Genomic DNA, 144179 nt, shown 5'->3' with positions numbered 1-144179 from the left:
TTCCAGACACAGATAAACTCCCAGGGCCAACTTCTCCCACAACACGGCTCATGCCTTCTGTTTGAGTGACTGCAAGACAAAGGACTATTTCCCAAGACAGGAGAAGGAGCAGCTTTTCATTAAGAATGACTTTCATTTTACCAGCCACCAGCTATGCAATAGATAGTTTCTATGCATTATTTCTAACCGTCAAAACAAGTCCCAGTTTATAAATGAGATTGCGAGGGCTCAGATGACATATAAGATTGTTCTCCTTATGAAGGGTGGCCCAGGGTTTGAACCCAGGCCGTCTTGCTCTGTAGGCTCACCCTTCCTTCAGCCATGCTTGAGGCCCCTTCAGTGAAACCCAGCACACCTTGGAGACTGAGCATATTCAGATGGGGTCCAGCCGGGCATTTTTGCAGGCTGGGCTACGCCTCTTCTCTAAACTAGGACACTTACACTGCCAGAAGTCCAATATTGAACTAGACAACCCCTTATTTTAGCTTCTATCCAGTAAGATGAAAATTTAAAAACCAGACATGAACAAAAATATTTTAACTTTTTATTATGGAAAAATTTCTTTTTTTTTTTTAAGATTTTATTTATTTGTCTGACAGAGAGAGACACAGCGAGAGAGGGAACACAAGCAGGGGGAGTGGGAGAGGGAGAAGCAGGCTTCCCGCGGAGCAGGAAGCCCGATGTGGGGCTCGATCTCAGGACCCCGGGATCATGACCTGAGCCGAAGGCAGACGCCCAACAACTGAGCCACCCAGGCGCCCCTATTATGGAAAAATTTCAAACACAAAAGTCAAGAAAGTGGTAGAATTTAAACCCCCTGTACCATGACCTGGCTCCAACTATCACCAACATTTTGCCACCTTTGTGTCATCGAGCCCTCTTACTTTCTGGAGTATTTTAAGCCATTCCCAGACCGTATGTTATATTATCTGTAAATATTTCAGTATTGATCCTAATACATAAAGACTTAAATTTTACATGACAACAGATCCATTATCATTCCTAAGCAAAGCAATAATAATTCCTTAACAGTGTTTCTTCATGTATTTGATTTTCCCCAAATGTCTCCAACATGTCTCTTTCATTAAGTTACTGCATTCAGTCCCCACTTAACAAAATCTGGTTGTTTCAGTCCTGTACAATTTCTTTTTTGGGGGAAAAAAAATTCAAAGGTAAGGGAACATTATTGGTAGGTGGTCAAAGACGTTCCTTTCACAACGAGCTCAGGAAGAGAGAACCACCCAAGCAAAGCAAACTGCGTTATCCACACAGTGCACTGCGTGTTGGCTGAAAACTACTTCAGTGTTAGGAATTGAGTCTCATCTCCGCTGCAGGCACAGAGCGGGTTTTCATTGTACTGAACAGAGAGCGTTTTCATTGTACCGAACAGCGCCGGGACGGATGAGGGAAACAGAATGTGCGTGGAGCGGGTGAGAAGTGAACTCGGCGACTGCCTCAAGAGTCCGTGTGGTTGCTCTGAAGTAAGAGAAGTGTTTCTTAAAAATAAATAAATGAATAAATAGATGCAGCACTCACAGTAGCTGCAAACTCTCGGCTGGAATATGCAAATACTTTATAAAATTAAGACTAAGTTTGAGCCTCTCCTTCCTTTAGAAAAGAAGGCATGTGGTGAAGTCATTTTGTGTTTTGTCATTAACACAAGAGAAAATGAGTAACAGATAAACAGTATTTGTGCTCCCTCTGGGCCTCCATTTCTTTAGCTTCAAAATGGTGGTGTTGAGGATGGGCATGATGATCCTCAAAAGGCTCCTCCAGCTAATCATCAGTAGAGGGTAGGGTGCCACCACACACCCCCTTCAAGACAAGGATACTCATTCCCCAGGTTGCCTGCAGTCTTGGCTGCTGCTGATTCACAGCTGAGTCCCTCCCTAGAAACTACTCTTGGCCCAAGTTCCTATCTCTTTTCTAGGGGCCACCACCAGTGGCAACCATTGACTAGATGATGAGGAAGGTATTAAGGCTCAGGCCACACCCCTCAATGGAGAAAACTCTGAAGAGCCATCTTCTTTCAGGATGGCCAAGAGCTCTATTCCAACTGCATCACAGTCGAGCATCTCCCTCTACCCAGTCCCACCGCCACCACCCCCCCTTATCCCTAACAGGTAATATCCAAAGGAGCACTCCTCAATAAATTTCCCCCATGCAGTTTCAGAGTCTGTTTCCTGGAAACAGACTTACAATAGTATCTGTGATTCCATGACCTGCACGTCATCAGCTGGGACCCTAGTGCACCTTACCTGACTCCTAAACCCCAACATTTATGGCTGGAACGCAACTGATAACAGTCAGAAAGTAGGTAGCTTCTTTTGAATACAAGAGTTCTGAGGCAAAAAAAAACCCAGAAAACCACACTCAGACCAAGCTAGCAGCCCAAATTCCTCAAGGGTCAGGTTATTTTCACCATCCTGCACAGTTAAAACTGTCATCCACAGTTGTGAACTCAGAAAGAGTGGTTAGCAAAACTACTGGAAAACGATAAAGGCAACAATATTTCCATATAATAATCAACACAGCAGCCTGGGTGAGCTTGGAAAATGAAAGTCAGGTCATGTCACCCCCACGCTCAAAACCCTCCAATGGGAAGCCATGCTCCCCATCTCACTTGGAATATAATCCCAAATTCCTACCTTGGATTCTAAGACCTAACATGCTGATTGCCTCTCTGACCTTATAACCTACCACTCTCTCCCTCTCCACAACAACTAACCCTGGCCTCCTTGCTATTGCCAGAACATTCCAAGCCCACTCCTACACCTCAAGGCTTTTGCCTTTGCAGTTCCTTCTGCCTGAAGTGCCCTTCTCCCAAATAGCTATATGGCTCCACATGACCTCACTTCCCTCAGGTCTCTCATTAAATGTCATCTTATTAAGGATACCTTCCTGCCTCTTCCATAGAAGGGTCTTCAAAATGGTTATACGCCTCCAGAAACACAAAATCTTTCCAAGGATTATCGAAGCATGTACATAGTTTTAAGGGAAGTGCTTTTCAAAGCCTCCTGTTCTATCTGCATCCTTTCCCAAACTGTTCAACTTGAGTTTGACCAGGATCAAGTATCCTACAAATTCCTCTACTCACCTCCTCCTTCATAATAAATCTTCCTCCCATTTTACAGAAGAAATATTTACCTCTCCCTCATCCCAAATCTCATAATGATGCATTGCCCACCCCCCCCCCCCAAAACCTCCCGGGTGTCAGGAAAAGATCTATTTGAAATGTTGAGGTTGCATTCAGGAAAGTGCATGATGCTGATGACTAAATAAAATAACTTCTTGAAGTTCAAGTAGTTCTAATTCATTGCTTTCGACAAAATGGAAGGAGTTCCTAATAGAGTTATTCACTCTAGAGATCTAAAAATAATTTTTGATGAAAGATCACCAAGTGATTTTTGACATTTATCTCAGAAGGAGTTCAGAGAATTGAGTGACATTGCTCTAGCAGAACCCTTCCACTCCTATCTACTTAGGTATGCAGACAAGATTTCTTAGCAATTACATCTATAAAAATAAAAAATAGTAACAGAATTGATGTTGACTCTTGTATCATTCAGGCAATAAGTCACATTCAGCCATGGGTATTTGAACTAATTGTGATTTTGAAAGAAGGACAAAGTCTATTTTATAACAAGATATATTTACAATAAAAAATTTTGCTTTTCATTTATAAGAAAGTATTAAGATTTTAAGTAGTGGGTGGGGGATGGGGAAATTGTGTGTTGGGCATTAAGGAGGGCACTTCATGTAATGAGCACTGGGCACTATATGCAACTCATGAATCACTAAATTTTACCCCTGAAATTAATAATACACTATATGCTAACTAAATTGAATTTAAATTAAAAAAAGATTTTTAAGCATAAAAATATGTTAAGATAAAATTCTGAATAGAAATATAAATTCAAAGAGAAAAAGAAATGATGTAATATTTCCAACAGTTAAAAATGAGCTTGTTTATGTAGTTTTAAAATGGATAATGATAGATATCAAATTAATATGGTATTCAGATTCCAATAGATGTATTTTTAAAGTTATATAATTAATTTTTTAACAAAAGTAGTACTTTTCCCAATATACAGGGAGTTATATTCTTTAAAACTACTAATAATAATATTCAGAAATCCATTTGGGGTGCCTGGGTGGCTCAGTCAGTTAAGTGTCTGACTCTTGATTTTGGCTCAGGTCATGATCTCAAGCACCGCATTCAGGCTCTGTGCTGGGCCCGGAGCCCACTTAAGATTCTCTGTCCCTGGGGCTCAGTCATTAAGTGTCTGCCTTCGGCTCAGGTCATGACCCCAGGGTCCTGGGATCGAGCCCCACGTCAGGCTCTCTGCTCAGCGGGAAGCCTGCTTCTCCCTCTCCCACTCCTCCTGCTTGTGTTCCCTCTCTCACTGTCTCTCTCTCTCTCTGTCAATAAATAAATAAATAAATCTTAAAAAAAAAGAAAAAAGGGGCGCCTGGGTGGCTCAGATGGTTAAGTGTCTGCCTTCGGCTCAGGTCATGATCTCAGGGTCCTGGGATCGAGTCCCACATTTGGTTCCCTGCTCAGTGCAGAGCCTGCTTCTCCCTCTCCCTCTGCCGCTCCCTCTGCTTGTGCTCTTCTGTCTATCTCTCTGTCAAATAAATAAATAAAATCTTTAAAAAAAGAAAAAAAAAAGAAAAAAGATTCTCTGTCCCTCTCCCTATGCCCCTCCCCCCCTAAAAAAAAAGAAATCCATTTAAAAGTAGTGAGAATCCACACTACTGACCCTACGGACATGAAAAGGAATAAAGGAATATTATATAATAATCTATACCAACAAATTTGATAACTTAGATGAAAAGGACCAATTCCTTGGAACACACAAGCTAACAAAACTCACACAAGGAGAGATAGAAAATCTGATCTACCTTAAAAATTCAATAGGGGCGCTTGGGTGGCTCAGTGGGTAAAGCACCCGACTCCTGATTTCAGCTCAGGTCATGATCTCAGGGTCGTCAGATCAAGCCCCGAGATGGGCTCCATGCTCAGCACGGAGTCTGCTTGGGATTCTCTCTCTCCCTCTCCCTCTGCTCCTCTTCTCACTTGCACTCTCTCTCTCTCTAAAATAAATAAGTAAATAAAATCTGTTTTTAAATTGAATAAATAATCAATAGGCATTAGGCCCAAATGTTTCACTGGTAAGTGAAACTATCAAACATTTAAGGAAGAAATATATCAATTCTCTACAATGTCCTCCAGAAAATAGAAGCAGAGGGAATATTTCCTAACTCATTCTATAAGGTCAAGATTACCCTAATACCAAAACCAAATAAAGATATTACAAAAAAAGAAAAATACAGACCAATACCTCTCATGAACATAGCACGAAAATCCTCAACAAAATATTAGCAAATCAAAAGACCACAGAAGTGAGGCTCCTGGGTGGCTCAGTCGGTTGAGCGTCCAACTCTTGGTTTCAGCTCAAGTCATGGTCTCGGAGTTGTGGGGTTGAGCCCCAAATCAGACTCCGTGCTCAGCATGGGGTCTGCTTGAGATTCCCTGACTCTCCCTGTGCCCCTCCCCCTACTCTCATGGTCTCTCTCACCCTCTCTCAAATAAATAAATAAAATCTTAAAAAAAAAAAGACTACAGAAGAAATATTATATGATTTTATCAGTTGATAGAGAAAAAGCATTTGACAAAATCCAATACTCTCAGCAAACTAGGAATAGAGAGAAAATTTCTCAACTTGATAAAGAGCATCACAAAAATCCTGCAGCAATTATATTTAATGGTGAGAAACTAGATACTTTTTCCTTAAGATTGGGAACAAGGTGAGAATGTTCCCTTTCACCACTCATAATCAGCATCATATTAGAAGTCTTAAATAATGCAATAATATAAGAAAAAGGAAATAAAAGTATACAGATTGTGAAGGAATAAATAGAACTTTGCAGATGACATGATTGTCTATGTAGAAAAATCCCAAAGAATTGCCAAGAATCTCTTAGAACTAATAATTGAATATAGCAAGTTTGTAGGATACAAGCTTAATATGGAAAAAGTCGATTGTTTTCCTATTCTTGCAATTAGCAACTGGAAATTGAAGTTTAAAAAAAAATACCACCTACAAAAGCATCAAAAAGAAAAGAAACATTAAGTATAAATTTAACAAATTATATGCAAGATCTATATGTAGAAAACTACAAAACTCTAATGAAAGAAATCAAAGATCTAGATCTTTCATGAATTGAAAGACTCTATATTGTCAAGATATCAATTCTTCCTAAATTGATCTATAAGATTCAATGCAACTCCAACCAAAAACTCCAGCAAGTGTTTTTGTAGATATTGACAAAATAATTCTAAAGATTATATGGAAAGGCAAAGACAGAATAACCATCACAATATTAAAGAAAAAGAACAAATTTGGAAGACTCACACTGACTTCAAGTCTTAGAATAAAGCCACAATAATGAAGACAGCATGGCATTGGCAAAAGAATAGACACTCATCAAAAGAACAGAATATTTAGCTCAGAAATACAGCAATACAAATTTAACCAATGGACCTTTGAAAAAGGAGCAAAGGTAATCCAATGGAGAAAGAACAGGCTTGTCAACAAATGGTGCTGATAGAACTGGACATTCATATGCAAAACTCAGACCTAGATATAGACCTTCTTTTACAAAAATTAGCTCAAAATAGAATATAGACCTAATGTAAAATGCAAATGTGGAAAACTGCTAGAAGAAAACATAGGAGAAAATCTAGGTGATCTTGGATTTGGCGATGAATTTTTAGGTACAACACCAAAAACATAATCCATGAAGGGAAAAAAATGAAAAACTGGATTTTATTAAAGTTAAAAACTGTGACACACACTGTTAACAATATTGAAAGACAAGCTACCGACTAGAAGAAAATATTTGCAAAACACGTATCGGATAAAGGTCTTATAAGCAAATAGACATAGCACTCTTAAAGTTGAACAATTAAAACATGGGTAAAAAATTTGAACAGACACCTCATCAAATATACATGGCAACTAAGCAAATGAAAATGTGTTAAACATTTGTCATTAGAAAATTGCAAATTAAAATAAGATACTATCACACACTTATTAGGATGGCTAAAAAAATTTTTTTAACCTGAAATGATTGCTGATGAGGATGTAGAGCAATAGGAACTCTCATTCATTGCTGCTAAAAAATGCAAAATGGTGCAACCATTTTGAAAGACAGTTTGGCACTTTCTTACAAAACCAAACATACTCTTACCAAATAACCCAGAAATCGCACTCCTACATATTTACCAAACTGATTTGAAAACTTATATCTACACAAAAATGTGCATGTGAATGTTTATAGCAGGTATATTCACAATTATCAAAAACTAAAAGCAGGGTGCCTGGCTGGATCAGTCAGTAGAGCATGCAACTCTTGATCTCAGGGTTGTGAGTTCAAGCTCCACACTGGGCCTAGAGATTACTTAAAAAAAAAAAAAAAAAAACCTGAAAGCAACCAGGATGTCCTTCAATAGGTGAATGTATGAACAAACTTTCACATATACATACAATGGAATTTTATTCAGTGATAAAAAGAAATGAGCTATCAAACCACAAAAAGACATGGACAACTCATAAACATATATTCCTACATATGCCAGTCTGGAAAAGACAAAACCAGCCTGGGTGGCTCAGTTTGTTAAGTGTCCAACTCTTGGTTTCAGCTCAGGTCATGATCTCAGGATTGTGAAATCGAGCCCCATGTTGGGCTCCATGCCCAAGGTGGAGCCTGCTTGGGATTCTCTCTCTCCCTCTCCCTCTGCCCCTCCCCACACCTGCTGGTGCACTTGCACTCTCTCTCTCTCTCAAGAAAAAAAAAAAAGAGGGGCGCCTGGGTGGCTGAGATGGTTAAGCGTCTGCCTTCGGCCTCTGCCTTCAGCTCAGGTCATGATCCCAGGGTCCTGGGATTGAGCCCCTCATTGGGGTCCCTGCCCAAGTGGGGAGCCTGCTTCTCCCTCTCCCTCTGCCATTCTCTCCACTTGTGCTCTCTGGCTCTATCCCTCTGTCAAATAAATAAATAAAATCTTTAAAAAATAAAAAATAGGGCGCCTGGGTGGCTCAGATGGTTAAGCGTCTGCCTTCGGCTCAGGTCATGATCCCAGGGTCCTGGGATCGAGTCCCGCATCGGGCTCCCTGCTCCTTGGGAGCCTGCTTCTCCCTCTGCCTCTCTCTCTCTCTCTCTCTCTCTGTCTGTCATGAATAAATAAATAAAATCTTTAAAAAATAATTAATTAATTAATTAATTAATTAAAAATTTTAAAAAAAAAGACAAAATTATAACAATGATAAAAAGATCAGTGGTTGCCAGGAATGCAGGTTAAGAAAAGTAGGACTGATAGGTGATGCACAGGGGATTTTATTTTGGGGGGAGTGGTGAAACTATGTATATGATACTGTAATTGTGGACACATGACTATGCATTTATCGAAACCCACAGAGCGTAACAGCACAAACAGTTGGCCTTAATGTATGCAAACTTCAAAAACATCATTTAGGAGTTTGGGGGACAACAGGATGGAATTCAGAATGTGACAAAACAATCTAACTGTATCGTGAATGTATAAAATGACCTCACTAAAGGGGATGTGGGAAGATGTTGTTGTCCTAAGTAGCTTTGGAAGTGAATGGAATCTGTAAGACCAAAGACTAAAGACAAAAGAAATTGCATATAAGCACGATACTCTAGTGGTTAAAGTTGTTTCACACAGGGGTATAGGTTAACAAATTTGATACTAGAACTAAACAATTAAGTAAATGAATGGGGGATGGTGGGAGCCAGGTTACTGTTACAGTGAGAGGTTACAGACAAGGGAGGGGAGTGATCCATGTGGTAATGGACTACAGCTGGAGATTTCAATCGGAACTCTTGTTGGGCTTAATATGGACATATAGAGTTATATAGAGAATTGTTTATTGGTATGTTTACATACACTGATTAATATACACACATATATTTCCCTTCTCTGTCACCTGAGAGAAGTAATGACACACAAATACACCAAGTACCCAGATCTTGGCTTCATTTTTTTTTAAATTAAGGTATAACTGACAAATAAATTGTAAAATATTTGAAGTGTACAATGTAATGATTTGGTATATGTATGTATTGTGAAAGGAATCCCACCTCGCAGAGCTAATTAATACTTCCTCCCATATTTTATGTCTTTTTTTTTTTTTGGTGAGAATATTTTTCTACTCTCTTAGCAAATCTCAATTATACACTACAGGGCTATCAATTACAGTCACCATGTCATACATTACATCCTCAGGCCATATTCATCTTATAACTGAATGTTTGTAATCTTTTACCAACTTCTTCCTATTTCTTCCAGCCCCCATCCCCTGGCAGCCATTTTTCTACTCTCTGCTCTGTGAGTTTGACTTTATTCAGCTTTTAAGATTCTACATATAAGTGATACCATACAGTATTTGTCTTTGTCTGGCTTATTTCACTTAGCATATGCCCCCCATGTTGTCACTAACAGCAGTGTTTCCTTCTATTTTAAGGTTGAATAATATTCCATTGTAATCATAAGAAAAAATTTTGTAGCTACATATGGTGACAGAAGCTAACTAGACTTATTGTGATCATTTGGTAATACATACAAATACCAAATCATTATGCTGTACATGTGAAACAATTGTTATATGTCAGTTACACCTCCATAAAAACCCTTACCTCACACCATACACAAAAATTAACTAAAAAACAGATCCAAGACCTAAATATAAAAGCTAAAACAGGGGGTCCCTGGGTGGCTCAGTCGGTTAAGCATCTGCCTTTGGCTCAGGTCATGATCACGGGGTCCTGATATCAAGCCCCTAGTCAGGTGCCCCATGTTGGGCTCCCTGCTCAGTGGGAAGCCTGCTTCTCTCTTTCCCTCTGCCTGCCATTCTGCCTGATTGTGCTCCCTCTCTCTGTCAAATAAATGAAATTTTTAAAAATAGATAAATAAAAAATCGAGTTCCGCATTGGGCTCCCTGCTCAGCAGGGAGCCTGCTTCTCCCTCTGCCTCTCTCTCTCTCTCTCTCTCTCTGTCTCTTATGAATAAATAAATAAAAATCTTTAAAAAAAAAAAAAGCAAATAAACTCAAACTTGCACGTTTTAGTAATCACACAAAGATTATTTCCAAGTGACTTTAAAACTCAGTGATATTGTTGCATATTCCTTAGTAGAATATCCCCGAAAAGGAAAACAAACAAAGAACAAAAAAATTTTAAAAACTTGGACACCTGGGGGGCAATCAGAAGAGCATGAGACTCTTGATCTCGGGGTCGTGGGTTCAAGCCCCATGTTGGGTGTACAGATTACATAAGGAAATAAATAAACTAAAAAAAAAAAATTTAAGCTGTTTTTTAGTATAAAGCATATTGTTTGTAATAGTGTTGGTATTGTTCTAAGACAGCAATTTGGGCTGATAAAGAAAATAAATGATTATATTGGTGTACAGTTGATCCTTGAACCATGCTGGGGTTAGGAGTCCCAAGCACCTGAAGAGTCAAAAATCCATGTATAACTTCTGACTCTCCCAAAACTTAGCTACTAATAGCCTACTGTTGACCAGAAGCCTTACCAATAACATGAACATTACCACATATTTTGTATATTATATTTATTATATACTGTGTTCTTACAATAAAGCTAGAGAAAAGAAAATGTTATTAAGAAAAACATAAGGAAGAGAAAATACATTTTCAGTACTATACTGTATCCAAAAAATAGCCACATGTAAGTGGACCTGTGTATTTCAAAACTATGTTTTTCAGAGTCAGCTGTAGTTGAAAATGAGAATTTTCAGTGGAGGAAGGAGATAAAAATGCACAATCAATTAGGTTAAATAAAAAAAAACCTGTGGTCCTGAGTTTGAATTGGAATTAACAGTAGGAATTAATGATGTATTTTATCTCAAACTTGTTTTTCTAGCTTTGTCCACTAAAAATCCTAGTGATCCTATCCAGTAGTAATGAGCCTCTTAGCACCCAGACTATGGTCTCTGAATATATAAAAAAGTTTCCACTTTAAAGAACAAGTACTCTTTGAAGAAATGTCTGATTCCAGATCTGTGGCACAAAATGCTCTAGATGAGCCCAAAATTTTTGTCATACCACAGAGAAAAGAAGCTACCAAAACCTACCAGAGTCATGTCCAAAGGAAGGAAGTGCCAAACTGATTCAATTCCAACTGGCCAAATGGAATAACTGAGTATCAAAGAGGACAATATCCACCATAAACTGAAACACTTCCAGTACATCTGAATCTCTGACTTTATAATGGGACACTAAAAAACAAAACAAAACAAAATGGTTGCTTTGGAACATGCTGGCGAATCAACCCATTATTTTGAAAAATGGTAAATAAAGCAAAGGATGAAGCATTTATGTTGCTTTCATATTCGAATTCAAACTGAGGATACCAAGCAATTTAAGAGGGCAACGTTATCTTGCAGAAGCCTTCCAGGTAATAAAGGCAGAAGGAAAATGAAATGAGCAAACCACCATTTTGCAGTCATAATGAAATAAGGGATTTAGGCAATAATTATCAAGGGTTGCTAAAATCAAGAAAAAAGATAATCACACACCATGACTCCAGTGTTCCATTGGAAGGACACTACACCATCTATAATGTCACCTTGCTAAAAAAGGAATGGAACCTGAATCTCAGGGAGTCACCAAACCCAATTTACAGGAAGTACAGGGGGAGGTGAACATTTATGTTAAATGATGTGTTTTAAGTCTCTTTTAATGTATAGGTATTATCCAGAAGCCCAAGTGCTTTATTTTCAATTTTCAGTTTTCTATTTTTTTTTTTTTGCAATCACAATATATGAGCCCTAATAAAATTCTGACTCAAACAAACCATTAAGAATGTATGTTTTAAGACTGGACTGTGCTAATGTTTGCACAACTGTCTAAATTCACTAAAGATCAAACTGTACATTTATGATGGGTAAAGTTTATAGTCTGTAAATTATACCCCAATAAAACTGAAAAAAAAAAGTGTGTCAGACTGGCAGGAAAATAAGAACACTAATGGATAATAAACAGTTATTGTTGATTTTTTTAAGGCGTGATAATCAGATTGCGGTTTTTAAAAAAAGAGTCCTTATCTTTTAGAGATTAATACTGAAGTATTTACAGAAACAGATAATGGGAAGCATTTCCTTCAGAATACTCTGGTGTGGGGTGAATGAGGGCTGTAAGTGTTACAGCTGGGTATTAAGCACATGGGGCCATTTTACTAGTCTGCATTTGTGCCTGGCAGAAATGTTCTATAATAAAAAGAGTGAGGTATAAAAGGATGATTTGACAAAGAGAAACGGTGAGTAAGAGAGTCTCTTAATGAATCAGTCCTCTCTCGCTTAATTATTTACTTCTTATCTTTGCACCTTTGATATTAATGCAAATACCTTGTGGCAATTGATGGCATATAAAAAATAACACTATAACTCAAGTCCCATGTCTTCAAAACTATAAAAAGTGTGGGACTGCTGCCTCCCACCCCAGGGACGTTGTAAGGAAAATGGAAACCAACCACCAATATGTGGGTCTGACCCCCCGATGGGAGCCAAACTGCTAAGCAATGATATGATCATGTCTCCCAGAGCCACACATGGACGTCCTATTTTTTTTTTTAAGATTTTATTTATTTATTTGACAGAGAGAGACACAGCGAGAAAGGGACACAAGCAGGGGGAGGGTCAGAGGGAGAAGCAGGCTTCCCGCTGAGCAGGGAGCCCGATGCGGGGCTCAATCCCAGGACCCTGGGACCATGACCTGAGCCGAAGGCAGACACTTAACGACTGAGCCACCCAGGTGCCCCACGGACATCCTATTATTTACTATAGTCTAGCTGGTGAAGTAAGATCTCCAGACCCACCAAATGGATTCTTCTTAAAATAAATATTTTTGCATTGTTTCACGAAAGTCAGAGCTTACATATCTGTGAGTAACGTCGCTTCAGGAAGATTCTGAGTAGAGGTGAGCTTTCCCTGCAACGTTTGGTGAACCAGCCCTGCGAAGTCTAAAGCTCTCCTCATAGCTCTGCATAATGGCTGCTTGTTGGTTTATACAGTTTGTTCCATCCCAACCCCCCTTTTTCCTTGAATCCTGGATTATTTGTTCCAGAATCGTTAGTGGATGGCGTTCAATGTAGAACACTGTTAGTATGTTAAGTCATCTTTACCTGCCAGGAGTGCAGAAGGCGTGGCCTGGGTTGGGTTACACCTGTCAGGTGGGTAATGGGCTTTTCCATATTTTTTTTTTTAAGATTTTATTTATTTATTTGCCAGGGAGAGAGAGAGAGAGGGCAAGAAGGGGGAACGGCTGAGGGAGAAGCAGGCTCCCCACTGAGCAAGGAGCCGGGGGCGGGACTCGATCCCAGGACCCTCTGAGATCATGACCTGAGCCAAAGGCAGACGCTTAACCAACTGAGCCACCCAGGCAGTCCTGCTTTTCCATATCCAAACATGAGCATCCAGTCACTTGCCCTTGACACTCGGCTTAGGAAAACCTCGAACGTTTCCTCTGGATTGGTCTGAATTAGATAATACAGCATGGTGGTAAAGAACATGGCCTTCGGAGTTAGATCGGCTCTGTTCAACAAGCTAGAGTCAATTCTTACCTTTCTAATCCTCAGACTCCTCATCAGGGAAATCGAAATAAAAACCCCTTCCTGTCAGGACTGACGCAGGGGTGAAATGAGATAATGCAGGGAATGCTTTTAGCACTGTGCTGGCACAGAAGACATTTTAACCAAAGCCACTCACCATGATGTTCCTAACACTGAGACTCGTGGGGGATTGAACTGGAGGTGGACCTTGCAGCCTGTTTCACTGGGGGGAAAAAAAACATTGAAAACTGAAAATAAAGCACTTGGGCTGCTGGATGACCTGGCAGGGCACATGACTGATGAACAGATTTTTCCAGGGATGATTCTGCAATGGCAAAGCTGTTTAAAAGGGCTTCAAAGGTCTGCTGCAGTCTCTCAGAGGCCACAGCACCTGCCCCGTCAGGCTCCAGGGCAGGCCTGGTCATGGAGAGAGGGCGCACTGGCCGGGAGTCAGACAGACCTGTCTGTGCGTCCTTGGCCTCCTCCCTGGCAAATGAGGATGCTAACATCCACCTGGATGAGAGGGAGGGTGAGAGGGAAGCCCCACAGGAGGGATGGCGGGAGCTGAGAGGCCATGCTCTGTGCCCCGCACTGTGCGGAAGCTTACAGGCACTGTGTTATGTAAGCCTCACAACAATCCCGAAAAGAAGGCATTACTTTTTTTTTTTTTTAAGATTTTATTTATTTATTTGAGAGAGAGAGAATGAGAGACAGAGAGCATGAGAGGGAGGAGGGCCAGAGGGAGAAGCAGACTCCCCGCTGAGCAGGGAGCCCGATGCGGGACTCGATCCCAGGACTCCAGGATCATGACCTGAGCCGAAGGCAGTCGCTTAACCAACTGAGCCACCCACCCAGGCGCCCCAGAAGGCATTACTTATTATCCTATTTCATCAGGGAGGAAAGAAGGGCTCAGCTCGGTGAAGGCGCCTGCCCAAGGTTACATAGCTGTTAGGTGAAAGGGCCAGGATTTGACACTGACTCTCAGAACAGATCCCAACCCTCCAACCATTCCTTTCTACCCTCTCACTCGGCTCCCCACCCTGGACACAGAGAGGCCCAGAGACTGTCTTCCTGTGGGACATAATATCTTAGGTGTCCCCCAGCCCCTGTGATTTCATGAAGCCCTATCACAGTTACAGAGAGGAAGGGGTATCGGGGACTGGCTAACCTTCCTCCCTAGCTTTGCTACCAGCTCTGCATGTAGGACCTAGCTGAACTGCGTACAATGGGACCAAGTAAAAACATCACACACACACACACACCCCACACACACATCCCCAGAAGATCAAGGGAATATTTTTTTGGCATCTAGGGATCAACTCCTGGAAGAAAAAATACAGCAATCCATTTAAAGTCCATCTCTTCAGAAAATTAATTAACAGAAGGGCTGCTCGCTCTCAGCAGTTTCCAGAACTGAATATGCAGAGAGATCAGAGTTTGTTTTTCTGAGTACGTGCTGTCTCATTGCTTGAATTCTTTAAAGCTCAAGTTCTAGCCTCAAGTCTGCAGATCCAAAGTCACGCCGGACCTGAGAGATGTCACAGCTGCGACGCTTTGGAACTGTTGTCAGACTATTCAAACAGAAGCAGAGCCAAATACGCCCCCAACCAGCACCACCCTGCTCCCAAAAATGTTATGTTTTCCATCACACCTAGCCATAAAGTCCCATTTGAGCTTGTGAGCCCAAGGAGCCACGTGACTACAGACACCTTCCTGGGCTGCACTTGCGTCTTCCCTTGGGACCCAGCATCTCAGCAGAATGGCCACGGTCACGTGCTAAAATGAGTCACAAGTTCCCCAAATCTCCTGACACCACTTGGGAGCAAAGGGAAAGGGAGAGCAAACAGGCCCCGCAGGGGCTGCCTAGCCATGACCTAAGAATCCAGCCCATCTCTCTGGAGGAGCCTTCATGCCTCGAGCCCAACCTTGCACACAGCTGGGGGAAGCTCCAGAGACAGCATTTGCCCCGGGAGCCACAGGAACTGGGCCAAGCACCACGCAACCCTCTAGGGCACTCCAGACGTTGAACCACCCCACAGAGGCTTCCCTGACACCCTGGGCCCAGCAATCCCATCATGCCAACAAGCCGGTTCCCAGAAAGTGGAATTGTCCCACAGGGAGGTTATTTTCATTCTGAGCAGGCGAGGTTCCAGGTCACACCAGGAATCTTCCTTGTACCACAGGGGAGAGACACAGAGCACACGTGTTCACAGAATGAATGCCCCTAGGGGATGGGAACCCCCACCTGCCCGCCCCTCGGCACACACTGGGCTCCTGGGCCTTCCCTCACTGACAGCTCGACCTCCACACACAATTTGAAAATACACCATCTGTCTCACGCGTGTCTAGCTGCGCTTGAGGCAATGGGGATAGGTTCAAACTGTGTCCCCGATTCCTTCAGTGGGTGAACTGCCCCGGGGCAGAGCCAAGCAGTGTTCTCAGGGACTTGGGTCTGGCTGGCAGCTCCCCACACTCCGGCTGCACTGAGAAGTCTGGCCCCTGCCATGCCTCTTGGAGGCTGCTGAGGTCCAGCCAGACCTACCCACTCACTCTTTTCCTGCCCTTTCCTGCCATTGTGCTTTGGTCCAGACCTTGAAAGGACCATCCACCTTAAAAGCCTCACATGTCCCATCGAAACCTGCCTATCACAATCCCCCCGCCCCAGCCTTTGAGGCCCAGCCGAACACTCCAGCACCTTAAAAGGCCCCTGTAAGTCCCCATCCCCATCCTCCAGTCCAGGCACACACCCGCCCCCCCGACCCCAGGTGTCGCTCATCCCATCCCACCACCCCAGACGGAATGCACTAGGAATCGAGTCTACTGCCACACTTCTTGGGGCACTTACTGTTTACTCTTAGCTATCGTGCACATATGCTGATTTTTAAATCTTCCTCTTTTTTGAGATAATTTTAGACATACAGGAGAGTTATAAAAGTAATACAAAGAGTTTCTGTACACACTTCATCCAACTTCCCCAATGTTAACACCTTATGTAGTCACAGTACAACAGTCTGAACCAGGGAGTTAACCCTGGTACAATACTATTACCTAAACTACAGGCTTTATTTGACTTTTCCACCCATGTCCTTTTTTCTGTAACGAGATCCAATCCATGATCCTTCACCGTGTTCAGTCAAGTCTCCTTACTCGCCCCCAAATCTGTGATGTGAGCCGGACGCTTTGGGAGACGTACTGGTCAAGTATTTTATAAAATGTCTCTTAACTTGGGTTGGTCTGATGTCTTCGTACTACTAGACCGAGGTTGTTCATTCTCAGCAAGAATACCACAGACAGGATGTGACTTCTCAGGACATCACATCAGCAAGTACATGGTGTTGATGGGTCTTATTACCGTCGATGTTGACTTTGATTGCTTGGCCAAGGTGGCACCTGCCAGGGTTCTCCACTATAATCTCATTATGTACCCCCCTCATAGTTAGAAAATATGTGGGGGAGATACTTTGAGGCTAGGCAGATATTCTGTTTCTCCTTGAACTTTTGCCTTCTAATTTACCATTCATCAGTGGGTCTTCCTGAAACAATGATTACTCTGATATTCTAATGGTTACCTTTACTTCCCTCATTCCTTCTATATTTATTCATCAGAACTTTTCTGTAAAGAAAACTTGTCTCTCCTTCTCATGTACTTATTTATTTCAGTCATTAACACTTCTCAGTACTAACTGCAGAATATTTATTTTATTTAAAATTAATATTAAATATAATTATACTCTGTATTACATCACAGAATATATAAACTCTTCTATCATTGTAAATTATGTATAATGTATTATATAGGAATTAAATTATATAAATTATATTAAATATAAATACTACCATCACTTATTTTGTTGCTCAGATTGTCCTAGCTTTGGCCACTGGGAGCTTTACTTGTGTTGCGATGATTTGCTTTACTGAATTACAAGCTTTTGAAGATAAGAATCATGGCTTACTGGTTGTTGGTTCCCACAGCCTTAAACACAATGTCCCGAATATACTGGATTCTCAATCATACTACTTAATATTTACACACATTTCAGTTTTTAAAGTGTTTTCAGATCTCTTATCTTGATTGTTACATTGTTAGAAGAATGTATGCATGAATAACGACCAAAGTAATTCATGAGTGATTTCTGTGTATATCCCACTTATGTTGAACTCACTTAGGAACTCAACTCTTACCTGTCTTTCCTTAGTTGAGTCTAGAGTCACTATCAGGCAAAATACTTGGTTATTTTAGCTATGTCTAGTCGCCACTTTTTTTTTAAAGTTTTTGATTTTTACATAGTTGACCTTTTTTTTTTTTTGAGAGAGAGAGAGGCATGACCAGGGGGAGGGGGCAGAAGGAGAGGGAGAGAGAATCTTAAGCAGACTCCCTGCTGAGCGCAGAGCCCGACATGGGGCTCCATCTCACTTAACCAGTTGACTGAGCCACCGAGGCACTCCTAGTTGCCACTTTTGACTCAGGCAAATTAAGTATAGGACTCTGATGAGTAGATCTTAGGTTGTTTTGATTTGTGTGTTTGTGTTTCAGATCAAGCTGAATTTCCCTTGCCTCTGCTCTGTCCTGGACAGTGCTGGTCTGTTACCATACATTGAGGTAGCTGTCTGAAGTGAACAGCATCCTCAGGGCGCCTGGGGGGCTCAGTCAGTTAAGCCTCTGCCTTCGGCTCAGGTCATGATCCCAGGGTCCTGGGATGGAGCCCCGCATCAGGCTCCCTGAGCCTGCTTCTCCCTCTCCTTCTGCCCTCCCTCCTCCACTCATGCTCTCTGTTGAATAGATTTAAAAAATCTTTTTTAAAAAATAAAAAAATGAAGTGAACAGCAACCTCTTAATATGGTTCTCATTCACTGGGCAAAAGCTTCTAGAGTATGATGCCCAGCCATGAGCGCCTGGCATCTCTAAGACTGCAGTTCAGATCTGCGTGGACAGGCTAACATGAAACATGGCAGTTGCTTTGTACTTGCTATGTTGTCTTGGAATGAGCTGCAAGGCAGTAGACTTGGAGTGGCTTCAGATAAAAAACAATGTTTCCGGTTATCAGAAATAGCAAGGCTGGGAAAAAATAAGGGGGCACCCCCGATCTTACAGACTGTATCAGAGGGGGGCAGTCATGAAACTCCAGTGATTCTTTCCTCCAGGAAGAGCCAAGAGGACTTTTGCTCACGTCCACCACTTCACACCTGAGCCTGAAGAAAAGTAATGGGTAAACTATTGCGTATGAGTAGGGTAGCCATATGACATACCCAAACCAGGACACTTTTGAAAGTGAAAGAGGATACTATTATTAACTACCATAGGGCAACAAGTATAAGTTGAAGCTGTCCTGAGAAACCTGGGATGAATAATCATTCTATATAAAACAGAATCCTTAGCTTAAAACAATGGAGACTCAGGGCGCCTGGGTGGCTCAGTCAGTTAAGCATCTGACTCTTGATTTCAGCTCAGGTCATGATCTCAGGGGTGTGAGATCGAGCCCCGCACCAAGCTCTGCATTGGGTGGGGAGCCTGCTTGAGATTCTCTCTCACCCCCCCTTCTGCCTCTCCCCCAGCTCCCTCTCTTAGGGGGAAAAAAAAAAAAGGAAGGAAGGAAGGAAGAAAAAAAAAACAATGGAGACTGGTAAACTTTTACTGAACATATGTATATCTTCAGGAAAGCCCACAGCAATCCTTGGTGAGGTTTTGAGGGAAAGTAGATTGTTTCATGACTGAGTTAAATGTGAGAGGGATAGAAACAGCTGGGTATGTGTAAGATATATTTGTGGAAGGGCATCGAGGGCTAGGAAGGACAAGGAGGCACAAGCAAGCTAATAGACAAAAATTATCCCCTTCCTCCAACCAAGAAAGAGTGCAAACCTCAGCCTATGAACCAGCTGAGTGGTATGTCTCCCGGCAAAAGGGACTGTTATGTAGCACAAGCTCATTAGTCTTTCAAATCTTAAACATTTTCTTCTTTCAAGTCAAAGCCAATTTTAAGTATTCTGTTTAATAATTTCCTTCAAACATCTCATCACTTAGGTCATTTCCTTTTACAAGACACGAGCCATGAGGATGGAAAAATGGGGACTCTCACCAGGGAGGGTGTGTTCTCTGGGATGTTGCTCTCCGATGTTTATTTGGAAGCAGTCACAAACTCCACCACCTACCCAAGTTGTCTCCATGTGGTCTGTAGTGGGAAACACCTCTTTGGCAACAAGTCATAACCCAGTATTATTTTTCCCATTCTACCAAGGAGGAAATGGAGCCTTTGTCAGGGTGGGATGACTTAGTTAAATTTCTGGCTTGAGTCAGTACACAGCCGGAGTTGGGATTATGGAGCTAGAGCCACGGTCTTTCACCTTTAATGGGAATAGTCAACATCCTGTTACAGAAGTGTTTATCCTGAGTTCTTATTTTTTTCACACAGGGAAAGGCATTTCATGGTATCAATCTTTTCAAACCTAAAGAGTTAAAGGAGGAGGGAAGCCTTCCACATATCCATAGCGGAAGCAATGGCCTACAAGAAACCCACAGGGAAGATCAGGGATGATTAGATAAATCCATTATCTTATGGTGAAAGCCATGAGGATCTCTGAGTAATCATTTCCACCTCGGAGTATCTGATGAGTGACCTACATTGAGTACTTATGTTAGAACCTGCCCCAAAAAGTGCTCAGCAGACAGTGATTATTAATTATTGCCATTGCTGTAAATATTAATAAGCAACGACTTCAGCCTAATACTGTGGGGAGAATTTAAAACTGGTGATTACAAAGCAGGTTAGTGATCTGCTAAAATCACTCACGTCCTGACTATTCAAGGTAAAGTCCATAGGGCGCCCAAATGGTTCTTACAGGGAGGTCTCTTCATTGAAGTTTTTAGCTAATGAATTTAAAAGAGATGATAGAATATCACCATTTTCTTTTTTCTTTTTTTTTTTTTTAAGATTTTATTTTATTTTATTTTATTTTATTTTGACAGAGAGAGAGCCAGCGAGAGAGGGAGCACAAGCCGGGGGAGTGGGAGAGGAAGAAGCAGGCTTCCCGCGGAGCAGGGAGCCCAATGCGGGGCTCGATCCCAGGAGCCGAAGGCAGACGCTTAACGACTGAGCCACCCAGGTGCCCCAGAATGTCACCATTTCCTAACCCTAATGAAATAATCATGAGAACAATGATCATCGGTGGCTGCTAAAATCATACAAAAGAGACAAACATCATGTACTTCCCACCCTCTGTATTCACAGAACACTATGATACACTCTTTACAAAAAATGAACCTAAATATGATCACAACTCGAGATCTAACCAGTAATTTTCAGGATAACCAGAGGATGAGAAATATATTAAATGATCCCATGAAGATAAAATCTAAAATCCAAACCGTGGGATAGTCTACAAGACAAATGACCACTGGGCAGTTTCTTTAACAGAGTGCAAGAAAAGAAAAAAAGGCAAGATATATAGATTAAGAAAGACTCTTAGAGATGTATCAAAATACCAATATATGAATGTCATTTGGATTCTAATTTGAATAAACAAACTCTAAGGAAAAGTTAGAAAATAATTGAGAAAATTTTAACATTGGCTGACTGGATCCTTAATAATACTAAGATTGTCTTATTCTTTATGTGTGATAATGATACTATGATTACATTCTTGTTGTTGTTTTAGTTCTTGATCCTATAGAAAAACAAAACAAAAAAAAATGGTAAGATGAAAACGTAAGAGAATACAGGGTGGGGTAAAGATTTCTTGGTGAAAACACAGAAAGCACAGACCTTAAAGGAAAAATGTTAATAAAGTGGACTTAAAAGTACTAATTATCAAAAGACACTGTCAAGAAAATTGATAGCAGGGGCGCCTGGGTGGCTCAGTCAGTTCATCTGCCTTCTGCTCAGGTCATGATCCCGGGGTCCTGGGATCGAGCCCCACATCGGGCTCCCTGCTCAGCAGGGAGCCTGCTTCTCCCTCTCCCTATGCCATTCCCCCTGCTTGTGCTCTCTGGCTCTCTCTATCTCTCTGTCAAATAAATAAAAAAAATCTTCAAAAAAGAAAAAAGGAAAATTGATAGCAGATTGGGAGAAAATATGTGCAACACCTAGATTTGAAAAGATAGGTAAGTAGATGATAGACAAATAGAACAACACCCATATCTTGTATCCACAATATACAAAAACTTCCTACAACTCAATAATAAAAAGACAAACAACCCAATCAAAAAATGAGTAAAATACTTGAATAGATGCTTCACAAAAGAGGATGTACAAATGGCCAATAAGCCTATGAAAAGGGGTTCACCAACATTAATCATCAGAGAAATGCAAATTAAAATCATAATGAGATAACACTATAAGCAACAGAATGGCCAAAATTAAGAAGATGAAAAATGCTAAATTTTGGAGAGGATATGGAACAACCAGAACTCTCAGACATTGGTTGGTGGGAGTGTAAAATGGGACAACCACTTTGGAAAACCATCTGGCATTTCTTAAGAAGGTAAACACACCTATGACCCTGCAATCCCAATACTAGGTATTTACTCAAGAGAAATAAGAATATATGTACACACACACACACACAAACACACAAACCTTGGATAGGAATGTTTATAGCAGCTTTATTCATACTAATCAAAAACTGAAAACAGCCCAGGTGTCCATCAACAGAAGAATGGATCAACCAACTAGCACATCTATACAATGGACTACTACTCAAAAATAAAAAGGGTCAAACCACTGATATAAGCAACGACATGGATGAATTGCAAAAATAATACACTAGCCAGAAGAAGCCAGGAGAACAGAATTATGATCTCATTATATGAAATTCTCAAATAGGCAAAAATAACCAGCAGCGATAAAGATCAGATCAGTGGTGTCTTCAAAACACAGTGAACTGATGGCGGAGGGCACGAAGGGTGGGATGCTACAAATGTGATGTACCTTGAGATGGAGTTGCCAAGCTCTCTGAGGATCTGAATGTATGCAAGTTACAAGTCAATAAAAATATTTTAAAACTTAAAAGGATTCTTCTCTATATAATTATATAGCTATACCTTTTAAACAGGTGAAATTATGTGCTATATGGAGTTTCTTCAAAATAATCGAGGGTGAAGGGTGGGTATATATAAACAAGTTTGGTCCTGAGTTGATAATTGTTCAACGCAGGTGATGAGTACATGGAGGACCCCTGTACTTTTTATTCTCCCTGCCTTTGTTTAGGTCGGAAATTTTCCAGGATAAAGAGTGGGGAGAGTGAGGGACCCAGGGAGAGAGAGAGTTGAAGGGAGGGAGGGTCCAACACCAAGATCTGTGTCAACAGCCCTGAGGGCATCTCTGAACACCAATTCGGCTCAATCGCAGATATTCTGTGATGTCATCAGAAAAGGTCAAGTTGAACTGGATAAGATTCTTTTTGCAACTGAGATTTATGTCCTACTTTTGGGGACACTTTTCAAACAAAATAGAAAAAATCCAGGCAACCCTAGGGGCAGCGACTTCTAGGGATCCGGAATGTTCTCTTGTGTGGAACAGAGCTCAGCCTGAGGACACCACCCAAACGACGTGTCAGTGTATTATCATGATAGAGTGTCTAACCCTACCCCAGGGTGGTTCACGCTGTGGTTCTTGCTCACCAGGGCTTTGGAAGAGAGGCTCCCTACCCTGGAGCTGCAGCAGGCTTGGCCGGGGAACAAGGAGGCGCTTGCCCAGCCTGGGCCACAGAGGTCTGTATGGTAAGCTCATCTGAGCCAGAACAACTGGGTCCAGCTTACGTTCCTTCAAAGATTTTGCAAGATGAGTGGCTTCTGTCCTACAGCTTTACTATTTTTTTTTTTTTTTTAAAGGCTCATTTCCAATGGAAAACAGATCCTTCATGGACTGGGTTATTTTCTTCAGACCTGGAAGCATTTAGCTCAGCCATGTGATCACTCCGGATCAAATCGGCTGTGTTTCCAGGTCTGCCTCTTGGCTCACGCTGTTTAGAAGCCACTCCACAGAGTTATTCAGGGATTGAGCCTCATGCTGGTGAGAAGCCAAACCAAGCCTCGACTCATAAGCACCTGGAGGACAGGGGGCCACTCTAGTCAGCCCATGTATTCAGCACTCACCAGCACGGCAGGCAGATAAAAGCCTTTGATGGATGACAGAAATTTTAGAGTTTCAGGGTCTGTTATCAGCCCAGTATTCATCTGACCCAAGTAGCCTATTTTTAAAGAATACTTCATGACATCTTTCTGGTAGAGTAAACCTCACTCCACAGCTGAAGAGAGTAGAAGACGTCGAGCCTCAGGAGGGTGGCTAACAGGTCTGTCCTGTCTCGTTCACCACACAGGGTATCCCTAGCCCTCTGCAGAAGGCCTGGGACACAGCAGGTGCTCAGTAGATAATTAATCATCGGACGGATGAATGAATAGCAGTACATGTTATTAGTACCTCCACAGACTGGTGGCCGTTCTCAAACATCACTGTTCATAAAAATCACCTGGAATAGTTAAAATGCGGATTTCTCAGCCATCGTAACTCCTATTGCAGATTCTGAACCCACAGGTCTGGGAGGAGTCCTGGACGTGACATGTCTACAGATGTTCCCAAATAATTCTGTTGCCCACAGTTCATAGCTCCCACTTTGAGAAACACTGTGTCTCACGTCAGCAGGTTCCCTCAGGGTCTCCAGTAACACAACTCCCCAACCCAGGGGACATTTTTTCCCTAGTCTGTGGTCCACCTAGAGTGGGTTCACTCTGCTCTTACTTTTATTTTCGAGTAATCTCTACACCCAACATGGAGACTCGAACTCGAACCCCGAGATCAAGAGTTGCACACTCTGCCGACTAAGCCAACCAGGTGCCCCTCTGCTCTTTACACTGGCAGGTGCTTGGTATCCTTTGACGGAAGGCATTGCAAGTGCTAAGTGCTACTAAACTCACAAAACACTCTGAATAGAAAGCCTTTCCTAATAACCCATCCACTTTTCTTAATTATAGTTTTTCCTCCATGAGTCTTAGAACTGTCCTGAAAAAAAAACATTGGCTCATGTCGCAAAGAAATATTCAATTCCAGCACTTTCCTTGTGGAGGTCAATGACTAGCCCTGCTGCTTTCAAACATTTCGCATTTGGGACTTTCATTCTCTGGAATCCAAGAGATGGCAGAAGGCCTCCCCTGTTCCTCAGGCTGTGACACAGGTACCCACAGCTCTCTTCCCACGCAGGGACAATGGAGACAAAGGCACGCTTCACTTCAAGACACTTGGGTCGACCAGCATCTGTGGGATCCGCAGCTGATTCAAACTTCTTTTTGCTGTCAAATACATTAAGAAATTCTTTTTTTTTTTTTTTAAAGATTTTATTTATTTGACAGAGAGAGATACAGCGAGAGGAGGAACACAAGCCAGGGGGAGCGGGAGAGGGAGAGCAGGCTTCCCGCAGAGCAAGGAGTCCGATGCGGGGCTCGATCCCAGGACCCTGGGATCATGACCTGAGCCGAAGGCAGACGCTTAACGACTGAGCCACCCAGGCGCCCCTACATTAAGAAATTCTAACCCCAGAGGGAGTATTATTGTCCATAATAAAGACTGAATTTTCATTCACTCAATTCCTATCAGTTTCTCTGACACTCAGATTCAGGAGGGGGGAGATGGCTGGGTTTCGAGCCAACTCTTTGAGCAAAGGAAGGTAAACTCAGACTCCAAAAGTATTACACAACAGAATGCCCAGTCCTGGAAACATTCCGAAGCCTTTTTTTAGTTACCCAGAAATGACAAAGGAAATTCTTTACTCCAGGAAGGTTTGCAGATTGGTGTGGCTGTAAGATCCAAGAATGCATTTTTCTTATGTCTTCCTCCCCATCCCTACTCCTGCCAGTAACCAAGTGACAGCAGAATTATTGCTAGTCCTCTATTTTTTTAATCATGTGATTTTCTTACAAAAGACAAGGACAATTGTTTCAAAAAAAAAAAAAAAGGCACATGATGGTTACATGAGATTCCATACAGCTGTTAAATGCTTCCAGCCTGTCCTAGCCAGGGTTTTGAAAATTATTCATGCTTTTAAGAGTATCAATTATTCAAGACAGAAAACGGAGTCAGAAGGGAACTGGAACCTTAAAGATAACACTAATTTTAAAGTATAGCCCATAGGGCTCGAAGAATTTTGAGATCTCGTAAGATATATTTTACAGGGATAAATGACATTCTCTATTCAGGGTATGTCTTACCACAACTTCAACAGTATTTCTAAACAAAATTGCCTGACTTCAGGAAATGTCTCCTTTTTACCAAGTCTTGGTTTGGGTAGGTGTGATGAACTGAAGTAGGAAAACCTTTTTGTCTTGTTAAGGAGAAAATTACCTTCCTTTCAAAATATTTTATTTCAAAAAATATTTGAAGACTTCAAATTAATTTTACAATAATATTCTTAAAAATCAGGATGCAAAAATCCACGTATTTTATCCAATTCCATTTGGTAGGGGAGAAGTAGAGGCCACCCAATCCCACAGCAACACTTTTTAAGACAAAAATTACAAATGGCAGCGTTTATGTCTTTTCCAAGGGAGGTTCTGTGAAAACACATCAGCAACTAAGGCTGAACAGTTGCCCACACACACACCTTTTTTCTAAACTGGCGCAGGACTGGCACGACCTGTAGCTACAGACCTGCTAACCCTTCCCAGGGTGGCAGTAAGCAGATGCACTGGCACTCTTAATGGCAATTTTGGAGGGGGGTGATAAACACGAGGAACTGGCTCTGTCCCCTGAGCCCAGAGAAAAGCTATATGGAAAGGCAGGGTTTTGCAACCTGGGGGGACCACTGGCGGCAAGGAAAGCCAATGATCTCTTACAGGTCTTTCATCATTGGTCCTATCCCTTCTCCCACCTTTGAGCTCTCCTCGGTTGAAGAAAGCCAATAGCAGTTCCAGACCTGTCAAAATACCTTGGGCTTCTAGGTCTGCTTTTAATTTGTTGGAATGTTGGCAGATGCAGCCTGGCTCACCAAAGAATGCCTTTGGCTCTGTCCAGTGGTCAAGTGTACCGGCCAACTGCTTTAGGCTCACTGGGAGCTTGGTGATGACCCAAGTCAGTCAGGCCTGGCTCCGAGCTTCTCTGGCGGATGGTTACTGGGCTGCCTTGGGAGACTACGGAGGATTATTATTATTTAGCTAGAGCTCAACACAGCCACATGTGCGTCTTGGGAAAAGGAGCCCTGAAACTCAGCTGACCCACCTGTTCAAGTAACTCCTCTGAGGAGAGGCTGGGGTGGGACTGAAGGGTAGGGAAGGCTTCGAGCTGTACCTCAGTTAAGGAAAGGAGAAAGACAGTCCCGATAAACAAATCTTCCAGCATATGAAAATGCTAGAAAGAAGGCTGGGAAGGACCTCATAGGCCTGGGATTAAACTACGACCCTCCAGCCGAAGGCAGCTTCTTCCAGGTGGCCCTGAGTGCTCTCACCCACAGGGAACTCTCGGTACATCCATTGTGCAGGGAGGGCTCCAGGAAGTAGAAACCCAACAGCAGTTATCCACATATAGTGAACATGTAATTAACCACCCAAACCTGAGCCCTTCAGAATGATAAGAGCAGCCTTAACAATTATGCCGGGCAAAGTACCCAAGCCTGTCTTGGGCAAACCAGAATGTTTGGTCATCCCCAATTTCTGGGGCCCCTTCTGGGTGCCAGGCATTGGTATGGGGTCTTGACGCAGGTCATTCCCCCACTCACGCCAGCAAGTAGATCCCTAAGTGACACGCCTTGAGTCTCAAAAGTGGAAGTGGTGTCCTTTCGCATTCCACTTCCAACTCCAGAACCTTTTTCTTCCACCGGCAAGGTTAAAAAACCTCTGCTGATGCTTAGGTTATCCGGCTACTCCATTGTGTACCCTTCCTGGTCACTGATAACCAGCTGCCATGTGCCTCCTGGTTTCTCCCCCAAACTAAAGGCTCTGGCACTTGAATTTGAAACTTCCTCTGTGCCCCAGGTCCTGCTGCCATTGGCTCTGAAATCTAATGTGCATGCCCCACGCGACCGCCAGGCCTCATCTTCCCCGGACCTCTTCCCCCGCTAGGGCCCGTACCCCACGGCTACTCAGTCACCCAGTGCCCCGACCACACCCTGGGCCTCACCACAACTTCCTGTTCTGTCTCCCCTATCCCCACTCTGTTTGTTCTAGATCACCCAAACCGCCAGTCCTCTAGCGCCTTCATTACGCTGTCAGTGGTGTGCTGGTCAATATTTAACCTGCTCTTCGGATGCCTGGATATACTTAAGTTTATTATGAATTTACTGCCGTGAAGGATGTGTAGCATACAATTTGCAAATATGAAAATATACCACACTCTCTATCATAAGTTCTGTCAGGCCAAGTGATTCCCACAAAATGCTTTCATTGACTTTTGCCAAACTCTTTTATCTGGTGCCAACATATGACAGCGATTCAGCCCGGATTAGATAAATGGACTTGCATCCCAATAGACTCTTTTCTCAATAAATGTATTTTCTCAGTAAATTTAACTGATACGACTTACTGTTAAACTATTTCTTACCCTCATTCAAATTACGTTCATTCACCTGAAACTGTTCGGCTTCAGCAGAGCAGAAGCACGTCATGAAATGATACTCCCGCCAGACAGACACGAGCCATACACATACCTCAAGAGCAGACAAGAGTACAATGTAGTACGTTAGGATGAAACTCATTGGTGATGCGTTTTGAGCATTTACTACCCTTGTTTTTCTTAATATAACTTACAACTTACTTGTAAGTTTACCTAATTTAATTGTAAATACTGGTGGTATTTAAAATCGGCTCTCAATGGGGCGTCTGGGTGGCTCAGTCAGTTAAGCATGAGATCAAGCCCCACATCAGGCTCTGGAAGTGGAGCCTGCTTTTCTCTCTCTTCTCTCCCTCTGCCCCTCCCCCTACTCCCTCTCTTAAAAAAAAAAAAAAAAATCAGCTCTCAGAATCCCTGCAAATGTAAGCACTACTTCTCATGAGCGGGAGGTTCAGGCTCCAATACCTCACTGTGGCCTCCACAACATCAGGCTTTTCCTCCCCTCCCCTCTCCCTATCACAAAGAAGGATGGTCTAAAAAGAACACAGGGAATTGGCGTCCTCCACGGTCTGCTGGGAAAACATGACTGGGGTGAAGCCAAGGTCAAGCAGCCTAAAGGTCTCTCAATTTTCTTTGGTATGGGACCATGGGAAACTTCTTAAAGACCAGTATCACAACTAGTTTGTAATGGGCACATAACAGGTTTACAACTTACTAAGTATTTCTCAAGTTACCAAGAAAAGAAAGGCCTATCGACTCCCTTGGGAGTATCGGTTTGGCCAACTGTCCACACTCCCCTGCGTAAGAGATGCAAGAGTGCAAATAAGAATGCAGAGCAAAGATGGAAATGAACCAAGTGGCTCTCCCACTCATCCTGCAGGAAATGCTGACCGCCCAAAAGCCCCATTAAGGAAACACATCCCCAAAGCCTACTATTATCTACACTGACACCAACTCACACGTACAAGGTCTTTCTCCCGGACACAGGAAGCCATCTACAGACATTACCTCATCCTCTAATCCTCACATCAAACCTGGGAGGCAGGTAGTAGAAGGTATCCTCCACTCTCCTTATCTGTGAGGCAATCACTTCCCAAGAAGCAGAGCAGATCACACTCCGCAAGCCTACCAAGCATCCCTCACACCAGCACAAACAAGCAATGGGCATCTCAGCTCTCGATCTGCAACCAAGCACTGAAGTGCGGAACAGACGCCCCCCTTTATCCCAATGCATCAGAGAGAAAGAAAACTGGTTTAAAATGGTCCCCTGTGAGCCCTATTCTAAGCAGCTGTCTCAACGAAGCTCATCTCAGTGGGGCAGCCATTCTCCTATGGTTACAACCCCAAAAATGTTTGCAGAAACTCTAGCAGTACAACTACCCAACATGGCTCCCGGGCTACCATCTGCAACTTTTAAGTTCTCTGCGAATTCTGAGAAGTTGGCTGGTGGGGGACTGGAGCTCATGGAAGGAATGAGAGGTAAAGAATGAATAGCTGAGCCCTCACAAAGTCGCCCTCTTTCTTCCTGGAGGATGTAAATCCTTACTTTCCACCAGTGGCTTCCAGTGCAAACAAGACTTGCGCTTTTGGAAGACAGAAACACAGTAAAGGTACTTACTAATGCCAAGAAATTTCATTTGGCCTTTAAATTCATGGGGGACTGGGAGAAGACAGAATCCTGCCACCAATCAGCTAAGAAAAGTTGGCCCCAATCTCCTTTCCTTCCCTTTCTTAGAACAGACGAATGGCTTCTCAATGTGGAGCTTCCCCCCTCACAGCCATACTGCCAAAGCCAGGCGTCCACACGGCCTCCCCCCACCAGCCACCTGCAGTAACTAAAAATTCTCAAGCTTCTGGATGCCCATGCCACTCTGTAGCTTCCTCCAAGGGCTCCAGACACCTTCAGCTCACACCACAGCTGTCCCCGTTTCACATCTGGTTTCCTGATGTATCCCCCACTGATGGGACTCACCGCCTTCTTTCTTCTCTTACACCAGCATACGTACCTTCCTTTCCGTTCCACAGGAAATGTCATTTTCCAGTTTAAGGAACTGGAAAACATCCTAGACTCCATGTATGTTATCACCAGTGTAAACTTTTCAAAAGATTTAGCGAGAGCGAGCAGGGAGAAGAGCAGAAGGGGACAGGGAGGGAAAAAGAATCTCCAGCAGACTCTGCGCTGAGTGCGGAGCCCGACCCCACGACCCTGAGATCAGGACTGAGCCACCCAGGTGCCCCCACCCATTTTTTACACCAAAATAATGAAATAGCAAATTGGAGTAAGACACCTGCCGTGACTACACCCTCATTTTGGAGGTCACGGCCCAACCCGGCTGCAGGCTCAGGGGCCTGTAATGAGCACAAGCAGATCAAAAGTTCAACGCGCATGTGATGGCATCTAACTCAGACTGCCACTTAGCACGATACATCTCTCAGAGCAGCCCTCCACCTACCTAACCACTCCGACCAGTGTACCTTTACCTAGCACAGCACAGCCAGGGGCCAGCTCAAACATGACAAGACAATAGCCGAGGCAAAGTCCTTCAGGGTGGCAGGTTCACTGGTCAAGAAACAATCCTAGGTACACATCCTGGTTTTACCATCAGCGGTCTGCTCACGGTGGGGGCTATGTACGGCCCGAGAAGTTTCTCCTTTTACGTTAAGCATCGAGCTCCAGGCCTGGGATCCATCTGGGGAATCTTCCTGCTGCGTCGCTCCCTCTCATCAAGTGATGTTAAAACTTGGTAACTGGTCTCAATAAATGACACGAGATGCAGGATTTGGGGTATATGCACGGAGGGTTATGAAAGGAGCCTGCTGGCTTGAGTTCTGACAGCACGATCAGGGCACTTCTCTGCATTTGGGCTAGATCAGTTTTCCCCGAGTGATCTGTGCGTGAGCCCCAGGGCCTGGGAGTAAATGCTTTTATCTGTTCTACACTCTGGGCTTTCTGACTATCATGTGTTTTAAAGAAAGGGTTCTATTTGCTAGAAGCAAGGGAAACCAACCAACCAACCCTGAAAGCTGGACTGACCTTCTGGTGTCTAAACAGATAAACATTAGAATTAACCTATCTCCTTGTTGCTACTCTCATTCATTCACTTGCCTTGTAAATGAGTCAGGAGCAAGGAGACTACACTTTGTCCTGGTTTCAAAATGCATTTTAACCACATTAATCTAATCCTAGCTCATTCCTCAGGCATCTTCTGAATAAAGCAAACCTCCAACCCGTGGCCACTTAAAGGAGGACACAATCCTCCCCCTTCAGCAAGGGGTGTAAGGTGGGGATGGGAGCCACTGCTCCCTGTGCACCGCAGCCAGTGTCTGCTGGGCGCCCTCCTGGCCAGGACTCTCCTAACTTGCCCTTCAGGGGTTTTTACCTTTAGCACGGTCTGTTCCGACATGAGATTTAATATGCCTAGGAATTACTATACAGGATGTAGTTTCAGACATGCCAAAGATGAAGTACTCTGAGGTCATTTATTATCAAGAATTTTACTTGTTCAACTCTCGGGGCTTCAACTCTTAGAGTTGGCCCTCCCTGCCCTCCCCCCACCCCCACCAAGAGAACGACCAGATGTGAAGACACCATGGCACTGTGGCTCACAAGGTTTCACTCAACCTAAATATTAAAAAAAAAAACAAAAAAACCCACTAATAAAGAGCTTATTCTGCACAATTAGGAAAGAAAGACACCAAACCATTCAAACATAATTTATGTACATTTATGGCTTTATACAATAATAGCAAAGATTGTTCTTGTGTCTGTAAGTACATCAGCATCATCAGGCACTTCTCAGAGAGTATCGGAACAGGAACATGGAATCCGCGCTGTTACTGAACTCGAGTAGTGAAATGCAGGCGGGCACGGCCGCGTCCTGACAGGACTCCCCTGGCCACACCGCCAGGCTGTGCGCACCACCCTCAAGGAGGAGGCCAAGAGTAATGCAAGGCTGTTTTGTTTGCATAAACCACATTGCATTTTTTAATGAATGATTACTCCCAAACCAAAACCACAAGAGAAACTTCTCGTTTAAAAGTCAGTTATAAATTAAGCACTCTTAAGAGCTGAATGTGAGAATTTCAAGTAAGTCTGGGGGAGGGAGAGGGGTGTTGGTAACATATACCCAGCAGTTGAACAAGTCCAAATTGGGTAACTTTGGAAAACTTTTTTTTTCCCCCCGTTTTAAGCGTCCTTCTTCTCTTCTTGGTACATTCCATTGATTTACTGCCCACTGGGATACAACATTTGCTAATTAATTTAGACTCTGTCAGTTTGTTGAAGCGGAACTTTGCAAGTAATGCATCTATTACCTAAAAATATTCCATATGTCTATATTACGGAAACAATATTTTATATTTAAAATATCAGAATAGCTCTATAATACAATATGCTTTTAATAACAGTACAAACCAGAGGAAATAAATCAAACAAGGCTGCATAGGTGGTATCATCTGCACATCTCACAAAGCAATCATGTACAATAACTGATATACTAATTACTCCAGAAAGTCAGTATTCGTACAGAAGAAGAATTACCAGAGGTCACATAATGTTTGTTTTCAAAACAGACAAGGTGTCTTTCACTGGACTTCACTGTACCCCAGAGAGATACCCAAGATTCATGTCAGAATCTCAACACAAGGAGAAATCTGAAGGAAAAAAAAAAAAAGATATTTACACAGACTCAGGAGGAAGAAACATCTTTTTAAAAGTTATTCTAGGATGTAGTAAGATTTTAAGAGCGATTTCAGCTGTAGTTGCCTCTTTAATGAACAAATGAGGGGGGGCTCTCAGGCTCGTCGTGTGAGGGCACGAGAGGAGGAAAGAAGGTGAACACGGCAACAGGAATGGGAACCCGAGGACTCTGGCATCGACAAGTTCTATCACATATGCAGAAGGCACTGCTTAGAGGAACAAGGGTTTCCAAAACCACACCTATTCTGGAGTGGCCAACAGTGAAGATAGTTGGAGAGGAGGCTATTTAATGAATTTTCAAAATAGCAGAAGTCACAGTGGGAAGCTTTACAACAGAGCTGGCCTCCTATAGGAAATCTTTCAAGAACACTTGTGTTCTTGTTAAACACGTAGGAAAAACCAAGCCAACAGATCCGCAATTCACATGCAAGACAAAGCAAGTGTGATCCAGGCTAAGTACACAGAAAGAAATCAGAGCCTTCTCAAGAAGGCAAGAGGAACAATTTCATACACCTGCTCCTTTTACTGCGCTGACTTAGGGCATTCCACATGACTTGAAAATACCGATGGGGCGCAAAGCCAATTAACCTGGTTTGTCAGTTATAGGTAATTGCAAAATATTAAAACATAATGATGCAGAATAATAGTTTAGGTTGCTAAAGGCTAAAGAAATTCTCCAATTTTTAACTTACACTAAGAGCTTTTAAAATAAATTCAAATATGCAACTTACAGCTGGTTTGTCGGGTTTTCAAATTAATTGCCCCAATCCTTAAACAAGCTCTAGTTCCCTTTGGTAGCCATCTGCACTCAGGGACACGAAGCATTCTGCAAATCAGTAAAGTCCTATTTTAAATTTTCCTCCTTCCACCTAAATTTCCACAGTGTGCTACGTAATCTGCAGGACAGAAGGGACAGAGGGATGAAGTGTGAGTCTTAACATAATCCTTCGAGGCAGAGCTACAAAAGCAACCTCTACCTACACCAAAATAAGAACACAGAAGTACGAGGGGAAACATTTGCTGAAGCTCAACTCAAAAAGGATGAGTTGATCAAAACTCCCAGTTTTGAGAGAGGAGCACGGTTTTAGACGCAGGACTCCCTTTCTGATCCACAAACATCACGAGGCCCCTCGGGAGTAACTGACACAACACAGCACACAGGCATCTATCAGAGGACTCAATGCTCTGTGATGTACTCAGTTCACAGGATAATAGGAGCAGATGGAATTTCTTTCAAATACACACATAAAAAACGTATTAAGTTCTCCTACACATGAAACGCAAAATGTCCCTAACTATACATCGCTCTCCTGCCAAAACAGTCAGAAACGTTGAGTATGCAAGTACTAATTACAATGATTTTAAGATTAGTCAGAAACAACACCGAGTAGCATCCCAAAGTGTACAAACCAGTTAAACACATATAAAATTAGTACTAATCCAGTTAGAAATACAAAATGAAAATTACGGATGCTGCCTCAAATACCTGGGATTCCACAAATTTACAAGCAGACTATGTAACAAAGTAGACTCTAGTTTTAAGAAAACATTACAGTTCAGCATCTATTCCAAAAATGATCTCAAGTCCCAACGATAACATCAAAAATCATTTATCTGGAAATTAGAACCATTTAAATGTTTGTACAAATTTGCAAATAACAAAATAAACAAACGAAAAAATAGAAAAGACCTGTACAAGGCTGGCATTTAATCTGTTTTTCCCCCAAAGGTGTTTGACAAGTCCATGAATTCAGCAGACTGGTAACAGGCTATTGGTTCTCATGTGAGTTGTATGGCTGTGTGAACAGGCCCAAAGCTGTTCCATGGAGGCGCAGGATGGAGAGCTTGGTTCTCTGTGGTTCGTCTGTTCAGCAGAACACAGGTAGTACAAACGAAAGTTTAACTTATCAAAGACATGAGACCATCACAGTATTACAAAAAGAGTATAAACTTTCCTTGGACCAAATGGATATTAAAAAAAAAAAAAAAAACCAAAAACCAAAAACAAACCAAAAACACACACAAACACAATTCTGCAGCTACTGCTTATGTACAAAACTTGAAAGCACACCAGGATTCGACGTCTTTTCTGCAATTACATGGTGTAGTGAGTTTGGCACTTCATTGTAATGAAATTTCCAATGGCACAGTCCTTATCTACAGCAGCACATAACCTGCAAACATCGGGCAAACATCCTGTACAGGAAAAGTGTCTTCGCTGCCAAGTCTGACGAAAGGAAAAAAGAAATGCTTTTCTTTTTTTTTTTTTAAATCAAGAAACGAAAAGGAGGGGTGAAGGACATCTTTGGACTGCTTCTCTCAGTTCCTGCTGTCAGACAATCTGAAGTACTTTTAAGTGTAGCCTAGAAAAAACACACAATGAAAATACAGCCAAATTAAAATCAATTCCATTTAACATATTAGAGTGACAGATATACTTGGGGGCAGGGGGGGAGCTTTCTCAAACAGCTCCAAAATCATTCAATGGGGGAAAATCTATTTAAAAAAAAAAAAACAAAACTGCAGTATTTGATTTGTATCAAACACATTCATTTATTGAAGAGCTACTAAAAAGATGCAGCCATCTAACTGTCAGAAGAAAACCTTTAAAGCAGTCAAAGGAAGCTTCCTTATGCTTAAGCTCAAAAAAAAAAAATTTATGAGCTGCAAAAGGGGCAGAGAACGCATGATAAAAGATGCCTCTCGGCAAGGAACAGGCAGCTGACATCAGAAAAGTCGCAACTATGGAAGATATATGGCAAGTTACTGTGTTCCTCTATTTTAAGCTCTGGCTTCAGAAGGTCTTTTGACATTGGGGTGATCTTACCTGTTCACTAACTCACTCTTAGCCTGACACCCAGCTATGTGTCGTCGTCTTGACGCTGTGCGGGAAGCTTTGGTTGGGCAACACATTGTCAAAGTTAAAATCCAAAGTATCTCCATCCATGAGGTCGTTCCGAATGATGGACTCCATGTCACAGTCCAAGCGCTCAATAAACATGCCATCCAAGTCACTGGGGAGCTTCTCCTGGTGGAGAATGCCCATCCTGCCATAGCCATTGCAGCTGCTCACTGAGGAGTAGGCCCCTAGGGTGTTCATCTGCATGGGGTGGGACAGAGGCACTTGTAAAGCTGTCTTCACTGGGGCCAAGCGGTTCATACCCGAGGTATGGGGCATGGTGTTGACCGCGTGGGGCAAGGCACGCCCATTAACTGCAGATGTTGGCTGGGTATGTCCAGGGTGGGTGTGGGAGCTGGGGTTCATCATTTTGTTATGAGATGCCTGGCTGCCATAGGTTGACATGACCGAATTAGGGCCCATCAACACATTCTGACCAAGGACCCGGCTGTTGGGTTGGGCGACCCCAGGATCAACTGCTGTCATGATATCATTATGGGGAGGAGAGTCAGAAGTAAGCAACTCCTTCAAGAGTCCCGGTGCACAGTTATACTGATTCATACCTCCATAGCTCGATTTGTTGTCCTGAAGTGTTTGCATAGGCATCTGGGGCAAAGGGCTCATGCTGGACTGGCCATATGTATATTTTTGGTAGTTTGGGCTGGGTGAATTCAGACTGGTGTTTGGCGGTGCAAATGAGTAGCATGGTGTCTGCTGCATCATGGTGCCAGGTGAAGACTGGGTTGAAACAGTTAATGGCGTTGGCGATGAGAGAAGGTTGAGGTTATCCAAAAGATTTTCCATATTTTCAGGATTGCTTATCTCAGACAGACTGGGTAGAGTAGAAGCCATCTTTGCAGCAGATGGTGGGTACACCATAGAATGCACATCCCCATCTCCAAGATCATCCTGTTCGGTCATAATGGGAGAAAGTCTCCCACTAATAGTACTAGCATTCGAGCTAGTTCGAGGGCGAAATGTACTCCAGTTATCAAAGTCATCGTTGCTGTGAGAGCCAGGGCTTGCGGGCCACTTAGAAAACTGAGATCCTGGGCTGTCCCCGGCACCCTCCTGGCCAGCCTGGAGGGATGCTTTTTTCTTAGCAGCCCGGCCCCGGCTCTTAGCAAATTTACTGTTGTTGTCCATGGAAGCAGCTCTTCTCCGGGGGGATTTTCCACTCTTGCCTCCCTCTGGATTGAGCATCCACCAAGAACTTTTTCCAGTTCCTTCATTCTGCACACGAATGAACTTGCTGTGTAGGGACAGATTATGGCGAATTGAATTCTGTAAAGCAAAACATCATGTTAGAAACACAATACTTCTCCAGTTGGAATACTATTTGGTATAGACAGATAGATGGGAAGACAAGTAAAAAATTTTTAAAGTTTGTGGTACAGATTTCAACCCATACAATTACACCCATGTGGGTTCTGAACTCCACTATAAAAGAGCTCAAACCAGTATAAGAGAAATAGTATCTTATCTTAAAAACAGTATCTGTATCTTAACGTAATGAGGGGACAAAATTAAATAAGCACTATTATAGACATCTTTTATATAGCTATATTTTATAGGGCAATTACAGAACTGGTTTTAAAACCACTTAAATTTTTGCTTGGCTACAATGCTCTGCAAATAGCACTCTGTAACAAAGTGCTATCAAAAACCCTTTCCATTCTATCACCCCTAAAACTACTGCCAGTTCTCTTCAGATTGCACATATGCCATTTACACAAGTGAGAAGTTTTATATTACTGGGCCCACATGATTATGGAAAAGAAAGAAGTGAAGCAGGGTATATTCTTAGTTAAGAATTAAAAGCCTGAAAACTAGTAAGACCTAGATTCCTTTCTACTTTTCAAGTCCATTAGGCAAATATAGGTGAATATAAGACAAACAGGATCGTATTTCTTATTTTAGAAAGTTGAACTGCCAAAAAAGGGAGATTTTAAATTCCAGTGTTGTTGGGGCGCCTGGGTGGCTCAGTTGTTAAGCATCTGCCTTCAGCTCAGGTCATGATCCCAGAGTCCTGGGATGGAGCCCCGCATCGGGCTCCCCGCTTGACGGGAAGCCTGCTTCTCCCTCTCCCACTCCCCCTGCTTGTGTTCCCTCTCTCGCTCTCTGTCCGTTAAATAAATAAATAAAATCTTAAATAAAATTAAAAAATAAAATGTTCAGTGGTGCCTGGCACATGGTAAGCGGTCACCAAGAAGTAGGTACCAGATCCCAACTTTGGGGGCACAAGGATATTGCCAATCTGAGCCCTGCTCCCCTCTTCCTATTTACTGGGGGTGTGGGTAGGAGTTTAGCCGTATTACAAACACACACCCACAACTCCAAACATACAGGAGGCCAGAGATAGTCTCAAGCTTCAGTAAAAGCAGCAAGGCCAGACTGCAAACAAGGAAGCCCCAATCTGATTCCTCTAATGGACACATGGGTGAGACTGCCAGCATCTGGAGAGCCTCTGGGACATATGGAAAAGGAAAAATGGGCTCCAAAGGAGGGACTCCAAGGGACTTCTGTCCCTTGTCTTGTAGCTTTTTGTTCCCCATACAGAACAGGGCAAGAGTAGACCCTTACTAGCTGCTCATTCAGCAGCCTCTGTCATCAGGGCCCTGAGCCTAAGGCCAGGAGCAGGATTCTGGGTGTCATAGACACTGGGAGCAGGGCGTTGTGCGTGATTCCCAAGCCTTCCCTGGCGCCCTCGGCCAACTGGGCACCCTGGACCTCTGTGGCCCCTCTCCCTGACCACGAAAAGGCTCTGGCTGGATCTGTGGTCACCCAGGGATGCAGCCACAATGCCCACAACCTTTTGCCATCCATGTGGGATGTAATGATGCTTTGAGTGCCAATCGCTGCGCCAGAAAAAGCCTTTGCACAGCAGGACAAGGCCAAGGCTTCAACAAAAACCATGAATTCAAGTGCTTTCTTATTAAAAAGAGATTGAAAACAGAAAAGAAAAATAAATCTCCCTTTCTAAAAAGAGATGCAAAAATCTGAGTAGAGTGAGGCTGGACAGCCAGGGCTGAGAAATCCATATTTCAAAATGCCCTCTGACCCTCTGTACTACATTCCACCCAAGAATTGCAACAGAGCAGCAAACGTGACAAGCCCTTCTGCCAGGGCATACAGTGAGTGCGGGGCAGACACGGCCCTGAACGGGGGCTTCCGGGCTGGATGCTGGGCAGGTGTGCGAGTGGGTGGCAGGCAGGTTTCTTTTGTTCCCTAGACTTTCCTCTTCCTTCCCACCTCTTGATCTATCCCCAACTCAAGACAAGCTTTGAGGAAGACTTTAAGTACATACAAGAACCCCTAAAAGAGGCCAAAGACTACATTTCTCCGATGGCCTATTTCATTCCCAGAAGAGTCTCCAAACCCTACCGAAGGATCTTAAACACACACACACCTATGTATGCTCCCAGGAGCCACAGCCTCATCTCCTGGACCCACTAACACCAGCAAACCAAGTTCTAAATTCATCCTGAAAAAGAGGCAGGCCTGTCCCTGGGGTAGACCTGGAAGGGAGCCGAGCGCTCTGACCCTATGACATGTTCTATAGGCTGAAAGTCTGGACGTTTGCACAATATTCCATCATGACTATCTTGTTCTTGGAACACAACAGACACCCAGATAAGCCACGATGAAATCTCTGGAGGAAAGGAAGCTTGACTCCTGTCCCTGTCACATTTAGTTAATGATAAAGGGGGAGGATCCTCCTAGATGATGGCTTCCTGGCTGTCTGCACTGACTGGTGGAGGGTGGTGCAGCTCTCCAACACACACAATTAGATCAGCTCATCTGTAACTGCAATTAGGGGACACTTTTAATGAGATTGCAGAACGTGTAATGATGAAATCTTCAGAAAGTTCAGGAAGCATTCAACTAACTCAGGTGGGACATACGCTAACTTACTACTCAGACTTGGACTTAACCCCCTCCTCCAAAAAGGGGGTCCAAAGCAATCCCCTACTTATCAAAACATCACGCTCCATATTTTTCTAAGAGGACATTTCAGGTCGCTCTTTGAGTAACAGAGCTGTCTTCTAACTTTGCCAACAATTAAAAAAAAAATTTTTCCAAACAGGAAAAGGTTTGCTGTGCAGGGCTTGTTACAAAAATTCCTGTTTTTCATACAGCCAGCAGGGCTCTGGTGGAGGGCGGGCAGGGAGGGGCCTGAAGAGGTAAATCTTGTAAAAATGTGTGCTGCTATTAATGGTATTATGTCTGTAGATCCCTGCAGGGCACAGCCACGGCTGCAGGGAACGGCAGTTCTCCCGTGAACGGTGCGCAGAGCCACACGCGACTGTCGGTGCTGGAAGATACTCAGTTCTTGAACTATGAGCAAAATAGTACCTGAGGAACAAGGCAGGCTGTGAAGACAGAAAACTCAGGCACTGTAAGCCACTTACCCAAATCCTGAGTTTTTACATGACGCCATTAGGGTTTTTTCCCCCACATCAGCAAATTTCCTCTCCACCAGCTGTATTTCTCTGCAGCCTGGGCTTTTTACTAATGCCAAGCTGGATTTCCTCCACACATACCCTCTCTGCCACTTGCTCCCCGACTGTACCCCAAGCAAGGCAGCACGTTCTTCTTGGGAAGCCTGACCCAAAGAACCCAGTGGGTCGTGTCGGGGGCAGGAGTAGCTGCACAAGGTATGTGCTTGCTCTTTCAGCCTGCTTCTAACTCCCAGGTGTTCAATTTCAGGAGCTCTATGGATTCCAAGCGGCTTAAAGGGCAAGGGCTGAAGTACGTTTTTATTTCCTAATCTGAAAGCCCCTACACACATACACACGCTCTGCACACAAGACAAATTCAATGAATGTCTGGTGACTGACATCCCAAACACATCACAGGGAAGATGTAAGGTCTTACACATCTTTTATCCATCTGTTCATGTACCAATTCATGCCAAATAACATTTACTGGGACCTATTTTGGGCAAGGTGCAGGGAAGGACAAGAGAAGGATTCAGGCAGAGTCTGCCTTCTAGGTGCTTTACGATCTACCTGGGGCAAGAACAAGTCCACCTCAACGGCCACTTGGGACAGAAAATCATGCACAAACAACTGTCCAAGAGCACTGACATTCTCCTGCCAAAGGTCACCACCCCACCTCCTCCAACTTCTCTCTCAGCCCAAATGTCCCTTTCTTCTGGAACCATCCCATCCTATGGCTCCCTAACACAGGACCTTGTTTACTCACCACAATTAGGATTCTGCTATGTGTGGTCCCTTGGGGGAGTGCCTGGCTCCCCACTACACTGTAAGCTGCATGAGCCCAGGACCTGGTCTGTCTTCTCGTACACTGTATCCTCACAGCTCCATCACCAAGAGGCACTCAAGTATCTGTTGAATGGATTAATAGGTTCTACATTTACAGGGTTGTTGTGGAGATGAAATGAGATAACACATGTAAAGTGCTTACCTCAATCAATATTAGCTGTCGTTATTATTAGAATAACGGCATCTATAAAATAACACGTCTGTGTTTTAAAGACTTATCTGTATTATAACCATTTTATTTATGATCACACCTTGCGCTGTTGCCACTAACACAAGGCTTTTACATGTCAGGTACTGGAAAAACAGACCCATTCAGGGTAAGAGATAAGATGTTTTCTCTCTGCACTAGATAGTGTCTCGGGTGCTGTGGACAGATGTTAATAAGGAAGGACTTCAGATACCAAAGCTGGTGTATCACTACCCTTGCCGGTGAGTGTCACGAGAATCCTGAAGTCTTCTCGAGGTGTTGCCATGGAGCCTTGCACATGGGCATCACGTACGGCTGCGGGCTCGCCGCGCTCCGCACTCAGCCAGCGCCTGGTGGGGTAGGCAGTGGCAGGGATTACACAGGCCACAGTCAAGAGACCACAGTCTGGTATCTCCTGGGGGCGGGGGGCGGGGGGGGGGGGGAGGTTATGACTGAGCCCTGCTGCTCTCCTGCCTCGCTCCCTGGCTGGAAGAAACTAGGCTCTGAGGCTGGCCCCTAGAAGCCCTGAGGACACAGGACAGGAACTGCCCCTCCCAGGATGCTCCCAGCCCTGCTGTCTAAAGCAATAATCAGAGCCACTGAAGCACAAGCAAGAAGAAACCTTCATACCTTTCATTTAGTTTTAAGTTTTTTGACTCATTTTTAAATCTATATTTGCAAATATGTTATATAATGTATGCAATGTATTGTTATAGTGCAAATGTAACATCGGAAAGGGTATGTGATTTCTACAAAAACATTTAGAGGGGTGCCTGGGTGGCTCAGTCATTAAGCGTCTGCCTTCGGCTCAGGTCATGATCTCAGGGTCCCAGAATCAAGCCCCATATCAGGCTCCCTGCTCAGCGGGAAGCCTGCTTCTCCCTCTCCCATTACCCCTGCTTGTGTTCCTTCTCTCGCTTTGTCTCTGTCAAATAAATAAATAAAATCTTAAAAAAAAAACAAAAACAAAAAAGAACATTTAGAGACGCCTAGTCTATTACAGTAGGCGTCTAATCTACTAGAAGCCTGAACAAAGAAAACCTAGGGAGAGCCAGCCCTAGAGTCAAGTCTAGCAAACTGTTTGGCCCACCAGACCTGGGTTGAAGAAACAGTCTGGTCTAGCCCTCGGTTTGCATCTCTCCTCCCCTGCCCTGCCCCAGGCTCTTCCTGACCACTTCTCTGTCCCCTGGACCCTCATCAACCTGAATTCTGCCATCTGACTCGAGCTGCCAGCTTGGCTCCATCTAGCCTGTCCACTGGTGTGCGTGGAGACCACCACCTCTCGGCCATGGATCTTGCCCTCACTCCACTTTCTTTCCTGGTTGGCAGTTCTAAGACTAGTCTGGTTTTTGTGTTTAACCAAAAAATAAAACAAAACCATCCACTTAAGTTGGCCTTCATACTTTAGGTCTGAATTTTACTTTATACACAAATTGCTTTTAAAACCTCATCTGATTCCACACTTGGAAGATCCCTTTAAGGCAGATATTATTGAACCTGTTTTAGAAATGGGAAAACTGAGGCTCAGAAAATGAACTGTACAACTAGGACTCAGACCAAGGTTTCATGAGTCTGCATGTAACACTGCTGCCAGCTAGAAAAACCACCTCCTTGGCTTCATCGTTAAGAATCAAAAGAACATACTTAAGACTAAGGTTATATGAATGCATCTTGAGGGAATGGAAATAATTCTGCTTACAAATACTAGTTTACAAAACTAATTTTCTGCCTCACTGGATAATAAATTCACAAAATAGGATTTGCTTCGATTCTAAGGGGTTACTCTTTCTGGCAGGAAACCATAGCAGCTGAAGTGTGAACTTCAGGTATGAGCATCGCCCTGGGGAAAGCGTGCGTAAGGAGGCTGTGGGGACCCACAGGAAAATGGAGCGGCCCCAGAGGCCCCTGCAGCCTAGCACTGCCCAGCACCCTGCCGCAGGGTGGGTGTGAGCAACAGTGACCAAGTCAAACAAAAAGAACTTCAAACTAAGACGCTGGAACACATGACTAAATGAACTTGTTGTTCTAGAAATTCTAGAAATTCTTTCAAAATGCTAGACAAACTAGATTTTTCCAAAAGCATTTTATCTAATTTCTGTGAACGCTGTCAATGCCTGCAATTGTTTTGCGGACTCCCAGCGTGGACTGGACTCCCTCCTCCTGCTTCCTCTCTCTTACACCGTCTCTTCCTGCACTTCAACGAGTGAAAACAAACTTAGGAGAAAGTCGGAATAATCTCTATTCAACAGAGTTCCCATTAAGGTTGCTAATAAAACAACTTTGTAAAATAATCCATTTTGCTTGCAAAAAGAAGGAAAACATGTGACTGTTGGCCAATTGTTCTTTTTACAAGTGATGTCAATAGACACACTATCAATAGACAGCATATAGATTCAAGTTTGAAAAGTGTTGGAATAGAAGATCTGCCGTGAATAGCTAATCTACATGCTTACACATTAGGTTCCAGCAGCATTCAGCTCTTCTTCCAAAAGGCTGGTATCCTTGCCCAGGAACCGGTCCTTGCCTGGACACCAAACAATCCCATAGGCCAGTCTCACCCCAGGTCTGCACTGAGGAGGACTCAGCTTCTCCAGTGAGCCCAGGGCTGTGAAGAAAGGACTCACAGCCTCATAAAATTTGCAAACTAGAAGGCAATCAATGGGAAGGTCATCTGGCCTAATGCCCCCATTTCATATTAGGGAAAAGAGAGTCTGGAAAGATTAAAATGCAGATGAAAAACTTATGAGTGTTCATTTACAAAAAGCAGAAGCACACGGGGCTTTATTCCTAGAAGAAATGTATAACAAGTACGAAGAACGTGCAATGTCCCTCCCCTAGCCAAACCAATCCATAGCTATAGATTCTCAAATGGCTATAGATACACATTTAGCTCTAAACAGCTTTCTCTCTGACTCAAATCATTCCAAAGAAGGAAAATATGACTACATTAAAGAACCTCCAGCAAAAAAAGCATGTGGGAGATTATGTTCTCATGTAAAACACCAAAAAGACAAATTTAAGAACTCATGAGCACCATGAGAAGTTTCACGTTTGTGGGGAAGCACACAGAGGCAGAACCCAGGGTCAGGCTGACTGCGGGGCCACCCTGAGTGAGTGCCTTGATCTCGCTAAGCCCCAGTCTCGCCATTTGTGAATCAGTAATTACCCAGGATTGTTACATAGGATGCTTAGGGACTGAACAGCAGCATGTATATGGAAAGCACTTAGTGCACCCCTGGACACAAAGCTGAGGAAATAAAGGTTGGCTATTTTGTGATAGGAAGCAAAGGGATACATAAACAGGAATTTTAAAGCTATCATGAATGGTTACAACTTGATTAAAAACCATTCATCACAAACTTCCTGTTTTAACAGGCTGCCAGCCTTCCTCAGACTTGTTTCCATGTCCTCACAACTGAACTGCAATCTTTCTCTTACAGAAAAATTGTTTTCTCCCCTTAAGAAGATTTTCAATGCAAAAATGTGATTAACTAGTGTGTTCTGTTGGCTTTTTGGATGACCTATGTCAGAACACATGTGTGTCCACGAGGTTGTTCAAGGAGGAGACAGAGTGATGACAGATTCTATTCAGGAGGGCAATTATTAGAACAGTGCTCTTTCTCATTTCCTCTCACACACTAGTTACTGCCATTTACCTGGCTGAGAACAAACCCTATAAGAGCCATGAAGAGGTGGGCGATTTCAAGAACATATTGCAGACAAAATATTTGGTAAAAAGGTGAGCTACAAGTGAATGGGACCATGATACTAGGAAACAAAGAGGGAAGACAGAGGCACCCCCAGCCTTTGAAGGAAGAGCAAGAAGAAACCTTGCAATGCAGAAAACAGATGATGATCCAAGGATGCAAGATGATGCTTGCCTGATCTTTCATAAGCTCTCATATTAGTCAAAAGCCTAAAAATTTCAGAATAACATGCCAGCCAATAATCTCATTGGTTTAGGGTTTAAAAAAAAAACCTCCGGGCGCCTGGGTGGCTCAGTTGGTTAAGCGACTGCCTTCGGCTCAGGTCATGATCCTGGAGTCCCGGGATCGAGTCCCGCATCAGGCTCCCTGCTCGGCAGGGAGTCTGCTTCTCCCTCTGACCCTCCTCCCTCTCATGCTCTCTGTCTCTCATTCTCTCTGTCTCAAATAAATAAATAAAATCTTAAAAAAAAAAAAAAAAATCTCCAGGGACAGAACAGAAAATTTACTTAATGATATCAAAACTATCACAAGCTTTTATTTTTCAGAAGGTCATTATCAAAAAGAAGCACAGTGTTTCCCCTTGCTGTGTCCTACAGCAAAGCCCCATATCAAAGAAAGCTACTTTTTTTGAAAGAAAGGGTAAAGCCCTTAATTTTCAGAACATGAAAAGGAAAGTCCTTCCTGTACCATTTAATGCCCCATGCTTTACACACTATCAGAAACTAGAAACACCAAAAGACAAAATTCAAAAAAATCCAGGTAAGATTGAAACCTTAGATCTAGATACAAGCATCTTTCCTCATGTTCCAGATCATGGGGCATTTATCTTAATCACTCTCCTTCTAAAACTTCCATAAAAGTTGTTAATACGGACCCTTGCTTAAGACAAGTCTAGAAAACAGAAACTACCTCATGCTGTCATACACTTAGGCCGGATAACACTGCCACAAAATCCAACAAGGCCAACCTCAAATGAGTGTCATCCACCCTGGCTAGAGAGACTAAATTTCATTTAGTTGGGGTGTGTGTGGGGGGGGGGGTGTCTTTAAGGGATCTGTAGGCTAACTAAGGATTTCAACACGGAGTTTGTTTCTCTTGGGATTAATTGTTTCTTTGCAGCATGTAGGCATACTTGGCAACCCTTTAACCCACTCACCTCCTTCCCCAGGGAGGAATACAGACCAGGCACTGCCAAGTCCACAGCAAAGAGCTTCAACTCCCCGTTCTGCCCATTTAGGTGACCTAAGGGAGCCCATCCTTTCTGAAACTTCTATTTTCAAGATTTATTTCTGAGTGCACTGCGGAGCCCGACAGGGGCTCAGTCTCACGACCCTGAGATCATGACCTGAGCAGAAATCTAGAGTCAGACACTTAACCGACTGAGCCACCCAGACACCCCTGAAACTCCGATTTAATTATCTGCTCAGAATATGAACTTTTTGCTGCTCCTAATGACTGCCTCAGACACATAGGGCCGTACCACAGCATAATGTTAAAAGGGAATTCATTTGTTGCAGAAGTGATCCTGCTGTTTCTTAACAAAAATTTGTGTCCATCTTATAGGCCATACCATTTTTCTCATCCTCAATGGTTCTATAAATGCTCTGCTTTACAACGCAATTAACTACCTCTGTATTTGGCTACCGGAAAAATAACAATTGGTGTATCTGACTACCAGAGTAAGGTAAAACAAAATAAAAATGAACACTTTAGAAGTTTTTTCTTCTGATGAATAGCTCAAATTAGGCATAAATGAAACACAGCACATAAGAGTTTCATCAATTTTCAAGTTTTCTAAAGTTATTAAAGGATCAAAGTGAACATTAAAATATTTTGTTGGGGATAGTGACGAGCCCATTAAACCTGCTCATGTTAGGTGAATGTTTATTCCGGGTATGTGCCCAAACTGTTTTTACAAGAGCCGATGAAAAACTTTATGAATTGACTATAAATTCAAAGGAAAGAACACTGAAATTTTGATGGATTAAAATCTCTAGGATATGGGTGCCTGGGTGGCTCAGGGGGTTAAGCGTCTGCCCTGGGCTCAGGTCATGATCCCGGGGTCCTGGCACTAAGACCCACATCAGGCTCCTTGTTCCGTGGGAAGCCTGCTTCTCCCTCTGCCTGCCGCTCCCCTTGCTTGTGCTCTCTCTGTCAAATAAATAAATAAAATATTTTTAAAAAATAAAATCTCTAGGACAACATCCCATCCATAGAATGTACGATCTAGAATTGTTTTTTACCCTAAATATGTTCACTGTCTGGAAAATCTAGGGAAAAATGAATCTACCGAATGCATAATCTATTTGCCAAGAACTGCTACTCTTAGTAAACAATTTAAAAGTATGAAGCCAAAGTGGTTTTTTTCTGTTTTGGAACTCAAATACCACAGATCCAGATTACAAAAAGAATGGAAAGAAACTGTGAAAATTTAATATGCTGAATTACGTATTTGCAAAATAAAGTTCCCTTAGTTATACAGAATCTTGAAATTGGCTTGCTTGCCCAATACTCTGGCTAAGGGGCCTAAAGCAACAATGATTTGTGAATGCTAAGCATACATTGTTTTTTGTTTGGGGGCAACCTCCCAAAAACTCTTGTCCCAGATCAAATAACTATTTAAAAAAAAAAAAAAAAAATCACTGGCTGACCTAATCCCAAAACCTAACAGCAAAACCATTTGGGCCCATCTGCTTCATGATAAAGTAAAATCCCCCCCTGCCATGGGAGACTGGGGCCCAAGCCAGGGCTGTTTCCAAGCATCCTGCAGATATCCGGATCCAATTCAGCAAGCAATTTAGTCAAATTCTGACAACCTAGTTAAGAATGTAATGGATAGCTTAGAATTGTTACCGGATTGAACAAAGTTTGAAATAGTCATTCTTCACAGTGCAACCCTAGCCCCAGAAGATAAATTTTACATTTTAACCATTTTTAAAGTCCACAATACATTTCTATTAACAATAGAGACAGACACCAATATATTGTATAACCATTTTAGTCCTCAAAGTAGCTATAAATTAAGCTAGAGTATCATACAATTTTAGAACAAAACCTAGTTTTCTAGATTGGGTTATGTGTGTGTGTGTTCTAAAGAGACCACAGGGTGAATCAGGGCTGGACTAGAACATGCTCAGTCAATCCCAGTCCAGCCCAGTGTCAGGGCACTGCTTTGTTGCTGGGGTCCGGAGGGGAAGGAAGACAATGTACCAAGAAGGAAGGGTCTCATAGGACCTGAAATCAGTCACCTTTATTGGGAATACAAACAAAAGATAAAATTCTACCTTTGTTTTGTCATTGAAAACTCCATCCAAAATTAATCAAGAAATTGAGCAAAGCCTAGTTGAAATCAGTCTAACGTAAACTATTTAAATCTACTGACAATCTCAGAAATTAATTTATTTACACTCACTTCAGTAACATAAATTAGGGTCTTGAAACTTTTTTTTTTTAAGATTTTATTTATTTATTTGACAGAGAGATAGAGAGCACAAGTAGGCAGAGAGGCAGGCAGAGGGAGAGGGAGAAGCAGGCTCCCCGGTGAGCAAGGAGCCTGATGTGGGGCTCGATCCAAGGACCCCGGGATCATGACCTGAGCCAAAAGCAGCCGTTTAACCGACTGAGCCACCCAGGCGCCCTAGGGTCTTGAAACTTGGCCAAAGTAAAAGCAATCAATGTAATTTTCATTCAACAAGTATCTACTGAGCCCCTACTGCATACCAGGTACTATGGAGACAACAAAGTAGCATGAGGTTCTTTCCTGTTTCCAATAGTTTTTCATGTATATGTATATGTATATGTATATGTATATGTATATGTATATGTATATGTATACACGGCCAACAACACAACAAAGGAAGATTTGGATTGCTGAATAAAAAGGGAAAGGGATTCTTAATGTGAGGGCAGAACATGAATCAAAGTTGACGTGTACTGTGTGGTGGCTAAGAACATGTGTTCTAAAACCAGAGAGACCTGGACTCAACCCAGTTGCCACTATATACTGCATGAGGACTACTATGCCAGTGACGTACATCTAACAGTATTTATCTTATTGAGTCACTGTACTGAATGTTCAGTATGTACAAAGTGCCCAGTAAGTATCAGCTAAATATTTGTGAGAAAAAAGTATTTTAAAGCACTAAGAGAACATGTCTAGAGAAGTCAGAAGTAAATGTGGCAGTGTCTGAGCTCAAACACAGAAAAGGGGAGATATGGTGGGAAGACACTTTAAAAAAAAAATCTAGGAGCTAGGAGCTTATATTGCATCCGACATGTACTACACAGAAGAGCAGACCAAAGATCAGAATAAAGTACGACGTGGAACCTGGAGGAAAGTGCCAACCGATCTCCCTACAAGATGGTGGGAGAGAAGAAGAGTTTGTGTCCTGCTTGGAAAGCAGAGGCTTCTTTGATTGTCCAAAAATGTAAATATGCATGGGTGTCCGTATTTCAATGTGCGTATTAACTTTTGTTGATAAGCAGAAGCCTCTCAGGGAGGTGCTGTTTTGGCACCGCTCGTCCCCACCCCGAGAGGTGTCCGCAGTTCCATCCACTAAGGGGACGCAGCCACAGCTCGTGTGGAGAGCCCAGTGTGCAGAGCCAGCCTCACAAGTGCCATCTGTAGGACCTGATCTATCAGAAAATGATGGGGTTTTACACTGAAGCAGCTGTTTGGCTTTTTGTCTCATGACTTGAATGCTACTTGGCTGTTCTAGAACTCATGGCATAATCTCTGACTTTTTTCCTAGTCACAGGAGGGCAGGATCCGGGGGCAGGGACCATTTGTTTTCAAAACAAATTTTTTAAAACTCTCCCTTCGTGAAGTCCAGTGTGTTTTTATACCTTCATCCATCGTTCACAACATTTGGCATACAGATTCAGTTCTCACTTTTTGAAAGGTTTATTTTTGTTTCTTGAGATCATTGTCTGGGCTCAACCATAACATCTTTCAGGTTGTTTTGAACTGCTAAAGGGAAATTAAAGGAAATAATGCCCTACAATGTAACCATGGACTGTTTGACATAAACATGGATAAAGCTACAACAAATTATTCACTAGTTTTAAGTCAGTGCTCTGGTGGGTGCATATGAAATCCAGGGCCAAAAATGGCCCACTACAGCTGGACCACAGTGATGGGAGGATAAGATGAGATGGGATCTGGCTCCCCAACTGTCCCCCACACAACACAACACTCCCTCCCACCCTCATGGAAGGTATCACACATACACACACACACACACACAAAGGAAGGTCTAAATCTTGGGAACTTAATATTTAATGGTTGATTATCCCATCAGAATTTGATTGTAAAAGCATATGCTGGTGGGCATAAACCCAACCACCCTTGGCCAATCCCACGGACTTTTGTTCTTCCATGACACAGCCCTGGCCTCTACCTGCCTCCTACCTCCTTTCCTTTCTGTCCCAAAGTAAATTAGTGCCACCCAGTTTACAATCAGGTTGAAAAGTCACAACATTACTAGCAAACAAAGAAACAATAGCAGATAGTTCAAACATTTTATAAAACTTAGGTGACACAGTGTCATGCTTTCTCTGATCACTTTTCTGGAGGGACAGCTAAAGAACACTTGCTGAGAGGAAAGATCATGCCTTAGGTTGTTAACTTTCCCAACTTTTTCATAGCACCTTCTCCCAGTCATTCCTCCTGAGATCTTTTTATTCTCCCCACCAAAACAAAACCAAACAAAACACTTCCAATTAATTCAGGGTTTCTATCCTCTGATTTTAAAATACTACTGTACTGTAACTTTTGATTTACACTCAATTCCTGGAACAGCTTAAGATGAAAGCAGGTAGATCCTTTGCTCTTAGGAAGGCAGAAAAGAAGAACAGAAAAGGAAAGAAAAAAAAAAAATCAAGTGTGATATCCAAGATCAGTTCTAAGAAGCTGGACTTGCTTCCTTGGTCGGAGATTTCAATGCAAAATAATCCATCATTTCCCCCTGGTTGAACACTTTACTTCAAAATAAAAGAGTTTTGTTAGAAGTTCTTCTGCAAAAAGGAAAGAGGAAAGCTGATTAATGAGATGGCTGCAGAATCTGCCACTTGCACCTTTATCATCAACCCCCCTCCAAATAAGCCAATCTTGTAAGAGTAACAAGAGCAAAGTTGAATATTAAATATTAAAGAAAAGCGGGGGGTAGGCATGTTGATGCAGATGGCTTCATCCAGGGAATGTGCCTTGTCAAACGTGTGCCAGGATGCAGCAGCATGCTGTTCTGGGTCCAAATTTCTTAAGTCCATCCTCGCTAAACAGTGCAGCTGTCATTCAGGTTACAGTTCATGGCTCTTTACCTTGACGACACTGACAACTGGTCCTAGAATGCTGATCCTGCTGATTAACAACTTTCCTGTGTTCTGGTTAAAGCCCTCCTCCATAAAGCTCCTCCTGAACTGCTGACAAGGACATGACGACAAGGATTCCGCATGGCCAGCCTCCTACTCCACCCCCAGGGTAGTCTTTATTCCCAAAGCATTATCCCCAACCACTGCCCATGTTAACAGCATCCCCTGGACTTTCCCTCCAGGTCCCCAAAGATTAGACTTTCCTCCAACCACTGAGGTCTCCTGGAACACCTCCAAAGTAAACCCAGGACAAAGCAGCACATTAACAGCACAGTGAAGCATCCTGAACATGAGCTTCAAACAACCATGATTCCTCTCAAGGTGACAGGAACTCACTGAGGACATACAGTTGGGACATGTGGTCACAAAAATGTGCAGGATTCTTCACGTCAATACACAAAGCAAAGCAAAAACAAAACACCCTCCAGTAGACTTTTTGTTTTGTAGGTATGGTAACATGTATCCCCCGCTTAAACACACACACACACACACACACACACACACACCTGTGATGATTCGTGACAAACTCTGCTGTGAAACCAGCGTTTAGTGGCATACACTTTGGAAAACACTGCCCCAATGGCAAGATGGTGGTGAAAAGGAAGACCTAAGTATAACTCTGTCTTTGTATGTAGCACTTTGGACAAATTTTATATCCTGTGTGTCTCAGCTTTCTTGTCTACAAAGTGGAAAAAATAATGCCTGTCCTAACTGCCTCACAGAAAAGTCATAATGGATACCACTGCCTCAAAAAGCACAAACCAAGGGCTATGCATTTGTGAGATTTTAGGATTGTGTCCAGGGCAGAAGGGGTCATTAATCTGAAGCTGCAGAGCTGCCCCCAAGCTTCCTACCAAAGAACCAGTTTATTCTCCCAGTTACCCTGGAAAGCCCAGGTGCTCTATGAACCATACCTCTTATTCTTTGAAGAACGAAGGAGACACCGACTGTCCAACCAGGTCAGACTGCTCCGTATAAGGCAGGTCTTGCATAGGCCCCTCCCCCAAACATCACAGAGTGAACAGCAACAGTATCTTCCAAAATACACAAGGTAGGGGAGCCTGGGTGGCTCAGTCGGTAGTTGAGCATCTGCCTTCGGCTCAGGTCATGATCCCAGGGTCCTGGGACTGAGACCCGGGTTGGGCTCCCTGCTCAGCGGGGACTCTGCTTATCCATCTGCCTCTGCTCCCCCCCGCCCCGTGCTCTTTCTCTCTCTCAAATAAATACAATTAGAAAAAAAAAAAAAAACATGAGGCAGAGCTACCAGGGAAGAGGAATGGGCCCACTCTTATTTCATTTCCAAATCTCTTCCACCTCCCTAAATGCTTTTGTGAGAGGAAGAGACAGACAAGACACAGGAAGCAGAAGAGAAGGGGTTAGAGGAAACAGGGGAGGAGTGTAGTAGGCTGATTTGCTTAGAAGACAGCTGAATGAAACAACAAAGACTCCTGAGCATTCTCCTGGATCAGGAAAACACTCGAATTTTGGCTGTGACACCACTCCTCACACTGTAAGAACTGTGATGTGAGCAGAGGGACGGTTTCTGGGGACATGAAACAGAACAGTCTCTCCCATTAGCATGGGGAGTAGCAAAACTAGTATAGAACCAGGCTGGGCAAAAATAGTGACTAGAACTGGAAAGTTTGCATACAACATTTGACAAAGAATGTCAGTTATGACGTCCCTGAAACATCTACTGCACGCTTTTATTAGAATTTGTAGCTAATACAAATGGTGCTCTTTATTACCAGTTACATAAGATCTATATCGCCAATTATTTCTTTTACAAGATACTTTAATGAATATAATGTCTCTGGATGGTGAAGGTAATGGGGATTTTCACTTTCTAGTTTACCTTTACATGTTGTCTTTTTTGCTGTTGTTCAAAGAGCATGTATAACTTTTATAATCAGAATAAAGCTACTTTCTTTGGGGGTGGGGGACAAAAAAAATACCTATGCCTATTCTTTCAGGCATTCATTCAAAAAATTAAAATAACGTAACGTTGATTTCCTACCAAGCGCCAGGACCTGTATCAATGTAATATACACCACACACACACACACACACACACACACACACATTTACATAATCAAATAAGATGAAGTTTACAAACCATATCCTAAGATTTTTGTATTTCCAGGAAACAACAGCTCTTTCCTTAAGCAGGAAGCGGAAAAAACAAAAGTGTTACACAAAACTGGTAGGGTACAGCGATTGAGGAACATGGGCTTGTTATCAGACAAACCCAAATTCTAACCCAGTCCTGGGACTTAGCAAATGCATGAACTTGGCTGAGTCACTTAAACTCTCCATGCTGCAACTGTCTCATCTGCAAAGTGGGAATAATAGTTGCCACTACAACAGAGGTTTTTATAAGGATTAAAATTAGATAATCACACAAAGCACTTATAAGTACAAAATGTCAAGCAAATGTCTAGCCTCTGACTACAGGCAAAGGCTAAACTTCATCTGACCTCACATTACCTCCCTGCACAAATTCGAAAAGCACCCAGTGCTGATTTATTCTTTAGGCAAAACACACCCAGGGTACTGGGTCTTAATGTTTATCCAACCATTATTAGCAGTAGCAACAAAAGATGCTGTCATTTCAAGGTGAAAGTCATCCAGGGCACAATCCAGCAAAATAAGTTTAGCCTGAAGCTCAAACACACGAGGTACAAGCCAACTGTACCTCTTGGCGCTCACGTACACACACAGCGCTTCAGTGAGAGAGACATGGACCTTCCTGGGTTATGGCCAGGAGAGCGTGGTGGGAGAAATAACAAGAAAGGCAACATTCAATCAAATGCCAGGGCACTTTCTTGGAGAATACAGAAGAGGACTGCGGCTTTCCCAAGGTTTAACAGGTATCCAGAGTGGACGGAGCACCACTGAAAATTGGGGCCGGGTTTTGTGATCCCTTCCCTCATCCCGGACAGACCCTGAAGAGACACCGCTTGAAGGCAAAAAGGTAAACAAAAATAGAGCACAACAGCCTTCCCACTTGTTGCTGAAACGAATTCCTCCACCTCTGAAAAGATACTCATGATGGCTTGCAGAGGGCTGCCCTCAAACAACAGTACAAATTGCATTTAAATTGGGAAACCAGCTGCTCCTTGATCAGTCATCCTTTATCAACAACAGAACTTTAATTAGCCCCCATCTGCTTCCTGTTTTATGCCGCAAATCTTAACTTTCACCTGTTTAGACCAAACTGCAATAACTATACCCACAGTAAATAAAAGCAATTAACTTTTCATACAACATGCAATTAATTCTCATTAAGCTCATATTGGGCTATTCAAAACAGTACATAATTCAAATCAACTATTTTCCCATAAATAACAATGTTCTATAGTAAAAATTCAACAGAAACTCTCTCCCACCCACATCTTCTTGAATTTTTTCCATTAAGAAGGTTTTCAAGCTGTCTGGCTTCAATTTCCTGATTTTACTGTTAAGTGTGCGGTCACTTCAGGTCATGTAACAACAATGGATAAATCTCAAAAACATAATGCTGACTTAAAAAAAATCAAGTTGCAGAATGATACCTATGTTAACTGGCAACATTTATGTAAAGGGGAGGGGCGCGCGTGCGGCGGCAGCAATGCGCGTGCCTCTATAGGGTAGATGGACCTGCATGTATCAGCCCGGCCAGGAGGCAGACTTCTTGAAGGAAAGGGACCCTCCAACACAAGAAGGCTTAGAGCAAGATGAGTGACATCTGTTAAAACCTGGCGGGGTCATGTGGGTGCTAATTATGTTAGCCTCTGTGTTTTCCTAGATGTTTAAAATAGTTCACAAAGTTGTAAGATAAAGACAAATGGAGGATGGCCAGCATCCAGCAAGGGAAGGAGAGCTGGCCCCCATACTTTCTTGGCCCCACCACACAGGCACACACCCATCTGATTGCTGGGGCTTGAAAAGCCTCCCCAAATGATTCTCATGCCACCCCCAAACTCATCCCTTGAGGAAGGCTGAGTAACAATCCACTCTCAAGGGCAGGGACCCTGCTCACTCATCTCGAAACTGCCCACACTCACCTACCTAGTCAGTACCTGAGATATAAATATTATTTGAATAAATCAGTAGATAAGCAGAAAAGGATTCTTTGTTCTGTTATCTAGCCCAATAACCAAGCACATTAAGTCAATTTTCCTTTCCTGAAGGAGTCTGAACAGATGAGTAGTTATCACTCCAAACCAATGACCAGAATCTTCCAGAAAGTGTGTTGAAAACAGAAACACTTAAAGCCCTTGGCTCAGGGGCTGGGATGCAACAGGTATGAATGGAACGGGACCAGGGCCCTGTATTAAAATACTCACCAGGTTTGCAAACTACTGGACTAGCTTAATGACCAACATTCCTTTCAGTTCTGATATTCTAAGAAAATAACTCAAATGTGTTATTTCATATAGAATGATTCAACAGCAAGAGGATGAAATCCCAGAATATTCTTAACAAGTATCTCCTATGATAGGCGAGTTTGATAAATGCGGTGTTAGTGGTACTTTGGGTCATTAACACCAAATAATAAAAGGCTATTTATGAGTATGATGTTATTTAATAAATGCCTAAGAAAAGATGTTTAAAAATATAATTATATGCCAGTTCATTCTAAGATCAATTTTTAAATCAGCATTGTTTTTCAAAAAGAAAAACAGAAGCATCGTTAGTGACTGAGGACGTGTCAACCTCACCTTTCAACTTCCTGGAATTTTCCTCCCCCGCTTTCCCCTTTAATATTTCCCTTGGACACACACACACGGCCAACTTCACAATGGAGTCTTTACAAGATCATTGCTCCAGATACCAACAGGCCAGTCAGGGACTAGGTGGGAGGAACCCGACTGCAGCCTGACCACCCCTGCTTCAACAGCTCCTGCTTCGCAGAGAAAGGATAATGATATCTTATCAAACACTGGTAACACCTAAAATTCCTTTACATTGACAACAACCCATCTGACTCCAGGGTGAAGGTGGACTTCACATTTGCTCTGAGGAAATGAAGAGTGGAATGTACTTTCATGGGATCAAAGATTCTGCAGACAATTGAGCATAGGTCAGATGCACCTGACTTAGGTTAATGCAGAAGAAAAGAAGCATGAAACCCCATCCACTGGATCCAAACCCACTGCCAGTTTTCAAGGGTTGAATGCAAAATCTAAATGACAAGGATGTCCAGATAAGTATAAAACTATCCTGGCTAGTCCGTCACATCAGGGCTCAAATCACATCAAACATCTTCTGGGGTCTTCCATTTAGTACATAATTTTAACTAGTTCCATGTTTGGGACCAATCCAAAGGGGCACTACTTTCTTTCTTTTTTTTTTTTCATTTTTTATTGTTACGTTAATCCCCATCCATTACAGCATTAGTTTCTGATGCAGTGTGCCATGATTCACTGTTTGTGCATAACACCCAGGACGCACTACTTTCTTAATTCAGCCCCAAATCCCTTCCATGAGCATCCAAGTGAATCATGAACTCCCTCCTCCTTGCTTCATGCTTGCGGGCCAGTCTTCCATATATGGATGCATCCACCTCTTCTCCCCCAACTCCACCGCTGTTGCCAGGACATGAAGGTCTTACAAGAATAAATGTGGGAAAGCCCCCAGGCCAAAAACTCTGGATTGTAATCCATAAAGCAGCAAAATCAATTTTGAGGACTGAGCATTCTGAGCATTCTTTAAAAATTAGTAAAATAGAGCATATCTCACGCAAAAGGGCAAGTGTAATACTAATTTGTAAAACTCTTGTATCATGTGTGTGCACATGTACAATGAGTCATACTATAAAGCGGATTTCTTACTATGCATCGGGCTGGGGAAAAAATTGAGAAAGCCACAGAAACAGAAAAAAACATACTACTTCCGAGAGGACATGCTTTCCCACTCTAGGGAAGGCTCACTGACAAAGCCCAGTCAAATGGTAGTACAGCTATGCTAGGGTTTCTGGAAATGTCCCATAACCTTGAGGGAGCTCCCACTCTGCACAGTAACAGAGGGGTCTTCTTCTCAGTAGCCCACAAGGCCGATGTGCTTCTTTCCACCTGGAACAAGGAAGGATGAGCAATGGGAAAGGGTTGTGTAGTATCATGTTGGAGTTTTTAACGAAGTAACTTCCGAGCAAGTTACGTTCTTACCAACAGAAGGAACAGGGCATGTTAAACCTTCGAAGAGTGCAATTTTAAAGTACTATTACTTAAGCCTTTCATCTATCCCTCCATCTTTCCTTTGGGTGGGTGCAGCACAAGGAAACCATGGCTCAGACGAGCAAGAAAAAAATGAAATTTGGATTATGTTTACAGCCAAGGGAAGGAGGAAAGGAGACACGTTGAACAATCCTCTACTGGAAACATTGCTAAAGTGTTTTTAAACTGCAGATTATACCACCACTTAAGATATTTTTTCTCCACTATTTTGCCCAGCATATTACAAAACTGCATCTAGGACTGAAATAGCAGATTGCCTCAAGAGCAAATGACAATATTTGTACCAGAAATGTTGGCAACCAGTGGCACAGATGGGTTTCTGCACAGCAATCTTCAAACTGGGGCTCCAGGAATAACTCCACCCACTGCACCAATGCTAAACTGCTGAATCCAAAGTCAGAAGGGCTCATTATTCCGTATTTTCCCACCACCTCCTTCCAAAAGGCACGTGTACCTGCCTGACCTCCTCTGCCTGGGAAAGGCTCAAACACAGAAGAAAAGGAGAGAGGAGACCAGCGGGAGAAGCTCCCCAAGCATCAACAGCACTGGATGGTAAATGATCCAAAAGAGGCAGGACACAAAAATGATGGTAAAATCCAGATAAGACAGTTATTTAACCTTCCCCTTCAAATACAAAAAATAAAAATAAAGATTTATCCAAGTTTCATCTTCTCTCCAGGGTTGGGTACCTTGGTCAAATAAAAAGTCATTTTTGTTAAAAGACAAACGCAAGAATTGAGGGAGAAACTGGCACCAACTATAATAATTACCAGGATGTTCCCGAAGGCTGTCAGTCAACACCTACAGCACAGCTCACTAGATGAAAACCAAACCTCCTTCAAGTGCTTAAAGAAAACAGCCACCTTTCAACAAAGGAGAGGGCACTTCCACGTCTGTTCTTACCAACTGCCCCCTGAGATGTGCTGTTGTTACCCTGTTCCTTTGCAATTTCTACCACATGGTCTAGAAAGGCAAATTCAACAAAAGTCTTCACTTAAGGAGACATTAAGTATGAAACTCACACAATTTAAAGTGCTGGCTTAGGCATGCACAGTATCCTTTCCCTGCCTTTGAAAATGGTAGGGGTTTGGAAATGGAAATGGGTCTCTGCCTCGGCGCAGACCATAGGTTCTTCCATAAAAAAAGAGAATCAATGTACAAACGGTTTCAGGATATAACAGTGCTTTCTAAACTACCTTCAAATTATATAATGCAGAGTACAGAACACTGCATTTATGCTCCATATCCCTACATCTCCTATGGTACACAGAAAGCCTATAATCTCACAGATTAACTTCATTTAACAGAAATTTAGGGATTCAGGCAAACAGAATCCCACATTTAAATAAATGTTAATTTAACCCTAAAGAAACTGAGAAAGGAAGATTAAGGTAGGCTGACCCCCCGCCTTTCCTCTCCAACTGATTAGTGTGTTCCTAGGACAGGCTCTGGCTATAATTCCCTGAACTACACTTCTTAGCAGGGTCAGGTGAATCTGGAGAACAGAGCTCTTTCATTACCACTCCTGATTCACCTGCATCTGAATAAGCCAAGTGATGTCACAAGTGAAACTAAATTCCCTGCCAACCTTTCACCTTCCACTGAGTTAGCTAATTAAAACGAGGGTGTTAAACCCTCCACAATCGCCAAATGGCTCACAGAATCCCAAAGTTCAGATTCCCCCCCCAAACATACACCCCAACATTCAGCTTTGAAATACATCTTCATCCTTCTATTTGGATGAGTGTGTAAGATTAGGGTCGCGGGGCGGGGGGAGGGACTTACTCCCAAGCCAACAAATCACCCTAAGAAGACCCCAACTAAAAAGGGGTTGGGTAGCAATTATGACGATTTCCCCTTTATCCACCTCATCTCCTAAACCACGCTGGTAGAAGGTACCAGCCTGATCAGGGTGGCCTTCAACCAAATTGTCTCTAGAGAATTCACAATGAGCACCTATGGAAGCTTCCTTGGTAGAATAAACATAAACAGTCAACATAAACAGTCAACAAGACAGTGACTCAGAAGTGCCACTGATGTGTCCACAGGACAGTCAAGGTAGGTCATCAAGGAATGACTGCAAGAGTGTTCAACACTAAAAGAAACCTCATACACTTCTGTCTATTCTCATAAACAGTTCAATCCAATTCTCATCAATTCTAAACCAAGAGACTGGCATGAAATTTACATTTTCTCCCCAATCAAGGCCTTCCCCACCAATGACATGGAATTTTAAAAAGAAAAAAAAAAAGAGAAAGACAAAAAACCACATAAACACAGTCAGCACTATTTTTAGAAACAACTTTCATTTCCATTTCAATTTACTTAAAATTTGAAACTTGCTAATAATAGAAATAGTATTTAATTGTCACTAAAACCGGAAGTTGCTGAAAAATAAAATATAGTGTTTCAGAGCAAATTCAAGGATCTGTGTTGTAAAATATTTGGTCTTTGTTACTCTCTCAGCATTCAATTTGTAAAAAGGAAACATGTTCTAGTTTGGTTAATTAACCACTAACATAAGTCAAATAATGAACATTGCTGCCTCCTAAATAAATCAGAATAGATGAACAGAATCCTTTGAATGTATTCGTGTGAGAGCACATTTCAAAGTCAGCCCGGTAACTCCGTCTGGAAGTTCAGAAGAGGAATGTGCTTCTGGATGTCAACAGCAGGAGAGCCTTCAGGAGCCCCATTGTTCCTGTGTGCCGGGAGCTCAGCTGTTCAGAACTGGCATGAGTCGAGACAGGAAGAGATAGTCAGACTTCTGGGGCTGGTCACTAAAGCAGGACTGCACAAGGCCCGAAGCAGCAGATGTTTGAGGGGTGCTTGGCAACAGCAATGTGAAGACCTAAGTACTAGGAATCTGAAGGGCTACGGAAGTCTTACTTCTTGGCCATAATTTGCAATCCAGAAGTTTTAGCAGAAGTCTGCAATTTTGTCCTATGGCAACCTCTCTCCTATCTCTCCGGAGTGTTTATGGCCCTTACCCAACTCCTCCCAGTAACAACAGTATTGTCTTTCAAACCCTAAGGCATGCCTGAAAACATAACAGAGAGATTCAAAAGCCATCATTTCGGTCCAAGAATGACTATTCCAGCACAATGACAAAGAGAAGCCCACTTAGATAAACAAAAAACCTATTTTCATAAAACAAGGAATTGGATTAGGCTAGTAACATCTAACAACATCTAAGCCAAATGATGCAAACAGAACACCAGGAGAGGAATTTATACCATGACTTAAATGCCACAAACAGGGAAATCCTCTCCTTGCTGAGACTCTTGGGTCCCTTCTTACGTAATGACTCCTGGCAGTTACCGTTCCTAAAATAGCTTTCTTTCCAAAATGCCCATTATCCAAAGGCCCACTCCTTCCCAGAGTTAAACTAAAGTTTTAGAGAAGTGTTCATCTGTCAAGGGTGCAGAATGAAAACAAAGATTGCCTTCAGCTTGCTTTCAAGGTGATGCAGATGGGAAGAAGCATCATGTGTAGGAGAAGACACTGAGCAGGTAGCCAAGAAATCCTGCTCTGCCTGGTGTCACTAACCAGCCTGGTGACCTCGGGCATAGCCTTAATCTCTCTGCTACTCAGTTTCCCTCAAGTAAATGGATGGCCTCCAAAGACCCTTCAACTCCTTTAAAAGTCTGTCTAAAAAAAAAAAAAAAAAAAAAGGACCCCACTTTAGTAATCCCACCCAGTCTGAGGAAACAGAGGGAGGGACCTAAGAATACTCTAATACTCTGCAGGACAGATACTAACAATTCCCAGTGGTAGCCCAGCAAGAACTGAAATATGTCAACTCGGACCCAGAACGAGTCTAAAGATGAACCAAACACCAGCAAAAATCCAGAAAATGCAACAGATAAAGGTTAGCTTTTCATCTCCACAGCACAAAGGTCACCCAGCAGTCTCCAAGTCCAAAACTTGCCAGGACGGTTTAGACTTGCTGGGAGTAGAAGCACGGTGGGGAGTAGAGAGACACTGAAATGCCATTTCAGTTCAAGTAACATACCAGGAGCTGTAGTGATGCCTTCTGTGCAGCCTTTTTCAAGAAAACCAAATTGCTTGGGGAAGGGAGTGGACTTAATTTAACTAAGCATTTCACGAGGCAAATGACAATTTTTCATTTACCATTCCATTTTATATACTGGCCAGCAAAATCCTCTTCTACCTAATATCTACGGTCCTCTTCCTTTTATCCCTTTCTGATTTTTAAGGTGGTAGGTATTGCAAAAAACAATACATACGTTCTGCAAGACCTCTGGAGGTATGCAGCATGACTGATGGATGTAGGATGAGTGGAGGCCAAGAGGACTAGCAGTCTCGAGCTGAAAAGGCAAGAAGTTCACCAGAAGTCCATCGTTTCTATTCTGCAAATCAACTGAGAAATAAAGAGGCCCTTCGAAATAAAAAGGCCCTTCTGCCAGCAAGTAAGGAGGAAGGCGGAGTCCTGACAAATCCAAGAGGGAATGCACACTTTGGAAGAGGGCAAGATGGTACTTTGCTGCTGAAGGATGGCAATGACTTAAGATTGTTTCCTAGTGGCTCCCTCCTTCCAGACACACAGCACCAGAACTAGGCCCAGACATGGTCCAGACAGACAGCAGCTCATGGACAAGGCAAGCCCCACAAAAGGAAGAAACCATCATTGGCAAGGAGCTTCAGCCAAACTGGGCAATTCTGAGCAACTGAAGCTCCAGAGATGACCAGGAATGGAGGGAGGGACTAGTAGGTTAGTGTGCAAGGCAGCCCAAGGCCCAGAACAGGAATCCCAGTGCTGTCCTTACCCAGCAGGCCAACCAGGTGCCGGGAAGGAAAGAAAGCAGAGTGGAAGCTGACAGAGGAAGCACCCAATGGGGCCCATGAACAGAGAAAGTGTAAAACCATTAAAGGCCTGTCCCTTTGTAATTTTACTGTTTTGTTATTTTTGCCAACCCTTATTTCCTGTGACGCGTGCTATATTTGATTGGAAAACTGGATGAAAAAGTCAGGAAATAGTTTCTTCTTCCTTAGGGGGCAGGAAGAATTGTAGCTCTCAAGGCCAACCTGAAGAGATAGAGAGTCACTACTGAGCGACACCACACAGTGGACAGCCTCTAAGATGCCCTAAGAATCTCCTGATATTCAGGCCCTATGTCATCTCCTCTCCTCCAGGCGCTCAGCTAAGCTAGGCCCCAGATTCCTGACCGCACAGAAACTGAAATAATGGTTGCATGTTATTTTAATCTGCTAAATTTCAGAATATGTTGTTATTCAGCAATTGATAGCAAAAATATCCCATTTCATTGAAGCCTTTTACGCAACTGAAATTAGGATTTCCTTAAGTACAAAGCCATCCAACTCAATAGCAGCTACTCTTCTTATCTTTGGGCTCAAAGACTTCATTAGGGTGCAGGATCCTAACAGAATGACATAAGGTAGTCAAGAGCTGATACACTATGTTTTTTCTTAATATTCATTTGTGATAGGGCACCTGAGTGGTGCAGTCGGTTACGCATCTGACTCTTGGTTTTGGCTCAGGTCATGATCTCAGGGTCATGGGATCGAGCCCCGCATTAGGCTCCCTGCTCAGTGGGGAGTCTGCCACTCCCTCTCCAACTGTTTCTCCCCAGCTCATGCGCTCTCTCACTCTCTCAAATACATAAAACCTTAAAAAAAAAAAAAAAGACACTCTCTCCCTCTCTGTCCTTCCCCACCGTTCTCTCACTCGCTCTCTCTCAACTAAATGTATCTTTAAAAACATGTATTTATGGGGCGCCTGGGTGGCTCAGTCGTTAGGCGTCTGCCTTCAGCTCAGGTCATGATCCCAGGATCCTGGGATCGAGCCCCACATCGGGCTCCCTGCTCCGCGGGAAGCCTGCTTCTCCCTCTCCCACTCCCCCCGCTTGCATTCCCTCTCTCGCTGTGTATCTCTCTGTCAAATAAATAAATAAAATCTTTTAAAAAAAAAATGTATTTATTTGTGATGAAGGAATGTATGTATGCGGTGCAAGATTCAAAAGAAGACCTCACCATTTCAAGTATCTGAATAAATGTACCCCAATTAAGGCCATCCTCAAATTCAGGGTTGCCCCCCCATCCCGCTTTCCTTAACTTTTTTTTTTAGTAGGCGCCACACTCACCATGAAGCCCACCATGGGGCCTGAACTCACAACCCTAAGATTAAGGTATGAGAGCTGAGATCAAGAGTCAGACGCATAACCAACTGAGCCACCCAGGTGCCCCACTTGCTTAACTTTTTCCAAAACACTTATCACCATAATATACTTCACATTATACTTAGCTAATCATTATCTCTCTCTCCTGTTGGGATTGTAAACTCCACATGGGTAAGAATTTTGCGAGTGTTTTCTACTGCTGGGTCTCCAGCCCCCAGGCCTATGTGTTAGATATTAAGTACATGGTGACTCCATGAATAAGAAGGAGATATGGCGAGAAAAGTCTCTGCATATTCTTGACAGGGTCACTGATGTAGGAATTCATATATGACACTAAATTTAAAATACTTTTCATCCTGGATGTGTTACTTTTTACTTCTTTGAGAGCTCCAAAAGAAACAGAGGAGTTTTCTACAAAAACATGAATCTTGCCCTGGTGAATCTCAGAATGAAGACATCTGATAATAAAGGCCTTTTCCTTCAATGACTTTTGTGAAATTCTACTTTTGATAAGAGGTTCCAAAGCACATTTTTTTTTTAAAGATTTTTTTTATTTATTTGACAGAGACAGAGAGAAAGAGAGCGAGCAGGGGGAGCGGCAAGCAGAGGGAGAGGGAGAAGCAGGCTCCCCGCGGAGCATAGAGTCCAACGCAAGGCTCGATCCCAGGACCCTGGGATCATGACCCGAGCCGAAGGCAGATGCCTAACTGAATGAGCCACCCAGGTGCCCCCTTCAATGCATATTTTACCTTAAATCAAAATCATTACAGATATTTCGAAGAGTGGCTGCATCATCTTTCCAATCATTGTATTGTTTAAGTCTTCTATGGGGAAAAAAACTTTAAAATTTCAAGTAACAAGAGAGGTTATACTCTACTTGTTTCAGCAGTACATATACTAATATTGGAACAATACAGAGAAGATTAGCATGACCCCTGTGCAAGGATAAAACACAAATTCATGAAGTGTTCCCTATTTGGGAGAAGGTACAATTTATAGTAAATTAAATGCACAGATCTTAAGAGACGGTTGAGTTTGGCAATTGCATACCCCATGGACCACCAGCCCAACCAAGAAGAGGACACTTCTATCACTCCTGAACGTTTCCTTGTGTTCTTTTCCAGTTGATCCAGCATTATTCAGACACCTGAAATGGTGGGGTCTTCTGGTCCTCCAACAATGGCAGCTTCTATTATGATTTTTATTCACCATAGTTTATTTTCACAGTTCTGGCACTGCACATAAATGGTCATATTTTAAAAAATTTAAAAAACAAAAAACAAAAAAAAACAGGGCTAGCAACACTAAAAAACAAAACAAAACCCAAGAGGCCGTGCGTACCACTGTGGTATGGCCGGTGTTACTCAATCTCTCTTATTCCTCATACTGTCCCCACAACCTGCTGGTTGGGTATCTCCTGGGGAATGCACATAACTTAAAACTATAGCGAAGACGACTCAAAATTCTTGGTTGCTATAGGTCAATAAATAAGTTAACGCTTTGCAAGTAGATTAAATGAAATAAATGATTAGGCTTGCTGAATGCTCGCAGACTGACATCTTCATCCAATAACACCATGTACATATTACTCTTCCAAGCTGGGGACATCATAATGTGCAATGCCCATCTCATTTAAACCTCATGCTACTCTCACCTCCTCCTCCAACCGCTCTCAGATGACTCAACACCAGACAAATTAATTTGAGAACCTGTGTACCTGGTCCTCTGTTGGGGGGGGGGGACTATCAAAACTCAGGATACAGAGAAAGTTGCTTCCTGTCCGCAATTTGCTTAGTGAATCAGGCCTACAGTAGCTTTCAGGGAGTTACCTTAAATTCTGAAAAGCAACAGATCAATCCATATTTCAAAGATCCAGAACAAAGAACGTTTGCTTTTTGAACAGCAGTGAATGCAAGGCAGAAGAAAGGCTGACAGAAGGATGCCTAGGTTTCTACATGCCTCAGGGACATTTTCTGAATAGCTCCAATTCAACGACTAGAACTGTAACATCAGCTGAGCTCTGCCTTGGATGTGAGCTCCTGAAGGATCAACACTCTGTCTTATCCTTGTTTGTCCTTCTGCAGGACTTAGCAGAGTCAGGAAACCAAACTTTCCATCACCAGAAAGAATCTACAAGTTACTCTCTCTTGTTTCCAGTTTTAGTAACCCCAATTCCCATTTTCCCGTCCCTTTTCTTACTTTACAAGTGATGGTGCCCCCCTACTGTCCTGCCATGAAATATTAAAGGAGTATATAGGGAGCATTTCTGGGTCTCCCATTATTAAACATAATTAAAAGGTACATAGCTTATGATAGTACCTATCTAATTAAGCAATAATTTCACAGCCTACACAATTATGTATATAAAACTGAACACTGCTAAAGTACCAACTATGCCTCAAGAATAGAAGGAAGCATTCTGAATAAGACTATTTAAAATCTAAGACTGAAGGAGGAGTACGGAATCTCGAGTCACACATATAATACAGTAATTAGAAAACAGTTCACTTCCAGGGTCTTAAGTGCCAGTTTACAATCATTCGAAGATGTTACTGTTTTCTCCTTATGTAATGTTAAAAAAAGCTTAGCAAGATAATTATACATGTTGTAAAGAAAAGCTTTTACCACTGCAGAGTGTGCTTTAAAAATATTTTAAGTTTGAGGCATCTGGGTGGCTCAGTCGGTTAAGCATCCAACTCTTGATTTCAGCTCAGGTCATTGTTCAGGGTCCTTGGATCGAGCCCCATGGGGCTCTGCACTGGGCATGGAGCCTGCTTAAGATTCTCTCTTTCTCTCTCTCCCCCGGCCCTTCCCATCTTAAAAAATATTTCAAGGGCGCCTGGGTGGCTCAGTTGGTTAAGCGACTGCCTTCGGCTCAGGTCATGATCCTGGAGTCCCGGGATCAAGTCCCGCATCGGGCTCCCTGCTCAGCAAGGAGTCTGCTTCTCCCTCTGACCCTCCTCCCTCTCATGCTCTCTCTCATTCTCTCTCTCTCAAATAAATAAATAAAATCTTTAAAAATATATATATATATATTTCAAGTTCAAATTTGAACCCTGGTAGTAAGTATATACAAACTACTGGACATTCTGACCTATGAGCTGGTTCTACCACAAGAAAAGGGAAATTTTAGTTTTTTGTTATTTGTTTTCCCCAAAAATTTATTATATAAAGAATCCTCTGGCTTCCAGTAAAATCTACCGCAACATAACAAAAATTCAGGCCTTTGGATCCTTCTGACATCCTTCTTTACTCCTTAATTAGATGTTTCATTGGCTTTCAAGTGAAACTCAACTACTGGCTCTGAGATCATTTACATTTACTTAGACATTTTAAGCCGCCCTGTCACCATTACAGAGCACTGCTTAATGAGGTCCCCTTACACAATGGCTGGCTTGACAACAACCCACAGTTAATACTAAAATGATCCAAGATTTGCTACTTTTTCTGAATTTAAAAAACTTAGCCTCCTCCCTAAAAATAGGAGGGGGAGAGGTATTATTTCATAAAGGGTGCTTCTACTTGAAGCATTTCCAAGAGAACTGTATAATCATCAAGTGGAGACTTAATATGAATTCAAATAAATTCACAAGTTCAACTCTCAGTCCTTGAACATGGAATCTCCCTCCTCCTTGACAGTGCACAAAAACCACACACTGATCACTTCTAGGCTATTCTGGAGTTTGTGTGTGAGAGCAGAAAGAGCCTAGCAGAAGGCAGGGCAGCAGGGGTGGAGAAGGAAGAAAAGAGAAGAAAGAAGAGGTGTCAGAAGCTTGGGCAGAAGTGGCCGCGGGTCATGAAGAGCTGGCTGGAGAGGGTAAAAATGAGGCTCTCCAGAGTGTAGGAATCCCAACACCTTCATTTTGGGGGTGAGGAAACGGAGGCCATGGTCACAAAGCCAGCAAGTGACAGGAGTCAGGCCCAGGTCACCTGCTGAGAGGGCAGGATGCATAGACAATAAATGAAGAGATAGAGCACCTTTCTTCTCGCCTCACACTCCCCTCTAAGGAAGAGCACAAGAGGGAGGCAGGAGAAAAGGTGTGCAGCTGCAGGAGGAGCCATCTGGCTATGACGACTGATTAATGGGCTTCTCTCTTCAGCGGGATCGACATGAGATATTATGTTTGTAACTTGGTTGAGATTTGTATACTCTCAAGAGGCCAAGATTAACTCCTCGCCCCCAAATAAAGGAACACCCCACTAGCTTTGCATCACAAATGGAATATAAAGACAGTATAGAAAAACTGAGATGGATTAAAAAGTTTAATAAATAATTCACACTTTGCTAGAAATGGCAAGATGCCCCTTGATGCTAAACAGCCAAACCTGACTTTCTATTCCTTAGGGCCTGGCTCTAAAATATAAAATTTTATACTTGAAATGAGCTTTGTAGAGAAGAAAAAAACTTCCATTCAATAAGCTTAACTATTAACTTGGAGGGGGTTGAGTGCCATAAAAACCAGTGCTTCTCATACTTGAAATGCACAGGAACCACCTAGGACCTTGTCAAGAGGCAGATCCTGATTCAGTATGCCTGGGACCAAGACTGAGATTCTAACAAGCTCCCTGGTGATGCCGATGCCATCAACCCCACCCATGAACCACACTTGAAGTATCAAGGCCATAAAAAACACGAGGTATGAAAGTCACATTTCAAGGTATATTTATTTCACAACTTGGCCTGCTAGCTACAGTACAGTGACATTCGAGTTCTTCTCCTCCTGGTGATTGACAGGCTCTGTAGAAATACAAACATAATTTTGGGGGGAGGGGAGGAAGGAGTTTAAGTCCAATTAAGTATAAAAGCACTGTGATTATCTAATCCAACAGAATTTACTCTGGGCTCAGTGAGGAATAGCATAGTCTATGTGTTTTTTCATACAACAAAGGACAGTAAAGGTTGATAGTTATGGAATCTGATTTAATTCCTCTTGAGGGGCCAGATGGACCCAGTGTTCATTTGCATGAAAGCTCATCTTTCCTTACCGAAAAGAAAATTAACGCCCATTTGCTCTCAAATGCGCACTGCGTTGTTTTCCAGGAGTACTGAGGCTTTCATTCGGACAGCCCACTGGAAAGCCTGGGCCAAGACAATGGAATGGAGCTGGGTTGTTCTAATCCAGGTACAAAATTATTAGTAGTATTACCATTTCTATCCATGGTCTCATGTGCCTTAGTGAAAACGTAAGCCTTCTGAAGACTACCTTAAAGTCTTTGTGGGCTAATCCATATTTGAGGAATAAAATTTTAAAACCTAGCCTTAGGAAGCAATGTGGCTTTCTTTAGAAATCTTTACTCAAATGTGTGCCAGTTACTAGTTATACGACCTTAGGTAAATTACTTAACCTTTCTGTTTCCTCCACTATAAAATGAGGACAATAGCCACCTAAGGTTCCAGTAAGATCATGTACTTTGAGCTCTTTAGCAGCTCAGTGGTTGGCCCAGTGGGGTTCAAGGGCAGGATTATCACTGTTACCGTCAGGGCCACCTTCTCCAACTGAGCCAACCAATCCCAATTCGCATGGTGCTAAATACAATCCCTGGTAGGCTCTGTTCTCAGCCGGCTCACATTCCAAGCCAGCAACACATGTAAGTCACACCCACTTTTTAAACACCACATAATTCTTGATTTCTTTGTAATCATCAAGCACTAAGGTATTCAGGAAAGAAAGTCTGCAATACGTACAACCGTTCTCTTCACTGTCCCCAATGCCATCTCATCACTCACTAATCCTTCCCTGTCTTCCCTCAAGTTAGCCTCAGTCTGTCTGAAGACAGCACAGCATCCCAAAGTACTCCCCCAGCAGGGTGTAAGCAGGAATGGGCTGCTTTTTTTCTGCCAGTTTAGTACTGATCACGTGGGCAGGACTATTTACACAAAGCAAAACTCTGGAAGACCATTATTTACAAGTGTGTGTGTGTGTGTGTGTGTGTGTGATTAATACTTTAAGGTCCATAGTCTTCCATACATATTATCTCCATCAATCCCAACAATAACCCTGTGTATTTGGGATCCTATTCTTATTACTACAGATAAAATCTCACAGAGTTTAATACAAGAGACAAGTTCATGGCCACCCAGCCTTTCTGTGTGTTCTCTTAGTCTATAAGAGATCTCCCCAGTAAGAAGGTGGCAGGGAGGTGAATCATCTTTGTTATTGGAACCATCTACATAATTCAGTTACATTCGATTCTGACAGAGACCACTGGAGCCCACTTTTATCAGTGTGAGCTGCACCCCTCCAAGTTATCAGGGTCTGTAAACCGCAGCCCACCACCTGGAGGCCCTTAATCATAGTTTTAAACAAGGTCTCCTGGGCGCCTGGGTGGCTCAGTAGGTTAATCATCTGCCGTCCACTCAGGTCATGATCCTGGAGTCTTGGCTCAACCGGGAGCCTACTTCTCCCTCTGCCGCTCCCCCTGCTTGTGCTCTCCGTCTCTGTCAAATAAATAAAATCTTTTTTAAAAAGAATGTAAGCAAGGTCTCCTGTGCCAGAATGAAAATGGCAACGCTGCATCAAGGTTGAAGCCAAAACCCTGCATTTTGCCCTCGGTAATGGGTCCTGCCCTATAAAGAACCTTCCCTTGAGCTTGCGTTGGTCCCTTCTGCCAGTTCAGGGCTGGAAAGCAGCAGCCGGCCTTGGAGCACTCACACGCCTCCTGAGGACGGCAGAGGACCCTGTTCACCAGTGTGAAATCTCTCTCTCTGCCCCCTCTCCTCCCACCCCCTCTGCCCACACACCCTTCTTGTGCGCAGAGGGCCTTTTCAAAGGTATTAGAGGTGTGCTACAAAATCTTCACTAAGTAATTTAATAATGCGTGCGTGTACTTCAGTCCCAAACAGAGAGGAATGTGCCCAGGAGCCGGCAGGCAGAGGCGCATTCTTCCTGTTGCCCTGAAACTGCAGGCAGCCTAGTAGAGGGCTGGCGGGCGCTGCTCTGGGGACAAGCCCTCTGACCGCACTGCTCTCCCAACGTCAAGGGGCTGGACCTCATCTTCAATTTGTAACCTGGGTTTTTCTCAGTCTCAAATCATAGCCTGACAGATGTTAAAGTCTGACAGGGTCTAAAATCATCTTCTACTGAGTCAAGAATAGGACAAGCAAGACGGAGCAACGGAATAAAGGAGGTCCCAGTTCAGAGAAGGGGAATGGAAATCTACCCGCAGTGAGCGGGAGAACATGAAGTAGTGAAAATGGCTCTTTAAATGGCATACTGCACAGTGGTGGTTATTTTGTCAAGTACTGTTCATGGAATATGGTGACAAATGGGGAAGGACTGTGTCTTGCCAGTGGTATTTAGTTCAGTTTTTCTGGTTTTTTATTTTACTTTATTTTTAAGGAGGGGCAGTCACAAAAGATTCCAAGTTATTTTTAAATTTCTTTCCCTAATATTCTGATTGAATTCATGACCCTTTCAACTAATACAACATTATTTTCAAGAAGGAACAAAAACTAATTAATGAAATAAGCCAGTCTGGCCCACTAGCATGAAAAAAAAAAAAATCACATAACACTGAAACTTTAAAAGAAGAGTCAGTACTTTCTTGAATGGATTCTTTCGGGAATATTTACACATAAAATATGGCTCACACGGTCACTATCCACCCAAACTGGTGAAGCAATTTTTATGAAGTAAGTTGTTCTTGCTTTGCCCTACGTAATGTCACTCATTCTGTGCTACTCCAAGTGTGGTTCAGGGACCCACAGCAGCACCTGAAAGCTGGTTGCAAATGCACGACCTTAGGCTTCACCCCAGACCTAAGGAGTCAGAACCTACATTTGTACAAGATCCCCAGGGGATTCATACACACATTAAAGTTTGTTAACCACCATTTTGCAAGACATTTATTATTTAAAAATCACTTAAGCCCATTTTAACAGCTCTGCTAAGAAAGTCTTCCCTACACTGAGATGTAATATGCCTTCCCCTAAGTCCCATTTATGGATGCTTCCCTAGTAACAAGAATACTCAGGGAAATAACTCTAAAGTTAAGCTTGTGTAAAATACTTTTAAAACAAACTCAAAATTCTTCCTTTGATGTGTGCAATGTTTTGGGGGGGAAAAGAAACATTAAAACTATTACAAGCTTTCCATACCACCACACTTCCCACTATTTCTATTGACCATCAAAAAGTGTACACTAAAAAATGCAAGCAGGTATCCACATTAAATCAACAATATCAACTGAGCAATAAACATGGCAATAAAAGATTCAAGTGAAGAACGGAATACAAGAAAAGCTCTTCAAGGTCAAATTATTTGCAAATTAGTCTTGTTGGGGAAATCTGTTCCATAATTCAGAAGGAGAAAGACAACTGTTCAACTGCAGCATGGGGATGATTTTTCCCCACATGCCAGTCTCTATGCTCGGCATTTTAAACACATTATCGAATTTAAGCCTATCACAGCCCACAGAAGGTGAGCACTGTTTTAGTCTATGTTTTATTGAGGTTTAATTTACATCAAACCAAGAGCTGATATCTGCTGTGTATGGCTATACGAATTTTTACATTTGTTTATCCCCATGTCACCACCCCCCACCGCTGAATCATTTCCAGAACCCTAGCAGGAGGCTCTCTTATGCCCCACCCAGTCAGCAGCCCCTTCCCCACCACTATTCTGACTTCTACCACATACACTAGAGTTTTGCTTGTTTACGGAAATTCATACAAACAGAATTGTGCAGAATGTACCTTTTCCTCCACTGAATAGTTCCAGATGGATCAGCATGGACAGGGAAAAGGGCAGGTCCTGCTGGGAGTGGAGAATGAGTAAAACAACTATAGGAGGCAGGAGAGTGCCTTACTGTATGGAAGGTGGACTGGTAGAGGAGTCTGTAGGAAAGGAAGCTGGAAAGATGGGCCTTTCAGATGGTGAGTGGCCTGGAACGCCAGCAGAGAGTGTCTGAAGGTGTTTGAGATAAAGAATATAATTAAAGTGACATGTCAAGAAATCTGTTGTGGTAGCCTGTCCAGAGTAGAGTGAGGAAAAAGGAAACTTGAGGCAGCAAGCCCAATGTAGAGGTCCAAATAGGAGATGGTGACTGCCACAGGGAAGGAGAGAGGCAAAACCCCAAGGAGTTTCATCCTGACACTTGACAGAGGAAGCTGGAATTGATGGGAGGAGTTTTCCATAGCTCTAGAATGAGACTCTTGAGAGAATGGTGGTGAATGCTACTCAAAATATAATGTAGGCAGTAGGGGAAAGTGGTTTTAGGGAGGAAGGTGAGTTTAACACCACGTGGTCACCAGCTGGCTGAAAATTAGACTAAAGCTCGGAGAAAGATGTAGAGAGGTAGATACTGGAGAATACGGGAGGTGAACAAGACAGCAAGAACTAAATGGGTCTCCAGAAACCGTGTGTTTGTTCTCACCTAGCTGAACCCAGTGAGAACAGAAACCACAGGACTGAACCCTGGGGAACCCTTACTCAGAATGCAAAAAAGGGCCGAGGATAGGATAGGAGTTGGATAAAAAACAAAAGATCGGAGCATAATTTAGCAACAATTCCTGCAATAAGCATTCAATTTAAAGACACTTTTTCTCAAGTACAACCACTGTAAACGCTGAAACAGGTTCTCCAAGAAAACACAAGGTACTTCAGAAGCTTCATTAACTCTTTCTAGCATCTTCAAGGTATTACTTTGCAAATCACTGTCTGGGTATGCTAAACTTAGTAAATTATTGTTTGGGAAGACTAAATAGCAGCCCAGTACTCCGAAAGAGTTAATGGAGCTTCCAAACTGTCTAATTTACTCCTAAGATACTTTTCCTATTCAAGACTCTAGCTCAATTTGCGTATCACCAGTGATGATTAAAAGGCAATCCATGAAACTAAGCATTCAAATTTCTGACCAAATCAGATCTAACAGATCCAATATTTTATTTAGACTCCCTAATCATAACAAATTCTAGATGATTAATAACCCATCAACAGTGATACTTCCTCAAGAAATCCACTACAAATAAAAACTGAAGGGAAAATCTGAGATCAATACCTGCACAGGAACGATGTCTGAAAACATGAGCCTAAGCCATGTCCAGTCTGTGTATAAAATTATCCCACAGGCACAGACTATTAAGTCAATCCCCCTCTGTTTGCCTGCTCTGCATTCATCTCCCCCTTCACAGACTTTAACTTCTACCAGATGACAAATGATAAATTGGGTTTGCTAAAGCCCAGCCTTTAGGAGATATTAAATAAGAATCCCTACGATGAGGCATGCTTCTTTTCTCTAAATGAGGACAATAGGTAATATGAAAAGAGTAATTTAGCTGTTGACTTGAAGCTAATTTTTATCTGCTCGAGCCACTTCCAGTTATGCTGCCAATGATATTTTACATTATTCCCTGAATGAACTTACTCTATTAATCAAAAGCAAGTTGGCAAGTTTTATACACAGCATTAAGCAGTGATTTTTAAAACATAATGCACAGAAAGCGGAAGCATTGCTAAAACATTCAGATGTTTCATTAAAGAAATAAAGCACTCTCCCATTTTTCAAATTTTCTTTAATGATCACATTTTTAAAATTATAAATACAAATGCAAAGCCAAATTAGTTCTCAAGTCTCCAAGTAAATCTGAACAAATGAATCTTCTGAAACGCCCAATACATTAAACACGATTCTTCACTGTAACCCCATTTCAGAATTCTTACTACAATTTTCAGTGGTTAAATGGCTTTTTTTGGTCAGACTGGCACTTTTGGGCACATGTTTTATAAGATGTTACTCTTGCTATGCTGGTCTTTTGAAAAAGATAAAGCAATAACTAAGTATCTTTGTACAAGCACAGTTTTTATCATTAACATCTTGACTTGAGGGGCACCTGGGTGGCTCAGTCGGTTAAGCATCTGCCTTCGGCTCAGGTCATGACCCCAGGGTCCTGGGATTGAGCCCCGCATCGGGCTCCCTGCTCGGCGGGAGGCCTGCTTCTCCCTCTCCCCCTCCGCCTGCCGCTTCCCTTGCTTGTGCGCTCTCTGTGTCAAATAAAATCTTTAAAATATTTGAACATCAGGACACCTGGGTGGCTCAGTTGTTAAGCGTCTGCCTTCGGCTCAGGTCATGACCCCAGGGTCCTGGGATTGAGCCCTGCATCCCCGCCGTAGATTCCCTGCTCAGCGGGGAGTCTGCTTCTCCTCCCTCTCCTCCACCACCTGTGTGTGTGCACTCTCTCTCTCTCTCTCTCAAATGAGTAAAAAATCTTTTAAAATAATCTTGACTTGATAAATACCTTGAAATGGATATACTAAAGATCCTCAGTTCAGACCGGTTATATAATCCAAAAACAAACTGTAAGATTTATGGTTGAAAAATAAGGTGGGTGCCTGGCTGGCTCAGTCCATAGAGCATGTGACTCCTGATCTCAGGGTTATGAATTCAAGTCCCACATGGGCTGCACAGATTACTTAAAAATAAAATCTTTAAAAAAAAAAAAAAGTAACTGGAACTCCATGGAAGTACATTTTTTTTTTAAGATTTTATTTATTTATTTGTCAGAGACAGCACAAGCAGGGGAACAGCAGACTCCCCACTGAGCAGGGAGCCCGATGCGGGACTCGATCCCAGGACCCTGAGATCATGACCTGAGACGAAGGCAGACGCTTAACCAACTGAGCCACCCAGGCGTCCCTGGAAGTACATATGTTGTTAATGAGATTACATATATAACTTTCCGAGCAAAGAGGCATTGGTTGAAATCACACACAGAAAAATTCATGTAAACTTTCACAAAAGACAAGCATTCTGGTTTTCTCTTTATTTTCAGTGCCATCATCATAGGAACAAATTAAATTTTTTAAACTTTTTTAAACTAGCTACAGACTTAACCAACCTACATCTTGGCTGTAGGTTATGCGTCCTCTCTTTAACTTTGTGAAGGTGAATCTGAGTGAAGGAACTGGGAAGCGAACAACCAAGAGACAGTGGATCTATTCTCTGGTATTGAAACTAGTCATCCGCAAAAAAAATTAGGTCTGCTGTACAACTGAGAAATTCTCAAAAGAAACAGGTACATAAGATTAAAAGAAAAGCTCTCAAAGGAAATATGAAAAACCCTTTTTCTCCCCAGGCTCACTTATGAGGACAAGAAAAAATTTTTAAGTTCAAAGCATAAAACTCATTAATACAAATCCCTTGGGGTTCAATGAGAAGAACATGGGAAGATGCATAATCAGTGTACATGTTTAATGTAAAAGAGAATGAAATTCACAGAAACAATATAAAAAAAATATTTCAAATACCAGTGGAGAGGTATTTATCTTCAAGTGGTACTACAGTTTTTTTTTTAATGCCCATGTTTTTCTAGACAAAATCATTTAGAGGGGCATCTGGCTGCCTCAGTTGATAGAGCATGAGACTCTTGATCTTGGGGTTGTGAGTTCAAGCCCCACGTTGGTCCTAGAGCTTATTTAAAAAATAAAAATAAAAATAGGGCGCCTGGAGGACTCAGTCAGTTAAGCAACTGCCTTCTGCTCAGGTCATGATCCCAGGGTCCTGGGATCAAGTCCCACACTGGGCTCCCTGCTCAGTGGGGAGTTTTCATCTTCCTCTCCCTCTGCCCCTCCCCCTACTCGTGGGCGTGAGTGCTCTCTCTCTCTCTCAAATAAATAAAATCTTTTTAAAAAATAAAAATAAATAAAACTAAATCATTTAGAATTTTTAAAAAACTGTTATTTTAATTTTATCCCAATACAATGCATCCTATCTAGCAGGCATGATTTACCATTTGGCCACTAACTGCCAATCATTTTAAGGCTTTTCCAGGATTTGTGCCAGAGATTAACAACATATCCTTTTAGCTGACACATGTAACGATGGTCCCAAATGCAATACAAAACAACAACATACTACCAACTACCAAACCATACTACCAAGCTCATCAACTTGATAAGCACAATTTTCTGCATGTTACTCACACTACCATAAAATCGGCACAGAGTTCAAGGTCCATTTTGTGTGGGATGAGTAAGGGATGAATGTGAACACAACACACACTCAACTCACCCATTCACTGTCTTAGTCACTCAACAGCTAGACCACCGTTAGGGCCATCTCCTTAGCAGTTTTAACTGAAGGCACTGGTAATAATCTTTCAAGTCTCTTTCAACTTCTTACTACGCCTATGACTTCTATTTATATTTTACTTCTCTCAGCACACACTTAAAAGATAAATCTACCATTTCAATACATGGTGATAAGGAGAAACAAGACATATCACAAAGTAGGTTAGATGTGGCTTTTTGGTAGTTTGTGTTTTGTTTTGTTTTGTTTTTAAGATTTATTTATTTATTTCAGAGAGAGAAAGAGAGGACAAGAATGCACAAGCAGAGGGAGAACCTCAAGTAGACTCCCCGCTGACAAGCGGAGCCCAATTTGGGGCTTGATCTCACGACCCTGAGATCATGACCTGAGCTGAAACCAAAAGTCAGACACTCAACCCACTGAGCCACACAGGCATCCCAGTAGTCGTTAACGTCTTAGTAACACTGACTGTTAGGTCAAAACATGTTTGTTATCCAATCGAATCCAAACTCGATCAAAACCCTAGCTGGTCAATTAATCCAAAAAAAAAAAAAAGACAGTACAGAATTTTTTTTAATGATATACAGGATTTAAACATTTACCTTAAAAATATGCATGTAAAAGTGTTTTGCTATGCGGGAGGGGAAGAATGAAGCGGGGGAAATCGGAGGGGTAGACGAACCATGAGAGATGATGGACTCTGAAAAACAAACAGGGTTCTAGAGGGGAGGGGGGTGGGAGGATGGGTTAGCCTGGTGGTGGGTATTGAGGAGGGCACATTCTGCATGGAGCACTGGGTGTTGTGCACAAACAATGAATCATGGAACACTTCATCTAAAACTAATGTTGTAATGTAAGGGGATTAACATAAGAATAAAAAAATTTAAAAAAAAATTTAAAAATTTAAAAATTTAAAAAAAATTAAAAAAAAAAAAAAAGTGTTTTGCTAAAGTAAAAAACCTTTCCTTTGAGGCAAGGTCCTATGGTTGGATTTCCAGTCTTTCTTACCAATCCACAATGCATTGTCACCAAATACTTACATTTTTTATTTCTCTAAAGTGGAGAAGGAATCTGCCCATAGCATAGCAATCCAACTACAGAATTCTTCATGCTTTCCCCCTAATCTTTCATAGGGTCTGATCACACCTAATTTATCAGCAACTTAAGTCTTCCCCAAATGTTCACTTAGTTTTCCTAAAAACAATTATTTCATTCATATTTAAGGGGTTCGTTTAATAGTTAATTTTTATTAATTGGGAAAACAAGTACAACTGCACAAACATGTCTGAAAAAGCACAACCAAATTCCAAGAGAAAGACAACTAACATAGTGCACTAGAGGGTAGCTCAAGCAGTCAGATACCACATTCAATGAGTAAGGGGGTTTTATGAAGGGAATGGAGAGCGTGGGTTAATGTGCGTGCTGGCGAAGTGAAGGCCCAACTAGGAGAGCTTCTACTGTAGATGCTGGTGTTGCCACCAAGACATACCCTAAACATTTTTGTGCCAAACGGGTAAAGATGTTTTGTTTTTTTAATGTTTGATTTAGGTTTTTTTTTTAAGATTTTATTTATTTATTTGACAGAGAGAGACACAACGAGAGAGGGAACACAAGCAGGGGGAGTGGGAGAGGGAGAAGCAGGCCTCCTGCGGAGCAGAGAGCCCGATGCGGGGCTTGATCCCAGGACCCTGGGATCATGACCTGAGTCGAAGGCAGACGCTTAATGACTGAGCCACCCAGGCGCCCCTGATTTAGGTTTAAAGTGATAGAATTAGCCTGAATTGTTTCAAGTTCGATACTTGCCACCCAAGAAGCACTTATATTAACACTTTAAGTGTATAAGAGTTGCATGTTACTTGTTCCTGCAAGTCCATCTTCTGGAAAATCTAAAGAGTGATAATTGTATATATATATATGTGCATGTATGTACATGCTAGTTAATGTGCACCTATGACCACATGTAACTCTCAATTATTTCATAATTACCTTGATGCCAGATACATTTTTTTAATTCTCCTAAGCTTTGGAATACATAGTATTTTCTGTAGGTGGTTCTCTTTGCATGTTTATCTTCCTATGTGTTCTACATACCTATATTAGAACTGATTCAGATGCTTTCACCCTGGTGTCAGATTGGTACTAGACAATGACACCAAGCCACCAGCATCAACGAAAGGAGAGACACATAACCTATACTGCAGATGACTGAAAGATGATGCTACTTAATCATCACAAGCCCTTTCCTGCGGGAGGCTTTCTTTGAAAATGTCATAACAGGCAATATGGCTCTAAACCAGACAGCTCTGTATTTGTTCACATATTGGTAAATATTACTGTCATCCCTAAATACTGTTCTTTGTGGAAGAATAAACCACAAGCCACTGGGTTAAAATGTTATTTTTTCCCCAGACAGAAACCAAAAGTGTATTTATTTAACATTATAGAGAGTTAACCAGCTATATGTTTAATTCCTCCTAAAATCCAATTGGTTCCTCTTTGACAGAAATTCTTTCCTCTTAAACTGCTTCAGCAGCAATGCAAATTTTGCTATAATCACATTTGTTAAATGCCACAGAAACCTGAATTCTTTGTTTCCAGAATTTAAAAACTGGTACATATTTCATGATTTACTAAAAACCAAACAAATAATACTGGATAGTGCTGCTCTTCATTGTTTATGCAAAAAAAAAAATGATTTAGCATTTTTTAAAAACTCTGAAGTTTCTAACAGTAAAAGAAAGGGCATTCCTATGAAAACTAATTATGCTAAGTTATGTTAAAGTCCTTTTTAAAAAAAAAATTATTTATTTGAGAGAGAGAGAGAAAGAGAGCACGAGTGGGAGGGGAGGTGCAGAGGGAGAAGCAGACTCCCCGCTGCGCAGGGAGCCCAACACAGGTCTCGATCCCAGGACCCTGCGATCATGACCTGAGCCAAAGGCAGATGCTTAACAGACTGAGCCACCCAGGTTCCCTATGTTACAGTCCTTTTAAGTGTGCTTTCAGATAAAAATATTGTAACTTAAATTTTTCAAAATGATTAATATGCACATACAGGCACGCAAGCACACGCGCACACTTTTGATTAACTAGAACCCAGTCCTTACTCTTAGCCTGCAAAACCACATGCTGTAGAAAAAAGTTAATACATGTCTACAGAAGTAAATAACTAAAAACAGAAAAATAAACTCTTAAAATCCACTGCTTAATCGTATCATTTTATTCCCTTATCAAGGAATAAGTGCATGACTTCCAGGATATTTTGAGGATAATTTCAATCTGTTTGCAGATGCTCCATTACAATTCTAAGAAGTCCAGAGTGTCACAGTTGGTGCTTAAAACTTTTAACAGTATTACTGTCAACAACTCACATATGAAGAATGCCCTCCCCAACAATGCCCTACTTTCAAATACAAATGATGGGGACATGGCCCTCACTTTTCCAGCCTCAACTCTAGTATACCCAATTCTAACTACAACACACTTCTCGATTCCCTTATCACGCTCACCCTCTAACACAAGCATCCCTTTGGTCAGGGCTGCTCCTACCACCCTGGATTTCCTCCTTGCCGGCCCAAATACTGCCTCAGCCTGTTGAAATTCTACCTCCACTTCAGTACCCACTTAAGGTGGTGGGCAGCATCTTTCCCCGGTGCTTCCACCCAGCATGACCTTTCCAGTTCCTGAAACCCCATGGCATTCCCTTCTGCAGCACTCTCCAGTCACATTACCACCATCCTTGCAGGCCAGTCACTAGAGAAGCCCTGACCAGCTGTTAGCCACTCACAGAAGAGGCTAGCTGTGGCATCACCAACTGCACAAAGGGAAGGAACACCACCACTGGTGATCAGCAAAGATGCAGGGCTAGCAAATGTGACCGACTAATGTGTGGCAGGACACCACAAATTATACCAATAATACTGCCAACACTAACCACTAAAAGATGCCTCTTCACATCAGCTGACAAGTGTTTAAAGCTGGTTAAGCACGAATCTAATAATCTAGAAGATGTGCATGAGTGGATACATCATAAAATTATCAATAATAATAAAAATATCAACAAATCTGGAACAGAAAAGATACCCTGACAGAATAATACAGTGGAATTTACTGAAAGGCATGTCTACTTAACCAAAACACTACAAAAACAAGTTTTCCAAATGTCTGATAGCAAGATAAAGCAAATGTAAAAACTGAAGATCAAAAATAACATCCATCACTCTAGTGACCAAGGAGGTTTCAAACATACCAAGTTGACAATCTACCAAAGTGAGGTTATAACATCCTTCAAACACTGAGACTATACCACACCCATCCTGTCACCTGAAGCTGTCTAACTTAAAACAGACTATTTCAAGGACTAGCAATAGTCCTTGAAATAGTACTCAGAAGTAGTACCCCAGTTTCTGTCAGCTTATGAAAAAGGGGTTTTAAATGACTGCACATCATGTGTTCTATTTTTTAGAAGGGCAGGGCTATGGAAGTGGATGTTCATGCCAGACTACCTGCCAGGTGTCCGCCTGTCCCTCTGTTCTCCCTGAGGGTCCTGTGTACCCACCATCCAACTTCAGTGCCATCCCTGTTCCCCACTTTCTTTCTTTTTTTTTTTTTTAAGATTTTATTTATTTGACACAGAGAGAGACAGCTAGAGAGGGAACACAAGCAGGGGGAGCGGGAGAGGGAGAAGCAGGCTCCTGGTTGAGCAGGGAGCCCGATGCGGGGCTTGATCCCAGGACCCTGGGATCATGACCTGAGCGGAAGGCAGATGCTTAATGAGTGAGCCACCCAGTCACCTCTGTTCTCCACTTTCTGAAATCTGATCCCATCCTGACCCTGCTTAAAACCCCTTGGTGGCTTTCTTTTTCCAGGCTGGAAAGGTAAAGATCAAGGTACAGGTACCACCAGGTAAAGATCAAGTTCATGCAAGGTTCTCAGATCTGACCCTGCCTGCCTCTCTGCAGCCTTGTCTCACTCTGCCTCTCATCCTTCTGACTTTGTGTGTGGGCTACCGAGACATACTGTGCCATGTTGTGCTTCCTAGAGGGTCTCCGTATCCCTCCTGACCAGAGGTCACTGCTGCCTCCTGCCATGTCTCTCCCTTGTGCCTTGTTCAGGCCTCTGTTACAGAAAGAGGCACATGGTATTGCAACTCTGCAACACCTGGAAAACTGGGGGACCATCCTGAGTACTTAACAAACACAGCAAGGAATCAAAGAGTATATGATGTCTACATCAGTGTTGCAATCCTTGGACTACTGTAACATTCCAAATCCCCAGAGGTAAACAACTATCCATCCTAGTCACTAAATAGGAGCACCAGAAAACCCATATTATTCTTGGAAACACTTTTAAGATATACTTCCATGAGCTTCCCATTTGGGGCTTCTTACAACCTTCATTTGTTCCAAATGCACTCTACTACATGTCAGGCACGGTACTAGGCACTATGAATGAATGCTAAAGTAAAGCACTGTCTCCACTCTAAAGGAACTTAGATCCCACTGGGGGATTCGACAGCCCCAAATAAGCATTCAGCAGTCACTATTCCACACTACTTAGTACAATACACACAAATTATCAATCCCCATACATTCAATGCTTTTATTCTTGTCTGCTACTTAACCTGCTTTGGCTATAAAACCCTATCTGTTGCTCTTGAGCATTTCCTAATGTTTTACACCTTTCCAATACATGGCAACATAAAGGTGGACTGGAGGTGACAATAAATGAAATCTGTTCGTACTGATAGGGAATGAAACAGAGACAGAATGGCCCAACATCTTCATTTTACAAAACAAAGTGGACCAAGGCAGACAAATTACATGAAGTGCCTAGGGTCCTCCAACAGGTAAACAGCTGAACTAGATTTAGAATCCAAATCTCCTAAATCTCAGCTCACCCCCTACCTGATAGTGACATGTGCTCTGCGATGTGTTAAATTCAGTCCACAGTCATATGAAAACTGGTGTTTCTTGGAGCATGGCAAATGACAAAAGCCAAAGACAACAAGGTAGCACCATATAATCTCATAACCAAATGCTTCCTTCAGCTGCTAACATTTTTAGCATTTGTGGTAAATAGAACTGTTGGTCCCAATTGTTCCCTTGTGGCTATTTCTATGGCCTCTTGCTGAATGAAATACACTTCCCTACTCCTTGATTTCAGGCTTGGCCATGACTTATTTTGGCCAATGGGATGCTAGTGAACCTGGCACTAACAGAGGCTTGAAACGACTCGCACAGTAAGGCTGCCCCTCCTGAGCATCTAACATCATCATGAGAAGAACTTATCCCAGAGTCACCGACCTTCCAGTCTGGACCTCAAAGTGAGAAACAGAGCTGCCCCAGGCAACTTCATACACATGAACAAGAAATAATGCTTGGTAGGTGTGTGACACCAAGATTTTGAAGTCGCTTGTTATGCAGCAGAAGATGACTGATACACTGTCCTTCAAGTCAAAAATGCATACTTATGGTTACCTGTCATGGCTATATCCCCTTAGAATATCAACTTGCTGTTAAAGTAGTAATTACTTTACTCTTTTTTATTTCCATTTTACTAATTCCTCAGGGTCATCTTTTATTTTAATTATCTACAGAAAGGAACAGGTCTCCAAATTACAGTGCCATCTCCAAATGTTTTACTGATTCTTAAGGCAGGTATTGTGAGAGTGGGAGAAAAACGTATCCTGTCAGTATCACCTCATAAAATGCCTTCTTTCCCCTTCAAAGCAGTAAGATTTGTCACGATCACAACTAATTTATTAAAAATAATTCTCAGCTCCTATGATGGGAAGGGAGTACATCCATCTTTCAGCACAGGTACTAAAGACTTTTAAAAGACTGCTTTAAAACCCTCAACTATCGGGGCGCCTGGGTGGCTCAGTTGGTTAAGCAACTGCCTTCGGCTCGGGTCATGATCCTGGAGTCCCTGGATCGAGTCCCACATCGGGCTCCCTGCTCGGCAGGGAGCCTGCTTCTGCCTCTGACCCTCCCCCCTCTCATGTGCTCTCTCTTTCTCATTCTCTCTGTCTCAAATAAATAAATAAAATCTTTAAAAAAAAAAAAAACCCTCAACTATGATAAAGGTTAAAATACACTGAATTCTGATATTTTTCAAGGGCCTCCAAATCAAGATAACATTAAACAATAAGGCCCATGTAAATGCCCTTCAATTTAGCCATCTCTTATTCCAGCACACAGTTCAATGCTGTTAAAACTACTATAGCTTAATTAATTATAGTTATCATCTGTAATTTTTGAAGCTGAGTAGACTTGAAATAAAATTACGTTTAGACCCACAGAACACTCTATGCAATAGTTATCTGGAGGGTGAAATACCAAACTAGAAACCTACTGCTGATTTCTCCTTCTGGTTGTCATGACAAGGTTAATGTGCCTCCTTTCTTTATTCTTCTGTCTGTCTACAAAATGAGGACTACTTCCTTTCGAACGGATGTCATTTCCAAGTTCACGTATCAGTATACACAGTATTAGATGCCTGGAGTATGTATAGAATGACGCCTGGGTCCTGGTACTTGTGAGTCCATTTATGCAACAGCACAAAAAAATACAGGTTTGAAGCCATCAATTTTTTATGTCAAACGAGTTCGTGATCTCCTTTAGAAAATGAAAGCTACTCATTTGTCCATTGTGGACTATAGGTAGTTCATTAAAATTTGACCAGGAAAACCAAGTTAAACATTCCTCCCCACTTTTGAATCAAGACCAGGAAAATGGCACAGTCTTCAGGGAAGACTGTATTTACTTACATATATTCAAACTGATAAAGATATTCGGGGGGGGGCGGGAATCCCTCAAAGCCAAATTTAACATGGAGCAGAACTCAAGGGATGTGGTAACTGGGGGGCGACAAACTGACATGCGCTTTTTTTTTTAAACTAACCTCTCACTGAAATTTAGCATTATTTGCAATGCTAATAACATAGTATTAGCAGTACCTGTGACTTTGGCACCAATGGAAATTTGATATCTTCACATTAGAGTTGCTATCAAAATTCAAAATATTTACTTGTAAATGAGTTACCTCAGAATTATGATGACTCACCAGAAGATCTATTTTAGTATATTGATCAAGAAGCACATCTATTGTCATATAATAACCGTATCCACTGTAGCTGGCTTGCTTTGCAATCACTCGTGTTGCACCCTGGGCCACATCTCTCACTCTCCAGTCCTTATTAAACTGAGGACATCCCGAGTGGGGAAAGAGATGAGCACACTGGGGGAAGGGAGAGGAGAGAACAACCTGTGTCTGTGTGCGTGTGTGTGTGTAAAACAGTGAAATTAAAAAAGGGTAATTATGATGAGGCATCTGTCTATTTGGCACCATCCAAAACCAGCAAGCAATAATTGTACAACAAGGGGGTGTTTAGTGTATGAGGTTTAGGACATTGTGCCAGAAAACCTAAAGCATCCAAGTTGTAAAACATTATAATAAGCAGGTAATCCTAGGCCCAGCGTCCAAGTTTCTGCCCTAACCTGTTCCTTATGATTATGATTTTAAAACATCCCAGTGTCAGCAGGTTCACTGTGAGTCAGACCTGAAATAATAAATGGCTTATTTTCCATCCTGATGGAGGAAATACATCATGGCTCATTGTGGCTCACTTAACTGAGGCTGTTTTTACAGGAAAATATAAAAATAACTAAGTCATTTTTACTTTAATTTTTTTTATTAACAAAGCTCTATACTACAATCCACTTTAAAAAGAAAAAGCATGTTTTCCACATAAGCTATAAAAACAATACCTCGCAAACATCTAGAAGGAAAAATAATATAAACACCCAGAAAGAAAATTAAATTTTTGACCAACAAACACCCTGGTGGGTCAAGATAACCAATTAAATGCATTTGCTTCATCAAGATAAAGTGCTGCTTATTTAAACTGTCAACCACATGATAATACTGTTAAAGCCAAAATATTTCACCACCATTTGTTAAGGTTGCCAGGTTTGATAAAACTACATTTATGTATACACAAATATATACATACATTCCAGAACCCAAAGTCTTGACTACCACAACCTCTCAACTAAAAGTCAGCGGGAAAAGGACACCTTCGCCAAAATAAATGCTTCCCCAATGACATGTGCACTGCGTACAAAACCATAAGCCCATCACCCATCATGTCTGCAGATACTGCTCACTACAATGAGTGAGCAGGACATTCTAGGAACAATGAGTTTGTTCTGTCCTGCTACTTAAATTCATCCTATTCCCATAGAAGAGAATGACTAGAACCCATAATTCCCTTACGGGTTCTAGAGACCACCGATGACACCACTTCAGAATGCAATCTTGTTATCCAAAATGGCAGCCAATTATTAGGTACATACATACTTTAGGATATGACAAATAAATTTAGAATTATAGAAGGCTCTCAGTGTATAATACATTTGAATACAAAGAATGCACAGCTCCACTGACTGTTTACATTGAGAAAGTGAAGCCATCATTCCATCTCCTCTTGAAAGGGTGCTCTAGGTAGAAAAACCTGCCAACGTTCCCACTGACCTACCGCCCATTCCCTCCTCACCTGACTCTCCCTACGTCCCTAACCATGAGTGGGGGAATGAGAAAAGGCAAATAGCAGAAGGCATATTTGGGTGTGTCGTTCTCATTTTCAAGAGCTTTAAAAGGCACAAACTGGGGGCGCATGGGTGGCACAGTCAGTTAAGCGTCTGCCTTCGGCTCAGGTCGTGATCCCAGGGTCCTGGGATCGAGCCCCACATCGGGCTCCGTGCTCGGCGGGAGGCCTGCTTCTCCCTCTCCCACTCCCCCTGCTTGTGTTCCCTCTCTTGCTATATCTCTCTCTGTCAAATAAATATATTAAAAAAAAAAAAGGCACAAACTGTGTCCTCTTCATGAGCCTTGTTATCTCACTCCTATCACAGCTATAGTATTACCAATACTGGGCAGGGGGGGAACACATGAACTAGGGGGCTAAATTTTGCCCTGCCTTCCTGCAGGAATTACGGAGGACAGAGTCAATAGACTCTTAGAGGCCTGGTCAAGAACTGCACTTGGGAGTTCCCACTCTTCATCCTGCATTTTTTAGCAGTCACACCATGGAGACCTTGAGTCTCATTCACAAAATCTGGGCTTCACCACCTCTCGCATGGGTTCTATAAAGCTCAAAGGGGACAGAGCAGGACAGGTGCACAGCACATTACAGACACTTAAATATTAAGAGAATGTGCCATTAATGAGGGCAAAGAATGTTAGAGGGTCTCTATGAATCTATAAAATTGAAGTACCAGGATGACACCTCAGGGTTTCAACCTTAAAAATAGAAGGGATTCTTGATATATATGCGTGTTACACACACACACACACACACACAGCACATACACAAGTGCAAGCATACGTAAGGAGATTTCTTTTAAAAACAAAGTTGACCCTACAATTCTGTGGCTGAGATATTTTAAAGTCCTAGGCACAAAAATTTCTTTTTTTTTAAAGTCAAGTCCATTACTGGTATCAGGTGATCTAGAATTTTAATGGCAACGTTTTAAAGAGCAAATGACCCACAAACTCTGCTTTCCCATACTCCTTTCCTCAGCAACATGAAGTCAAAGAAGTAAACTTTAACCAGCCACAATTTTAAGAAACCCACCAGATGATCCCAAGTATCTGAACCCTGGGATCTTTGTTAAAACGAACAGCTAATACACATAAACTCTTATTTCTCCATTAGGATGATCACTAGGTCAGTGAAACACAGCAAAGTCAAAAGTGTCCTCTTTTGGGGGGGGGGGGGGTGGCGCTTGTGTTGGGGGCAGGGTGTGAGGAACAAATGGCTAGAAGTAGAAAGAGACAGTGAAAAGGTCAGTGGCCTGTCATCTCTCTCTTCCTTAGGCACATAAGAATGTGACACGGTTACATGTGGTTTGCAAGAGGCCTCCTCCCTTTACAAGCTGCTTCTCCAACCCATCGCCAATCTAAATCAATTTTTATTTTCAGTTTGGTGTTAAAAAAAAAGAAAAGGTTACCACACACAGAGGGACTTTAAGTCTGAGACTTTAATCACATAAAGTCTGGAACTTCAAAGTTGCAGTTCCCACAGCAACAGCAACTCCGCTCCCATCTGCAATTTGAGTGTTACTGTATATGGTAGTCTCTCTGATTTAAGACCTTGATATGTGTGTGGGCAATGTGGCCAAGTCACAGGCACTATGAATTTGAATTTCCTGGCTCTCACTTGGTTGCTTTTAGTGGGTGATTATGGGGCATTAGCATCTGCATTTAAAGCAGGTCCCCAAAGAGGAAGCACATTCAGGTCACTTGAACAAACATGAGTGTGGGCCACACCAGAACCATCTGATGGACCGCCTGGCAGCCCCACCTCTTCAGTTCTGTAGTCTTCATCAGAGCCCAGTGACCAGGACCGCCAGGATGGCGCTCACAGGATTTCAAGTTGCACCCTAATGGCTGGCACCATTAAATGGCTCATTTTTCTAAGAGTCTGTGAAGAGCTTTTAACAGACAGAAGAGAAAGTAAATCAAAGCCCCTCTTTGAAGAGAGGAAAAAAAAAAAACAAAAAAAACCCCTAGCATCCAACCCAGCATTTGAACAACTGGCAGTAGCCTTTCCTCTACCACACAACACAGTGGTTTCCAAAGGTATTTTCCAGCAGTCTAGTTCCTGATTTCAGTGGCCACTCTGTTTCAGGAATAAGAACAAAATTTAATACGGAGACGAATGTTGGAAAAGTCCCCAGGAACTAACAGCGCCAGTAGTTGGTTATGTGCGTGTGCACCCAGTCACGCCAGGGTGCTTCTAAATACCAAACTGTTTGCTGTATACCTGGGCTCTACTGTTCCCATCTCCACCAGTGACTGAAAATGTTGAGGCTAGATACATTTAACCATCAGAATATGTGCCGACCGTGAGCTAAGCCTACTTTAGAAAGACGAGAGCACTGCTGGGGATGTGGCCCTCCATTTCAAAGCAGCACAATCCTGCAGTAGGATGGCACCACATGTAATTCATCTGAAAATGCTACCCAGAGAGTGGCCTACATGACTCAAGGTCACTGGAATTGTAAAAGACTTAAAAATACAGTCAGGTCCCCCACACTTTTCAAAAACTAAGGCACAGAGGGCTCCTGAGAGCAAATCTTCATGTAGAGGGTTTTGTTACAGAGAATGATGCTGGAGGAATTTCAGTGCTGTGCACTCAATGGAAGACCCAGGCCCCAGGCCCCAGGCCCCAGGCCCTGCCGAGGAAGACTGCAAGTACAGCAACACCCCCCTTTTCTGGTGGCCAGCCTTCCAGCAGAAAACATTTAGACTATTTGGACAAACATGAACCAGAAAGTCAGGGCAGAAATGAAAGAACGAAAGCCGAGTACTAACCTACAGAGCACAAAGACCCTCTCAGACCCTTATCCAGAGCTTGTTTAGATTTAAACTTTGTATAAAGTAAAGTTAGTTATTTAACACTCTGTTTATACAGGTTCTCCTGAGAACCTCATTCCTTCCTAGCTTGACATGACAACCAGTTTTAAGGAGCAAGGAGACCAAACAATGCACAGGTGAAGAGGGGTTTCAAAAGCTCCAGAAAGCATTATGACACAGAACAAGTGTATGCTCCCAAAGACCACCCCAATCACCCTAGTAAGACAGAAGGCACACAGTGAACTCAGAGGTATAGAAAAAGATATATTCATGCAACAAACAGTTGCTGGGCACCTACTATGTGCTGGGTTCAAAGGAATGAGCGTAACAGAAAATGCTTGCCTTCATGGCGCCCATGCTCTAGAGGGGAGACAGACAAGCAGAATACGTGCAGTGGGTCAGGTGACAATACATGCCACCATGAAAAATAAAGCACAGAGGAGAATGCTGGGGAATGTACTGGGAATGGGGGAGGCTACGATTATCAGCAAAGTGGTCAGAGAAAGTCACAGAGAAAGGCTAACATCTGAATAACGGAGGTGCAATAAAGGAAGATACCTGGAGAAGAGCATTAGAAAACAAGGCGAAGGATGATGCCAAAGCCCAGGGGCAGGAGGATGCCTGGCCTGCAAGGAGGTCAATGTGATCAGCAGGATACCAAGGAGAGGGAAATGAGGTCAGAGAAATGACTGGGGGATCAGGTCATGGGAGTCTCATAGGCCACGGGAGGAATCTTCAGCTTTTCCATTGAGGGAGCCAGGCTGACGGGAAGCAAAGGCAGCGGTGGGAAACCAGTTAGGAGACACAGCAAGCAACTGGTGAGAAATCATACAGCTTGGACCAGAGGCCAGGAGTAGAGGAGGTGAGATGTGGGAAGGAAATCTGAACATACTTTGAAGATATAGAGGGCAGAATTTGCTGATAAAATCACACATGGGGTGGAAAGGGAAAGGAAAAAGGCCTTCTTTCTGAATTCAAAAGTGCTATTTGGAATATTTACTTGAATGGAACACAAATATCTTCAGTAGACCATGCTGAGCTCTCTCAAGAGAGCTCTACAAAGACGCTAATGTTTGAAGAAGTATGAAGGAGAGAGATGGAAATTTAATTGATAAAAACAAGAATCAAAACAGGTACCTCTAGAAAGTTCTTGAGAAGGAAATGAGTCTTGAGGATGAGACAATGTAGGTCTAATGAAGAGACAGGGAAACAATATTTCAGATGAAGAGGCTCAGTAGAGGGCAAAATGCACATGGGTTAGGACAAGAAGTCTATCGGTAAAATCATAAGCAGGAGTAGCAGAAAGGGCATTTTGTAATACAGAGACACTTGATGGTACCAAAAGCCTATGATAAGGAATGTTACTTATTATATGAGGTAAGTGTTAGAAGCTACCACAGGAACAGAACCAGCCTGAAATACAGAGGGGAAAGATGAAGCTTTGTTTCTGTGCTGAAGGACAGAATAGATCAGGGAGTTGGGATGGGTGCAAAGGTAAAGAAGCACAATAAAATTAAGACCTAAAAGAGACCCAAGGAATGAAAAGAATAAACTGGCACTACTTGATAGTCTGGATGGGGGTCTGGGGGCAGAGGGGATATGTGGGAAAAGTAGCAACTAACCTCCAGTTCCAACTGCAATTAACTGGTAGTGGTTGGTTGATTGATACAGGAAACACAAGACAAATTCTGAGTTTTTCAGGTGTTCTTTTTTCAAGTTATATCCCTTCTGCTCTAGAACCCTTACGTGCAAGCACATACACAGACATTCCCTATCCACCTTGCTGAATCCAAATAACTTTTGAATAAAAAAAAAAAAAAAAAAAAACTAGGGGCACCTGGGTGGCTCAGTCGTTAAGCGTCTGCCTTCAGCTCAGGTCATGATCCCAGGGTCCTGGGATCGAGCTCCGCATCGGGCTCCCTACTCTGCGGGAAGCCTACTTCTCACTCTCCCACTCCCCCTTTTTGTGTTCCCTCTCTCGCTGTCTCTCTGTCAAATAAAATCTTTTTTTTTTTTTAAAGATTTTATTTATTTATTTGACAGAGAGAGACATAGCGAGAGCAGGAACACAAGCAGGGGGAGTGGGAGAGGGAGAAGCAGGCTTCCTGCTGAGCCGGGAGCCCGATGTGGGACTCGATCCCAGGACCCCGGGATCATGACCTGAGCCGAAGGCAGTCGCTTAACCAACTGAGCCACCCAGGCGCCCCGAAATAAAATCTTTAAAAAAAAAAAAAAACTAAACAGATTTTTTTAAAGACTTTATTTATTTATTTATTTATTTATTTATTTATTTATTTGTCAGAGAGAGAGAGCACGAGCAGGGGGAGCTGCAGGCAGAGGGAGAAGCAGGCTCCACCCAGGACCCTGGGATCATGACCCAAGCCGAAGGCAGACGCTTAACCGACTGAGCCACCCAGGCGCCCTGTGCCCCCAGATTTTTAAAATATTATACAAAAGTATTCATCTTTGCATGCATACTTCAATTAGAATCTCTGCACGGGATCCAAATGGGATAATAGGAAGAGAAATTGTATTTTAGGGAACCATCTATCCCTAATGAATAAGGGAATCGAAAAGGTGAAAAGTTATTAAAAAAATGTTTACCACTAAAAAGAAAGGGGACATCACCACAGACTACAGATTCTTCTGGCAGCAAAGGAGAAGACCAAGTAACATGTCCCCGGTACGCAAGAGCCAGGTGGGAGACACAGTGCGAACCAGTAGAGACAGAGAGCCCAGCACACAAGCCTCAGCAGGCCAGTATCTCTGTGGTCCTAACTTATAGTTGGATGAAGGAACAAGGAAAAAAATGTCAAAGGAGTTGTTAGGAGGAAAAGGAATCATGATCTGAAAACAGAAGAGTCAAGTAACAATGCTGGATACTAAGAAGAAAGCAAAACTAACAGTATTTAATTTTTAATTTCAGATTTTCCTAGGCAAGGAAAGCATGAGGATACTATATGCCACCATGGCACAACAAAGGAGGTGTACCATATGTGAACCTATCTGAAGGGATGGAAACTAGAGTGTAAGCCTAGGAGTACCACGAACAAGGGATGAAGAGGTCTAGTCCTCTCACAACTCTGGGCCACTGAACAAATAATAACCACTTCAGCCTCATCCTTTCATTGACAAAATAGAAACCAACATGTAACACACCCGTCAAAATGCATTATCCACATTTCCAGATATTCCTTCCAGACTAGTTCAAGACTTAAGAACTTTTAATGTACAAGTATAAATACCAATTCATGATAAAATAAACACTCTTCATTTTTCTAAGCTCCCAAGAGCTGTGTTCCATGTTGCAGGATTATGTTATGGTGGGTGATTTTGCTCAAATGGATGATGAAGGCAGAGAGAAGAGTGCTTTCATTTTATTGAAGACCAGAATTACAAAACTGAAGGTAGTAAAATACTTGAAACTAAGAGCCTTGGAAACAGACCTGGATTTGATTCCAGCCTATCCTTTTTATTGACTGTATTACCAGAAATATCTAAGCCTTGATTTCCACTTTAAAGAAGGGGAATATCAACATCATCTACTTTATATGGCTGGAATAAGAATTAGAATTAGAGGGCGCCTGGGTGGCTCAGTCGTTAAGCGTCTGCCTTCGGCTCAGGTCATGATCCCAGGGTCCTGGGATCGAGCCCCGCATCGGGCTCCCTGCTCGGCGGGAGGCCTGCTTCTCCCTCTCCCTCTCCCCCCGCTTGTGTTCCCTCTCTCGCTGTATCTCTCTCTGTCAAATAAATAAATAAAATCTTAAAAAAAAAAGAATTAGAATTAGAATTAGATATGCCCTTACCATCTAGTACAAAATAAGTACTAACTAAAAAGCAGCTATTTCATTAGCTCATCTAAGACTTAAGCTCAATTTTTATTTCTATCAGCATTCCCGCAGTGGAAAGCAGTACAAAACTGGGGTTCTTCGATATCCTTAAAACCCTAAAGAACTCTGAGACTGGTATATTCTTGAGGTTCCTCAAAAGAGATCCAATGTATTAGTATTATTCTTCAGCATTATGTAATTATTTATATACAGTATTTTTAAATTGTATCCTAGTAAGCTCGACATTTCTTTCATATATACAAGCTTATATTCCATTAAAGACTTTTCCTTCATTCTAAAATTAAAATCTCAAATTTCACAACTGTGGAAAATGCTACACTTATAAAGGGGGTGTTTATTAAAAAAAAAAAATCTGATTAAAATAGCTAAGTCTCAACATGATACCGTGAGATATCACTCTTTTTTTTTTAAGATTTTATTTATTTATTTGAGAAAGAGAGAGAGAGCATGAGCAGGGGGAGGGGCAAAGGGAGAGGGAGAAGCAGACTCCCTGCTGAGCAGAGAGCCTGATGCCAATGCCGGGCTTGATTCCAGGACCCTGGGATCATGACATGAGCCAGAGGCAGCCGCTTAACCAACTGAGCCACCCAGGCGTCCCGAAAAATCCCAATCCTTTAAAAAGTATTTCCCAGTTTACTCCTATCATGCCCATTCCCCAAGAATTACTAGAGCTATAAGTAAGCATGGAGGGGGAAGAGTGCTCTACTCATTAATAACCTCCACACAGGAGGAGACTCCCTAGGGCATTGTCTGCTTCCAGGGTTAGATTCAAGGTTTAAGCCTATGCCAATCACAAATTCTCAACTGAAAGAATACCTTTTATCAAGAGTACTACTAAATCAAAACAAACATCCTAATTTGCATTTATTCACCTTTCCCTTAATCCTCCAATGGGAAAGTTAAAAAAACAATGAAATGTAGGTAAAGGGGAAGAGAACAATGAAAACAGGAAACTGACTTCTGAAAAATAACATAATCATATTGAAATACATTTCTCTACCAAAAACATGACCATAAAACATTAATCCATTGGTAAACCACTCTATGAACACAGGCTTTTTAAAGTGACCCTGGGGATCACGTGGGGCATTAGTTCTTACTTTGCTGACACTTATTAATAAACCTTTTCTTACTGTGTGCATACCTCTGTGTACCACATGATAACCCAGAAGGTAGACCAGCAAACTTGACAAGAAGTAAAATGAGACAAGCAAGAAAACCAACAATAGAATTAAATTACACTGACAAGTTAGAATGCTGGGTTAAAAATCAAGATGAAATTGAAAGTTCAAGAGAATTATAAGACAAAGATGTGAGAAACAGAAACACTTGCTGACTGCAAGCTTCAACTGAACCAGTGATACAAATACTCAACAAGCTGTTAGGGTCTTAGGCTGTATTAACCAAAGGAAGATCACAGAAAATTAAAGTCCCATTGTGCTCAAAACTAACCACATCATAGCCAGAGGATAGGTGAGCTCTTGATTAGAACACACTAAGAAGGACACTGATAAATGAGAGTGCATCCCATAAAAGGAATGGAGGCCAATACTGCAAACTATGGTCAAAGAAGCCCCCATCTCTGCAGATAAACAGGGACCAGGTGACTCCTGCAGGACAGGCTGAAAGGAGATATAACCTAGTCTCAATTCTAAGATGTCGTGAACCTGGGAAGTGTTACCACATCACAGCCTGATAGTGCCATCAACAGAAAGCAGGTTAGTAGTGTTATCAAAGCTACTGGCAACGAAATCAAAAACACAAGAAACAACAAGTGTTGGGTGAGAATGCAAAATGGTACAGCCACTGTGGAAAACTGTATGGAGGTTCCTCAAAAAGTTAAAAATATAACTACCCTACAATCCAGTAATCATACTACTGGGTACTGATCCCCAAAATACAAAAACTCATTCAAAGGGATACATACACCCTTATGTTTATTGCAGCATTATTTACAATAGCCAAACTATGGAAGCAGCCCAAGTGTCCACTGGTAGATGAATGGCTGAAGAAGATGTGGTAAATATATAATGGTGTATTATTCAGCCATCAAAAAGATTGACATCTTCCCATTTGTAATGACATGGATGTAGCTAGAGAGTATAATGTTAAGTGAAATAAGTCAGTCAGAGAAAGACAAATACCATATGATCTCACTCATATGTGGAATTTAAGAAACAAAACAAATGAGCAGAGAGAGAAATAAACCAAGAAACAGACTCTTAACTATAGAGAACAAACTGACGGTTGGGGCGGGGGGGGGGGGGGTGAAATAGGGGACAGGGATTAAAAAGCACACTTATCATCATGAAAACAAAAATGAAATGAAATGATTTTTAAGAAGCTACTGACAAGGTGTGCTTGCGTGGCTCAGTCATTAAGCGTCTGCCTTCGGCTCAGGTCATGATCCCAGGGTCCTGGGATGGAGCCCCACATCGGACTCCCTGCTAAGTATGAAGCCTGCTTCTCCCTCTCCCACTCCCCCTGCTTGTGTTCCTGCTCTCGCTGTCTCTCTGTCAAATAAATAAATAAAATCTTAAAAAAAAAAAAAAGAAGCTACTGACAATGAATAGTGCTGCAAAAATATATCACTCATGAAAAAACTAAGACCATACAGAACAGTACTACAGGAGCTTCATAAAAACTTGCAAAACTGGCTTTATAAAATAACATCTGAAAATTGCACCAAAAAAGAACAATACCTAAATACCATTTACCAGGTATTGCCCACTGCAACCCATCACTTATGAACTTCTAGTTCTGATTCATACTATATTATGAGAATGGCACTCTGACTAAAGGAGGGGGCGGGAGTTATAAGGCCAGAGTAACTCACCATCTCATAATAATTTAAATGGTGGTTAGCCAGGCAAATGGCAAAGGGGACATTGTGTATGAATTTAATACTTTGTAAAGCTTACCCACTCCACTCTGAATTATTTTTAGGAAATTTTAAAAGTGTATGGAATTACCCATGTTCCCAATCTGTACCTTTTTGTAAACATGTAAAAGACTGTATGATTACAACTTTCAATGGGATTCTTTCAGTAATGGAAGTAACTCTCTCACTGAGGGGTATGCATAGTTTTTTATGTACATAAGAGAATGTTTCTGGCAATCCCTCAGGTAGAAAATTTAACAATATCAATTTCAACATTAAACATTTGTGCATATATTCTAAAGCTCTTTGCCAACCCATTATAAAAGATGGTTTCAAATTCTATATACAAGTAACAAAGTCAAGTAATATATAAAGTTTTGATTGGATAAATTTAACTCAGCAGAAATCATGAAAGTACTATTTATTGTGATTAAGTGGATCGTTAGTAAAGATAAAACTGCTTAAAGCTTTAATGCAACAGAATTACCATACTGAATTGAAAGAAACACAAAGTATAGTACATTAATGTGGATTCGAACAAAAAGGAAATAAAAGCATTACCACGAATACCATACATGTATTGATAAACTGCTTATTATGACCTAGAGCTAATTTGACATGGCACAAATGTACTAAAGATTAAGTATGCAAGGTGTCATCCAAAAACTCAAGGGATCTCCTTCCCACTCAAATAAAATAAATACAGTATCAACAATTTATACTGCTTGTGGTCTTCAGTGCTAATAGATCACTTTTCCAATAAATCCAGCAAATTCTGACTATCTCTCAATAGGTGTCCACAATTTCCCACCATTAACACTTAAGATGGTAAGAGCAGACAACTATATGTGGCCCAACAGAAAATTCTATAAAACAGAGTTTATAATACTTAAATCTCTATTAGCTTAGACTCAATTAAAAAGTCTGATTTTCGGGGTGCCTGGCTGGCTTAGTCAGTGCAGTATGCAACTCTTAATCTGAGGGTCATTGGGCGTGGAGCCTACCTTAAAAAAGAAAATCTAATTTTCCACAAAAGTGGAGACAGTGATTATATTCTACATAAGGCAACTGCCTCTTTAAAATATTTTAAGTGCTGGGGCGCCTGGGTGGCTCAGTCAGTTAAGCATCTGCCTTCGGCTCAGGTCATGATCCCAGGGTCCTGGGATCGAGCCCCGCATCAGGCTCCCTGCTCTGTGGGAAGCCTGCTTCTCCCTCTCCCACTCCCCCTGCTTGTGTTCCCTCTCTCGCTGTGTCTCTCTCTGTCAAATAAATAAATAAAAAACCTTTAAAAAATAAAAAATAAAATATAAAATAAAATATTTTAAGTGCAAATTAAAGGAAAATGTGGCTCATGGTAGGTACATTACACAGTTAGCAACCTTCCCCTATTGCCACCTGAAGACATTGCATGTACACTTTTTTTTAAAAAGATTATATTTATTTATTTATTTCTGAGAGAGAGAGAGAGAGAGCGCACACAAGCAGGAGGAGCGTCAGGCAGAGGGAGGAGCAGGGAGCCTGATGTGGGACTGGATCCCAGAACCCTGGGATCATGACCTTAGCTGAAGGCAGACACTTAACCAATGAGCCACCCAGGCATCCCTGCATGTACGCTTTTAAGAGCAATCCAGGACAGTACGGATTATCAGCTCTATTTTATATATGCTGAAACTGAAACAGAGAGTTTAAATAAGGGCACCCCGGATCAGGGTGGAAAGCCTTTTTCATCTTTACTACTCTGTATCTTAGAAAATACCTGTTCTGGGCGCCTGGGTGGCTCAGTTGGTTAAGCGACTGCCTTCGGCTCAGGTCATGATCCTGGAGTCCCTGGATGGAGTCCCGCATCGGGCTTCCTGCTCGCCAGGAAGTCTGCTTCTCCCTCTGACCCTCCCCTCTCTCATGTGCTCTCTCTCATTCTCTCTCTCTCAAATAAATAAATAAAATCTTTAAAAAAAAAAAAAAGAAAGAAAAGAAAATACCTGTTCTAGGATATACAGATCTTCCCCAACTTACGATGGGGTTATATCCTGATTAAACCCACTGTAAGCTGAAAATATCCTAAGTCAAAAATGCATTTATACACCCAACCTATGAACACCACAGCTTAGGCTAGCCTACCTTAAATGCGCTCAGAACACGGACATTAGCCTATAGTTGGGCGAAATCATGTAACACAAAGCATATCTTAAAGTGTTGAATATCTCATGTAGTTTATTGAATACTATACTGAAAGTGAAAAACAGAGTGGTCATATGGGTACAGAGGATTATAAGTGTATCTATTGTTTACCCCCATAATCACGTGGCTGACTGGGAGGCGCTGCTGCCCAGCTGGGAAGGAATCCAAATTCAAAATTCAAAGTACGGGTTTCTACTGAACATGTATGGCTTCTGCACCACTGTAAAGCTGGAAAATCGTTTAAGTCAAACCACTGTGTATCAGGGACCGTCTGTGTTCAACTAAGATCGAATAATAGAAAATCCTACCAACAGACATTCTAATAACAATAGGATATATTTTTAACTAATCCCACTACTTAAAATATTGTAAAAACTTTCAAAGATATTCCCAATCTCCTGACAAAGGAACCAAGTAAATTCACTGATCTTAGGTAGTTATAATGGTTTGATACAAAGCAATAAACTTTTTATAAAACTGAAAATGTAAAGCTGTTTCTAAAGCTGTCCTATCAGTGAGAGATCTTCTGCCCCAAACCCGCAATTTTGTGTCTCAAGGGTTATAAAAATAATTCCTTGTCTAATACTTTTTTTTTTTTTTTTTTTTTAAGAATCTCTACTCCCAAAATGGGGCTTGAACTCACGACCCTGATATCAAGAATCCCATGCTCTACCGACTGAGCCAGCCAGGTGCCTCCCATATCAGTTTAGATTCCCAAATTTTCTCAACTATATAGAAAACCCAAAGGTAACTCCTTACCTGGTGTACTGTTAAATACCCAAAGAAATGAAAAATAGGCTATATAACAAAGCTGTAAACTCCACCTACACCTCCCTCCCTTCCAAATGTGTGCTCTCTTGAGTTGTGGAACGATGCCCTGTTTCATGGCAGACAAGGGGCTCATGAACTTCCCTAAAACTAGGTGGCCAGACTCTGCCGCCCCAGATTCCTTACAGCCTTGATTCCTTAGAGCCGAGGACCAACTTCCCTCCACCTGAAGCTGAAGGACTACCAGCTATCAACACACACCCAAGGGGGACTTCACTGGCAGCTGCCCTTTGTGCAACAAACTTCTATCTGGCCACAAGATCCAAAACTCCTAACATTTCACAACCTCTTTCTAAACAAAGTTAGTACCGACCAGGGGTGTCATGATGTCAAGAATTAAGAAATACATGTATATGACTTGTGGACACGAACCTACCCTTGTCCAATTTTTCTTTACTCCTCCCTCCTCTTTATTTCTTCAATTTGCTAGATCTCGAGCCATTACTAGAACCCTGCAATCTCCTCTGCTCCTCCCCCATTCCTCCCACACAAGCAATTTTATCAGCACTTTCCTCCACCCTAATGTAGGCCTCTCAGAATCACAGCAACAAGGCCGCTGCCCCAGAACCTCTCTCTGCCCATCCCGACCCTGCTCATCTTCCCTGGACCCAGAGGGATCACTTCAACCACCTGCTCAAAAGCCTGACACTCTTTAAACTAACTGCTGTGTGTTCTTTCAACTGTCAATTGCATGAGAGATGAAACTGAGGAACTGTTCAAAGGTATTACTGAACAAAGTAATGCTTAAATGCATTGTGCGACCCTGCACTGGATCCTGTACCAGGAGAAAAAGAAAGCCACTAGTAAGGACGCTACTGGGAAGCTGACAAAACTGGAACATGAAATAAAAAACAGAAGGAAAAGCACTGTATTAATGATAAATTTGGGGGGCACCTGGTTTAGTCGGTAGAGCATACAACTCTTGATTCTTGGGGATGTAAGTTTAAACCCCACACTGGGGGTCTCTACCCAATTAAAGTTTTTTTTTACTTTAAAAAAAGAAGTCTAGGGGTGCCTGGGTGGCTCAGTGGTTGAGCTTCCAACTCTTGGTTTCAGTTGGGGTCGTGATCTCAGGGTGGTGAGCTTGGCCCTGCGTGGGACCCGCTCATGGAGGAGTCTGCTTGAGATTCTTTCCTTCTTCCTCTCTGTCCCCCTTCTGCCCCTCCCCCCCACTCACGCCCTCTAAAATAAATAAAATCTTTAAGAAATGAATAAAGTCTAAAGAAAATAAAATTTTAAAATAAAAATTTAAATTTTTTAAATGAATTAAAATAGGGAGGGAAAATAAGGTAAATTTCCTGAATGTGACAGCTGTACCATGGATATATAGGAGACTACTCGTATTCTTTGGAAATACACACCAAAACATTAAGGGATGAAGCAACTCCATTTATATAAGCTACTCCTGAACGGGTCAGGGAAAAATGTGTGTGTATAAATATATGTCTATATAAATTTACACACACACACACGTGCATATATACATAAGAATGCAAACAAATGTGGCAAATGTTAAAAATTGGTGAATCTGGATAAAGGGTGCACAGAAATTCTTTATATTTTTCTTTAAGCTTATCTTTTGAAAATATTTCCGAATAAAAACTTTTGTTTTGTTCTGTTTTTTAAAAAGCCCTTTGAAGGGGCATGAGGAAGCTTTTCAGTGATAGATATGTTCATTATCTTGACTGTGGTAATGTTTCACAAGTGCATATGTATGTCAAAACGTATCAAACTGTGTACTTAAAATATGTGCAGTTTATGCATGTGAGTTGTAACTCAAAAAGCGGTTTCTTAAAAACACACACACACACTCAAAACCTTATGAGGGTTTCAGGCTTTGTGGGCTGACAACTTGTCTCAATGCACCTTATAACCATTTGGCCCTCTGATCCCTTTACTCTTCACCCCTCCTTTCCATAATCCTGAAGAACTCACTGTACTATCTGAGCTTGTCTTTCTTCTGTTTTTTTGTTCATTCTACTACTACTTCCTGGAAAAGGAACAGTGGAATTTGGACTCAACCCAGCTAGACTCAAATCTAAGCTGTGTCAAATGTTCAATGAGAAGCCCACTTCCTCATCTGTGAAATGGGGATTATGGCCACCTACTGACAAGATGCAGATGGGAACTGGCAGGGTGGCTGAGGTCCAAGTAACTGAGGTTGAAAGTATGACAGTACCATGTAAACTGAAATAATACAAATAATGTTGAGTGTCATTACCTCCACACATCTAAAGCCCAAAGTTTTCCCCCAGGCACCTGCTTGGAAAAACAGACTCCTCTCTCCCCTGAATTCAGATAGTACTGTCCCTGATCCTTTGTGAGGCCACCTTCAGTCTACCACGTTCATCACAAGTGCACCTCATGGACAAGATACACCTATGCAAACAAGCATAACAGCCCCATCTTCCTACACTGGCTTAAGCACTTCCTAAGAGCTCCACATCTGAATTCAGTAACATACTGAAGAGGCCCAGCCAATAAGGTGGCAATGGGTGGTTAGAATGGTAAGCTCTAAACTGCCTCCGACTTCATTCACAGTCTGTGGGTATGTAAAGTGGCTGGGTGTGGGGCCCACGCACCAGAGACCCTCCTTTCACATACTGGGTTGTGGGCCTGGGACACAGATCCAGTTTCCCGATGGGGCACTGGCCTCCACATGGCTCCCCTGGGGCACAGTGTTCTGTAAGAGGAAGCTACAGATGACAGGATTCAGGATAATGAAATGAGTGTACATCATTCTGAAACCAGAGGACCTAGAAGGCAGATAGGAACTGGTGGTCACCAAGGCTCCAGAAACAACAAGTAGCTGGGTTTAAGATTTTCTCATGCTCAGCACTCAAGCCCATCAACATACAGTGCGGTAAGAACCTTTAGTTAGGTCACATTTAGTATTTTTAACTTACGAAATAATGTTCACCACTTAAAAACTGGCTAATACCTTCTACCTTTCTACCTCCAAAAAATAAGGGAAGGCTTTGGCTTTTTGTGTTTTTGTGTTTTTGGGGGTTTTTTTAGATTTTCTTTATTTATTTGACACAGAAAGAGAGAACACAAGTGGGGGAGTGGCAGGCAGAGGGAGAAGCAGGCTCCCCGCCGAGCAGGACCCTGGGATCATGACCTGAGCCGAAGGCAGACGCTTAACCCACTGAGCCACCCAGGCAACCCAGGGAAGGAGGTTTTAAAACATAATTAGCTAAGGGCGCCTGGGTGGCTCAGTGGGTTAAGCGACTGCCTTCGGCTCAGGTCATGATCCTGGAATCCCAGGATCGAGTCCCGCATCGGGCTCCCTGCTCAGCAGGGAGTCTGCTTCTCCCTCTGACCCTCCCCCCTTTCATGTGCGCTCTCTCTCTCTCTCAAATAAATAAATAAAATCTTTAAAAAAAAAAAAAACACAAACATAATTAGCTAAAACCAGAAACCCCAGACCTCCCCAAAATGCTAGGCACTTTGTTCTAAGAATTCAAGTACTATGCAAGGGGAACTGAAACCCTGAGAATCTCTAATTGTATAGAAAATCTGCATGTAGTTTATCCTCATGCAAGCCAGGGGGAATCCTTCAAAACAGTCCTGGGCTATTTTTGTTCCTACTGAAGAGCAAAACTTACTTGTCAACACTGGAAAAACCAAGAAAGGCTTGTCATTTAATGATTGGTCTGGTAAACAAGAAAAGGGCCTAAAACAATCTATTTTTCCCCCCTGAAGTACTGTGAAGGCTACATGCTTTGGCAACACCACTGTCATTTTATTTGTTTGAAACCCTGTAAATTTCTTAAATGGGAGGGAAGCTGCCTTGAGGTACAACACTAAGATCACTCTCAGCACACCATTCTGCTAGAGTGCGGTTCAGAAGAGAAAAGGGGACAATGCATCCACACAGGTGTGACTTCCGATTCCCAAAGAGGCTTACACTGAGGGGGAGTTTTCTGCCTAACATATGCTGTGGAGATAGATACGTGAGAAAGAATGAAGCCATTATGCTGAATAAAGAAACATGAAGAGGATGCAAAAATAATTAACTGCCAGAGTCTTTGCTCCAGACTTCTCAATCCTCTGGAGCTAGGAGAGGGCAGGCCTGGGGTCCTGTCGGTGGGAGTGGGAGCACAGTGGTGAAGAAGGGCTCCCGCCACAAGTGTTTATGCTCCAACCTCGCAGCATAATCAAAGCAGACCAAACAACTGGAGAACACGGTCCATAAAAATATGAATGTGAACTCACATTATATACTGAAGTTAACTCAAAACTATCAAAGACCTAACTGTAAGAACTAATGCTATTAAACTCTTACAAGAAAATATAAGCAGAAATCTTTGTGACCTTGGATTAGGCAATAGTTTCTTAGACATAATACCAAAAGCATAAGCAACAACAACAACAACAAAAAACAGATAAATTGGGCTCCATCAAAAACCCTTAAAACTTTTGTATTTCCAAGAACACCACCACCTTTTCCACATCCATGTTCATGGCAGCAGTAGCAAAAAATGGAAGCAACCCAAGTGTCCATTGACAGATGAATGGAAATGGTGGCAGATACATGTGGTGGAATATTATTCTGCATTAAAAAAGGACATTCTGTTACATGCCATAGTATGTGCTTGAAGACCTTATGCTAAGTGAAATAAGCCAGTCACAAAAGGATTCCACTAGTGAGGTACCTAGAGTATTCAAATTCAGAAACAGAATAGTGGCTGCCACGGGCTGAGGGCAGGACGGTATGGGGAGATACTGTTTAATGGGTGAAGAGTTTCAGTTTTGCGAGATGAAAAGAACACTGGAGAAAGATGGTCGTGATGGCTGCACAACAAAGTGACACTACTGAATGCCATGAAACTGTACACTTAAATATGGTGAAGATGGTAAATTTATGTGTAGTTTACCACAATTCAAAAAAAATAAGAAAAAAATACCAAAAAAGTGAAAAGACTATCCACAGAATGGAAGAAATTATTTACAAATCATATACATGATAAAAGATTTATATCCAGAAGAACCCTTAAATATCAATAATAAAAACATAAATAACACAAATTTTTTTAAGATTTTAAGTAATTTCCACACCCAACATGGGGCTCGAACCCACAATCCTAGATCAAGAGTCGCACACTCCACCGACTGAGCCAACCAGATGCCCCAAATAACACAGTTTTAAAATGGGTAAAGGAGAAGTGCCTGGCTGCATCAGTCGATAGAGCATGTAACTCTTGAACCAGGGGTTATGAGTTCAAGCCCACATTGGGCAGAGAGTCTACTTAAAAAAAAAAAAAGGTAAAGGATTCAAATAGACATTTCTCCAAAGAAGACAGACAAATGGGCAATAAGCACATGAAAAGATGCTCAACATCATTCACCATCAGAAAACAAAACCACGATGAGATACCACTTCATATCCACTAAGATGGCTAAAATAAAAACACGGTAACAAGAATTATCAAGGATATGGAGGAGTTAAAGTCCTCGTAGCCTCCTGGTAGGAGTATAAAATGGTACAGCCACTTTGGAAAAACAGTTTGGCAGTGCCTCAAGGTATTAAACAAGAAGTTACCATATGACCCTGCAATTTAACTCCTAGGTATATATCTGAGCCAAGAGAAATGAAAATACATGTTCACACAAAAATTGTACATGATCATAGAACATTATTCATAATCATCAAAATGTGGAAACAACCCAAATGTCCATCAACAGATAAACGGATAAATAAAAAAGCAGTATACCCATACAGTAGAATACTATCTGGCAATAAAAAGGAATGAAGTACTGACACATGCTACAACATGGATAAACCTTGAAAACGTTATGCAAAGTGAAAGCCAGTCACAAAAGACTGCATATTACTATCTGATTCTATTTACACGAAATGCCCAGAATAAGCAAGTCCATAAAGACAGAAAGTAGATAAGTAGTGACCTAGGGCTGGAAAGTAGGGGGCAAGTAACTGGCAATGGTTACAGGTTTCTTTTGGAAGTGATGAAAATGTTCTAAAATTGATTACAGTGATGGCTGTACAATTCTGTGGACATACTAAAAACCAGGAATTGTACTTTTTAAATGGGTTCATTTTATGTTATGTGAATTATAACTCAATAAAGCTAGTATAAAAATTATGACTGTGGATGTCCATCCATTCCATATCTAAAAGAAACCAAGTCACAGTAACTCTCTGAGTGGAAAAGGAAAGAACTCACAAGTTTCCTTATAATCAATTATAGGAACTCAACTTCCTTCAGCAGTCCCCTTGGAAACAATGGCCCAAGTACACATCAGTGGAAATGCCTATTGTACATATTATGCCAAGGATCCAGGGTCATAAAAATAAAGTTGCAAAGTACTGTTCCAAGTAAAACACTTCACTATATTAAGGTTGGAGACAATTATGAAAAATTTCCTTTACAATCTAGGATTTGACTATAGCTCTTCAACATCAAACTGTCTATCCACATGACAGATGGGTATGTGACAGGATAACAAGGCTTGATACATAGCTATATGATTTTACAGCAAATGTATAGAAGCTTCACTTTTCTAATAAAACTACCCATGACAAAGTCCCCTTAGAGTTTTCCCAATGACACCACAAAGCCTTGCTCTATGTTGGGATAATCTGCAGGCGAAGACTCAGCAATTTAACTAGTTCGTGTCTACACAACTACATACGAGCGTGTGTAATTGTCTTACCATGTAGGTAATAACAAATCTCACTTAGACATTAATAAATGAGCAAACGGATGTTCAATAAACTGAATATGAACCTAAGAAGCTGCAGAAGAAAATGTACAATTTATAAGTCATTCTACTGTATTACTAAGAAAAGTGGCTTTGGTCTTAATTTCTAGAAAAGAAAAGAAGGAAGAAACCTCTACAACTCCACTGTCAATTTAGCATCATTCACTAAAACCTAAGCCCCTAAACCTAACTCACAACATTTATGAGTCATGACCAATTAAGCATATTGATCATCTACCTTACGGGTCACCTGGCAGTGTTCTGCCTGAAATAAAGTGTCAGGCATCAGAAATGCTTACAGAAGATCCTTTCAATCAAGAAACCATAAAGCCTAATGCCATATGAACTACAAAAAAAAGTTTAGGAAAATAGTGGTTCCCATTCATTCTGTTTCTACAGTTCCTCCTAGGAAGAAAGAAGGAGTAAAGATGATACAATTTTTCTGCAGGCTACCAAGTATCTGTAGCTTTACACCATTACACTACAAGCTTCTTCTAATATTTAGAAAAAATTTAATTGTTTCTAATAAAAAGCCCTTTAATACAAAAGGGCAATATTTAAAGACTTAATTTATAGTTTAATACTGCAATCCATGAGAATGAGGAAAAGGTTATTTTATACAACACCGAGGCCATTTAAAAAGAAAAAAAAAATCACAATCTGTTTTGTTTTTACACACCTTCATAATCTGCTCAAACACTACTGAAATTCCTGTAATCAGGTTTATAATCCTTGAACAAATACCCTGTTAAAACTATCATGAAAATATTTTCACAACAATCTGGCAGAGTATTTGTACACAGATGAAAATTTAGAAATGTCCTGTCCTGTCTGCTTTAACTCTATTTGTCTCACTGCCCCCTACAATTGGGCAGGGCTGGTGCCTTGTCCAGGAAGGGCCTACGGCCATCAGGCACACCCTCTGACAAGATCGATGGCTGCTCCGAGTCCTTCACCCTCCCCTGGAGGTTTACCCTGCCTACTCTTGGGGGCCTGCACTGCACTCCAGCTACTGCCCCCCCGCCCACAGACCAATATGCAGATCTCAGGACCACAGTAGCACATGTTTGTGCAAAACATCAGTTAAACATCAGAGGGGTCAGGGCGCCTGGCTGGCTCAGTCGGAGGAGCATGAGACTCTTAATCTCACTGTTTTGAGTTCAAGCCCCATGTTGGGTATAGAGATGACTCAAATAAATAAAACTTCAAAAAAAAAAAAATCAGAGGATTCAGTTAAACGACTGCCACTTATAACTGCCACAAGCTATACAATCTTGGGCAAGTTCTTCCAACTTTCTGGGTCTCCTGATGATAATACTCATTTAGAAAGGTTGCCATGAGAACAAAAGAACATATACAACAATCCTAGCATGGGATCTGGCACCAAGTACAAGAGGACTAAATAATAATTATAAGCAATGGCATTTCTTGAACACAGACTCTGTACCAGGCTTCACATGGATTAACTCAACCAGTTCTCACAACAACCTTCAATCATTATTATCCCAGCTTATAGATGAGGAAACTGAGGAGATTAAGAACTTCACAAATGGAAGAAGACTGGATTCAAAAATCAGACAGACAGCAGCTCGCCCTGCAGCAGTGGAGGTATGGAATGGCTAATGACGTTAGTATAAATGCTCACAGCAGGTCCACGTGCGGAGCTAACCCTTGACCTGAGTCTTCCCATCTATAAATTCCACCCAACTCAAAAAATGTCAATCTCCTTCCTATTTTCTGCCTTCTATAAATTGTTCTATGCTAAAATAACGATAATAGCTACCATTTATAAAACACTTCCTACATACCAAACACCTCACTAGAACATTCTACATTTTATTGAATTCTCACAACTTAGAAGAGAATTACTATTTACATTTTTCAGATAAGAAAGCTACAGCACAGTGAGATGGGTTGCCCAAGTAACAAAGCTGCTAAGTCCTAAAGGCAGAATTTGACCCAGACAGTGTGACCAGCAGAACCCAAGCTCTTAGCCCTCTAGTACACTGACTTCTCAGCAATTATAAACTTTATGAGAATAACTTAAATCTATGGTTTAGATAACCAATACTACAGAATTTCAGAAACCTTTTGTTTCTCTATAAATCAATTACAGGCGAGACTAAAATTCTGAAGCACTTTAGACTCATTTCCAAGCTACAATACACATTTTTACCTAGGGTCCACCTACTTCATTAACAGTGATATGTCTGCCTACTTTAACTGTATTTTTTTTTTTAATTCTTGAAATCTCTTTTTCTACCAGCACAGTTCATTGGCAGAAAAGACTGGAATACACTCTTCCTGTCTAAATTTAAGAATCATATGGATTGGGTCAGGTTAGGTTAGGTTAGCCCAATAATAACAGTGAACCTGGTAATTTAAGGACCTGATAATTTAAATGGTTACTCTAGAAAAACATGTGAAGCCAGATGAGAACCTCTGATGACATCATCATTATCAGCATTATCATATAACTTACAGAGGAATAGTAAAGTAACAGGAGGAAGACATAACATTTAAGAATAAAATAGTCTTCACAACCTCATCAAGGAAAATGTAATGTGTTATTTTTTAAATGTCTGTTTCATGCCCATTATGTGTGAGGAACTATACTCAGGTGTTTCCAGGATCAGGAAAGAGAAGGGAAAAATATTGCCCTACAGAGCTCCCAGCCCAATGAGACACAGGAAGCAAGAGACTAATCCAGGAGAATTTCCATGAGAAAGCACACCTGTTAAGAGGAATCCAAGGAAAGAGATCCCATTCAACTGGGAGGAAATCAAAAAAGGCTTCATAAAGGAGGTGGCAAAAGAGGTTGCATGAGAGGAGGAAGGAAGCACAGTGTGAGCAATGCCCATTCCATAAAGGCGTGAGGACCACGTCTGGAATGAGCATTTTGCTAACATACACCTGGGGGAATGAAGATCTCAGAAGGCAGCAGCTGTCCTGAGTGAATTACTGACCTCTTAGGACAGTGATGAGAAGAACAGAAGCAAACTTTATATTCATGCCAGTCTAAGTTTTGCAGAAGCTTAATAATCAACAAACAGAGGGATTTTACTGCAGGGAAAATATACAGGGTAATTTTGCACAGAGCAGGGTTTCTCAATCTCAGCAGAATTTGGCATTTGAGACCAGATTATTCTTTGTTGAGGGGCTGTCCCGAGCACTGCTGGATGTTTTGATGTTTAGCAACAACTCTGGCCTTTCACCTCTAGATATGCCAGTAGTGACCCCCTCCTGCCCCATTTCCACAACCAAAAGTGTTTCCCCAATTGCCAAACGTGCGCTGGGAACCACCAGCCTAGTCTTTTGTACAAGAAGAATGTAGAAATACTTAGAATTTTTTCCTTTCTCCCTTCTATCTGAAAAATCTCTGCAGATAAAATGGATGGAGGGCAGGGGAGACAGCAACCGCTGCCTTCTTATGTGGCAACCCCACCCTCAGCCCTCAAAACAATCATCATCAGAGATGAAGAAACCCATACTTAATGTTAACGTGCCCAAAGTTCTGCTAAGTTCAACAAGCTTGAATAAATTTGGTGACAATATCAAGGTTCTAAACACTACTTACTGCCCCAAGGAGCCCTCTTACATAGGTAAACAGAAATTCAATCACTTTAATAAAATATTAATAACCTTCTATATAATCTCATGCTAAATTGGCACAAATCCTGTCAATCTATTATGAACTACTTGTTCAGAAACATCTAAAACGCCACCACTTCATACAAGCAACATACAAAAGCAGTGAAAAGAAAGAACCACTGTAAGCTGACATGATTTCTTAAAGGTTATATGGGAATGAACATTATCTGGAAGCAAGATCAAAGGCAAATAGTACCTATCTCTGAAGCCCAGGCTATCCTTCCTCTGAACCACACTACTCTCTCCATGCATCTTTCAAAGCAAAACCAAAAGACTTTCTCTAAACAAGGGAAATCCCAGGAGTTACATAGGCCAACTGATGATCTAAGTAAGAAGGGCAGCTTGGCAATCCACAACTCCTACAATGCCAGGAGGGGTGGTCTGGAGCAAGCCACAACGCCTCCCTTGGCCTCAGTTTCCTATCCATGCAATGGAGACACTGCCGAATGGTAAGGAAGACCAACCAGCACTTAGTGAAATTTGGATAACAGCTTAATTGAGAATTTTACCTCATCCTTGCCCCTCAAATGAGGACTCAGTAACCTTTCTGAAGCTTAAGCTCACCCCAAGAACAAAGTCTTTTCTGTCCAAATGGGTCAGTATTTGTTCTATTTGTCAATCATAGAGCATCAACAAGCCAAGTCCATCTCCCTGTGAAAGGAAGTACTTTTCCTCCTTTTAAGCACTATGTGAAGGGAGTGACAGAGTCCACAGTACAAAGGAGTACGGTCCACCCATCCACCTACTGAGGAAAACATGGGGCAACTCCTTTTGGCCACACTGTGAGCCATGTCTGGGTCACTTGGTCATCTCTTCCCAACTACTCACTAATCATCACCACAAATGCACTCCCCTTCCTCTCCTCAGAAGAGGAGAAAATCCACTAACCCAAAGGTTCCCTATATCAAAGTACTTTGTCATCCTCAAGAGTTAACTAGCTGGATGAGCCAACCAAATTTGTCTTGGGACTGTCAGTATGTGCATTAACTGTTTAGATTCTGTTAAATAACTGATTATCCATTAATTTTATTTTACCTTCGTTATTTCCAACTTTAAGTTCTAGTTTTTTCACCAAGATTCCAAAGATAATCATTGTTCTAGTTTTTTCCTCCAAGATTCCAAAGATAATCATTCTCTCTGATGTAGCACAGTGAAGGGGTTAAGAGCCTGAGATTTACAATAAAAACCCAGTGAGATCTTGCTTGGTTCCATCACTTACTATGTGACATTGGGCAATTAATTTTGTGCCTCAGTTTCCTCATCTAAAAAATGGGGATAGAGGACACCTGGCTGGCTCAGAGAAGCATGAGACTCTTGATGTTGGGGGGTCACGAGTTCAAGCCCCACACTGGGTGTAGAGATTGCTTAAATGAATAAATAAAAACTTAAAAAATAATAAAAATAAATGAAAAAATAATTTAAAATGGGGATAGTAACAATATCTACCTGGTATGCTTATGCAATCAAACAATAAACACGAAGTCTAATTCCCATCCTCTTCTTCAACAGTAGAACTAATCAACACTTGCTTGAATCCAATATCTTTCAAAGAGGAATAGAAAACCACAAACTTCATTTTCATTTCAAAAACCTTATGTTTCTAATGTGTTTGTTGCTCAAAATGTGAAAAGCCAGTCAAAATATAAAGGAAAAATAAATTACCCATATTTATATAATCCAAATACTACCCACCATTAATATTTGGGTATTATTTCCTTCAGATTTTTCACACAATTGGAAATTGAAAGATATTTCATACAGTCAGATCAGTTTACATACAATTTTATATTCTGCTTTTTCATGTTGATGAATATTTTCCATGCCATCAGAAGCTCTTCCAAGAAAACACAAAACAAGTCTTCCAGAGTGCCCCTATCAAACTTGCTACAGTATTATTAGGAAAGATAGCTAGGTAGTTTGGCTCTTTCTTTGGTTATGATCTGTGCTTTTTATCTAAAAATAGTCCTTGGGCGCCTGGGTGGCTCAGTCGGTTAAGCGACTGCCTTCAGCTCAGGTCATGATCCTGGAGTCCCAGGATGGAGTCCTGCATCGGGCTCCCTGCTCAGCGGGGAGTCTGCTTCTCCCTCTCCCACTCCCCCCTCTGGTGCTCTTTCTCTCTCTCACTCTCTCTCTCAAATAAATAAATAAAATCTTTAAAAAAAATAAAATAAAATAAAATAAAAATAGTCCATATAGGGAGGGGCACCTAGGTAGCTCGGTTAAGTGTCTGCCTTTGGCTCAGGTCGTGATCCCAGGGTCCTGGGACCCAGCCCGGCGTGGGGCTCCCTGCTCAGTGGGGAGCCTGCTTCTCCCTCTGCCTGCAGCTCCCCCTGCTTGTGCACTCTCTCTCTCTGTCAAATAAATAAAATCTTTTAAAAAAATAAAAATATTAATAAATAAATGAAAATATTCCAGGGTGCCTGGGTGGCTCAGGCCTGGTGGCTCCCTGCTCTTAATCTTTTTTTTTTTTTTTTTAATTTCATTTATTTGACAGAGAGAGACACAGCAAGAGAGGGAACACAAGCAGGGGGAGTGGGAGAGGGAGAAGCAGGTTTCCCGCGGAGCGGGGAGCCTGATGCGGGGCTCGATCCCAGGACCCTGGGATCATGACCTGGGCCGAAGGCAGACGCTTAACAACTGAGCCACCCAGGTGCCCCAAATCTTTTTTTTTTTTAATAAATAAATAAAAATAAAAGTACTCCATAAAATCCAGAAGCCCATAAACAAAAAAAAATGAAAGCCCCAAACTCTCAACTACTCTGAATTTTAAGTCCGACTATTTTGGCTAATGCTAAAGTGTGTAATATGGCATAAACAGCTCCTGCTCTGAACACTCCCATTTGCCCTACCAAGAACTTCCCCAAGGTATCGTTAACCCCATTTTACAGATCAAGAAGCTAGTATACAGCAGTGGGAACACCCTGGTGATCTAAGGACATCTTTCCAGGGGTGTTAGAAAACGTATCTGACCAAAGACCTCCAAGCATATTTTGTAGGCACTGGCACTGGCTGGCCAATTAGCACTGTCCAAAATCACAGGTGGGAAAATGGAGACGGAAGGAAATTAAAACACACCTCCCCAACAATCTGATTAAGACAGGACTAGTCTTCCTCTCCCTCCTCAGTTCACCACAAATGAAGCCAAGGAGACAAAGTTTCCACATAGACTGACAGAGGAGAGTGGGAACTTCACCACTTGGAACAGAAAGGGAGATACTAGGAGGAGTGGGGAGATGATGATGAAGGCAGAGACAGGATGAACACCCAATCTAATGCAGCCGAAGAAATATTCATGGCATAAGATCTGTACATGGACCACCCCAAGACATGTAACAGGTCACACGTGCAGTGTTGGCTCAGGCACTTCCCAAGTGGTTTATAGGAGCTTGGAGCCCTTAGCACTGGAGATCCCAAATCCATAATGCCTGGTTTGACAGGGTCAAATCTCTGTAATCAACAGATAAAATGTCTATGCCAAGTATTAAACCAATACACAGGGACATCATTCTTGCTCATCCTCATTAAAACACAAAAACCATACAACCCGAGATTTTTAACTCCTTTTACTAATGTACAGACTATGCTAACGTAGAGACTTGTCAGAACGTGAAGTCAACCAACACCACCCATTTCCAAATTAATAATTTCCGGATTTAACACAGGGCAGGAAGGCTGCAAAATCTGCTAAACCAGATTATGGCTACAGAGTTCAAGAGTCAGCACTGAACAGCAAGAAGACACACTTTTAGCTCAATGAGGACAAGTGATAACAGTATGCACCTAGAGGGTCACCTGGCTGGCTCTGTTGGAAGAGCATGTGACTCTTGATCTTGGGATTGTGAGTTCAAGCCCCACATTGGGTATAGAGATTACTTAAAAATAAGATCTTAAAAAAAAATGCACCTAGAATTAACACTGTAATTACTCATCTTGCACCTTGCTATGGTTCTCTCTTCCCAAAAGTCAAATATAGGTTAACTACGGATCACATAATGGGATGGATTTGATCGTGCAAATTCAGTGGAAACTGACACCTATACATCCAGACTCTCTGATGTCGGAAAAGCGGTTTCCTTCCCTTCCCTGACCATTTACCAGTACAAACTGAAGTTAATAAAAATATCTTTCGAGACAGGCAAACACACACTTACAGATTTTTTAGTTTAAAGCCTATAATATACAGAGTTGTTTCCATTTAGCTTACTCCCCTCAGTTACTCTCCTCTTTATGGGCTTTGCTTAATGTGGAACTTGCTCCCATGAAGCACAGTACCACTCTCCAAACACTGGTTAGAAGCACAGGCCCCTTGGCCCTACAGTCTTTTACAGTTCTTCTACGTCAAAGGGTGACAGCATCCAAAACCTAACTCAAGCCACCCTCCCAGAAGCATGGTGTCCCTAGACAAGGGTGCTACCAACCCCCTGTGTACTTCACTGGTCATTCCCCATCGGCAACAGAAGCCTAGGTCTGGGATTCTATATTTGTCAACACACAGAAATCTAAGTCCCAGGGCGCCTGGGTGGCTCAGTCATTAAGCGTCTGCCTTCAGCTCAGGTCCTGCTCAGGTCCTGATCCAGTCCTGGGGTCAAGCCTTCCATCAGGCTCCCTGCTCCACAGGAAGCCTGCTTCTCCCTCTCCCACTCCCCCTACTTGTGTTCCCTCTCTTGCTGTGTCTCTCTGTCAAAGAAATAAATAAAATCTTTAAAAAAAGAAATCTAAAGGGCGCTTGGGAGGCTCAGTCGTTAAGCGTCTGCCTTCGGCTCAGGTCATGATCCCAGGGTCCTCGGATCGAGTCCCACATCCGGCTCCCTGCTCGGCGGGAAGCCTGCTTCTCCCTCTCCCACTCCCCCTGCTTGTGTTCCTGCTCTCACTATGTCTCTCTCTGTCAAATAAATAAATAAATTTTTTTTTTAAGATTTTTTTTTATTTATTTATTTGACAGAGAGACAGCGAGAGAGGGAACACAAGCAGGGGGAGTGGGAGAGCGAGAAGCAGGCTTCCCGCAGAGCGGGGAGCCCGATGCGGGGCTCGATCCCAGGACCCTGGGATCATGACCCGAGCCGAAGGCAGACGCTTAACGACTGAGCCACCCAGGCGCCCCAAAATAAATAAAATCTTAAAAAAAAAAAAAAAAAAGAAAAGAAATCTAAGTCCCTCTGAAAGGCTTATTAGAGTTAGGACGGGTTAGCTGGGAAAAGAAAGAATAATTATAGAAATTGGCTTCATGTACCTGAAGGGAAAATGAATTAAGCTAATTCAAGATAGCTCCTAAATCCAGAACCAGAAGCAAGCCAGGGACAGGGGAGAGGGGGGAGTTACAGGCAAACACCTAGGCTCAATATAGAAATAAACTTTATAGCAGTGTAGGAAGTAATAGATTCTCAAAATCCCCAAATGGCCAAGGAGAGGCTTCTGTACCAGGTGGTAGTTATAAAATTTGTTAAAAATAAAACTTCAGGGGAGCCTAGCTGGCTCCATGGGTGGAGCATGTGACTCCTGATCTCAGGGCTGGGAGTTTGAGCCCCACATTAGGCTTAGAGATTACTTAAAAATAAGATAAAATAAAATAAAATAGTCTCCATGACTCTTCATACCTTCATTACACAAAGTTTAAGAAACTTGAAAGCCCAAGCCAAAACTCAAGAACTAGGAAATAAATGAGAATACAGACACTTTAACGTAACTCCTACACAATTTGTCAGACATTAAATGTTCTACTTGTAAATACCTGTGAACGGGATTAGATCTATTAATAATTTAGTGACCATTTCCAATGGCAGCAATTAATACAATAGGGTTGTTGTAATGAAGTAAAAATGTACCAGTAACCAGCAATATAACCTTTGAAGAAACTTTTCACCTGATTTACCTTAATAGGTTGGAGAAATTAATTCAAATTGAATAAACTAGGGGGCTGAAAATGAGAAAGAAAGCAAAGAGGAAATGAAAAAGTAAGGAGGGGGGAGTAGGAGATGATCAAAAAGATCCTTTTAATATAAGTCATTTAGATCTGTATCCTCAAAAGCTCAGAAAACTATGTGGCATTCTTCATTTAGTGAATAATTGAGAACAGATCAGAAAGACTCCCTACATTCCACATTTTTAACTAATCTACCCCAGGTATCAGCCCTGGATGGGAAATGAGAAAATTAATGAACAAATAGCAAGCCTATTTTATTAATTGGGGGGGGGGTTCAGGGAGGGTGTCATAAACAGATCATGATTTTCTGTTTAAAGCACTTAAGGCAAAAGTGGACTTCTGTGACTCTTAAAAAGGGAAACACTGCAAAAGTCTGGCTTCAACATTTCTCTCTACCTCATCAAATTTTAGATATTGAATTTGATGACAATTCAGAGGGGATAATTTTTGATGGTGGTTCTGACTAATGGTGGTTCAGGAAACAATCACACATGTAAACTTAGTAACAGCAAAACACTCTTCTACTCCGGAGAGGAGCCATAGGTTCCCTTCTGCAGCTTTCTCTGTTGTTGATAGCATACTTAGGACATAAAAGCATCACAGAAAGACAGATTTTCTTTCTACTATAAATACAAGCATTCGAAGATCCTAAAATGTCTAACTAGTCAAAAATTAAACCCAGATCAAAGACAATAAAACTAAATATCATTCGAGTATTTTCTTAATATTCCACACTAAATAATTTCATAGGCTCAGACTCCTATAAAGAGCATGCCAGGGTGCCTGGGTGGCTCAGATGGTTAAGCGTCTGCCTTTGGCTCAGGTCATGATCCCAGAGTCCTGGGATCAAGTCCCACATCGGGCTCCCTGCTCCTTGGGAGCCTGCTTCTCCCCCTCTGCCTCTCTCTCTCTCTGTGTCTCTCATGAATAAATAAATAAAATCTTAAAAAAAAAAAAAAAGAGCGTGCCAGTTTTGAACCGCACCCAGCAGAAATAATTAAGACCCTCTTTGTGCGGTCCAATTTTATTTTTTTCCTGTCTTCCTCCACCTCTGTTTGAAAGAGCCAAAATGTGTATTCCCCACACTATCACAGGAAACAAAGCAAGGGAATTCCATCTAAATTGAAGGATGTCAAATTCCCAAGCACAGCCAGGCAGGATGTCAAAGGTCATGCCCCATATTTGGCCAAAGAAAAATACTATTAATATATTTATAGCTAGAACGAATAACTATAAATCCAAAAGCTATAACCTGATGAAAGATGGAAGAGGCATTAAATTCAAAAGTTTTTAAGCCTACACCCGGTGTGCTGTCCTGGTGACATTCAAGTTCATCTGCAAAATAAATGTGGTCTAACAAGTCATTATGCTCTTATCAGTGGGCCCCTGATGGGACAGCCCTGTGAAGGTCTGCAGGAAAGTGGCTGCTAACTTGTTTCAAGCCAGAGTAACAAAATAGCCTGAGGGAGCAGGCGACCTCACTAGGAGAGATGAGCTTTTGTGCAAAAGGCAAGTCACAGACTCCAAAGTTTGCTTAATAAAATTCAATGTCATTTTTTTATTTAAGTGAGTCCCTGAAACAGTCTCAGCTTACTAGGGCATGTGACTAAGGGAGGGCTCTCCATTTGAATTTAGTAAGGAAAGGAATCCCTATGCTGCAGTACCTTAGAATCTGAGATGTTTAAAGTTTCTCATTTTATGCCTCTGACATCTTTACTTCTTCCTCCCAGTCCTCTTTAAAAGTTATTTGAAACACAAATGGGGGTGGGAAGTGTGAATGAGGCTTAACTGGAGGCCCTGAGCTATCAATCGCAGGAGAATGATCTCAGCTCTCAACTTCCGTGACTGCATGTTTTCCTTTTTTCTCTTCTTGCCTTTTATACAAACACAGGCGGAAGTCATGGTTAGTCTAAGAACCATAGCCATCAACAGCTTGTCTTTGATTAAAATGTCTCCATAATTTCATCACAAAAGAAATTAAGTAGGATCTTTCTACGAATAAATTCAGCATCTGATATAACCCAAGATCGATCATTGTTCAACGGAAACACACGGCACAACAGTCATTATTATAATTTTTTTTCTTAGAAATACAATTTATAAGTCATGCAATCGAATGGTAATGAATTCTGAAATTGACTTTCAAACATGCACCCTCCCATAGTTTGTGGAGCAGAATGAACAGCATAAATGTGAGCTACATATGTATCAACATAATACTCTCTCCATTTTATTCTAGGTCTCTCTCCCACATCCTCTACCTTTAGCTCAAAATAAAACAAAAATAAAGCAATCACACTAAGGAATGCAATGACACAAACTTTAATATTCAAACTACTTATTAAATGGCTTGAAACCCAACTAACCTGAAAAGATGACTCCAGAATATTTACTTCTGAGTTAGACACCACAAGCTAAAAAGATCATGAAGAAGGTCAATCTCTGAAAAAGTAGAAACAGGGGCGCCTGGGTGGCTCAGTCGTTAAGCGTCTGCCTTCGGCTCAGGTCATGATCCCAGGGTCCTGGGATTGAGCCCCGTGTCAGGCTCCCTGCTCGGCGGGAAGCCTGCTTCTCCCTCTCCCACTCCCCCTGCTTGTGTTCCCTCTCTCGCTGTGTCTCTCTCTGTCAAATAAATAAATAAAATCTTAAAAAAAAAAAAAAAGTAGAAACAGATGGCATGGGGACTAACCCTCAAATACAGGGGACCCATCTAAACACCAAAGTGTGAGCAGGGTAATTCTGAAAGCCGTGACAACCATGATTCTAAATTTCTATTTTGGTTATCCTAAATCTGCTTTCTTGTGTTTTGGTTTTGTTTTGTTTTTTTTTAAGTATGTCCTCTGTATAACTATTCAAAGATATCAAAATGGCATTTCAAGAAATATAAAGCACCTTAAAGAAACATCCCAGAAATACTAGGATATATTACAGTGCTACTACAAAGCACAGTGATCACAGCTGAGGAAGTACCCATTACAGAACCAAAAAAGATTATGTAAAATCACATCAAAACATACCTAATTACAGAAATTTTTAACCCTAATACCTTTCCTTAGCATTTATTTTTTAATTTTCCCCAATACTTCAGAAGAGAAAATAGCAATGAAAACCATTTGGTGGGGCGCCTGGGTCGTTAAGTGTCTGCCTTGGCTCAGGTCATGATCCCAGGGTCCTGGGATAGAGCCCCGCATCGGGCTCCCTGCTCCGCGGGGAGCCTGCTTCTCCCTCTCCCACTCCCCCTGCTTGTGTTCCTGCTCTCTTCGCTATCTATCTCTCTGTCAAATAAATAAAATATTTTTAAAAAAGAAAGAAAATCATTTGGTGATCTCCTCTAAAATGTAAAGCCATCAAATACTGTGTTTGAAATCAGTATTATATATCACCCCCCCCAAAAAATAAGTGTTATAATCTGAAAGTCTGCCTGTTAATACAAATACATATAATAGACATAAATCTAGGCCCTATATAACCAATTCTATTTCATTAATTCTAAGAGGTTCATTCAAGAAACCATTTGACGCACATAGGTAACAGAAGTATAGGAATCTTTCACATTCGGCATATGCAAACGTTATAATGGGACAGTAAAGAGAAAGGAGAGACCAATTCAGCCCCACAGATTACATAAAAGTCAGCAGGATGGTCCACAGGAAGCTTTCACATTCATTGCATGTAAATTTCATGATGGCATGCATATCTACCCATCCTGAGAGAAAAGGTTTACATTCAAATTTAGAGGGATGCAATTAGCTTGGTACCCAGTACACAAACAATCTTAGTTGATATTTACAAGTTCTGCAAGTTCCCCTCTTTCCCCCTTCAGAGCTGGCCCTACAGACTGAGAGAGAGAGGTCCCCAGATGAAGGCAGGTGATGTAACGCTTGCCTTAAGGTAGGTGGGTTTCTCCTACATTCAAATCACAGTATGGTGGGCTGAACCTGACACTGAAACTTCACTGGTGTGACAAATTGATGACTCTGCAAATTACAAGTCACAAATTCAAGAAACTACATCATCTCTGAAACAAAGTTAGGGTGCCTGAAGGTACCTATCTTGATGCATTTATCCTGATGCAACCCTACATTTAAGGTTATATGAGAACAATAGGGAAAAAAATTCCTTTCCTGTCAAAATAGTACAAGAGAATCCACATTTTGACTGTCACTACCTCAAGAATCTGCCAAAATAAGAGCCTCTAGCTAAACCATAAGCAAACCATTTCCTTTGACCTTGCTTCCAAGCAACCAAACTGTCTAAGGTATTTGATATTTACTTGTATAGACCATTCCCAAATATTTATGTGGTTATTTTGTTTTCAAGCTTTGAAGGACACATAATATTTACAACCCTAGGAATTATGTAATTCATTATAATTTCTCTCTTCAAACTGAAATCCAAACACAGAGAATGCAGGGTAAGCCCTTTTCACTCTTACCCTCCCCACCACTGAAAAGATAAAGACCCTCCCATTCTGTATGCAGGGATTTCTCACCTAGACAACAAGATGGGTCTTCTCTCAAGACACCTTCCATGTTAGGCTTTCTGGGGCATGAAACTGGTAGAGGAAAAGCACTAATTTTCTAGATTAAAAAAGGAAAACCGGGAGCGCCCGGCTGGCTCAGTCAGTAGAGCATGAGACTCTTGAACTAGGGGTTGTGAGTCCAAGCTCCATGGTGGGCACAGAGGCTACTTAAAAAAAAAAAAAAAAAGGAGAACTGTTTGGCACACATTGGTGGGGGGGGTACGCACGAGGAGGAGTTGAAGAGGCAAAGCTAAAAGCTAAGTACCTCAGATAACCCTTGTAGAGATACTGAGATCTTTATCTGCCCACATCATCCAAGCTGGTTCTCCTCTTCCTCCTTCCTTCATCAGGCCTCTCTCTTGGCTGGAGTCCAAGTAAGACTTAGAGGGTTAATCACGCTCTTTGAGACTTTTCTACTGCAGTTGTAAAATGCAACCACTGAGGTCCCCTCCCCTTCCTGAAGTCAGGTTCCTTTAGCTACTTTCAAACTGTTAACTCAGCAAACTCGTAACTAGAGGCCTCTCACCAGCAGGGAAAAGGCAGCTCTGTAACAACTTCAGGATCTCAGTTGTAAAGAGACAAACATTTTTTCTCACCTCTGATGTTTATCAGATCTCTGGTATAATAAAAGAAGAGATTCACAAAACCATGACCCATTTTCCAGATTCATGAGGAATGGCAACTGAGAAAAATCTGTTTATCCAAGAAATGTGTTTAATCCAACAAAAGAAAACAGGCCACCCCTTCTCCCCACCCTCTTCCGCTAACAGCTCTTCTTTAATCAGAGGAGTTAAGCAGCATCTCCAAAGCCACTAAGGTCACAGGATTTGGCATCAGGATCAGTTCCATAACCTAAGCAACACAAAGTGACACACCGTAATTAAGACCAATATCATCTAGGATGAGAAGTTAATCAAGCCAGAAAAAGATTTTCTTTTCAGGTCTCAAAGAGCCACACAGAGACGCTGGAACCAGGTCACACTCACAAAGGTGGCAGCTTGGGAACTTCCACGTATGTGGCCAGCAGGAGTGTGTAAGAGGAGCATGAGATGCTGGAGCTAAGAGCACATCCCATGTCACAGGCACTGCAGGGCAGACCAAGGAACCACAGGCTTTAGAGGTGGCATTCTCTTCTGAGAAGAGAGATGTGCCATCCACCATTCCTAAGAATTCTAGAACTCCTGAGACTTCGTGTCTATAGGGACAGGCTACCTTAGAAAAAATGACCTGTCTTCCCACAGATCTACAAATTGACTGCCTCTCCTCCCAGGAGCTAAGACTCCACACTGCTCTCCTTCAAAATCAGAACCAAGATAAGACACAAGTTAAAGGATGAAGATGTTTTACATCCCTCTCTACTTATGGAATGAAAAGACCAAAGATGAGCTGCAATTCTGAACCTCACTTGATCTCACAAGTGTGATATCCTGATGTGCTATGAAAGCTATTTTGTCCATGTGGAAGGTAATTTACACATTTAATAAAACCTCATAGTAGTGAGCTCTTTTTGTTTCCCTCTCACTCCCCAAAACAAGGTACCTTTTAAATAATATGCTGTCTGCTACTATAAGTATGTATATACTACTAAAATAGCCTTCTACGTTTCTCCAACACTTGTTATTTCTAACACGGTTAATAAGTTTTAATAGATGTGTATTTGTGCCTTTTGCTATACCCAAATACATTTTCTATTGCATAAATCTTTAAGTTCTCCATGAGATAGCCAGGCTCACTCACAAGTATTCTGAATGCATTCAGTTCCATGTCTGCCTGGTATCACTTTTAGGTTTAACACATCGAAATTTAACTTCCTCTGGATCCACTTAAGTATCTCATTATAACCTTCATTCCTACACTAGGGTCAGTGGGTAAAGACATATTACGAGAAAGCTATCAAGAATTTCTAGTATTTAGCTAATGCAATACTAGAACTGACATTTAAATGTTAAAGCATCTTTTGAAGCCAGTACAACTTTCCCTCATAATTGCCCTAAGTATATTCTGAGATTGCTAACTCCAACTTTAGAATTTCTAATTTTTTCAAAAAAAAAGAAAAAACAAAAATTATGTATAACAATGAGCATTCTGGGGCGCCTGGGTGGCTCAGTAGGTTGGGCATCTGCCTTCCGCTCAGGTCATTATCTATGGGTCCCGGGATGGAGGCAAGGCCCGTGTCCCGCTTCCTGCTCAGCAGGGGCGGGGGGAGAGGGGGGTGTCTGCTTCTCTCTCTCTGCCCCTGGCCCCGCTTGTTCTCACACTCTCTCAAATGAATGAATAAAATATTTTTAAAGGGGGGGGGAGGCACCTGGATGGCTCAGTCCTTAAGTGTCTGCCTTCGGCTCAGGTCATGATCCCAGGGTCCTGGGATCGAGCCCCACATCGGGCTCCCTGCTCCAGGGGAGGCCTGCTTCTCCCTCTCCCACTCCCCTTGCTTGTGTTCCCTCTCTCACTGTGTCTCTGTCAAATAAATAAAAAAATAAAATAAAATAAAATAAAAGGGGGGGGTGCCTGGCTGGCTCAATTGGTTAGGTGTCTGCCTTCAGCTCCGGTCATGATCCCAGGGCCTGGGATCAAGCCCCAAGTCGGGCTCCCTGCTCAGCGGGGAGTCTGCTTCTCCCTCTCCCTCTGCCACTGCTTGTGTTCTCTCTTTCACTAATAAATAAATAAAATCTTAAAAAAAAAAAAAAGAAAAAACGAGCTTTCTTTGTTTAAATCCCTCTGCTCCCGGGACACAAAGTATGAAGGTTAGGTTTTTGTTTTTAAATAAACTCTACCCCTAAGGTGGTGCTCAAATTCACCACCCTGAGATCAAGAACTGTATGCTCCACTAGACTGAGCCAGCCAGGCACCCCCTAAAAGTTAGTTTTAATTAAGAGACCAAGCAAAAAGCTAAATACTTTATAAATACCTACTATTCATATGTTTTTATTTTTTTTAGTGGGGGGCACGGGGAAGGGGTACAGAGGGTAAGAGAATCCCAAGCAGACTCTGCACTCAGTGCAGAGCTGGACACAATCCTGAGAGCCGGAGATCGCTCCTCAGATCATGACCCCAGATGAAAGCAAGAGTCGGACACTTAACCTACTGCACCACCCAGGCGCCCCATGCCTACTATTCATATTAAGTCAATTATATAATAAGTTTCATGTTCCATTATCAAATTCTGTATATGAATTTTAAACCAAATGCAGTACATTGACTTTACCTGCATTCCATAGGTTTCTATATTTTCATGAGCATCTCTAAGAAATTAAATTTTAAGAACTAAAAATGTGACCGTATTTTCATTAATTCCTTATATTATAAAAACCAAAATATAATTTCATAGAAAAATTTGGTCTATAATATTATTTTCATAATATATACAAAGTCCAATTTCAATCTGACAATAGTCTACCTATACTTTTTAAACTTCCTAGGTTCCATATATTACTCTGAGAAACTGATGCTTCCCCTATTTTCATGTCTTTATGAATGCCAAAACACCATTTAGAAAATCAATTTAAAAATAATCTGATGGGGGGCACCTGGGTGGCTTAGTCGATAAAGTGTCTGCCTTCAGCTCAGGTCATGATCCCAGGGTCCTGGAATGGAGCCCCACGTGAGGCTCCCCACTCAGCAGGGAGCCTGCTTCTCCCTGTGCTTGTGCTTTCTTCTCTCTCTCTCTCTCAAATAAATAAATAAATGGAATCTTTAAAAAAATAATAATAATCTGATAGAAAAACGGATGTGCCAACGGACAGATACATGATAAAGCAAGTATAATAAAATGGTAGTAGTAGAAACTAGATGGCAAGTATACAGGTGTTTAATGTAGAATTCTTTCAACTTTGAACATTTGAAAATATTATAATGCAATCTTGGGAGACTAACATCCCATTTTCAAGGTCCATTTCAACAGCCAACACAGAACTCTCTTTTTCCCTGAAGGCACTTACCCTTTCTACCATGTACTATATAGTTATTTACATGTCATACCTCATCTCCCTACAGGATCCACGTTTGAATCAGTTTTCTATCATTCAGATACATCTAGTACAACATTCTGTAATCATTCATTACGTCAAACAATCATCCAATAATCATCCAAATGGGGAAAAAATAAAAATACTTTGACCATCTCCAGAAAATAAAATAATCACAGATCTTTATAGATATACTAATATAAACATTATCACATCGCGAACACACGGAAAGCTAAAATATAAAAGATCCATGGTTCAAGAAAAACTTTCCCAATCATATATTTACAATATAACTGAGACAATATAACATGCAGGCATTAAAGTTAAATTATAATACATAGCAGCATGAATTAAGAGATCACCAGGCATCCACACAGAGAAGGCAAAAATGCCTTCAGGCAGGAACCAAGACTGGAAGTTGGTGGGACAGTCATGAGCTTTGCATACTAAGCAAAATTTTCAGAACTTCCAGTAGAGGCACAAGATGACCCAAGTCCTACGGACAGGATGGTCTAGAACTTAAATAAGAGACCTAACCTGGGAGAACGGGTAGAGGTCAGGAAGTCAATGTCTCAAGAGACTAAGAAAAAAAGAGCTAACAGACTCGGGGGCATGAGAAGAGTGTGAAGAGGACATCCAAGTCTGAAAACTAGGGAAAGGGTTAACTAACTAGACCACTAACCAAATCAGGGAATTCAAGATGGGAACCTCATCTCAGAGTAAGAGGAAATATAGCACGCTTGGGTTTAGACGTGTTCAATTTGACGTGAAAGTGGGACATTAATGGCCTGGAGACCAGGACAATAGCGGAGGTAAGTTATCTAGAAAGGAACCAGAGAAAAAGTCCACAACTTGTCCTGAGGTATCTTTAGGTTTGAGCACAGAAGAAAAAATGGTAAGTGCACAACTGGAAGAGAAGCCAGATGAAAGGGGGAGAGGGGCGGGTATCAGCATAGTCCAATGTAAATGAGTCCCCAATAAGAATGTATGGGGTGTGGGGTGCCTGAGTGGCTCAGTCATTGGGCTTCTGCCTTCGGCTCAGGTCATGGTCCCAGGGTCCTGGGATCAAGCCCCGCATCGGGCTCCCTGCTCTTCAGGGGGCCTGCTTCTCCCTCTCCCACTCCCTCTGCTTGTGTTCCCTCTTTCGCTGTGTCTCTCTCTGTCAAATAAATAAATAAAATCTTAAAAAAAAAAAAAAAAAAGAATGTATAGGGTGGTCAGTGGAAAACTGAGAAAGGAGAAGACTTAGACACTCCCCTGTCAGCCTTAGTGACTTCTGACCCATAAAGACTGCAAGCTTCAGCAAACATCTGAAGCCAAAAATTGGGGGCTACAGAAGCTCATCACACAGCTCCATCTCACTTTTTTTCTGTAATAAATATAGCCTGAAATAAAGGACACATGTTTAATTTCTGTCCTTAAAGTAATGCATTAAGGTGAAAATTCACTAAAAAATAAACTGGAAAGGGATTGCAAATTTAGCTTTCTAAACTTATTTGGCATAATATCAATACTAGTTTGCTTTTTTTTTAATAGCTTATGTCAAAGGTATGTGAGGATGGATGAAAAATAAAAAAGAGGGGAAGAAAAAAAGGAAAGCATCCAAAAGAGCCTTCCAAGTGGCAAGAATACCAAGCCTCAGTATTTGCAGTGCTTAACCCACAAATTTATAAACCATAGGTAGACTGAGTGGAATAAAGTGGGATGCCAATGGGGAGGGTGGTTTTTTAAAAAACTGAACCATATAAAATCACTAATGTACAAAAATGCATTTTCGCATTTCATACGTTCCTTAGAAGACCACAGGTAACAAGCAGTAATTCTCTGCAAAGAATTTCTGTGCCTCTGACACGAGTTCTGTTAGTCCTTATCAGGAATTAGCAAAAAGGGAGAATTCTGCCAGACTTTAGCACATTTATATACAGCATATCCACTGGAACGCAAGCCCTTAGACACCAAAATATATGCTTTCTCAAGTTCATCTGATCTTCTCTGTTTGACAACTGAAGAGGAGCCTATACTAACTTCAGAATTTTGCACACACCAAGAACAGGTAGTTATCTGACCCAAGGGAGGTTCCAGGGGGTTGGGGCAACAGCAAGGGCAAGTCTCTACAAGTTGTTACTATGAAGGCCAAGGCAAATGTTGAAAGAAGCAGGGCTAGATCCACTCTGCTCAATCACTCAGTGTTCCAGTGCTCTATACAACTAAACACTCCTTTGCATCCTCCAATCACCATAGGGTTTATACTGCTTCTCCAAGAGGATTCCAGGAAGCCCCAAAGTTATGGCACATGCCGGGGGAGGGGGGGGAAGCAGGCGATTAAATTCCCATGATGCCAGGGTACTGGGTAGTCTCCAAGGGCAGAGTGTTCTAGAAAAATGCAAATAATTCAGGCTCTCCAAAGAAATTCCAGGCAAATACAGACAGCTGCTGTCTTAGAAAATCATACAGAATTGTAGTTTAGGAGCTTGGATGGAGAGGCACAAAAACAGGCAAAACATTCTCAACCTATCAGGGATTCTAACTCACCACTGAGTATTCTCTTTCCCCTCCTCCCCCTTTTATATATCCCCTTAAAAGATTCCCTGCGCAGTGCATAGTATCTAGCCACATGTGCATCCATTGCCAATATGATAGCCTCTAAGTAATGGGGGGGGGGGGTGTCTCAATGTACTTTAACCTTTTTTTAAAGTTTGCATGAGAATTAAAAATGTCTTCTTTCCAGTATTCAAATATTTGCCACTCTAAGAAAATAAAATCTGAAAAAAAAAAAAAATCAAAAACAGAAGTCACCACTCTGGCCACAACTCTCTCAAGGATCTGCCACAAAAACATAGGTAAAATAAAAATAAAATTCTTATAATCAATTAAGGATTCATACTTGACACCGACACCGATTTTGGAATTTCTGGAAAAAAACATGCCAGCCATAAGATCTGTCACATCAGTCCCACAAAACTGTTTCAGTCTTCAGCAAATATGGTATCAATTTGGCTGCATAATTCCCTTACTCATTTTTAATTCTCTTCATGCTCCCTTCCCCAAATACATATATTGAAATTTCCACTCTAAGGTAATTTCAGTAACAAACTAGAAGTTAGCCTCACCAAGAGGCCATTCTTTAAGTCAAATATGAGTATGCAGCAAGAAAACATCTGTCATCGCTGTGCCAAGGACTCTGTGGCTATTTAAATCACTCACCAGCAGATTACAAACCTGAATTACAGAATATGAATTTTAAAATATTTTTTTTTTAAAGATTTTATTTATTTATTTGACAGAGAGACAGCGAGAGCAGGAACACAAGCAGGGGGAGTGGGAGAGGGAGAAGCAGGCTTCCTGCCGAGCAGGGAGCCCGATGTGGGACTCGATCCCAGGACCCTGGGATCATGACCTGAGCCGAAGGCAGACGCTTAACGACTGAGCCACCCAGGTGCCCTAAAATAAAAAATTTTTAAAAAGTACTGTCAGTTCATAGGCCAAATTAAAGAAACATCATTCCAAAATAAAGAATATCTGAGGTATATAAAACAATTTAAACTTTTCTTTAAAAAGTATTAAGTCTTATTGTGGAAGCATTCTTTTAACCCAGGTGTTCCAAATAATGTCGCAACAAAAGACAAGACTCAACTTAAAACTGCCATTAAGGAGGGGGGTACCCACACAGAACCGAGCTCACAATACTACTTCCCAAGCTCTAGAAAGCTTTCTATGGGTGTGAAGAGGGGGCGGGGGGGGGGGGGAACAGGTCATGGAAAAGAAGTTTCACTATTTATAAATACTGTACATGGTTTAAAAGATCCCGGGTTTTCCAAAAGTCTTAGCTTCCACTTTGAGTGTAACCTTATGACAGTTATGGCCAATATTAAAACAAGTGTAAAGCAGATGTAATGTACCATCCCTACAAATACAAAATGCACATCCCGCAAATACAACCAGTGTCTAAGGAACTAGAAGTTTATGAACTCTTTAACAGCTTTTCAACTATTCTGTCCTATGCAAATGACTTTCAAATTCTCTGGCAGGCCCCAGGAAGTTAAAGCGCAAGAAACTGTATTTAATTAAAGATTCAGTCTAATTCCCAGTAGTAAATCACAGGAAATAGTTCCAAAGCAGCCTCTCCTCAGTTCTAAAACAGGTTTTGGTTGATTTGCATTTTAGAATTCGAATTTTTTTTAAGCTAAAAGTCATAGTAAAATTTGTCCCTTTTGTGAATCTTTAAAACAGGAGGGTCTTTCAAATCTGAGAAACTTGGTTTTAACAAGTAACTCATTTTTATGAAAACTCTAACCAGAAGACTAGTTATGAGTTAGAACACTTAAGGTTGTTTCTTTTCTTCTTAAAATATCCTTTTACTCAAAGTGAAAATGCACTTGTTGTAATCTGACTTGCACCAACGGACTCTCATTACACCTGAAACATTTACTCACTTGAGAATGGCAGCCTGCTCCCTCCCAAAGCCCCACTTGGTTTCCACTGGGAACTGCCGCTGGGCCTCCAATCCTGAACAGATATTAACAATTCTTACTACTAATGGATCTTCTAGCTATTTAAGTACATTTTTAAAGAAAAAATTATAATTGCATTTGGGGAAAAAAATTAGAAGAACCTAATAAAAAAGATTGGGGGTTTGATTTGGCCTTAAAATGTTTTTTAGGGCGCCTGGGTGGCTCAGTTGGTTAAGCGACTGCCTTCGGCTCAGGTCATGATCCTGGAGTCCCTGGATCGAGTCCCACATCGGGCTCCCTGCTCGGCAGGGAGCCTGCTTCTGCCTCTGACCCTCCCCCCTCTCATGTGCTCTCTCTCTCATTCTGTCTCAAATAAATAAATAAAATCTTTAAAAAAAATGTATTTTTTTAAAAGCACTAAATCTTAAAAGTCTAGGTTATATTCCTAGTTTAAGAATACTCTGATTTAAAACCATGAGTGGCAAAACTAAATATAATCCCAAAACACTGCCTTTCTCCATCTCTGAAGAAAGGCACTCCAGCAAACAAGTAGATTGTATCCATTTACAAGAACGTAAAAGTGGTGTAAGTACACACTGTACTTTGAATGTCCAAAAAAAAAAAAAATTTTTTTAAATGGCAAACGCTTTACAATAAATAGCTCAAGCAGGGTTGATAGATGAGTAAGTCAAGTACTTAAATTCAAATGTTAAGTAAAATTGGATTTGGCAGACAATCCTAATTTTGTGACTTAAAAGAATACATACCAAGCTTTTTGAAACACTTGGTAAAACTGCATGTAATGCCTAGTAATGAGATTGTAAGTGGTACCTTTACTCTAAAATACACTTTGGAAAAAATAAAATCCTGGCTCCTTCTCCAGGAACTTCAAAAGATATGAGTAACTTAACCTTTTTGACACACATTAACCACAAACATGACAGTGTATGTAAAACAACCGTGGTGTAACCAATTGCGCAGCAAAGATCAATCTTTATTATGCTGTACAGGCAGGATAAGGGGTGAGGAAGAAGTTCTCAGCTAAACTTTCATATCGATCCCTCCACCTGTGACAGTGAGAAACTGTCAGCTTCAGAAGGCCGCGCGGCGAACGGACCCCCCGGTAAGCCTGCCCACAGCCCGTCCTGAGAGCCCCCGGGTCTTTTCCGCCTCCAAGTAGGGAAGTACCTGGCCCCCGCCCTGAGTCCCTCCGAGTCTCCCCTCTCTGAAAGGCAGAAAGGACCAGAGGAACCTCATCTACAGTCCTCCATCGAAGCAGGACGTTAGCACACGTTCCTTTGATGCGCACCTCCACTCCGACTCCCCCAAATCACTTGTCACAAAGACCCCTGCCTTAACCCCTCGTATCTGTACTTCCACGGTCCATAACACTGAGGTGGCAAAGTGAGAAAAAAGATACACACATCTCCACCTCTCATCACCCAGGGCAGCTTCTCCAAGCCTAATCAAAGACCTCGGACCATGAGCGAGGCCAAGTTTGGGGGCATTTCCTAGCGCTGAGAAGCGCTGGCCTCGCAACCCCGTGGCTCGGCCCGGAGCGGCGCAACGGCCGGGCGCGCTGGCCCTTTAAAGGCGCTCTCTTCCTACGCCTGCGGCCCCTCCCTCGCCGTCGCAGCTCTCGCTCCCGCCCCCGCCTCCGCCGAGGGTCACACTTGAACTTTAGCTCTCCCAGCGCGGCCCGGCGCCCGCGCACCGCAGGCGGTGGCCGCCTCTTCGCACGTGTCGGATGCACTACCTCGGGCTCCGCGCGCCCGGCCCCCTGCACTCGAGGCCACTTCGGATAAAATCAAAACAAAGCAAAATGCACACCGGCCTCCAAAAACTGCGCTGCCTGCCCCCAGGGGTCGGCTCGCGACTTTCCGTCCCCTCCACCTACAGCTCCGTCCCCGGGCGGCGGGGCCCCGAAAAGCCTCGCCGCGCCCTCCTCCACCCAGCGCGGCGGAAACGGCTCTGCGGCGCAGCCCAAGGCTGGTGGGACGCGCGCCGCGGAGACGGAGAGGAGCCGCCCTCACCCCCCAAGGTCCAGGAGGAAAAGGAGCAGTGGCAGGAGTCCTCGCCGGTCGTGGGCGAGCAGCCCCCAGTAAACCCCTTCCTCCTTTCACTGGCGAACTTTTCTGCCCGCTTTGATGTCCACTTCTTGTCGTACTTTTTTCCCTCCCTAATTCCCAAGTGAGCCCCCTCCCCCGTCCCGCTCGAACTCTCACTTGAGCGCGCTCACACGCACTTATTCCGGTCCCCCGACAGGTCCCGGGCAAGCCCACCACTCACATCTGCCACTTCTCGCGCTCTCCGCACGCGCTGTCCGCATGCCCGGCACTTTCAGGGCAAGCCAACTTCCACAGGCGCCCCCTCATCTGCCCCACCACAACCTCAGGTGGAGGCAGGGGTCCCCGCGCCCCGCTCCCTATCCGGCCGTGCGCCCCGAGGCCACTCACCTTCCAGCCCGCTGAGCTGTTGCTGTCACCCTTATCTTTGAAGTAGGGCACGCTCTTGACCATCCACTCGTAGATCTGCGACAGCGTGAGCCGCTTCTCGGCTGAGCTCTCGATGGCCTTGGTGATGAGGTCGGCGTAGGACAGGTTGCCCCACGCGTTGCGGCGGGACGAGCTGCTCTTTCGCGGCTGCCCTGCGAGCGGCCCGGCGGCGGCTGGGGGTACCGGCGGGTGCTGAGACAGCGGCCCGGGCGGCGGAGCCTGCGGCGGCGCCGGGTGCAGGCAGCCCGCCTCCGGGCCCTGGAAGTCCCCGCACAGCCCCCCGGTGGCGGCAGCAGCGGCCGCCGCCGCCGCCACCGCTGCCGCCGCCGCTGCGGCCGCCGCCACGGAGCCGGGCGCCTGCTGGAAGTCCCCGGTCTCCTCCAGCAGGCTCAGGTTGCTCATGAAGTCGGCGTTGACAGCGGCCGCCGAGGCCGAGGGCAGGCCCGCGGCGGCGTCGGGGTTCGCGGCCGCGCCGCCCGACGGCGCCGGGCTGGAGGTGGCCGAGTTGGACTGGCTAAACTCCGGCCTGGGCAGCGGCCAGGTGCACGAGCGCGGCCGGGGCAGCGGCTCGAAGTCCGGGTCGATCTCCACCACCTGGGGCGCTTCGGCCATGGTGACCCCCACCCCTCCCCCAGCCGCGGGAGAGCCGAGGGGTCGAGCGCACCACACGGGACCAAGGGGGAGGGGGCGCGAAGAGCCGGTCCGAGATTTGGGGGGGCGAGGTCCGTGCCTCGAGCCGACGAAAACCGGGAGGAAGGCGCGGCGGAGTGGAAGCGCGAGCCCAGAACTTAACTTCGCGGGTCCATCAACATCTAGGCTCTTCCAGGTCCGCTGCACGGGCAGGACGGCAGGCCAGAGTCACCCTGCCGAGCAGCGGTCGGCGCCGCACTCCTGCTGACAGGGCCCGCGAACGGAAGGACGGACGGACGCCGCGGGCTGCTCGCTCTCCCGGCGGCGCGACCGCGGCGCTGCTGCCTGTTGAATGTGGCGGCGGCGGCGGCGGCTGCAGCGATTACGCTGCTGCCCGACTTACGGGATCTGCCGCCGCCCCCCGCCCGCGGCGGCGCGCGCGCCGGCCCGCCCCTGACTGACAGCCCGCGCGGCCAATGAGCGCGCGGCACCGCCGCCCAGGCAGCCAGTGGTCGCCCGCCTGGGCGGGGGCCGGTTTTCCACCGGGAGGCGGCAGTGGTTTGGTGGGGGGGTAGTGGGGTGTTTTTCTCGTTCACACTCTCTCTCTTTCTCTGTCTCTCTCTCTCCTCTCTCTCTCTCTCTCTTTTTTGGATCCGTTATTATTTTCTGGTAATTCTCAAGTGTTTCTGTGAGTCTCTCGCCCTCCCAGTGTTTTGATTGCTAGGAGGCAAACCAGCGTGGAGGCGGCGGCGACACTTTGTTTACTACTGAGGAGCAAAGCCGAGTACTCGGGAAGCTCGAGTGGAACGAGTCTCTCGCTTCGCCTCGACCTCCGCTCGGGGCCCAAAGTGGGGCGGGGCGGGGGCCGGGGGGACGCTCCTCGCTCCGCCGGCACTGGTGGGCGGGCGGAGGCGGCCTCGCGGAATTCCACTCAATTGCCCCCTTCTCGGCTCCACCTACGATTTTTTTTGCAGAGAGACGTGGGGAAGTCGGTGGGCTTTGTTTTTGTTTTTTGTTTCCTTTCCCTGCGATCTGTCAAGTTCTTCAGCCCCGACGCGGGCTGCACAGGCCCCCCGGCACCTGGATCCTGGCGGTGGAGTCCGCGCGGCGAGCATACTCCCTGCCGCCTCCGCGCCCGGAGCCCACCTGTCCGCACCCCCAAGCGGAGCCTCTGCGGTTCGCTCTCGCCGGGAGCCAGGCGTCCAGCCCAGCAGCCTCCAGCTGGGTTCACTCCATTCTTGACCCAAAAGGGTAGAAATGAAGGAAAGGGACTCAGCGCGGTCCGAAGACAGTCCTATTTCACACGCACACACAGACTCAGAAGCATCCTAGACCTCATGCCCGGACCTCATGCCCTCTGTGGGAACATCTTCCCCTGGGCGGGAACCTCAGACTCTTAATAGTCCAGGGGCTGCGGGGAAGGGATCAGAGAAGGGGATGCAGACAGAACCTTGTCATTTTATTACTTACCCCTAATTAAGTTCAACTGTTTGCTTGGTATTTCTTTGCTGTTTAGGATGGAAGTGGTAAGGTGTCGAGAAGTAAAAGCACAAGAGGGGTAAGACCAAAGCCTTGGGGCTCAGCCCTGCCCCACCCCCAGGTTCCTTTAAACTGTTTGCCGCGAGTATCAGTAAACCCCTCACCAACCCCACCACACCTTTTCCCATCTGGGCTCCAGGTCCTGTCGAGATCAGTGGTGCCAAAGGTAGGAAGACAATTGTCCTTGTGTCTTAGGGAGCAAAAGAAACAGTTTTCAAGAAAGTTTTTTGTTTTGGTTTGATTTTTTGAAGGAATATGGAAGGCATTTCCTTTCATAGGGATGGGATCACTTAGGATGGAAGATTGACGGTAGGGTTTTAAATGCCTCGTCCAAAATGACAGCTCCCAATTATTTTAAAAATCCCCTTTTTTGGGGCGCCTGGGTGGCTCAGTCATTAGGCGTCTGCCTTAGGCTCGGGTCATGATCCCAGCGTCCTGGGATCAAGCCCCGCATTGGGCTCCCTGCTCCGCGGGAAGCCTTGCTTCTCCCTCTCCCACTCCCTCTGCTTGTGTTCCCTCTCTCGCTGTGTTTCTCTCTACCAAATAAATAAAATCTTAAAAAAAAAAAAAAAATCCCCTTTTTCTTACAGGTAATTCTTCAATTGAAAAAGTGGCATCTAAAGAAAATTAGGCCTCATTTACAGAAGTTTGAAAGGACCTAGAGATTTATTTTTTCCTTTACATTCTCACTATCATCTCCCTAGTTCAGACCCCTATTTATTCTTAACCCACTTATCCCAAGAGCTTCCTACCGGTAATGGGGGGCTGGGGGAGAAGGTCGTGAGCCTGATGGATTAAGGATAGGGTTGGTTCCCACCCTTCTTCTCCTGTGGTCTCTGCATTTACTATCAAATTTGGACAGTTCGGGCCACCTCTGCCAGCCGCTAGGGGACCTCAGTAACCCAGACTATGAGCTCAAAGGAAGGTAATGTGGAACTGTGGATACCCTCAACCTCTCCAATTAAGCTCTGCAGAGGCAGCCCCCATTCAGTTGGCCGCACCCTACAAATAGGCGGTGCTCTGGTGGATCATTCTTGGCAAAGGAAACCAGCTGCAGATTTGGCCTTGCTTTCCTTCCAGTTCCAGTTTTTCATGGCTTCGGTCAGAGGAGAGTATTTGGTTAAGGGAGTTTTCTTACAGACTTTCCTCAGGTCCTTGAAATCTGGACTCTCCTGCCTAATTGTTTAAATGTTGTAATTTGCTTTTCTTTGGTCTTGAAGCAGGCACAGAGTACCTACAGTGCCAATGTCCCTGACACATAGTTCCAAAAAACTGAACAAATGTTTAAAGGTGTTTCTAGCTGCCTACTATACCATTGTGCGTGTCAATTTACTGAACCTTAGGGTGCTGGTGAACACTGGCTTGTTTCCAATCTTTAGCTCACACAAGCTATTCTGTAATGAATAACCATACATAACTCATTTTGCATCCGTGCAAGTATGTACACAGGAGGAATTTCCAGAAAAGAGATTACTGGGTCAGCAGTTAAATGCATTTGCAATTTTTTTTAAGATTTTATTTATTTATTTGACAGAAACACAGCGAGAGAGGGAACACAAGCAGGAGGAGTGGAGAGGGAGAAGCAGGCTTCCCGCGGAGCAGGGAGCCCAATGCGGGGCTCGATCCCAGGACCCTGCGATCAGAACCTGAGGGATCAGGACATGAGCCACCCAGGCGCCCCTGCTTTTGCAATTTTGAGACACACTGTCAAATTGCCCTCCATAAGAGTTGTATCAAGCTAAACGTTCTTTTCAGCTAGACCCACAGAATGTTAAAATTGAAAGTAGAGATGACCTTAGTGGCCTCCTTTAATTTCTCCATAAGGAAATTGAGGCACAGAGAGGCTGATTTGCCCAAGGTCACACAGAAGCCAGTGGTGATGCCATGGCTGGAACTCCAATTTCCTGCTTTCCCATCAATAATCTCTTCAATACACAGAAAATTGGAAATATCTGCAATTCCTATATAGCGATAACCACTCTAAAACTTTGTAGTATATTTCCTTCCAGTCAACCCCACAGATTTTAGTAATTTTAGTTAGGTGAACTCCACTGAACCAAACGAAGTTTGAATTTTGGAAGATTGAAAAAGCAGACACAAAAAAAATGATAGTGACAGTAAGATAATGAAAGAAAAAAGATTACAAAAGAAGTGGTTTGGGCTTTTTTAGTCAAAAACAAACATTTTCTCTCTCTTTGAAGGATGCCAAAGTATTGAGGTTGGCACTAGTTCTGCTTAAGAGAAAAAAGTTCACTTCTTTTCTTCACTATTTTTTGTGGTAGCTGTTTGCTTCGAAGGCTGTTTCTAATGATCATCTCTTACTGGTTGGTGCATATGTCCCAAATGGAAAGAGAAATGTTTCATGTTAGGTAAGAACAATTAAACTGAAAAAGGAAATGTATCCTCACAAAGTCCATCTCACAAACCTATGTGGTGTTCTTCTGCCTGCTTTTCAGAGTAGCTATTGCACCATCCTTGATGGGAAGACTGAGGGATGGTTCCCTTCCATCAATTCCTTGGCAGAAACTTCTGCATTTACCCCTCACCACCAACATACTGATTTCTGGTTTAAATTCTTTACTTGTCAAAATAGGTAACTTAAGTCCAATTTAATGAGTAAATGAAAAGTCTGGATGTTTCTTTTTCAGTCAGGACACTTCGCTTCATACTTCGCCTTCCCTTTCCTCAACTACTGCCCATTTCTGATATTTTGTCTGAATTATTAAGAGGTACTGCTTTCGGGGCGCCTGGGTGTCTCAGTCGTTAAGCGTCTGCCTTCAGCTCAGGTCATGATCCCAAGGTCCTGGGATCGAGCCCCGCCTCAGGCTCCCTGCTCGGCGGGAAGCCTGCTTCTCCCTGTCCCTCTCCCCCTGCTTGTGTTCCCTCTCTCACTGTTTCTCTCTGTGTCAAATAAATAAATAAAATCTTAAAAAAAAAAAGAGGTATTGGGGCGCCTGGGTGGCTCAGTCGTTAAGCATCTGCCTTCGTCTCAGGTCATGATCCCAGCGTCCTGGGATCAAGCCCCGCATCGGGCTCCCTGCTCCGCGGGAAGCCTGCTCTCCCTCTCCCACTCCCCCTGCTCGTGTTCCCTCTCTCGCTGTGTTTCTCTCTGTCAAATAAAATCTTAAAAAAAAAAAAAAAAAAAAGAGGTATTGCTATCAACCTAAAACCTTTCTTCACTTTGCCCCTAGAAAATAATCTGAAAAACCACAGCTTCAGGTTCTTAAACCAATGTCCCAAAACCTGACATATTAAGTGGTAGCTCTAGCAATAGTAGGAGTCACTCATTTTTCTTGAGGGATAATTTCCTTTGGATTTGGCTATCCTTTCAACAAAGATTTATAGAGCACCTACTATGCACATGCCAGATACTATGCATCTTAGTACTTTGTTTTGATGGCAAATTCCTTGAGTTTGCAAATCTTTTTTTTTTTTTTTACTTTATATGATTTTGATGTCAGAGTTAGGACAACAGATGATACTCTTAAATAACCAGTGCATATTAACAATATTTATTTGGAGGACTGACACACACACACACACATACAAAGCATTTGGTAGATACAAAGAATGCTAAGTCAGGAAAAAATTGAAATATTATCATCAGTTTTGAAGAAAAATAGTAAGATGAGTTAAAAAAAAACTAAATAAATGTGCCATTCACAGGCATTGGGAGTATGAGCTCTGGCCACCAGCCCTTGGAGTTTAAATGATTTTACTTCAAATGGACAAAAGACACAAGCTACATCAGGTTATTTGCCAATCACAAAGACAATGCTTACTGACCTATCACTGGAGAGAGGCATTGGGCCAGTCATGTACCAGATCATCAGTATTTTCAGTTACAAAGAGCCAATGTTTGTTACCGTCGATAAATTCTGTTCCCTCATTTGAAGTGTTAGTGAGAGACTACTTGTGGGTCTCTACAGGAACACTGAAATATACTTGTAGATAATTTAAATGACCAGCAATAGAGAATGGTTAAATAAATAATGGCATATCTGTAAGGTAGAATCTTATGTGGTCATTTCAAATAAAGTGGACAAAGCATTTGTAATGACATTTGCGACGATGCGATGCTGGTGATAACAGTATTTAAAAGATCAGACGGGGGCGCCTGGGTGGCTCAGTTGGTTAAGCGACTGCCTTCGGCTCAGGTCATGATCCTGGAGTCCCAGGATCAAGTCCCGCATCGGGCTCCCTGCTCAGCGAGGAGCCTGCTTCTCCCTCTGACTCTCCCCCCCCCCCATGTACTCTCTCTCATTCTCACTCTCTCAAATAAATAAATAAATCTTTAAAAAAAAAATAATAATAAAATAAAAAAATAAAAGATTGGACGGTACTACCGTCGGCTAAAAATGTTAGCAGTGGCTGTATCTGGGTGATGGACTTTTGGTGATCATTATTGGTCTAACACAAACTCCTCCTTTTACAGGTAAGAAAACAGAGACACTAAGAACTTAAATGATTGACCCATGGCTGTACAGTTAGTAAAGCACTGGGACCAGAATGCAGACCTCTTAACATTCAGGCCAAAACTGAGTTCTATTGCATTGCTTCTCACGACAGTACCTTCACTAACTGGGATTTTCAGACTATTTGATGACATTCAACCTACTTTATTTTATTGGTTTAAAATTCAACCTTTTTTTTTTTTTTTCAAAGTAAGCTGTACACCCAACAAGGGGCTTGAACTCACCACCCAGAGATCAAGAGTTGCATGCTTTCCTGACTGAGCCAGTTGCCCCTCAAATTCAACCTGTTTTAAACGCTAGGTCTGTATTTTTGAGACTATAAAATAATTCTCCCAAACTCCAAACTGTATCAGTGTTACAATTAAAATTTTTCCTGACATTAAGGACTCATGGAATTGCCATAAAATTCATGGATGGCACATGAAATCCCAAATTCTTTGAATGTCACAAATCTGAATTTTGCATCCATGCTTAAACACAATGTGTTTTCACTATTTTATTTCTGTTTCATGTCATATTAAAGCTCTTAACATGCTTCCAAAAAAGGGGGGACATATGTATTAAATAAGAAAATGCTGCCATGTAGAACACAGATGGTAGTACATTTTTGGCAGAAAGGAAGTTTAACGAGGCATTTTACTTATTTACTTGGAAAACTAATATGTATGAATGTTCAAGTTAAGCAGTAAGAATTAATTGCTGTTTTACAATAATTGGGTTGTTGTTTTTTTTTTTTTCCAAATCCAATCGCCCTATTTCCATACCATTAGTAAGGAAAGGGAGTCAAATGTGATTGGAAAGCAACCCATGAGAGTTGTGACAGTAATAGAAGAATGAAGAAGAAACTGTTAGCGTTTTATAGTAACTAACCATGTTGCTTGTCATTGGTTGATAAAAATCAATAACAAGAGGTAATGACTATGTAGAGTACATGTGTTTTTAATGATACGTATAGTCACCGACTGTGTCAGTTAGGGTGTGAAAACAGGAGGTAAGAGTTTTATCAAATTTCAGATTTGGCTGACTCACAGGGCCCACCCATATGCAAAGTCGGCTGTGCCGGAGAGTAAACATAGATGGATCAGTAGTTCTCCAGGATATCAGGTTTCTATTTGGCGGTAAATACAGCCTTTAAAACACATTGAAATATTCTATATTCTAAGGTTTAGCATTTAAAAATGGAATTTCTAATTAGCTGATCACTGATATCATGCTGGAGGAAAAATTTATTTGTCTCATATGATGCCATGTGTGCTTTAAATAATTTTGTGTTTGAACAACAAACTAAAAACAGAACATTTGACAGCTATATTGCATGCCTGCACTCTGGAAGAACCCAACCTGGAAAAACTTTCCACGATCCAAGACGAGGCTTGGTGAAATCCCTTCCTCCTGTTTTTCAGATTTATATATGATCTGAAACAAGATGTTATATAAATTGACAAATATAAGTATATACTTCTTATTCCAAAATGTTTTCAGTTATAAACCATAGATCACTATTTACCCAGAATCAAACATGTACATAAAAGTTATTTTCTTTGTGCCCCAGGATTAATAAAAACAACTATTATGGACTAAGCACTTTATAGCTATCATCTGAATCAGCCCTCAAAACCACCCAATAAGGTAGGAGATATTATGATTCACATTTTACAGAAATTGAAACTGAGGTACAAAGACCTAAGCAATTAACCCAAGGTCTAGAAATAGAAATTAACCAGAGATTAATTCGATGATTCTATTTTTTTTTTCCAGAAAATTGACGTTTGGACTTTTTTTGGTTGTGTGTGGGGGGGTGGTTACCTGCAGTGGGCTCTGCCTGAAACCAGTTTAGTTTATGTTAATGGAAGAAGCCTAGAGATACAACATAAATAACAATAATAATGCTGATGTTTGCATTTGTATAACGCAAATGATGGGGGGATGTCAAGCCATTAGCACTTGCTTATTTGAACCGACCATATACAATAAGAGCAACCTGCCCTGCCGGAATGGTTGGCTTATCTGGGACTCTTTCCACAGCTCGTCTTATCCTGAATAAAAGCACATGAAACCAAATTGAGCAGCTAGCTTGGGCTCTCTTCCCACCAAAGAAGGTTATTTGTATTGGATTTTTACCTAAAAGCCTTTCTTCATATGAGTTTCAGAAGCTTGGGTTTCGATTAGAACACGTGAACATCTATTTTACAGTTCAAATGGAGGCCTTACTCCTATATTATTTAAAATCCAGCTCTATTGCTGAATCTGCTCGGGGTTGGTCAGAGCCCTCAGGTCTCCTTCCTGAGAAAATAAGCAAAATTACAAGCAAAACAAATAAAACCCTTGTGTTCCCTTCTATTTTGAAGCCAACCTCAAAATGAATCGGAAAGTGCCTCCTCCACCATCAAGTGAGCATAAAATACCAGAAATATTTTTTAAAGCACCTTTAGAAAACGACTGTGGGAATGGCATGGGGTCATATCTTAATGCCCCCAGTTCTCATAAAAGGCATGAATAAAACATCCTTCAGCTAAGGGTTTAGGGTGTGTTCTCTTGCCTTTAGCCTCACAACACAGGGAAGTATAGGCAGTCTCTACAAACCACAGATTACCGGTCAGTATTAGTCAGAAGAACTTATCTGTGGCTACCTTCCTTTCAGCCAGGAACCGTTTCAATTGCCAATGAATCACAAAAGGAAAATCACTCCTCAGTGCTTTCGAATCTCCAGGAGATAGCCTCCTTGTAATGACCCATTGAACTTTCCCTAATCCATCCAGTTGCCGGGAGAGTCTGCAAATGTCGAAGATTAATGCCAGCCTCTGTGTGATAACCAAGTAAAGTCAATCGTCCCAATATATTACCTCTCTTCTTTACTAGCCACGTATCTGATTTTTCACTTTCCATGAGAGACACAGCTATCATCAGAAGCCTGACAGGGCCTGAGGAAACAGGGTGGAGCAAAGAGCAGAATGCCTCCTCTGGAATCTGAAAACCCGCCCCACCGTGTCCCTTGGGTTGTCTCCAGCCAGGGCTTGAGGGAGCAGGAAACTGCCCAGACACGGATTTGGTAGCCTTTTTATTTTTTTTTTTTATTTATTTTTATTTTTTATTTATTTTTTTTTTTTTAAAGATTTTATTTATTTGAGACAGAGAGAATGAGAGACAGAGAGCATGAGAGGGAGGAGGGTCAGAGAGAGAAGCAGACTCCCCGCCGAGCAGGGAGCCCGATGCGGGACTCGATCCCGGGACTCCAGGATCATGACCTGAGCTGAAGGCAGTCGCCTAACCAACTGAGCCACCCAGGCGCCCTGGTAGCCTTTTTATAAAGTATGCCGCCATGATGTTTGTTGGCCCTACATGCAAAAGATGATAAAGTGAAATCACCAACGGATCTTCCAAGACAAGCCGAAAACCAACAAGGCACAATCAACTAGAAGCTCTTTTCTTCCCTATGCAATGTTCAATTTATTCTGCATTTTGAATTTTTATCTTGGTAAGACTTGCCACCCACATACCTCAATGAGGTATTATAAAGATTAAAATAATGTCTTAAAACGCTTTGAAACAGGGATGAAATGTTTGTTCTTTGACATTGGTACAACCTCGTGGGTAGGTTTTTGTTACACTATGAATTACTTTAACGTAGGTAAACATATGATTTCTAAATCACTGGTATTTGTTCGAAATCCTACTATGGCTCCTTTGCCTTTGTATTCAAGTGTTATGAACATTGCTTGCCCAATTCCAACTGATTCTTTGTGAATTCAGAAGTCATGTGTGTAATACCCATGGAATATCATAGCAAGCATTTAGGAAAAGTCTCAAATTAGGGATCTTTACTACCTATCAAGGGCCTACAGCTGGGTTTAAAAAGAAAGCAATACATAAAAAGGACTTGAGGATTCTGAACTTTTGATCCACCTTTTTTATGGTCTGATAATACCAAAACTTTGCTATAAAGGCCTTAAAGATCGTATTATCCTCAACAGTCTCAGTAGACAATTAAAAAGCAGTTAAAAATAAAGTTAGCTGACTCATTTCGGGAGGTTAGCTGATGATGTTACTGGCAGCTTCAACTTCAACAGATAATGTTATCACAGAAGGCAGCCCAACTTAACAATAGAGAAAATTTCTCTAAAATAATTTCACCAGAGAATTGATACAATGTATTCTTTGGTTTTCTGTGGTTCGTTCGTTAGGGTAAAATTCTTAAAAATGAAACCCACTCAGACACCCCAACATATTTTATAAGAGGTAGTTGTTGCATCTAAGAAACCTAGAAACTGAAGACAAGTGACTTTCTCACGAAGAGAAAACAAACAAAAAATCCTACAAAACTAGCTCTCTCAAAAAAAGAAAAGAAAACATACAGAACAACAGGGACGATAAGTATTCTACTTAAATGGAAATGGAATATAATGGCTTCTAAGTCCTGGATCTTTTTTTTTTTTAAAGATTTTATTTATTTATTTGACAGAGAAAGACACAGCGAGAGAGGGAACACAAGCAGGGGGAGTGGGAGAGGGAGAAGCAGACTCCCTGTCAAGCAGGGAGCCCGATGCGGGACTCGATTCCGGGACTCCAGGATCATGACCTGAGCCGAAGGCAGTCGCTTAACCAACTGAGCCACCCAGGCGCCCTGGATCTTTTTTTTTTTTAAGGTATGATTTTTTTGACTATTTAAATAGCTATTGAGGAGGGAGTCAGTAACTTAATTTTAATATTCACTTTTAAAATTAAAAAGGACTCATGCCTGTTCATGTAGACAAATTATTTCTAACAAGAAACACCACCTGGGGGCGCCTGGGTGGCTCAGTCATTAAGTGCCTGCCTTCGGCTCAGGTCATGATCCCGGGGTCCCGGGATCAAGTCCCACATGGGGCTCCCTGCTCAGCGGGAGGCCTGCTTCTCCCTCTCCCACTCCCCCTGCTTGTGTTCCCTCTCTCGCTGCCTCTCTCTCTGTCAAATAAATAAATAAAATCTTTAAAAAAAAAAAAAAGAAAAGAAACACCACCTGTATTATCAGATTTTGCAGTTTTTCCTAGATTAGTTATTCTTGGCAGTTGGGCTACAAACCACGTGTCAGTGTGTGTGTGCGCGTGCGCGTGCTCGTTGTGTGCTCACGCACATTCTTATGTTACACACCAGGATTCTATTAAAAGAGCACAAATCGCCACCTTATTTATTTATTCATTTATTTTTTAAAGATTTTATTTATTTATTTGAGAGAGAGAGAATGAGAGACAGAGAGCATGAGAGGGAGGAGGGTCAGAGGGAGAAGCAGGCTCCCTGCCGAGCAGGGAGCCCCATGCGGGACTCGATCCAGGGACTCCAGGATCATGACCTGAGCCGAAGGCAGACGCTTAACGACTGAGCCACCCAGGTGCCCTCAACTGGGACTCTTAAAGAAATTTGATATTACTTTTATTTTATTTTTTTAAAGATTCCATTTATTTATTCATGAGAGACAGAGAGAGAGAGGTGGAGGCAGAGGGAGAAGCAGGCTCCCTGCTGAGCAGGGAGACCAACACGGGGCTCGATCCCAGGACCCCGGGATCATGACCTGAGCCGAAGGCAGTCGCTTAACCGACTGAGCCACCCAGGCGCCCACGCCACCTTATTTTTACAGTCCAATTAAAACATTCAGCAAATTTAGTCACTAATAAACAGACGTTGATGAGAACCATGGAAACCTCATATTAGCAATCAGGTGGACCTGAAATTTAAAAAAAAGTTGATAAAATTATACAGTCAAGGTAAGAATGTTACCCCCCAAACATTTAAAGATGTGGAAGTTTTTTATTGGCAAGGGCCTTTGCTAACAAATTCTTAAACTCGTCATAATGGAGAAATTATTAACATAGTAATAATGGGTAGGGGTGCCTGGCTGGCTCAGTTGGTAGAGCATGCAACTCTTAATCTCGGGTTTGTGAGTTTGAGCCCCATGTTGGGTGTAGAGATTGCTTAAAAACAAAATCTTTTAAAAAATAGTAGTAATGGGGAAAGCACTCTCCCTTATCTCTGTAACTCCTAGGCCTTTCTTGAGTAGGACAGGTGTGTGTGTGTTGCAGTTGGGGGGGTGGTGACAAGGACAGGACATCAGTGTTCCTGAAATAGCTCTCCTCAGTCCTCACTAATTTCCCTCTGCTATCCCTGACCACTTTGCTTCTGGTAGCCAGCTGAGAAAGAGAGTAGGAGAGAGAAGCTAGGGAAAATTTTTAAATCATGATATCCAACTTAGTTCAAAATCTGGATGTACTTTGGTTCCTGAACATCCTCCTGGTCATGCGAGGGTACTCCTGCTAGCATTCACCAACCATCAGCTCCCAAGGTCTCAACTTCTCCCTTTAAATGACGCCTGTCACATTCTTTGATTGATGTTAACGCATTTGGATTTTTTTTTTTTTTTTTTTTGCTTGAGGAACCTGTTATGGGCTGAATTATGTCATCTCTCCAGCCCTGCTCCAAATTCATATACTGAAGCCCCCAGAACCTCAGAATGTGACTGCATTTGGAGATAGTGTCTTTAAAGAGATAATTCAGTTAAATGCAGTATTAGGGTGGGCCCGGATCCAATCTGACTGGTTTTCTTCTAAGAAGTGGAAATTTGGACACAGGAGAGACCCCAGAGACATATGATATGAGGACACAGAGAAGGAGGCCTGCCAGCAAAGGAAAGAGGACTCCAAACAAAACAAACCCAAACCAACAAACAATCTTGCTGGCACCTTGATCTTGGACATCTAGCCTCCAGAACTGGGAGAAAATTAATTTATGCTGCTTAAGTGCCCCCCCCACACACACACCCCGTCTGTGGTATTTTGTTATGGCAGCCCGAGCAAACTAATACACTGATTAAATGATCAGTTATGTTTTTCCAAAGGTTAAGTTAGATTTTTAACATTCCATTGAGGAACTAAAGGCCCTAACCC

General features: G+C 42.4%; 1 protein-coding gene and 1 non-coding gene across 2 annotated transcripts; one reads left to right on the top strand and one right to left on the bottom strand.

Annotated features, from left to right (window-relative positions):
- Positions 1-31879: 31879 nt before the first annotated feature.
- On the bottom strand, positions 31880-131645 carry FOXO1 (forkhead box O1). Its single transcript, XM_064586154.1, has 3 exons — positions 130583-131645; positions 35706-37061; positions 31880-35241 (listed from the first exon to the last, which is right to left on the bottom strand). The coding sequence occupies exons 1-2, from the start codon at positions 131231-131233 to the stop codon at positions 35724-35726; spliced, it is 1989 nt and encodes a 662-aa protein (XP_064442224.1). The 5' UTR covers positions 131234-131645; the 3' UTR covers positions 31880-35241; positions 35706-35723.
- LOC123839994 (U6 spliceosomal RNA) lies at positions 64581-64687 on the top strand. The gene has a single exon (XR_006789829.1). It is a non-coding gene; the product is annotated as a U6 spliceosomal RNA (small nuclear RNA).
- Positions 131646-144179: the final 12534 nt, after the last annotated feature.

This window comes from Mirounga angustirostris, unplaced genomic scaffold (genome assembly GCF_029215605.1).
Source record: "Mirounga angustirostris isolate CCGP_5_RB_7025 unplaced genomic scaffold, mMirAng1.0.hap1 SCAF_3, whole genome shotgun sequence".
In the NCBI taxonomy this organism is placed as follows: domain Eukaryota; kingdom Metazoa; phylum Chordata; class Mammalia; order Carnivora; family Phocidae; genus Mirounga; species Mirounga angustirostris.
This window is presented reverse-complemented; position numbering and strand designations above follow the sequence as displayed.

What these genes read in the sequence shown, in the direction of transcription:
- FOXO1 (XM_064586154.1), bottom strand. Translation starts at nt 131,233, where the DNA reads ATGGCCGAAGCGCCCCAGGTGGTGGAGATCGACCCGGACTTCGAGCCG. An exon ending in ACAGCTCAGCGGGCTGGAAG is followed by an intron (nt 37,062 to 130,582) that starts GTGAGTGGCCTC and finishes TTTGCTTTACAG; the next exon opens with AATTCAATTCGCCATAATCT.